Source organism: Pituophis catenifer, unplaced genomic scaffold, assembly GCF_029215685.1.
Source record: "Pituophis catenifer annectens isolate HBS135680 unplaced genomic scaffold, rPitCat1.0.hap2 SCAF_8, whole genome shotgun sequence".
NCBI lineage: Eukaryota > Metazoa > Chordata > Lepidosauria > Squamata > Colubridae > Pituophis > Pituophis catenifer.
The window spans coordinates 55358998-55503176 of record NW_027256888.1 but is presented as its reverse complement, the minus strand read 5'-3'; the positions used below and the strand labels follow the sequence as shown (position 1 = coordinate 55503176).

General features: G+C 37.3%; 1 protein-coding gene and 1 pseudogene across 1 annotated transcript; both read left to right on the top strand.

The window, feature by feature from the left end:
• The first annotated feature begins 24923 nt into the window (after window positions 1–24923).
• On the top strand, window positions 24924–141409 carry IQCM (IQ motif containing M). Its single transcript, XM_070949001.1, has 11 exons — window positions 24924–24989; window positions 37498–37750; window positions 42442–42532; window positions 43932–44002; window positions 67148–67272; window positions 74240–74313; window positions 82849–83038; window positions 90588–90732; window positions 93191–93325; window positions 120708–120866; window positions 141276–141409. Exons 1-11 carry the CDS (start codon window positions 24924–24926, stop codon window positions 141407–141409), a joined length of 1443 nt encoding a protein of 480 aa, XP_070805102.1.
• Window positions 65589–65769, top strand: LOC139320794 (U2 spliceosomal RNA; annotated as a pseudogene).
• Window positions 141410–144179: the final 2770 nt, after the last annotated feature.

The following is a 144179-nucleotide window of genomic DNA, read 5'->3' as shown; positions in this document are numbered from 1 at the left end:
GCTGCTTTTGGTGTGGTTTTGCAGGCAATCTGAATAGTTTTATGCCATTAATCTTTCAGATTATGATGTTCTTAGACAACCATCTCCAGATAATGCATCATGTATGCAACCTTTAAAGCTATGTCATTTTGGATAGATTTGATATAATCTGTTGTTTTGCTGGCCAGCCTTATGTTCAACTGAAACAATATTTAGCAATAGCAATAGCACTTAGACTTATGTACCACTTCATAGTGCTTTACAGCCCACTCTAAGTAGTTTACAGAGCTAGCCTATTGCTTCCAACAATCTGGGTCCTCGTTTTACCGACCTTGGAAGGATGGGAATCTGTGTCAACTTGAGCTGGTCAAGATCGAACTCCTGGCAGTGGGCAGAATCAGTCAGCAATACTACATTCTAACCATTATTAGGAAAGGGAATGCAGTTCCTGGCATTCTTTCATTTGCTAAAATGAATTAGTCTTCTTCCACCGTCTACATGATTTGGTGACGTAAAGAGAAGTAGAGGCTATAATATTATTATATTAAATTATTTTATGAAACTACAGGTGGACCTCATTATTTGCAGAGGTTATGTACAGAAAGCAAATTTGTGGGTCATGAGAACGTGAGCTAAAGGAAGCCAATTATAATAGTGCAAAGTACGCTTATTTGTTTGGTTGTTTTATTTACATTATTTCTACCAGGCTATTCAGGATTCTGTTTTTTATAAAATATAAACAATTGTAAATAAAAATGCAATTAAAAAGGTAGAGGTTTCCTCTGTCCAATCGTTTTGTCCAAAGTCATTTCCATGACTAAGCATGACTAAGGAATACAGAAGTGGTACCTATTTATCTACTCACATTTGCATGCTTTCAAACTGCTAGGCTGGCAGGAAGCTAATTATATTAGTGCAAAGTATGCTTATTTGTTTGATTGTTTTGTTTACATTATTTTTACCTGATTATTCAGGATTCTGTTTTTTTTTTTGAAATGGCTAAAATATAAACAATTCTAAATAAAAATACAATTAATATTTATAAACACTTTTTTTTAACTGAGCTGGCTAAGCATGTGGTATGAGTGCAGAGATTGGCATCTCCTTTTGAAAATCTTCCATCAGTGTCAACAGTTCCTTGACTTTCTGTAATAGGATCTTTCTTTTTTTAATCAAAGTTTTCAACCTAAGCTACCTTTGCATCTTTGATTATTTGTTCCAATGATTTATCTGCTTGGATTTAAATTCTCAGATAAAATGTTCAGCTACAAAAAGGATGCTCTTTAACCCACAAGCTGCTATCAACTTTGGCAAAACGTGTCAAATGTTCACACTTGTTCTGCAAAAAAACTGCTACAGCATATGCACAATTTCCTTTCCATCTCTTTCTTTAAAACTCTTGTGTCACTCTCTAACTGAATTTGTAATGGAGTTTAAAAGTCCGTTTAGAAATTCTGTGAGCAAATTTTGGAAATAAGAGAACTAAAGAAAAATCCAAGTGTTCTCTAATTCTCTAGAGCAGGGGTTCCCAAGCCCGTGTAGCAGTCCACAGCCCATTGGAAATTGGGCCTTCCAAGCTGTGGGCAAGCACACAAAGCTCCAATTGCACGATCAGCATGCACATGCATGAAACCTTCCATTTCCACTCTCCCTGCCATCACGGCTGCCATTCTGTGCAGCCAAAAAGGTTGGGGATCCCTGCTCTCACAGGAAATACACCAGTGGTAAAATGTAAAATTTGTTACTACCAGTTCTGTGGGCGTGGCTTGGTGGGGGGGGTACTGTGATTGAGTGGGCTTGGCCAACTTTCTTTTTTAACTTTTGAAACCATTTTTTCTACAACCTGAGGTTGTAAAAAAAATGCTTTTCAAAGCCTCTGATAATCCCAGCTGAGTTGTTTGATTGTCAGAGGCTTTTTTTTTCTTTTAAAAACATTTTTTCTACAACCTCTTCAGCCGAAGAGGTTGTAAAAAAAAGTGCTTTTCAAAGCTTCTGACGATCAGGCAACTCAGCTGGGATTGTCAGAGGCTTTGAAAAGCATTTTTTCTACAACTTCTTCGGCCAAAGAGGTTGTTGAAAAATTGCTTTTCAAAGCCTCTGACGATCCCAGCTGAGCCGTGTGATCATAAAAGGCTTTTTTTTTAACTTTTAAAAGCATTTTTTCGGCTGAAGAGGTTGTAGAAAAAAATGCTTTTTAAAATAATAAAAAAAAGCCTCTCATGATTGCGTGGCTTAGCTGGGCATGTGGGGGGGAACAGGGATTTTTGCTATCGGTTCTCCAAACTGCCCGCTGCCATCGCTACTGGATCAGGCGATCCAGTTTGAACCTGCAGCATTTCACCCCTGAAATGCACTCATAAACCTGGTCTAAAAACTGATTTCTGCAGTAAGGAATATGTCTATTTCACCTGATAGTCATAAATAAATTATTTTATTTATTTATACATAATGCTCATCCATACATTGCTTAGCATAAATAAAATTAAGCAGCACTGGTAATTTAGGAATAATGGGCATTATGAAATAATGAACACATGTTCAATATAAGAACTGTGGTGGTGCAGTGGTTAGAATGCAGTATTGCAGGCTGACTCTGCCCACAATCAGGTGTTTGATTGTGACTGTCTCAAGGTTACTCAGCGTTCTATCCTTCTGAGATCCGTAAAATAAGCACCTTATTGTTGAGGGCAATAAGCTGACTCTGCAAACCACTTAGAGAATGCTGTAAAGGACTATGAAGCAGTATATAAGTCTAAGTGCTATTGCTACATGTTCTACAATTATACATCTACTTCTTAAATATATACCTTGTTTTCTCCCATTTAATGCTATAGACCAGAGGTCTTCAAACTTGGCAGCTTTAAGACTTGTGGACTTTAACTTCCAGAATTCTCCAGCCGGCTATGCTATGCTATCCTGGCTGGAGAATTCTGGGAGTTGAAGTCCACAAGTCTTAAAGCTGCCAAGTTTGGGGACCCCTTCTATAGACATATACATGAGAAGAAGCTGAAAAATCCAAAAGAAACTAAACAACAGAAAATTAGAAAAAGCAAATCAAATTAAAAACAGCAAAGAGAAAATCAGCAGCGAAAATCCAATAAGCTCCATTGACATATTTCAACAAGAATATATGCATTCGGTGGCAGCATGACAAGAGAAAGAAACTGAATAGGCTTTCTCTAGAATGGCATTTCAAAACTTGGGTGACACTGCTTAGAATGCCATTTTCCAAAATGTGCTCAGAGATTAGTGAGATATTGGGCCAATGTGTTCATGAACCACAGGGAAGCAATCCAAAGACTTTAAAACTTGAACAAATTCATACCAGACACTTAATCTAACATTCAAACTGCTGAGTGTTTTAAAGTTTCCCAATCAATATGTTGAATTATACCTGGAAATACAGAATCAGCCAGTGAGACATCTGGTAGCAAATGATATTTACTCTTCTAGCTGTAGCTAGAGGCAGCCCCAAGAAGGATATTGCCAATGTGTCTTTAATAATAAGCATTGCTTAAGGTAAAAACAAACAAACAAGCTTCATTTATGTTTACTTTCTAAACCTGTATTCAATGTTGAATTTGTGTGGAAAGTAAGGAAACTGAAAGTTTATAGGTTTTTATTTACGGAGTAGTAATTTTTATTCTTTCTCAATTCATCTCACACTCACTGTTGGTGATTTCAACTTCAAAAATTGAAATTAAACTTTATGTCTCCCAGAAGGTGGCAGCATTGCTAAAGAAAAGTCAGTTCAAAATTCACAGCTATTAGCAAATTGTTGAGCAACTTAAGTTACAGTCACTTTGCACTGTGTGTATGTTTGATCTGTCAGTAGTATGTCTTCATAAAGACAGATTCCAATACCTTTGCTGTAGATCTATACGCAGTATGTTTGCAATATTTGATTTTTGTAATTTCTCGTATGGATTTAGTTCTTATCTGTTACCTTAATGTAAATATTTGAATACAGTTATATAATGAATATTTAGTTATATAATGATTGATACATTTTCTATTTTTTTTTAAAAAATTAGAAAACATTAACAAATGCTTATATTGAGATGCAATACAGACCAGTTGTTCTAACATATGAAGTCATGAAAACCTTTGAAAGGCTAGTGCTGTCCCACTTGAAAACCATCACAGATCCGCTGTTAGACCCCTTGCAATTTGCATACCGAGCAAATAGATCGGCCGATGATGCTGTTAATATGGCTCTGTACTACATCCTACAACATCTTGAATCTCCTAAGACCTACACAAGGGTCCTCTTTGTAGACTTTAGTTCAGCATTCAATACCATCATTCCAGACACACTTAACTAAGCTAAACCAGCTACAGGTACCTGAGTACACTTGCAAGTGGATCATAAGCTTCCTAACAAACAGGAAGCAGTAGGTGAAGCTAAGCATAATCACATCAGATACCTATACAATTAGCACAGGGCCCCCCCAAGTCTGTGTGCTCTCCCCACTTTTCTTCTCTCTGTATACCAATGACTGCATCTCTAATGATCCATCTGTTGAACTACTGAAGTTCGCATGACACAACAGTGATCGGTCTCATTCGAGACAATGATGAATCCACATACAGACGGGAGGTTGAACAACTAGCCTTGTGGTATGACCGGAACAATCTGGAACTGAACACACTCAAAACCGTAGAAATTGTGGTAGACTTTAGGAGAAACTCTTCCATATTTCCACCTCTCACAATATTAGACAACACAGTATCAACAGTAGAGACCTTCAAATTTCTAGGTTCTACCATATCGCAAGATCTAAAATGGATAACTAACATCAAAGACGTCATCAAAAAAGCACAACAAAGAATGTTTTTCTGTGCCAACTCAGAAAGCTCAAACTGCCCAAGGAGCTGCTGATACAGTTCTACAGAGGAATTATTGAGTCTGTCATCTGCACCTCTATAACTGTCAGGTTTGGCTCTGCAACCCAACAAAACAGACACAGACTTCAGAGGATAATTAGAACTGCAGAAAAAACAATTGCTACCAACCTGCCTTCCATTGAAGAGCTGTATACTGCACGAGTCAAAAAGAGGGCTGTGAAAATATTTACAGACCCCTCACATCCTGGACATAAACTGTTTCAACTCCTACCCTTAAAACGACGCTATAGAGCACTGCACACCAGAACAACTAGACACAAAGACAGTTTTTCCCCGAATGCCATCACTCTGCTAAACAAATAATTCCCTCAACACTGTCAAACTACTTTCTAAGTCTGCACTACTATTAATCTTCTCATCTTCTCATCGTTCCCATCATCCATCTCCTTCCACTTATGACTGTATGACTGTAATTTTGTTGCTTGTATCCTTACGATTTATATTGATATTGTTTCCTGATTGCTTATTTGTACCCTATGACTATCATTAAGTGTTGTACCTTATGATTCTTGATGAAAGTATCTTTTCTTTTATATACACTGAGAGCATATGCACCAAGACAAATTCCTTGTGTGCCCAATCATACTTGGCCAATAAAAAATTCTATTCTATTCTATTCTATTCTATTCTATTCTATTCTATTCTATTCTATTCTATTCTATTCTATTCTATTCAATACATCTGTGTAGCTACAAAATATTTGAACACAAATTATTTTGTGAATCATTCCATTACTGGAGATGAATTTGAAAATGTCTGTGTTTATAAGTGAAAAGATGAAAAAGTAAGAATGACCAGAAATAGGCTGGATTTGTCCTTTTCTATTTCTACCAAATGTTTCTATTTCCCCCCTAAACTGAAATATTTAAGAATAATTGTTCCATACTGCTTAGGATTTGCTTTTAAGTGTGAAAATCCAAGATAAAACCCTAATTTTAACCCTAATCCTAACCCTAACCCTAGCCTTAATTACCATTGTATATGATGTAAAATATGGGATTATACAGGCATCAGGGCATCTCTGGAACTGTGTCACTGACACAACACCTCAATTTGTCCTTAAATTCTCAATCTGGCCTTAAATTCTGAATAAAATAGAATTGATATGAACAATTTCAACATTCACTCTGCTTCCCTCACCACTAGAAGTGCTACTGGTAGTAATACTATTGTAATGCTGCACAGACACAGCATGAGGAACATTTCATTTGGAAATATTGGAATAATTTTACATGTAAGAGGATTAGCTTTTTAATGAAAAAGTTTCCCAGTTGATTATATAATAAGGTCATATTATCTATTTTCTCCAAATAATTTTCCTTCTCATCACTTGTTTGATCGTTATCAATGCTGAAGAAAGACATCAGATTTATTTTTCTGCTACTGATGATTTGGTTTTCATTTACCTCTCTCTCTCTCTCTCTTTCCTGCCCCATTTTTCTCCTTCTCTTGGTTTAGGCTTTTTTTTAATTGGAATGTGAGCTTGAATTTCAAATTTGGAAAGCTAAGACTGACTCCACCAAAGTTTAAAAGTGAAACTTGATATCCAATAAAAATAAAATGTACTCATCATCTGTTATATTTGTTTTTAATTTTTGACATCAGTAATTTTAATTTGCTTAAGACAAAAGAAAGTATCAGCACAGTTAGGATTTGAGATTGTGAATAGATGCCCTTGTCTTGAAGGCTAGTTCTATCTTACTGATGAAAACAGCATTTAAACATTTCATTGAACAGATGACACTTTCTTCAAAGCTAATTAGCAAAACTTTCTTTTTTACCATCTTTTTAAAGAAGCATCTTAATCTAGCCCAATATTTTCTATGGGATATTGATAGACTTTATGTTATCTTAAGTGCTTGACTTTTTGATGCTTAAAGAGTATCTTCATGCTTAAGTATATTTTATCACAACAAATTACATTCTATTTTATAGTCTTTCAGTAATTGCCTTCCTTAACTTTAAACTTATATCAAGTTTTCTTATTTAATCAATATTATCGGTTTCATGTTGTCAAGCTTGTTATCAAAATTATTCAGTGACAATTGTCACCATTCTTCCTCCACATCTTGAAATGATCCATGCTTTAGCTTATTAATTTATCAGTCATATTTTCTAATTCATGTCAGGAGACTGTCCTGAGATTCTTTAATTCTTATCTTTTGGAGATATACAAGGAGAAGATTTTACAGTAACATTATTTTATGGGCCTAATATTGGCAAATAATGACAGAACTGATTTCCAGGTTTTCTTTCATATTTAAATAGAATTCTGGGCTATGATCTTGTCAACAGTTTTATTGCAAGCTTCAGAAGGACCAGACAGGTTTTTTTAAAGAGTTTATAATTAACAGAGCCTCTTTAGATATTCCCAACATCTCCTGAGCAGATGGTATGTTTTTTTTTCTTTGTTAGTAATTTAGAAAATTTATAATCTACTTTTCAATCAAGAAAATTACCAAAACAATGAATACCTGTTCTAAAATACATAAGTAAAAGCAATAATTTAAAATTGATCTAATCACCATAAAAAACAGAAAAATTGATGAAGTAAATTTAGAACAGTACATAATAGCATTGTGACATATGGAACAACCTTCCATTCTCTTCAAGCCTATATGGATATGGCTGTAATGAGAGACATAGCTGGGATCTTGTACTCCAAGTTATTCATCTAGGTTTCACTAATGTATACCAATTGGGTCGCTCTCTTAGAATCAGTTCATAAGTCAATGACATTTATGATGGACTAGGTTAACATTTAACAATTACATCAAATTGTACCAAGAGCCTTGGTAGTACAGTGGTCTAAGGCACCCTGTTATTAAGCTGGTTATTAAGACCAGCTACCTGCAATTACTGCAGGTTCGAATCTCACCAAGGCTCAAGGTTGACTCAGCTTTCCATCCTTTCTAAGGTAGGTAAATTGAGGACCCAGTTTTGGGGGCAATAAGCTGGCTTTGTATAAATATACAAAAGGATGAAGGCTATTGCTGAGCACATTGTAAGCCGCCCTGAGTCTCCGGAGAAGGGCGGCATATAAATCAAATTAAAAAAAAAAAGGCTGAAAAGGCACCAAATCAATAAAGCTGAAGAAAAGGGATCAGTTTTTAATAGATTTATCCTTTCTTTCATCATGTCCAATGCCCAAATAGCATACCTTTATCTAGAATGAACATATTTTATCTACAACATTGATTGAGTGTCCCAAGTGGAACAAATTCCCAAAGAATTGGGAATGGACTTTATACCAAAAAATGGACTTTTTTACAGGAGTGAAATCTAAAATTTGTTACTACCAGTTCTGTGGGCGTGGCTTGGTGGGGGGGATGTAATGTGGGCGTGGCCATTTTTTTTTTACTTTTAAAACCATTTTTTCTACAACCTCTTTGGCTAAGAGGTTGTAAAATAATGCTTTCAAAAGGCTCTGACGATCCAAGCTGAGTTCCCTGATCGGCAGGGGCTTTTTAAAAAAGCCTCTGCTGATCAGGGATCTCAGCTTGGATCGTCAGAGCATTTAAAAGAAAAAAAAGGGTTTTTTCTTTTAAATGCTCTGCCGATCTGCCGATCAACTCAGCTGAGATTGTCAGAGCCTTTTTTTCTTTTAAATGCCTTTGACGAGCCGCGCGATCATCAGAGGCTTTTTTTTTTTACTTTTAAAAGCATTTTTTCGGCCGAAGTTGTAGAAAAAATGCTTTTAAAAGTAAAAAAAAAGCCTCTGATGATTGTGCATGGGGAGGGGGAGGCGGGGATTTTTGCTATCGGTTCTCCGAACCACCCGCCTCCATCACTACTGGATCGGGCGAGCCGGTCTGAACCGGGAGCATTTCACCCCTGCTTTTTTTTCATTAGAATGAAATAAAATATCAGAAAATATTTTGTCAAAAATATATTTTCCATATTTCAAGAAAAATACTTTTAATTTTCCTCTCATTATAAGCATGTGCTTTCCAAAGACAGGAGATGTGAATATAAATCCATCTATCCAGATTCAACTAAAGCCCTCTTTCAATTGTTTTTTATTTTCCAGGTGAAGAAGTACCATCCGGTAGTTGATAGAAACTGGATAAAAGCTAGATTTGTATGGCTTCGTGGATTTTAATTATGGTATGAATGAAAAATCCCAGCAGTACTATTTCAGAAGAAGCCAAGTTGTCTTTATTATAAAACGCTGTTACCGTCTGCATTAGTAATTGAATTTATCTGCTCCCCTGCTCTCTCCAAGTGCGGCTTAACTGCCCCATCATGGTGATGGAGGAGCTTCTGGAAGAGTCCTGCGAAGAATGTGTTGGAAAAATATATTTTCCCAGTAGGGCCCCCTGAGGTGAGAAGGTCATCCCACACATCCTACACACATCCTTTGTTTTTGTCTTCTACACACACACACAATACACAGAGATACTATATTCATTCACACATTTTTATTTCTTCATTTGTTTTCATTTTTTTACTGGTTTATTTTCATTTGGTATTCTTTGTGTTTGATTTGTATTTTAGAAAAATAAGAATAATAATTGCAATAATTCCAATTTATTACATATCAGAACCCCAAACTGCTGCCAAAACAATAGGAGACTTGCAGAATTGAACATTTGCACAAATAAACAGTACCTTCCATAATATTTAATATAGAAGTATATATATTTTTTATTTAAAGGTCAAATAAAACACCACAATACCAAGGACATGCTTGTGGATTTAAATGTTTACATTAGATTACAACATAGAGTTATAGCAAATGGAAGTTTCTATTTTTTGAAATAGATGTAGACTGCAAAAACTCAGGAAATACACTCTAAACAAAAACTATTTTAACCAATGCAGTGATCTTTAGTACTTAGAAGGATCAGTTCACATAAGTTTCTCCACAGTAATTGCATTTTTGTGCACTATTGTCTTAAAAATAATCAGTTTGCACACTTTTCATGAATCCTTTTCAGGAGGTCAATAGCATAGTGAAATCTATATAAATTTGTTTTCTGATATATTCAAGTGCAAAATCGTAAAACAAACTGTTACTGAGTTATAGTCAAGGTTAAAAAAAGCCCATTAATTTTTCTTGCAACTGTGGTATTACCAATGGCCTCTGATGATAGATCCAGTTGAAGTAAAATACAGCTTACCTTGGTGAATTTGATTTATTAACATTTCAACTGACAAGGTTACTTGTTTGTTAGTGCTTATTTTAGATCTAAATAGCTTTCAGCACATAAAGTTTGACACACTGCTGAAAGTTACTTAGTGTGTTTCATATTTCATACAGAAAGGCTGATCTGTAGAGTAGCACCACTGATATTTCTATTTGGTATACTTTTTAAAAAATCTAAACTAACAAAATAGCACCTTAACTTGTAATTCATGATGACAGCTTGTTTGTTGCACTTATTTGATTGGTCCATATAGGGTTTCTTTTGCCTTCTTAACCTGGTCACAGCCAATCCGGCAGTAAACAAAGACAATTCAGAGACATGATAATTCTTCTTCAATAGTTAAACCACTTGCCCTTTTTAAAGCAGTCATTATAAAATCATGAATGTTTTTACTTTAAAAAATATTGTAATGCAAACTATGCTTCGTTTTTTTTTCTTATTTCAATAAAATATTAGTGTTTCATGTAGAAGTTAAATCTTCTGGTTGGCTTGTCAGATGGACGGCGCAAACTACAAAAGGATCTCTAATAAAGATCCTCTTCTTTCTTACTCTGTACATGTAGTTCTCGACTTACAGCAGTTCACTTAGTGACCAGTCGAAGTTACAACAGCACTGAAAAAAGTGACGTATTACCATTTCCCCCATTTTTGACTGTTTTAGCATCACCATGGTGACGTGATTTACATTTGTATGCTTGACATCTAGTTCATATTTATGATGGCTGCAGAGTCCTGAGGTCATGTGATCCCCTTTTGTGACCTTCTGACACGCAAAGTCAACGGCGAAGACAGATTCACTTAAAAATGTTGTTACTAATTTAACAACTGCAGTGATTCCCTTAACAAATGTGGCAAGAAAAGCAGTAAAATGGGGCAAAACTCACTTAACAAATTTCTCGCTTAGCAACATAAATTTTGCGCTCAGTTGTGGCCGTAAATGGAGGATTACCTGTATAAACCTGAAAAATAACCTCCACACTTCTACTCTAAGGCATCCACTTATTTAATTCATGTGATTCACCTAAGACAATTTGGACAGCTTTAAGGAATAGATGCCGCACTTGAGCCCCAGTGAGGTTTTAAGTGTTTCTTCCAAATCATTTTGAAGTGAGATACAAGGAGAGAACTATGGTGCTTGATGTCTTCTAAAAGCGAAAATGTATAATCATACATTTTATACATTTAAGATGCAATAATGAATAGCAAAAAATATTACTTTTATGTTGTAGCTTGTTAGCAGCCTGTGTGGATTGTAGCTGATTCTGACAACGAGGAGGCTGGTGTGGTGCTGCACCAGCAGCCTGTGCAGCTCGCACTCGAGTCAGACAATGAGGAGGCTGGAGGAGATGTGGTGCCAGAGGCAGGGATTCAGCCAAGGCCTTCAGAAACTCCAGAAGCTCCTTTAAGTGAAGAGGACGAAGAGGAGGAGCCTCTTCTCGATGCACGGGCGCGCAGAGCTGCCAAAAGGCAGCAGTGGCTCCTCAGGAGGACATCTCCTCTCCTTGAGAGTAAGGCTTGGGCCTAATTGGCTACTCCCTTAGCCTATTTAAGGAGGAACGCCGACTGAAGCAATTTTGTATGGAACAATTTTAGTTCACTCTCCTTCGTGTCTGGATTCTCTGTAAATTGCTTCTGGGCTTTCTGCCAACAATAGTAAGATTGTGATTATTTTATCTTTGGTTTCTTGTAGGCTGTTAAGAAAGTTTATTAACAGTCTTTGTTTGAAAAAGACTGAGTTATTTTTCGGCGTTTGCAGGGAAACAGAAGCTCACAAAAGAAACACCTCGGAGCTGGAGTGATGGTGCACATGCCAGTAGAGAAGGCTCTGCGTGCCATAGGTTTGCCATCATGGATATAGTCAGTCTTCATCTTACTATATCTTCTCCATAGACTTATGGAAATGCCCTCTCTTCCTTTAACCAACAAACATTATTTATAATTTTCCAAGGAGCTTTCAAACCAGTGGAAAGTTTTTTCAAGATTGAGGAGAAAGATGAAGCCAACCAGAGCGGTAAAATGGTTTCTACACAACCACTATTCTCAGTGATTATTTCATAACAAAAAATTGACCTTATTCAAATATTAATGTGAAACTATATTTTGGTGTAGATTTCTATGGGCAAAGAATCTAAATGTAAACTTAGCTCATGTGAAATTGTTCATTTGTAAAACAAAAATATGTAAGATTTATTCTATTCACAGCATAGTTGCTGTGGTTTGAATAATATAGCTGAAGCTATAAAATGGCAACAATCCATTAATACAAATTCCATAAAAATAATGATACACCATAAATTATTTTTCAACATCATAAAAACTTTAAAACATATAAAAATGTTGTTTTAGATATTACAATTATCCCCTGGAGGATTAAAATTACTGCTAGTTATTTTAGTGCTTGTTTAATCTTACTGAAGTATATATGTCATTTTTTGTTATGTAATTACTAGAACCAAAGTATTCTGAATAGCACTAACAGGTTGAATCATACATAGAAATTAGTTAAGGGTATTTCAGTACCAAACTAATTCAGTTATTTCTATACACCAGGGGTTCCCAAACTTGGCAGCTTTAAGACTTGTGGACTTCAACTCCCAAAATTCTCCAGCCAGCATAGCATAGCTGGCTGGAGAATTCTGGGACTTGAAGTCCACAAGTCTTAAAGCTGCCAAGTTTGAAGACTTCTGATTTAATTTAATTTAATTTAATTTAATTTAATTTAATTTAATTTAATTTAATTTAATTTAATTTAATTTAATTTAATTTATTCAATTTATATGCCGCCCCTCTCCGAAGACTCAGGGTGGCTCACAATACATTTTAAAAATCATTATAAAAAAACATTAAAAAATTAAAAACATTAAAAACATTAAAAACTCATTCACGCCATTCATGGCCGGATCTTGCCAGATCACAAGAGTGAGATCAACGGCTCCAGGCCTGCCGGAAAAGCCAGGTCTTCACCGCTTTTCGGAAGGCCAATAGGGTGGGGATGGTCCGGATCTCAGGAGGTGACTGATTTCAGAGAGTTGGAGAAGGCCCTCCCCCACGGGCCTGCCAGCCAGCATTGTTTAGCTGACGGGCCCTGGAGAAGACCAACTCTGTGGGATCTTACCGGTCACTAGGAGCTATGTGGCAGAAGGTGGTCTCGAAGATAACCTGGCCCTGAGCCATGTAGGGCTTTAAAGGTAATAACCAACACCTTGAATTGTGACTGGAGACCAATAGGGAGCCAGTGCAGCTCGCAGAGAATTGGTGTAATGTGGGTGTATCTAGGTGCACCCACAACAGCTCACGCAGCTGCGTTCTGGACCAACTGTAGTCTCCGAACACTTTTCAAGGGTAGCCCCAAGTAGAGCTGTAGACTATGGAAGATGATATTCACCTCTTGGGAAAAATGCTTGGCAAGGAGAAAGAATTTTTTGCAATTACTGTACATCCCTCTAGTCTTTAGCTTGGTGTGTCTTTCTTTCTTGATGGATATTGGGAATATACTTGTTTAAAAAGTATTCAGCAGCTTAAAGTGCCATAGTGTTGTTTATCAGATATTAAAAAAAAATAGTCAAAATATTTATATAATGAATGTCTTTGAAAAATTAGAGAAGCAATCTTATATAACCATGGTTGGAGAGAACATGAGTAGAACATACTTAAACAACAAATAGTTCAGATAAGCACAATTTTCCTGTTCCCAAATTTTATAACTGGCTGCATTAAAAAGGCCTAGGAACATGGGAAGTAACGTGATTCTTGGCATCACATATGTAACTCAACATTTGTGTAACACCAAAATATACATCTATCTAAACTTCTATAGATTCACTAATGCATGAAGAAAATTGGCTTTTAAATTGTGTTTTAAATGTTTTTTAGATAAATTGGATGTTTTTTAATTTGTTTTTTGAGCCTAAATTATTTAATCTGTTTTTATTAGTTTTTTAACTTTTGTATGTCTCTGTATTTTATTTTGGCTGTTCACCGCCCTGAGTCCTTCGGGAGTAGGGCAGTATACAAATATGATAAATAAAAGCTCCTTTTTGCATTTCCCCCTCCAATTAATTAAAGAAAACTGATGTAATTTTAATTATTTATAAAATTTATAGGCCACTCATCTTACCTCAAGGTAACTCTGTCAAGCTTAATTGCAAGTTGTAATTTCATATCCCATCTATTCACTAACTTACAAGTCTGACATACCTAGTTCTTCCTTCTAAAAATACAAGAGAATACTGTATGTCCAATGTCTCTGGTTTGTGCTTCATGGCTGTCTTTAGAAGAGCACTTGACGGCCGTGACCGGGAGGATTTTTCATCAGGTTCGCCTGATTCGCCAGTTGCGTCCCTTTCTGGATCGGGATTTGTTACACACGGTCACTCATGCCCTTGTCACCTCCCACCTGGACTATTGCAACGCTCTCTACATGGGGCTCCCCTTGAGGAGCACCCGGAGGCTCCAACTGGCGCAGAGTGCGGCCGCGCGGGTGGTAATGGGAGCGACATGGTGTTCCCATGTAACACCTCTCCTGTGTGAGCTGCACTGGCTCCCGGTGGTCTTCCGGGTGCGCTCCAAGGTTTTGGTTACCACCTTTAAAGCGCTCCATGGCTTAGGACCTGGGTACTTGCGGGACCGCCTACTACCACCAATAGCCTCCCACCGGCCGGTACGCTCCCATAGAGAGGGGCTCCTCCGGGTGCCGTCGGCCAAACAATGTTGACTGGTGGCCCCCAGGGGGAGAGCCTTCTCTGTGGGGGCACCTACTATCTGGAATGAGCTCCCCCCAGAGATACGGAGGATCCCGGATCTGCGCACCTTCCGCCGCGCTTTAAAGACCTTATTATTTCATCAGGCGGGCCTGGCCTAATTTTCTCCCTCTTTCATAAAAGATTTTTAATTTTTAAATATCTTTTAGTATTTTATACATTCAATTTTAAAATTGGTTTTAAATAGTTCGGGGTTTTAAATTTGTCGGAGCCAAAATTATTTAATTTGATTTTATTCTACTTTTAAATTTTATATGGATGTGTTTTATTGTTTGGCTGTGCACTGCCCTGAGTCCTTCGGGAGTAGGGCGGTATAGAAATCAAATAAAATAAAATAAATAAATAAATTAAATAAATAGGAAAGCATTTAGTATTAGCAGTTTTATATTTTTTTGCAGTTTCCACCATTCGCTATTCCCTATTACCATGTTGTTTCAGAGTTCTGCAAAATATAGCTTCTTAAATAATGAAGAATAATTTGCAGTATTGTAGGCTTTGAACTAGCTGAGGGCTTATTCGTGTTTTTAGCAGTTGGAAGAAAAGCTGCATTTAATGTCGATGGGGATCTTTCTTATACTTTTTATAGCAAGTATGCTTGGCTGATAAAGGGATAGAGACCTCTAATCTTCTGCATTCTAGGGGACCCTCTGGCCTTGTACCCCTTCTTCACTTTCTTCTATTTATATCTGTGCATTTTAGAGAAGCCGATGGATGCATAATACTGATATTAAAGGTATGTTATTCTGTGTATAATTGTAGTGCATTTCATTGAATCATAAATAATAATTAGATGTAGCATCTTTTGAAATTAGACTACTTGCTTCAGTGTCAGACATCATGATTTAATTCCTAATTTTCAAAATAAATGTTTGCTATTATGTGACTGAAATGTATTATGCCTGAAGGAACCTGAGGACATTTTAGAAATTAAGATGATTCATTTTAAGTGTTTTATTCTAGTGAGCAAAATTTTAATCAGTCAGTTTTCTAATCCCAGCTCAGTTACTGGCACACTCTGTAAAGTTGGCAAGGACATTTTATCTGCTCTGACTGCAGCTTCTGCAGCTAAAAAGTCATTAAGGAGGACCCCATAGTTGATATTTCAGTTTATGTGCTTTGAGAATATTATAACGAAATAGGAGAAGCTATAAATTTTGGAAATTGATTCTCTTGTAGGTTTCTGTGTGGCAATCTCCAGTATTAAGTATTTTATTATAATGAATTATGACTTGCAAAAGTATTAGTTACAAAACAAATGTCTTCATTTATAAATCTCTTGAGTCTTGACCCTGTTTGCTGGGTCATTTGAAAATCTCTTCATAGAATTTAGCTTTCCCTTAAAACATGGGTGTCAAACTTGGGGTGTCACTTTGCTGCCATGTGACGTTTCATGACATTTTCCCCCTTCGCAGAACTGGGGTGGGCGTGGCCTGTACGTGAAGCATCTGGCCCATGGGTCGCTAGTTTGACTTAAAACTTCAAGTTTCCAAAAAAAGTAATTGTATTTTTTGCATATGGTAAGAAGTCAGTGAATCAATTCAATGCAATTTGTCTTAATGATACTGAATACTGTGTTCACAATGTTCAGTTTGTAAATTCAGTGAATTGCTGCAAAAAATAAAGTACTTGATATCTGAATAGCTTCTTTAATTAATAGGGGCAAAAAAATGCAACAAGGAATTTTTCTGTCCCAACCAGAGATATATATTCAGTGTTACACAAATGTTGGTTTGAATAACATATATGATGCCAAGCAGAGAAAAAACACACTGATGCTTGCAATATTTCTTTCTTTTCATTCAATTTGATGGGGAAATATGGAAAGGAGTATCTCTTCCAAAGATTAAGAATATTGTGTGGGGTATGGATTTTTCTACTTACCTTAGTTATGTGATAGCCAAGATAGGATGTTTCAATTTACAATAGTTCTTTCAGTGGCTACATTCATTAGAAAGTTAGTCAAATTTTGCATAATAAAATGTAGTGTTCTACCTTGATTAAAGGTTAAAAGTTTCCCAGCCCAGTCATGTGTGACTCTAGGGCACAACACTCATCTCCATTTCTTGGCTGAGGAAGCTAGTATTGTCCGAAAACATTTTCTGCAGTCATGTGGCCTGCATGGCTATACAACAAAGGCACATGGAACACTGTTTCCTTCTGACTGAAGTGGTTCCTATTAATCTACTTGCATTTGCATGCTTTCAAATTGCTAAATGGGCAGCAGCTAGGGCAGGAATGGGAGCTCACCTCATTGCACAAAGCTTGGGTCTCAAACCCGAGCTGTCAGTTTTCCAACTGGCAAGGTCAGCATCTTTAACGATTGAACCATCATGTTCCTTCTAGCTTGATAAATACAATGCAATTTACTCCAATTTTCTGAACTTTAAAACAGTTCACGATTTTAGACCTGGAAGGCAGTTGTGTATTTGAATCAGGGGTAAAATGCTCCAGGTTTGGACTGGATCGCCTGATCCAGTAGCGATGGTGGTGAGTGGTTCGGAGAACCGGTAGCAAAAAACCCTGCGTGCCCCCCCTGTGCCCAGCTGAGCTGCGCGATCATCAGAGGCTGTTTTTTTTACTTTTAAAAGCATTTTTTCTACAACCTCTTTGGCCGAAAAAATGCTTTTAAAAGTAAAATAAAAAGCCTCTGATGATCACGCGGCTCAGCTGGGATCATCAGAGGCTTTTAAAAACATTTTTTTCTGCAACCTCTTCGGCCGAAGAAGTTGTAGAAAAAAAAATGCCTTTAAAAGCCTCTGGCGATCCCAGCTGAATTGCCTGATCGTCATGGGCTTCTAAAAGCATCTTTTCTGCAACCTCTTAAGGTTGTAGAAAAAAATGCTTTTAAAAGTAAAAAAAAAAAAAGTTGGCCACGCCCACCTAGTCACATTACCCCCTACCAAGCCACACCCATAGAACCAGTAGTAACAAATTTTACATTTCACCACTGATTTGAATATTGTTTGGGTATGCATGCATATGGTCTATTGTGGAACATAATTATAGCACTTACGGAATATAATAAACATTGTTCTTGTGTTTTCTTTTTATCATATTAGCAATTTACTATCTGCAAACAAGTTGGTAATATGTTTATAGTAGCTTAATATAATTTTCAGCAAAGAGGAGCGTTTTCTTAAATATATATTTTTGTACTTGTTCAAAGCTTAATAACTGTATGCTAAGTAATGTATTGTGGGCCTCAATACAATAAAATTGTAAAGTTTGTCAACTAAAGTTTTTAGAAGTGAACTCTGGATTCTATTATGTAGATATCACTAGTTAAGGTTTAGGGTTTGGGTTTTCATTGGTTCTGAAGTTAATATCCAATAGCCAGTGAAGAAACTGAAACTGAAGAGAGGTTGGATATTTCAGCAAAACAACAATCTGAAACATACTTCCAAATCAACCATGAAGTTATTATGCAGGGGAAAAAAAAGGTAAATGTTTTGGAACGGCCTTAACAGCCTCCAGATTTGGATATTGTTAAAAATCTATTATTATATTTTATATTACAGACATGCCCTGTACTAGAGGAAAAGTAAAAATATTTCTGAGCTGGGAAAGCTATACAAAGAAGAGTGAAAAAATAGGAAAAAAACAAGAACAGAAAGTTTCTTAGCTAGCTACAAGAAATATTTGGAAACTGTTTTTCTGTCAAGAGATGTTAAAAGGACTGGCTGAAAATATTCAAACTTCTGATTGAAAATATTCAAATTTCTGTACCTGCATATTCACTATTTGCTTATTTCAAATTTGTAAATAACTCCACATGAATAGTAAGTGTGCATTCAAATGATCAGAAAGATGCATATTTAGCTTTCTATTATGTAATGTTTAGGTCAACATCTGATCCATGAAACCCTTCAGTTTCACCAGGGATGCCTGAACACTTGCATACATCTGTATATTATGACATGATCCAATGGTGGACAGACTTCCAGCTTGTTAGAACTTGTTTTTCATCAAAATGTCATCAATATGTAATAGATTAGGAGCGTGGAACTATGGCTCCTTTCTGACCTGTGGACTTCAATTCCCAGAATTCCTGATCCAGCCATGTTGGCTCAGGAATTCTGGGAGTTGATGCCCACAAGTCAGAAAGGGGCCGCAGTTGCCCACTCCTGTAGTAGTTAAAAACTTGTAAATGAATTCTGAGTCTATGAATTCCTTTTATTATCCAAATTTAATATACTTTGCTTTGTAGGCAGAAATCTGTACAAGGGATTCATTTTGCTACTGCTATTGTAAAATATTAGTCAAATATAAATCTATATTGCTTACTATTCAAAGATCTATTTTGTATCTATCCTAGTAATGGGAAGAAGTAGAGTAAAGATTGTATGCTTAGGTTTTATCCTCCAGAAATAGTCTATCTTTGCATAATAGATCAAAATATTTAATTAGCTCAACATAACCTCTCATTTAGCTCTAATTTTCTAAAGGAAAGACAATTTACAAGGCAATCTAGAGTGTCGCTAGTTGCATTTTTAAAAATAAACTGCTCATGGTCAAAATTCCTTTTGAAAAATATTTCTATCAGCCTGTTTCCGAGCTGCCATTGCTTACATTCTTTCAAATAGAACTAAGGTTCTCATTTTATTGTTGTTCTGATGATGTCACAGAATCCTGGCCATGGAACAAAGGGACGAACAAGAACAGTATCAAATTGTGTGAATGTAGTACTGGCATTTGGCAAATGACTTCAGGTATATGTGATATTATACCAAAGTGCTCAATATGACCCCCAAGGATCAATGTGAGTGTCCATTATTGTGTTGTTGTGTTTATTATTTTTCATAGTACTATTTATTAAAGTAATACCAGTATTTTTAATTTAGTCTGCTGTTGTCGATGAAGAATCTGAAGTTCATGAAGGTGTCAATGAGATGAAGAGTTTGGGAATCCTGATGTAGAGTTTATCTTTAATGTGTTATTTTTGGACTCCAAAATTCCCATCTTCATTAATGTGAAGTTAAAATGAGTTGGATTGTATGAAAATTAGTGGATGCTAATTGTACTCCGAAAGAGTGTTCAAACTGGAGTGAAATATTAAGTCACACGAGTAATTCATTTTGTTAATAACTTTGATAAAGAGATGAAAAGAATAGTTATCATATTTTTAGATGAATAAAACAGAATGGCTAACACTTCTGAATAGAGAAAACCTCAAATTTTTATTTATTTATTTATGTAAAAGTATAAATAACTTGTCCTAACCTACAGTATATAGACTTATTTTAATTACATAAATGGGATCATTATTATTTTTAACACAAAGTAATACAGAGTTATGAACTTAATGAACAGAAATAAAACAAAACTTATAGGATGGGAAAATACCTAGTTTGATTATAGTCTTATGGAGGAATAGTACTTATATCAGCACTGAGTATAGCTGGGAAAATGGTAATAGAGCACAGAGCATGAACAATGCCAAAAAAAGATGGTATTTGGTTATTTCAGCTGTAATTATTTTAGGTATATAGAAGTATTAGAACAGAGATGAAAAGTAGGGCACTAGGTTATCTGTCTCCTATTATGTACCATTAAAGAAGTAATTTGATGGGTGAAATATTCAACATTTAAAAGACATAGGCCACTCTTTTAAAGATAACAAAGTCCATATTTTGGACAGAGAGGATTGCTGGTTTGAAAGAGTAGTTAAAGAGGCCATCTATGTCAAAATTGAACAGCCCTCTCTCAACAGAGGGAGAGTGATACGACATCATCTATCTCCAATCTACAACACAGTCCTTTCAACAGTTCCAAGAAGGCTCCGCACCAATTTGTACCATTCTGGTGACCCTGATGACACAGATAAACCTCCAGGTGACCTTAATGACCAGCTAAAAGAATGCAAATGTCCAGTTATTTGCAAGGAGTATGAATCCTTCTATTCCACACCATCCAGTCAGAGCTGAAGAAGCTTCTTGGATGAGAAGCGAAATGTCTTCAAAGAAAAACCAGAAAGTCCAGTTTCCTCTTGGGGGGAAAAAAAGCATCTTTGGGACAAGCATGAGGTTTATTTTGCTACCTGAATTGGGAGCATGCTTGCTTGATCTGATCTGAATACATGGATTTGAGTACACACTAAACTGGAAGTTTGATTACAAGAATTTTCCAACTATGTTCAGTTCAACTGGTATGCAGGTAGTTCTCAATTTATGACTATTCATTAGAAGTTACAGTGGTCTCGTACTTATGACTAGTCCTACCAATTTACAACCATTGCACCATATCCGTGGTAACGTGGTTGCACTTGACAACCAGGTTACATTTACAACTGATTGTAGTGTCCTATGATCACATAATCACAATTTGCACCCTTTCTTGCCGCTTTATAGCACAAAACCCACTCATTTGGAAAAATGGGTTGACCATTACAGCCATAGCAATTGCTCAGCAACCACAGATTAAGATTCCCTTAACAACTGCTGATTAAGTTTCATATAAGAACAGGGTGATTCATTTGATGTCATAAAAATGCTCATAAAATCAGTTTTGACTTGACCTATGACTACAGTGACTTATGATGGAAATTCCAGTACCAGTTGTGATTGTAAACTGAGAACTCTTATAGGTTCAGAAGAATAGCAAGGATGCTAGAAGCAAGATGGAAAATGTTGGGCAAATTTAATCACAGAAGAAAAAATGAACGAAATATAGTACTGTTCAAATATTTGAGTTTTTCATAAAGAATATTAAAGCTTTTGTATCTTCAATGTTTTTCAGTTGTAGGATAAGAGCATAAATAAAGCTCTCTCAAGACACTGGGACCTTCCAATAGTGAGCACTGATTCATTAAGCCTCTTTCAGACTATGGTAGCTGAAGGCAAGTAAGAGAAAGAGACAGAAAGTGAAAGTGATTCAGGAAATAAATAAGAGAGCAGGAAGCATTGAATGCTGGAGAAAATGCCAAGGGCCTTTGACATCTATGTTTCCTTTACATCGTCTTCCTTTGCCCCACTTTCAAGATATGGTACCAGCAAGAGCTGGCAGCTCCTCTTTCACTCTAAGTCACTCATTTGCCAAGGCTCCTGTTGGGGCTTCATCTGTATTAAAGGTAGTCCTTGACTTATGACCACAATTAAACCCAAAATTTCCATTGCTAAGTTGCTAAGGGAGTTTTGTCCGCATTTGTGGCACCTTTATTGCCACAGTTGTTGAGTGAATCACTGCAGTTGTTGATTTAGTAACATCAGTGGTGAAATGTAAAATTTGTTACTACCGGTTCTGTGGGTGTGGCTTGGTGGTGGTGGTGGGGTAATATGACTGAGTGGGCGTGGCCAACTTTTTTTTTTTTAACTTTTAAAATTATTTTTTCTACAACCTCTTCAGCTGAAGAGGTTGTAAAAAAATGCTTTTAAAGCCTCTGACGATCCCAGCTAACTTGCCTAATCGGCAAAGGCTTTCTTTTTCTTTTTTTTTAAAGCCTCTGCCGATCCCAGCTGCCTTGCCTGATCGGCAGAGGCTTTCTTTCTTTTTTTTTTTAAAGCCTCTGACGATCCCAGCTGACGATCCCAGCTGATCAGCGAGGCTTTTTTTCCTTTTAAAAACATTTTTTCTACAATCTCTTCGGCCGAAGAGGTTGTAGAAAAAATGCTTTTAAAAGCCGCTGATGATCCCAGCTGAGCCGCACGATCATCAGAGGCTTTTTTTTTTACTTTTAAAAGTATTTTTTTGGCTAAAGAGGTTGTAGAAAAATAAAAAAAAAAGCCTCTGATGATTGCGTGGCTCAGCTGGGCAATGGGGGGGTGGGCAGGGATTTTTGCTACCAGTTCTCCGAACCACCCGCCTCCATTGATACTGGATCAGGTGATCCGGTCCGAACCGGGAGCATTTCACCCCTGAGTAACATGGTTGTTAAGTGAATCTGGCTTCCCCATTGACTTTGTCAGAAGGTCACAAAAAGTGTTCACATGACCCTGGGACGCTGCAAGTATCATAAATATGAGCCAGTTGCCAAGCATCCAAATTTTTATCACATGACCATGGGGCTGCTGCAATAGTTGTAAGTGTGAAAAACAGTCATAAGTCACTTTTTTCAGTAACTTCGAACGGTCACTTACAAAAGGTTGTAAGTCGAGGCCTACCTGCATCAGATTTGTTGAAGGTGTCTAGCATGAGGGATTCTGGCAAAGATCCCCAAGTCTGCAGATCCCAAGGAGATCATATCCACTACCTTCACTATTTCTTCATCTTTATATTTGACAAAATAAACCCAATGAAAGAGGTATTATGGAATGTTAGAAAAATCTAACACTAAGATAGTTCGATGGTGGAAACCAGCTGCACAATGGGAATAATGCATCATTGTCACAGGATTTGCCTAAGTGGAAGCTAGACAAGAATCTGCTGTGAATGCTTTTATTTAGATATCTGGAGCAAGTAGCTACATGTGGTGGCCTAAATGATTCTTCCCAACTGGATAATTCTATGAGTCTAAATTGTGTTTTACTAATCTTCCTTGTTGGGGAATTAGTTTAGGAGTAGAACAGAGAAAATAACCCCAAACTGAATTTCATACTATATCCAGTGCTCTTCCCTCCCTTCCATTACATTTATATCCAGACCTCTTCCCATGTCAGAAAAAATGTATGATTGTTTACTCAAATAATCCTACTAAATTCAGTATTTAAAAAACATTAAAGTCATTTTTATTTACTCCCTATATATATAACCAGAAAGTGATGGTGGTGGGGATTATATCCATATCCTGGTTGTGATAATTTAATTAAAAAAAAAATGAAATTGGTTTTTTAAAAAAATTCTAACAAGTGTGTGTCTAGCCAAGTGCCATGGTCTTAAATGTTTCCTTCTCCTCATGTGTGAGCCAGATGATATTGATAATCAGGTTTATGGGATAGGAAATCATTCCCCTGCAAGCCATCACCTATCTGAGCCAGATTCCCTTTCCTGTAGACACCTTGCTTAATTCCTGTTATTTTCATTCTTGGAGGCTTTTGGGATATGCAAAGGATCACTATTAAAGATAACAGAAGAAGCACTTTCTTCTAGTATAGCCAAATAATATGAAAAAGCAACCCAGTGTTGTAGAACAGAAAATCATATTCCGTGAGGCCCAGAAGCAAGATTTAATTTTCATTGTCAGCATTTCTCATAAATTGTCAAATCCAGAAACATCCAAAATGCATCCAGCGCTTTCCCTTTTAAGTTCTAATTATATTTCTGTGGTAAGAGTTTGGTTTTACATTACAGACTTCCTCATAAAAATCTTCTGTTGGGATAAAAAGCATAATCCGGCAAAAGCATGGAGTGGAAAAAGGCGGCCAGTTTATTGAAGACAGATCTGTGTTTGACATATGGCCTATTTTAGGCCTGTTGAATTAAACTGCTTTTCTGCACAGAATCTGATGTCCCATTCTTGGTGTTGATATAAGAATAAATTACCTGTCTAGTTGGCTCATTAAGTATTGACACATGCCAACTTTACTTCAGCCAGCAAAATGTCTTGGTTGGAGACTTGGTGAGCTATAGCATCCCCCTCTAGTGGTTTGTGTCAATCTGATTTACTAACTGAAATTTTGCCATACTAATTAGAACTAGAGCTCCACTGATTAATCAATTAATTCTTTGGTTGATTAATCCATGACAGATAGATTAAATATTGCTTCCATGGACACCCTTCCTGTTTCTCTTCATTTTCTTTAAAAAGGAAAAGAGAGAAAGGATAGAGAAAATTGTTTCAATAAAAGGCATTTTGGATAGGATCAAAAAAAATTTATGACATTATCCCTCTTTCTCTGGAAACCTGGGAATGAGAAGGTTAAGCAGTCTTTGGCAGTAGAAAGTATAAGCAGCATAAAAAATCCCTTTCTTCTCCTACATAAGTGGCAGCAGCTGAGGGAAAATGAGGAACTAATCTTCTTCATTTCCCTTATTCCATAGCTTCCTCATGTTCAAGCTTCAATAAATTTGCAGGAGAGGCAATGTAATATGATAATTATATAATAGAATAATATGTTCTGCCAGAAAAATATATACATATTTAGTAATAAGACATTTTCTATAAAATGTGCGATGAAGCCCTTGATAAATCTTGATTATACAGGTAAAACAAGTAAGGAAACTTTGGCCAATCAGGAAGTTGTAAGATAATCACATGTCCCTCCAAGAAAAAGAACCTCAGTTGATGAACCTCAATCTGATTTCTAACCTAGAGACAAAGGTAATCTAATTGAAACTTATATTATTTTCTGTGATATTATGATTGGTGGATAGAAAAAAAAGCTCCTGAATTTTGTATTCTTGTTTTCGTTCAATATATGAAACAGAATTTGCTTTAGAGATTATTTCAAAAGCAGAACATTCCAGTATGCTATTGTTTCACTTGCTTGGCAACAAGGCGGCCAAGGCTTTCCCAGATGTTATTGCACAATTATGCCTCTAGTGGTTTCTTGGCTTCCCAAATTGCAGTTAAACCCAAAAGCAAAGTTATTGTTAGGGACTTCCTCCCATTAGGAGTTTTCAATAGTAATAATGATGCCATTGCATCATTATTCTTAATACATTCTTGAAATATTTCTCCTCACGTTGTAAAAATGTGGAGAAATCACTATATAAGTTAGATAGAGAATGTTAAAAGACCATGCATGGCCAGTTCTGTTTTAAATACAAAAGAGATAAAATCATAAAGATGACATGATCTATCTATCTGTGCTTAGAAAAGTACAAATAATACGAAAAAGAATTTAATCCATTTCCTTATAATCCAAAATAGGCATTTTTACAGTAAGTTGGAATTGTACCTCATGCTGTAGTGCAGGGATGTCAAACTTGATTGCATTGTGGGCCGCATTAGGGTTGTGTTTGACCTTGGGTGTGTGTGTGAGATAGGCGTGGCCAGGGTGGGTATGGCCAGTTTGATGTCACTCGTGTCGGGCGTTCCTGTGGTGGCCTGAGCACTCTGCCAGCGAAAATGGGCTCCCGAGCTCTATTTTCGGCTGCAACAGCTTTTTGCAACCCTCTGTCAGTGAAAACGGAGCTCAGGAGGGCTACCCTCAGCCTTCCCTAGCTCCATTTTTGCTGGCAGAGGCACCCCGGGCCATCCTTCACTGTTTCCAGGTTGGCCCCATGGGCCAGATCTAAGCACCCTGTTATGTAAATAGGTTTGTTTGGCGGGAAGTTTGAATTAACTGACCATCAGCTGATTGGCTGACCACCACAGCTGCAAGGTATATAAAGGGAGCTGGCTCCCTGGGTCAGTTGCTGGAGTCTCACCATATAATAAAGAGCTGTTGTCACTAATTACTCTGACTTGCTGCGTCCTCATTCACCCAACTTAACATTGGCGACGAGGATGGGATTTTGAGGCCAGAAGCAGAGGAGAGCTGAAGCCACTCTCGAGGAAAAAGAGCTGAAGCCACGTTCGGAGAAGGGGACCGGAGACCGCATCCGAATCCAGCCAGGCGAACGAGCGGAGCACAGGAGAATCCCGAAACGATGTCGGCCTATATCCCGCCAGCGCCTTTCGACCCCAAGGAAGAGAAGTGGGGATCCTACATGTCTAGGTTCAAGTGCTTCATGGTGGCAAACGACATGCAAGGCTACCGGACGTTCGAAAGAAAGCCCTGTTCCTGAGCCACTGCGGGCCTAGGGTCTTCGACACAGCCGAAGCATTGTCGGAGCCGAATTCGGTCCACAACATTTCCTAGTCGACGCTACAGACCCTGCTAAAAGACCACTATGCAGCAACGCCATCGAAGTACGTCCAGCGCTATGATTTCCGGCAACGGCTCCAGCAGGAGGGCGAATCGATCAGCGAATACGTCGCTGCCCTGCGTAAAGCCGCAACCCAATGTGAGTACCGAGACCTGGATGAGATGCTCCTAGAGCAACTAATCTGCGGAGTGAGAGATAGCCGGCTCCAGAGAAGGCTGCTTGCGAGGTCAAACCTGACCCTACTCATCGCGCTAGACGAGGCCAGGGCGCAAGAGTCGTCAGTAAAGGCTGCAGAGAGACTAAAGAGCTCCCACCTAACCAGAACAACGCAAAAGACGGCGCCAGTGCACCGAGAGGCCATGAGCACCGCGAGCGAGGGGGAGTCTGAAGAAGAGGTCTACCTCACCGAGCAGTCCCGCACAGCCCGCAGAGAGCCCAGAGACGGATGCGCCAGCTGTGGAGGGTCCCACTCACGACAAAACTGTAAGTTCAGGGACGCCGTTTGCCATTCCTGTGAGAAGAGGGGCCACATCGCTCGGGTCTGCAGATCCAAGACACACCAGAGCTACAAACCACGTGGCCAACCCTTCCAATCAGAGCCGGCGCCACACCAAAGGCCCAACAGAGATGGCGGAAACTGGAAGGGCGCGAAATTTGAAGACGCTGGGGCCTACACCATACGCATCGAACAGACCTGCACCTCGCCCGGAGAAAAGACCTACACCACGGTTGAGATCGAGGGACGGGAGTGCCAGATGGAGATCGACACGGGATCACCGATATCCATCATGTCTTGGGAGAACCTAAAGAAAGTCATCCCCAGCGCACGCAAGCAACAACTCCAGCCACAGCAACGCAGATTGAAGGACTACCAGAGGAACCGCATACCCATCGAAGGAAGAGGCGAGTTCCAAGTACAGTACGGGGAGTTTACCGAGAAACTGCCCCTCACCATCGTCAGCGACAACCTCCCAAGCCTCCTGGGCATGGACTGGTTTAGAGCCCTAGGCATGGGGTTCACCGGAGTAAGGAACATTCAAGGCACCCTGAAGGAGGACCTGATGCAAGAGTTCCAGGATGTGTTCGACAAAAGGCTTGGCAAGTATGTGGGGACCCCAATTTCATTTAATCTCAACCCCAATATTGCACCCATCCGTTTAAAGCCTAGGCGGGTACCGTTCGCCCTGAAGCCCAAAATTGACATTGAACTGGACAAATTAATCAAACAAGGGGTGCTCGTTCCAGTCGACCACGCCAAATGGGAGACTCCAATTGTGACACCGGTAAAGCCGGACGGATCAGTGCGCATATGCGCTGATTATAAATGCACAATTAATAAGGCCCTGCAGCAGAGCGCCTATCCAGTGCCCATCGTCCACCATTTGTTGCATTCCCTGGGCCCCGGCAAGATCTTCGCAAAACTCGATCTCGCGCAGGCATACCAGCAGCTGCCGGTAGATGGCGCTACCGCAGAGGCACAGACTATCGTAACCCACAGAGGGGCCTTCAAGTGCACCCATTTGCAATTCGGAGTAAGCGTAGCCCCCGGACTTTTCCAAAGTACCATGGAGCGGCTACTACAGGGTATCCCCGGGGTGGTGCCCTATTTTGATGACGTGCTCATTACCGCCGACAATGAGCAACAACTAAGAGAAAGGCTGAGGGAAGTCCTAAGGAAATTCAGGGACGCAGGACTCAGAGTGAAACGAAATAAATGCATGATCGCAGTCCCTTCAGTCGAATTCCTAGGGTACAGGGTAGATGGCACCGGCATACACCTAACAGAGAGCAAGATCAAGTCAATCAGAGAAGCACCCACCCCCAAAGACAAGGCAGAGTTACAGGCCTTCCTGGGACTATTAAACTTTTACGCCATTTTCCTAAAAGACAAGGCAACAGTGGCAGAACCCCTACATAGACTGTTAACCGAGAAAGCCACTTGGAAATGGGGGAAGGTGGAAGACAGGGCATTCGCCGGCGTTAAAAAACTGTTATCAGCTGAAAGCTTTCTAATACAGTACAACGCAACACTTCCCCTTGTTTTAGCATGTGACGCGTCCCTGTTCGGGGTGGGAGCTGTCCTGAGCCATAGACTCCCGAATGGCCTAGAAGCACCCATCGCATACTACTCCCGAACTCTATCAAGCGCCGAGCGAAATTATAGCCAGCTCGACAAGGAGGCCCTCGCCGCCGTTTCGGGAGTAAAGAAATTCCACGAGTACTTGTTCGGGAGGGATTTTGAACTAATCACCAACCATCGACCGCTCCTGCGTCTCCTCGTGGGGGATCGACCAACACCGGCAGCACTATCGCCCAGGATGACACGCTGGGCCATTTTCCTCGCAGCGTACTCCTATCGCCTGGTACATCGACCAGGGGCGGACATGGGCAACGCGGACGCACTCAGCCGATGCCCACTACCTGACAGCCTAGAAGACCCCACACCCGGCATCCCCATCTTGCTGATAGACATCTTGGACTCTGGGGCCATAACATCAGCCGAGGTTGCAAGAGCCTCAACCAAAGACCACGTGATCCGGACAGTCGCAAGTTGGGTCATGAGGGGGTGGCCGGAAAAGATTGGGAGCAGGGAATTTAAACCATTCACGGGAAAACGGGACGAACTGACAATGCAAGGGGGTTGTTTGCTATGGGGCGATCGGGTTGTTATTCCTTTACGTTTACGGGAAAAAGTCTTAACATTGTTGCATGAGGGACACCCGGGAATTGTAAGAATGAAGGGGCTAGCCAGGAGCTACGTCTGGTGGCCCAGCATGGATACAGACATTACCGAGTGGGTGGGGAGATGCCAACCCTGCCAAGAGTCCAGATCAGATCCACCAACAGCACCCGTGAGGGAGTGGGAAAAGCCCCAGGGACCCTGGTCCAGGATACACATTGACTTTGCAGGCCCATTTCACGGACAGACCTTCATGGTCGTAGTAGACGCATTCTCCAAATGGTTGGAGATAAAGCTAATGAAGGCCACTACCACCGACGCAACCATCAGGGAGCTAAGACAGTTATTCGCCACCCATGGGTTACCGGACATCCTAGTGTCAGATAACGGGCCACAATTCACCGCAACACAGTTCGAGGGTTACTTAGCGGGCCTTGGGATCAGACATGTTCTTTCGGCCCCGTTTCATCTGGCTAGTAACGGACAGGCTGAGAGATTTGTGAGGTCAGCAAAGGAAGCCCTTTCACATTTAAGTCCCGGAGACTGGCAGGAAAGGATAGACAAGTTTCTAATAGCTCAGCACTCCACACCCTGTACAGCCACAGGCCGAAGTCCGGCAGAACTATTAATGGGGCGGAAACTCCGAGGAATACTAGATAGGCTCAACCCCAATTACTCCCCAGAGGTCTTCAAGGGGGGGGGAGAGGAAGCTTAGAGAGTTCACCATAGGGACACCGGTACACGCTAGGAACTATGGACAGGGCCCCTCTGGGAGGCCGGGACAATCACAGAAATCACGGGGCCCAAATCATACAGGGTAGACATGGGGGATGGGAGAGTTTGGCGCAGACATATTGACCAATTAAGAAAACGAATCACCACAGACACTGACGACAAATTAGACAACCCCATCTCTGACCACAACTACCAACCAGAAACACAAACTACAAGCCCAAGTAGAGCGGAGGACTTAGCTGAGGAATCTGGTATCCAGCGCCGCCCCATCGAGGTAGTCCAAACAGCCGGAGAAGTCGCCGCCCACGAGAAGGTCCTGGAGGCCTCATTGGCAGAGCAGGGAGAAACAGAAAATCCCTCCGACCTGCTCGACGCCGCCTCTCCGACTGAGCTGCGCAGGTCAACTAGGACTTGAACACGCCCTAGTCACCTGAGAGACTTTGTATGTAAATAACACCCCAAGTGACTTCTGGGAGGGGAGGAGTGTTATGTAAATAGGTTTGTTTGGCAGGAAGTTTGAATTAACTGACCATCAGCTGATTGGCTGACCACCACAGCTGCAAGGTATATAAAGGGAGCTGGCTCCCTGGGTCAGTTGCTGGAGTCTCACCATATAATAAAGAGCTGTTGTCACTAACTACTCTGACTTGCTGCGTCCTCATTCACCCAACTTAACACACCCCTAAGTGCTAAGTTGCATCATACACTACTTCAGCTGTTGCAAGATATTAGGTGAGGCAGAAGGTAAACAGGGCAAGAAATAATTGCTGTTCACTGAGATGTAATAATAAAAGAATCAGATTATCTTTTTCATTGTTTTTTTAATACAGTCATTAGGTTACACATGTGAATATCCAGAGTATATAAACCTATATAGCAATAGCAATAGGACTTAGATTTATATACCGCTTCATAGTGCTTTTACAGTCCTCTCTAAGCGGTTTACAGCATATTGCCCCCAACAATCTGGGTCCTCATTTTACTGACCTTGGAAGGATGGAAGGCTGAGTCAACATTGAGCTTGTGAGATTTGAACTGCCAAACTGCAGCTACCAGTCAGCCGAAGTAGCCTGCAGTGCTGCACTCTAACCACTGTGCCACCTTTACACCTCTATATGTAAAGAATGAATTCCTTTTCTTCAAAATGAAACCCCAGAGTTTATTTTGTTTTTTCTTACCTGGCTCTGCCTTGCTGCTACTTTATTTTTATTTTTCATTAACGTTGCTAAAATTTATAGCTGTCGATATGCACCAAAACAACACTGCAATAAGAAATCCTGCCCTCCCGATCTCCGTTTCCATTGGCAGAGGGTTGCTGGAGGCCGTCACAGCCAAAAATGGAGATTGGGAGCCTGTTTTCGCTGGCAGAACACTCAAGCCACCATAGGTGCCCCTGCGCCCCTGATACGAGTGATGTCAAGCTGGCCACACCCACCCTGGCCACACCCCCAGACCCCCCAAGGTCAAACACAAAACCTGATGTGGCCCTCAATGAAATCGAGTTTGACATCCTTGGTCTATATAGTCTATAGGATCAATGGAGTCATGATCAACATAAAGAGGGCACATCTACTGCTTGAAACATACTTTAACATCCAATTGAAAAGCAAAGGGAGGTCCTTTTTATGCGAAGTAATATGTATAGTAGTTGATGAGAATGTCAAAAATGATATGATAGGCAGAAAGTAAAGTGTGTAAACATGGTAAGGATAAAAGATTGTGCTTCATTTTCAGTAACAGGCTGTCAATGCCTGTCAATCTTGTGTTTTAATGGAGGATTCATCGGAAGAATCGCACCTGCAAGGAACTCTGGACCTCTTTGGATAAGATTGCACCCAGGGCTCACTAAATGTACTATTCAAGTGGCTGTGAATTGCATAGTTAAATTTATGATATAAATAGGGCAATCAATGCTAGACCTCCAAAGAAGAGTCTAAAATGATTGGACTACAGTACATACAGAATAACACAGAGAACATAAAGCTGATCAGAGCAGAAAGGAAAAAGTAGAAATGAGAGAGACATAAATCATAAATGCAATCACAAATTATGTACTTGATGCATAGGTAAGTGGCTAATAAATCCCACTTATGACTGTAACCTTGTTGCTGATATTCTTACAATTTATATCGATTGTTTACTAATGTGATTTGATTGCTTATTTGTACCCTATGACTACCATTAAGTATTGTACTGTATAATTCTTGACGAACATATTTTTTTTTATGTACACTGAGAGCGTATGCGCCAAGACAAATTCCTTGTGTGTCCAATCACACTTGGCCAATAAAATTCTAATCTATTCCAATATAGAAGCTTATGGATAAAGATACATAGAAGAAATGAAATATGGTATAAAGAAAAGGTCATTGCAAGTATATCTGCAAATAAAGCTATTGAAATGATTAAAAGTTAAATATGATAAGCCAGAGGACAATGCTTGAAATAAGGATGCAAAAGAAAAAATATATATAATGAAGAAGAAGAAAAAAAATTACCTGATTTTGGCAGTTGGCAATGGTTTTAACAGATAAAGTGAAGGAATGATGAAAGATTATTGGTGTTAAGTTAGCATGCTTGAGGAGTTTAAAAACATCTTGTCTTAATGTTAGCCATGTACAGTGAGAATCACTATTTTGCTTTGGCTAATTCTTACAATCAAACTGGTACATAATCTGTAAGAAACAGAGATGACAATTTGCCAGGAAAATAAGTTCTATCAGAAAAAACAAACCACACATTGAAATAGTTGAACAAATAAATAGTTTTTTTTTATTGAAAAGTTTTACAAAGAAAAATCCCCCCCCAATTCTAGCTTGAAGCTGACCGTACTGAAACCAAGTATAAATTATCCCTTCTTCTTTTAATACATCTAAAGATTTCAATTGCAGCTTACCCCTTTCCAAAAGAAGAATCTCTTTATAAGTAATCACCTCTGTTTTTTGCTCTTTACTTATATTTTCTATTGCATGTCTGGGATTTGCCCATATGGGTATCTTATAATTTAGCTTATATTGATACTTTTTCCAAACCCTCAACAACACATTTCTAAGTATATGACCCTTAAACACTTTATCCACTTTTTTTTTCATATAACAGATAAGCATGCCATCCATATAACAAATCATAGCCTTCTATATTTAACGTTCTTTCTTTGGTTAAGTTAAGCCAGTCGCTAATTTGTGATAAAACAGCTGCTTCATAATACAATCTTAAGTTAGGCATTTTAAAACCTCCACTCTCACTACATCCTGTATAATTTTCAGTTTCACTCTTGGTTTCTTCCCACCCCAAATAAAAGTATTAACCCCTTTCTGCCATTCCATCAAATTTCCGTCTTTCTTAAGCACTGGTATCATTTGAAACAAAAATAAAAACCTAGGTAATACATTCATTTTTATTGCTGCTATCCTTCCCAGTAATGATAGTTGTAGCTTTTTCCAATTTTCCATTTCTTTCTGTACTTTTTGCCAAAGAACTTCATAATTGTTTTTAAACAATTTCGTGTTTGAGCCTGCGATACATACTCCTAAATACTTAAATAAATAGTTTTTTGATGTTCTCAATATAGGTTCTTTCCAGCTGTGCTGATATCAGCTTCAAGAATTGTCAGCATTTGCTTGCTCTTCAAGATTTTTAAGGACAGTAAGGGCTTATATCAGAGGTCTTCAAACTTGGCAGCTTTAAGACTTGTGGACTTCAATTTTGGGAGTTGAAGTCCACAAGTCTTAAAGCTGCCAAGTTTGAGGACCCCTGGTTTATATCCTGAACTAACTGATTCAAATTACAGGAAGGATCTAAATGATAAGGTGACTTTCATGATAGTGAATAACAAGGAAATAAAATAGGTTATCTTTGAAAGTGTTGGGGAGTCTCTTTTTAAAAAAGGTTTTTAAACTGAGGTTGGTAGCTAGATATTAGGGTTGTTGCAGTAGTGTGGCATTTTTAAAAAATTACAATGAAGGTAAGGATTGGTATCACTCAGTGCTATATTTTTATTTTTTTGAGTTTAAAACTGTAGTTTGGTAGTAGTATGGGAACAACAAGGTAATGGGATAAATGCTTATTCAATTTTAAGTAGTTGGTAACTTTGTTAAGTTGTAGTTTAAAAAAACTATTAAACTAATAAAAGTGTAAAATGAACATTCAAAGAAATATAATATTTCATATAGGTACTTATAGCTTGTAGGTACTTGCAGAATATTTAATGGGAAACAATGGTCTTAGTTTCATACGTATGTAGATCAGCACTTAGAGCTGATTGAACAGTATAGAGTTATTGAGAAAAATGTAACTGCAGTATTAAAGACAAAATTATTCTCAGTAGGAGTTGAGATTTGTTTGAAAAAATTGAATGGATTATGGTGAAACTCATTGGAATTTTTGGATTATAATCTAATTGACTCTATCAAAGAAACATTAATATCTGGAATGTATTTCTAATTTAATTATACAAAAAGAGGAGACAGAGAAAGAGAGAAGAGAAGGGGCCAAGAGTTAAACTTTATCACCTAGGAACCATTGTCTGTAAATACCATTTTCCAGATTCCTGCTATTGGTGCGATTCTGCTTTAGATTCAAATAGTTCAAATGAGTTGAACAATTCCCTCCATTGCAAGAAAGGAAAATTTGGTTCTTTTGGTGGGGCATGGCTTTCCAAAATTCAGAGTTTTCTTTCTCTTTTCTGTTCTCCTTTGTGCATAGCATTCTTCAACCTGAAGATTAGAGAGATGAAGAGGTGTGACTTACTCATGGGTTAGATGATTATTTCTTCCAATATGTCATCTATGTTTTTAATCTTTTGTAATGAGAGAATCAGCTGTCAAGCAGAACATGACCATTTTCAGAAAGAAAAGTTATCATGTGAACCACTATATGATACATTTCTAATACTGAGATAACCATCTATGTCTGTTACTATCTTGAAGCAGTGGAAAGTCTACATACCGAAAAGTTTGCCCTGTTTGTTTTTTAGGAAATGCCAATTAAGAAATACAGATGTAATCCCTTTATACAATGGATTATATAATGAGACCAGATAAGTGACAATTGCTTTCTAAAAACCTAGAACAAAGTTGATTATTAAGGTTAAAATGTTTGACAATCAGTTTTGTGCAATAGGAATTATTTGAATTGAAAAATCAGAACTATAGAAATAATGGTCACTTCTGTACTAATTGACCATAGAAATAGGATTGTTTTAGTATTTGAGGACTGAGATGGAACTTAATGAATGTAACTATTTTTTTTACTAATTTTAAATGTTTTTAATATGCAGTGTGTTTTTAAAGTAATGTTTTCACATTATACAATTCAGTTATTGTATATGTACAACTCTGCTTCAATCAGTGTGTATGTACAAAGACATGCACATACCTTCCAACAGTAATTTTTATGGGGGTGGGGGAGTGATTTGGAGAGCCACTTGAAGGAAGTTAATGTGGAAGAATATACAAGGATTGCTATGCTTAGCAAGCCCTAAGGCTGAGTTCCTGAGAAGGTAGCAGTTTGTAGTTTTTAGGTTCAAAAAAAGTGAGCAGGATCTGATATAGTTGAGACGTGTAAAAATATGTGCAGAGAAAGTAGCTTGATAGAGTCTATTTTTCTCCCATATTGTGAGCGCTGAGATTGCCCAATAAGCATAGTGAAAGTTTTCGTAGCAATAAAAGTCAGTATTTTTCGCGCAGTATAAAATTAAGCTATATAATCTGCATCCACAAGAAGCAGTGAGAGTATTGTGAATCAGTTATATTATGCTTCCAAACAAATGCAGCATGTATTTCAGTGCCAATTACTGAAGTACACAATGGAGGGTGCTCTTACAATTATGATCTGTACTGATCAGCTCCTTTAGAATAGCAGAATGCTAAGTATATGACTCTTTGCCCTGATCTTGCATTGTTCTTTTTATCTGCTTAATCTAAGAAGTTCAAAAGTAACAATAGCAGATTTCATCTGTACATATTGTTGATAGATATGTTGGGATTCCAAGGATCTAACAAATTAATGTTTAATGTTTGAGTATTTAAGATGTAAATGGTTATTTCCACAATTTATTGCTCATCCTTTATGCCAAAAAAAGTGTCAGATGAAAACTCTTATTTTTTTTTCAGTGAAGTTTATTGCTCTGTAAATATTCTCTATAGTGTAAGGTTTAGAAAGTTCTAGTGAAATTAACAGATTATATGCACAATTTGGGATTGCATTGAATCTGCAGTGAAAATTAAGACCAATTGACCATTTTTGTACCATTTGCTTTTTTATAAAATGAAAGAAAATATTAAAGTTTTTTCTCTAACCCAGTTTTTTTCCTAATTGCTTTTCTTTCATTTTTTAAAATCCAATTACAAGTTCATAGAATAAAGTAGGAGATTGCAATTGGTATTTGAAATAGGATCCATTCCTAGTATTAGCAATATCTATCTGTTTGCCTCAGCTCTGCCTATTTTCTACCTTTCTTTTGCTACTACTTTCTCCATGAAAGACACAGACTCTCCATCAGTGGTGAAATTCAAATTTTTTTATTACCGGTTCTGTGGGCGTGGCTTGGTGGGCGTGGTGTGGCTTGGTGGGCATGGTTTGGTGGGAGTGGCAGGGGAAGGATACTGCAAAGTCTCCATTCCCGCCCCACTCCTGGGGGAAGGATATTGCAAAATCTCCATTCCCTTCCCACTCTGGGGCCAGCCAGAGGTGTTATTTGCCGGTTCTCCAAACTACTCAAAATTTCCACTACCGGTTCTCCGGAACCTGTCAGAACTTGCTGGATTTCACCCCTGCTCTCCATCTTACTCCCATAAAAGACAGAAGGTGAATGCTAAATTTGTCTCTGCCATTATTTGGTTAAGAAGAAATGGCTGGATGTCTAACTTTATATCCTTTAATTTATTCCTTACTGAATTGCAGCGAGTGATAATGTAAGGACAAAGGAAGCAATCTATCTACACTTGCTAAAAATATTGTGGGAAGAACAAGCAATTAAAGTAAGTAGGAGGAAAGAGAAATTACAAACATGATTTATAAGAAATGGGAAAGTCTATGATTTTTTTCCCACTGAACATATGCATGGTATTTGCTTGCACAGGGCAACTAGAAATGCTGCTTTCTCAAATTCCTAATCTTCTGCAGAGAATTTTATGCATGCACAGTTGATGTGGGCGCTAAGCAGACATTAAATGACTATGCATAGGTTAGAAGAGGTCCCTGTTGATGTGAACCTGTATTCATGAGAACTGAGCTATTATTACTATTATAGTCCTCTGCAAATGATACATTGCCCCTGAGATTCTCTAAAATTGCCTTGCACTCTTGAGGTTAATGAGAAAAATCAGGAACTGCAGGTAGAAGAACAGTAGGATATAGACAGACCTGTAATTAAGGTCTAAATTGCTGGCATCATGTCATGCTGATTTTATATAATAATGCAATGATTTTATTTGGTAACATAATGCGAGGTTTTGTATTTCCTTTAGGAACAGTACTGTTTTGTGACTTTCCTGGAAAGTCTGGATTAAAAGATTGATAGCAGCAGAGTAGCAGAAATAATATCTGACTGAAAGTAATGATTGTTACAGCTATATATATATATATATTTTGTCAGCAGAACTGTACAATGGATTGGCTTTCTCTTAGTAAAGTTCCTGGGAATCCACCAAGAAGGACATCTACTAGATCTCTACCTATTTTAAAGGCTGGTGTGGATAGTCAATACAGGCATACCTTTCAGAAAGCACAACCAAGCAAAGTACCTTTAAAACACATACTGCGTACAGACGCAAGGCTGCTCCCAAGTAGCATCATCCATCCAAACACAAGATCAGATGGATCACAGTTATTAGAATGCGGTGAAAAAAAAGGTGAGACAAATTTGTTTAGGTATATGTATGTATTTTTTTAAAAAAGAAAATAAGTTTTGCTTGAATTTTGATGCAGTTTCCAGTACTAGACACTTTAGTTAGAATGAGTTCTTAGTGCAAAGCAATGGCTATATATATGTAAGAAGCCCCTGTATGCCTGCAAAAGGATCATTACAAGTTTGGGAGATATTGGTCAATGTCATGAATTAATGTATGCTGTTTTTATGTCTGTAAACTGTGGATGTATAGTATTATCAGCCCAAATCAACTCACTTTAGGATGAAGCCTTTTTCATTTGAAGGTTATGGGCAATATCATCATGTTGGTCTAGTGCAGTTGGCCCCTCCCTCCTCTATAAAGTAGGTCTAGGAAATTAGATTTAAGGGAAATAGCAAGGTGAACATATGCCTAGACATTATTCTTCAGTTGCAGGTAGACATCCTTCTCCAGTCATAATCTGGAGCATCTCATATTTCTAGTAATATCTCATTCCGCAACTCCCATAAATCTAGTAAGCCTTAAGTCTGTTTACATAATTAAATAAACGAATATAAACAATTTAATGCTGTAACTCCCTCCCCATGCCTCAGATTCTAAAGACTTTTGATATTGTACTGTATTAAATTCCAGATGAAAATAAGATATTCAACTTCAGACATCCCTTATTCTAGAAGACTAACAGAGTTGGAAGGGACCTTGGAGGTCTTCCAGTCCAACTCCGACTCAATCAGGAAACCCTATATCATTTCAGACAAATGGTGTCCAATCTGTTCTTAAAAATCTCCAGTGTTCGAGCACCCACAACTTCTGGAGGCAACTTGTTCCACTGATTAATTGTTCTAACTGTCAGGAAATGTTTCCTTAGTTCTAGGTTGCTTCTCTCCTTGATTAGTTTCTATCAGTTGCTTCTTGTCCTGCCTTCAGATGCTTTTGACAATAGATTGACCTCCTCTTCCTTGTGGCAGCCCCTCAAATATTGGAACACTGCTAGGATGTCACCTCTAGTCCTTTTCATTAAACTAGACATACTCATACTCTTGCCACCGTTCTTCATATGCTTTAACCTCCAATCCCCTAATCATCTTTGTTGGTCTTTTCTGCACACTTTTTAGAATCTCAGCATCTTTTTTATATTGTGGTGACCAAAACTGGATGCAATATTCCAAGTGTGGTCTTACCAAAACATTCTAAAGTGGTATTAACACTTTATGTGATCTTGATACTATCCCTCTGTTAATGCAGCCTAGGACTGCGTTGGCTTTTTTGGCAGCTGCAACACACTGCACATTTAAGTGATTGTCCACTATGATCTCAAGATCCCTCTCATAGTTACTATCAATGGTGGGTTTCAAAATTTTTTACTACCAGTTCTGTGGGTGTGGCTTGGTGGGCGTGGCATGGCATAGCTTAGTGAGAGTGGCTTGGTGGGCGTGGCAGGGGAAGGATACTGTAAAATCTCCATTCACACCCCACCCCAGGGAAGGATACTGTAAAATCTTCATACCCTCCCCACTCCAGGCGAAGGATATTGCAAAATCCCCATTCCCACCCCACTCTGGGGCCAACCAGAGGTGGTATTTGCCGGTTTTCCAAACTACTCAAAATTTCCGCTACCGATTCTCCAGAACTGGTCAGAACCTGCTGAAACCCACCTCTGGTTACTATTACAAATATAATGTTTTTAAACTGATAGCTTAATTATTTACAACATTCCATCATGAACTCTTCATATTTCCTATAAAGGAAGCATCCTAATTTTCTGATAAAAGCTTTGGCTAGATTGAATTAGACCTGTGTGTATCTGTATGTTCTTCTATGAGCTTAGAGCAGCTTTTTAACATTTTTCTTATATGAGTTATTTCTTGCATATTTATGACCTATAATTGAATCTTAAATTTTATTCAAAAGTATTCATTTTCAATAGTACTTCCTGTCTAGTTAGCGATAACTTTAGTTGTTGGCTAAAATGAAATTTTGAACAGAATTGAAGTATTTATTTTCAAATGAATTGAAAGAGAATACAGTGACTTAGTTATAAAATATATTGAGAAGTTTCTGATTTATGATGTCATAATAAATAATTTGACTAAGTGGTGACTTCCCTGATGCCATCCTGATGCCCCCATTACAGGATGCAAAGGATGCGACAGTGTGAGCCCATAATGTAGCTGATTTCCTACTGGATGGGCTCCTGCTGGAGGCATCTATTTGGGTAAGTCTGGTGCCATGGTCATTGCATATTTTCAAATAGCTGAAGAGAATTTTTTATTTTTGTTTGGCTGTTGAGGAAAAAGAAGAATGAAAAAAACATTTAAAACTAAAGCTGTCTGTCTGGACAATGAGATTATATAACATTCATCTGGAAAAGATAACCTGCTGGATAATCATTGCAGAATATTATGAAATAAATCAAGCACCATAAAAATAAACTTATTACAAATAATTTTAATTCATTATACAGAATTGTAAAATGCTAATATTGACTGCAGTAGTAACTTTCTCATTATTATCTGAATGTAAGCATCTTTATTTATGTCTACGAATTCAAGAAATTGCTTCTTCAAGAATGGATTTTCATTCCACAGTACTATATTATTCATACAGAAAGAGCCAGCTACTACTTCTTTTCAAAGAATCAAATAGAAGTAACCCTAACATATAAATCCTAACTGTGTGTTGTAGAATAGCAATACTTTAGAAATAAGCTACTGTATAGGAGTAAATTGTTAAATCATTCTTTTTTTTTTAAAAAAAAAATCTTTTCATTAGACCTTCTATCACAGAGGGATATTTGCTAGGAGTGGGTAAAATTGAAAATGTTCCATAATGTCCTTTTTTTGCTTCATCATGTACAAAAAAAGATAAGTCAAAGTACAACTGAGGAACTGTGTTATTGTCTAGCTCAGCTGAATATGTAATCACAGATGTCGATATAACAAAATGAAAAGTATTGTTTATGGATAACTCCAAATGGGTATTTTTGTCCAGATCTCTCTCTTTCTCTCTTTGTATTTTAAATAAAGGATACATAATTTTGGAAACTCAAAGAATAACGCTAAAGTTAGTGTCTATGGAGATTCTTAGTTATCCAGGTCATGGTTGTCCCAAAGGTGCTTTTTCAAGAGGCAATTGGATTTTCTTTGTTTTGCTTGAAGACATTTTGCTTCTCACCCAAGAAGCTTCTTCAGTTCTGACTGAATGGTGGCGAATGGAAGGATTTATATTCCCTGCAGTCATCTGGTCATTAGCACTCTTTCTGAGATTTGTTGAGGCCACTTGGAAGGGCTAGATAAACCTCCAAGTTGCCTCAACGACTCTCAGAAAGAGTGCAAGGAATATAAATCCTTTCATTCTCTATCATTCAGTCAGAACTGAAGAAGCTTCTTGGATGAGCAGTTTCCTTTTGAAAAAGTACCTTTGGGAGAAAGTTAGTGTTATACCTTCTTGGAGGCTCAGTTGAGATATGAATTCATTTTGTTGGACTTTTCCCATAATTGCCACATATTTGGGTGAGATTAATAGGAATATTAGTATAGTTTTGGATGAATTATTGTGTACCAACAGTGTTTTTATCCCACATAGTTTTCAGTATTTCGGGCATATCTCACTTGATTTGTGGCAAGGATATTTCAGTGATATTTGTTATCAACATTTAATACAAGTTATGTTTTTTCAATAAAGAGATAAAGAAAAATTGGGGACAATTTTTTAAAGTAGTATAATTGTCAGGCCTTTCCCCCCTTTCCCTCTTAATTATAATAATAATTAATAATTGTAAAGTTACTTTATATTGACAGTACTTATAAATATTGCTACTTTTTCTTCCATTCATTAGTGTATCTCTCTATCTCTCTATCTCTCTATCATCTATCTATCTATCTATCTATCTATCTATCTATCTATCTATCATCTATCTATCTATCTATCTATCTATCTATCTATCTATCTATCTATCTATCTATCTATCTATCAACACTGGGAATGTCATGTTTAGCCCAATTCGTACTTTTTAGTTTTGGTTACTCTTAGGTAAAGCTTGTAGAATGTGCTACAGCTGTCTGTCCCCCAGATGGGACTTATTGTGTGCAGTTACTTTGAACGTATCCTCTTTGAACTTAGTGGGACTACCTTAAGTACATAGTACATGAATAGGATCAGGCTGGCTTTCATTAAAAAGAGATAAAGATAGTTAGCAATTGGTATGTGATTTGGAGGTAGGATATGAATTCTATCAATACTCTGAAACAGTATTTGCAACATTACATGATAGCTTGAAGTAATTTTCCACTTGGAATTCTTTCTTTTCTGTGTGGGAAGAGAACAGAAGGAGTTCTTTTCATGTGCGCATGTTGTTGAAGTCTCCCCAATTTTTATACTGTCTTGCCTCTGTTAAAAACATGGACTTCAAGCATACATCTTTCCTAAGGCCTGTTTTTAAATGTGGCTTGTTTTATTCTGAAAAAGAGAAAGAGAGAGAGAATGAGTGTAAGGCCTTAGTGGCTTGAATCCAGTTAATTATACAGTTGCATATGTGAATTGCCTATGTGAACAATATGTATTTATATGCCAACAGTTTCTTCCAAAATGTCTCACATCCTTTCCAAGAGAGAATGAAATTACACACTTCATTTGCAGTCCTCCCATTAATTTTAATTATTCCTAACAGGCTTCCTGTTTTCTGATTTTCATAGAGAAAGTGTGGCTAAGTGATGTATTTACCAGAGTTGAATCAGTGGGTCGTGCTTTGGCATCAAAGAGAAATAATGAACTTCCTTCAATTGGGTAATGTATTTAAACTGCTGAAATAGCAATTAATACATGAATTTTCCTTTATGATGATCTTATTAGCTCACAGTGCTTAATGACAGATTTACATTTTTATATTATTTTACACAACCAATGGATTGTTTTCTATTTTCCTACAATTCTATTAATTAATGTAGGAAAGGAAATGTATTTTGCTCTGTATCACCCTTATACTGGAGGATGACCACTTTAGTTTCCACAAGTGGTTTTGCATTTGTCAAGAAATGATAAGGAAGGGATCCCTGCTTAGGCAGTTTCAAAAATTGTCATACTGTAATTCATGATGCCCAGGGAGTATTACCCAGTTCTGTTTATAGTGATGAAATCTATTTCTCCAGTGTTAGCAATGACTTCTCAGATTACTATATGGTTCCATCCATTAAGGTTGTGTTGCTATAGTCCAAAGGGATTTGCACTCACAATAAAACATTTTTAATAAAATCATAGGAAAACTTCTATATAATGTGGTTAAATGGTAATCTAAAGAAAATGCTATACATTTGGCATGAACCATACGGTTAAACACTTTTGCATTCTGCTAATTAACTCAGTTTTGCAAGTTAAAATACATGCCTAGAAGTATACAATTTATTGGTTGAACTCTGTTCAGTTTGTGTAAGATTACCTCTGTAATATAAACATGCATATTACAATTGATTCTATGGAAGTGTGAGTCTCTTAAAACTTGGTAATGTCATAATTTACCCTGCATGGCTTATCCTAAACTTTGCTGGCAGAAGAACCTGAATTAAAGATTAATCTTTTACAAATACATACTGTACACACTATGTGGTTTACGTTAACATTTGGCTTTGTTCTCTATATCCAGGCAGCATTTTCATGTGAACTTGCTGCCACGTTTCAACTGGGGTTTCTGCTTTGAATGAGAAGGTGTTGATGTGCTGTTCTGGAACAGATCACAAAGCAATTTGGCTCAGCCCAACTCCCCTCTTGTACAGAAGGGGATGTCCATATGGCTCATGCAACTTTTCTTCACAAATTTATCAATAGTTCATGCAAAGGAGGATAGACAGATGCTTTTAAGTGGTCCCTTGCTACATAAGCCATTGTCCAGCCTTTTTTACACTGCATGTTTGCAAAAATCAATCTGTAAAGCTTTAGCTGTCCCATTAGAGCTGCAAAATAATTGCAAAGTTCTAGGTGTTTCAAATAATGGCCTTCTCTCTGCTTCTGAAACACCCAATTTTAAAATAGAGCGATGGAGAGATAGACAGATAGATAGACAGATCGACCTCCACTGTTTTCTGCACAATATATTGTTTTATTTAGTTACTTCTCTGACGGAATTACTTGGAAAAAAAATGTTGAAATGAAACGGAACATATTTTTTGTGTGTTTGTGTTTTTTAATGTAGTGGTTGCAACTTAGTTGGATTATCCACAAAGGGAGATCCTGGAAAATCATGGATTCCAAAAAATCCCAAGGGTAAATCTTTATTATTTTTAACGGTTGTGTTCAATTTTAAATAACTATAATTTAATGTAACATCACTGCATTCTGTTAATCCATTTAAGAATATTTCTCTCTCAGGAAGAAAATGTATTTATGGCAACATGAGCCTTATTATGTCATTGTAGGTTTTAATATTTATAGGTAGGTGTCTCCTTTCTCCCTGGCAACTTTAATAGTTTTATTGCAATATATAAATAATTCTACAACCTACAAGAACATAGCATATGTATTAGCAAGCTCTTCATATATGTACAGTTTTATACTTTTAACAGTACTTGAGAACATATATTTATTTGAGAACAATCATATATCAAAAGGAATGTAATTCTATTTTTCCATCTATAATGACTAAGTTATTATCTTGAAGATTATATGCTCATGTAAGAGTTTATTCAATGCTTCCCCAGATGTACTTTTTATGTATTTTCAGAGAGTAGAAAATATGTTTGCAAACAGAAGTTTTCAGGTTTAATCCAGGGCATTTCCAGATAGAACCAGAAATATCCCAAAACTTCCTAATACTACTGCTAGCTAGAACATTTGGCCAAATGAATCTTACCAGACAGAGAATTAAGCATCTTTTTGGCTCACAAATTATCATGCAGCAGAATCTTGCAGATTATGATTTCATAGTTTACACAAAAGTTAGTACAATGCTGAATGATAATAATTCTTTCACCTGAGCATGATTACCCTAGTTCCGTGATGGCAAACCTTTGGCATGCATGCCAGAGGTGGCACACAGAGCCCTCTCTGTGGGCACATGTGCCATTGCCAGCTGCTCTTCTGGTTTCTGAAAAACGGCCCAAAAATGGCCCGAAAAACAGGCAGGAAACGGCCCAAAAAATGGCCTAAAAAACAGTCAAAAACCAGGTATGCGCGCAGCGGCCAGCTGGTCTTCGGGTTTCCGGCACTCCAGCACGTGCACATGCACACATGTTCCGGTTTGGGCACTCGGTGCTGAAAAGGTTCGCCATCACTGCCCTAGTTCTTATGGTCAAAGGGACCTGAAACAAGACAAACAAGGTACAAATTCAGTTCCTCTGCCACCATATTTCAACTACGTTTCCTCTCCTCTCCTCTCCTCTCCTCTCCTCTCCTCTCCTCTCCTCTCCTCTCTCTCCTGAAAGAAAGTAATCTTGCAATTTAAAATGAAACATCCTTATGGAAGTCTTGATTCATAGTGGAAATTATTTATTCTTGCTCCTTATTCTTGGTGCTGCTTCGGGCTCAAGTAACTACATTATGCCATGCAATATATAGATAATAGCTGAATGCTTATCTACAACCGAAAATTGAGTTTATCTTTTTAGCATGTATATGTAAAACATATTAAATAATGTTTATATGCACGTGCATGGATGAATAGGGTTAGTATACAGCACTAACTATGTGTACCACATAATTGATGGACTACAGAAAAAAGACAGTTGGCTGGCAAGTAGTCTTTAGGTTGGAGCTTGAACAGAATAGTATTAACATCTAGGAGTAAAACTGGCAGGGGTGAAATGCTCCCAGTTAGGGCTGGATCATCTGATCCGGTAGCGATGGTGGCGGGTGGTTCACAGAAAAAATCACTGCACACCCCACCCCCCCTCATGCCCAGCTGAGCCGCGCGATCATCAGAGGCTGTTTTTTTTACTTTTAAAAGCATTTTTTTCTACAACCTCTTCGGCTGAAAAAATGCTTTTAAAAGTAAAAAAAAAAGCCTCTGATGATCGTGCGGCTCAGCTGGGATTGTCAGAGGTTTTTCAAAGCATTTTTTTCTGCCTTTAAAAGCCTCTGGCGATCCCAGCTGACTTGCCTGATCGTCAGAAGCTTCTAAAAGCATTTTTTTCTGCAACCTCTTCAGCCGAAGAGGTTGTAGGAAAAAAAATGCTTTTAAAAGCCTCTGGCGATCCAGCTGACTTGCCTGATCATCAGAGGCTTCTAAAAGCATTTTTTTCTGCAACCTGTTAAGGTTGTAGAAAAAATGCTTTTAAAAGTAAAAAAAAAAAAGTTGGCCACGCCCACCCAGTCACATTACCTCCCCCCCACCAAGCCACTCCCACAGAACTGGTAGTAACAAATTTTAGATTTCACTCCTGAAAACTGGGCTTTGGTTGCATTTGTGACATATTGGGTAAAGTATGTAAAAATGATCTAGTACGGTTGCTACCATACTAGTAACTGTATTTATAATTTATAATATAAAGCAACAAGAAATGCTGTATTTATTATAGGTCCAGTTAAAACTGGTAACATGCATGCACTCTGTATTACTAAAAAGCATTACAGTAAAACCTTGGCTAATCAAATACATGTTTCAACCAGGGGTGAAATGTATTTACCTTTCCTACCAGTTCGCTGATGTGCACATGCACACCGTCATCTGTGCATGCACAAAGCCTTTTGCGCATGCACAGATGGTCAAAACCGGGATGTGATGACATTCCAGTTTGGGGGGGGGGACGGAGCCTCCTGCTGCCGGCATTACTGGTTCTCTGAACTACTCACCGCCGGCGCTACTGGCTCCCACAAGCCGGATAGAGCCGGCAGAATTTCATCCCTGGTTTCAACAGAAAGTTAATTTCTGCAGCATGTCCCATTTGATGGTGATCAAGGCATAGAAAGATTGTAAATGGTAAAGACCATGAATTAATGGTAAAGTGTTTATATGTATGTGTATGTATCAATAAGTTGTGTATTTATGAAATAAAGGGAAAAGAGAAGGATGTAATGGAACTGAATGCAAATATTTTGATTTTGTGGTTAGTAGCTAATGAACCGTTAGCATGGAAATAGATGTTGGTATAAATTAAGAAAGTATGAATTGGTGACATCTACATTATCAGGGGTACATGCTAAAGTAGGAATCCATATCTTGGTGACAGTAGTATGTTTGGTTCCAGTGAATGGAAGAAGCAAAACAAAGTTTTGGGAAAATCATGTTCTGAATCAATGCAACCTATTAGCTATTTTCTATTAGCTAACATGTAAGTATAGGTAGGAATAAGATGAGAGCGAACAGAAGAAATGATTGAATTGGCAGTCTGTTTCCCCCCACCTGACCGCGGCCACCCCACTTGTAATTGGATTGTAGCGGTTATTGGTATTAATCTATTTATGTTATTAATATATATATTTATTTTTCTTTCATGATTGTAAGCCTCTCAGAGTTATCCTATGGTAAGAGGGGCAGCCAATATATTTTATCTATATAAATAAAAATGTAAATGTCCGTTTGTACATAGCCGCACATCTCCGAAAGTTCTTCACCGATTGCTTTCAAATTTTGACACAGCGTTGCATTCGACTATGGGCATGTTTTTATATACCTATATTATATACATGTCACACCTGTGACGGGTAAAAACATGAAAAACATTGGTAAACATTGAAAGATGTTGACAAACATTGAAAAACATTGAAAAACAGAGCCATCTGCTGGATGTAAAACCAACATGGCAGCCTCCCAGCCCTGATTACGCTCAACAGATTTCTGCTCCTTATATTTAGACTCTCCATATTGCTTCCATGAAACTGCGCATTTGGAAGGCAGACACGCCCAAGGGCCATATCCTGCCACCAGGCTCGGCAGGAAGGCAGCCGGCTCCCCGCCGGGAAACCCTCACAGCCGGCACTTCTAGGGTTGGGCGGGGCATGCCCGAGCCTGGCTCTGACCTCCCTCGCGAACTAGCCTCACCCGCTGCTGCTGCCCATCCCCCTCGCCAGCTGCTCTCAGGGCTGTCTCCAAAGAACACCTGGCAATGAGGCTGCCTGGGTCTGCCGAATGGGAACCCTCCATCCCTCACCTGGCCCGAATCGCGCCTGACCCAGCGCTACCACAGGTCCCGAGGTCAGAAAGACCAGCCGCTAACCGGCGCTATGCGAATCCGGTTGGTGAGCAGGAGATGGAGGCAACTGGAGCTTCGGGGTCGCCTTTGACCAGCACCGCCTTTGATTCCCAGGTGAGTGCTCTGGCAGTTCACAGAGCCTACACAAAAATTTCGGTCTCTGGCAGAAAAGGGGCTCTGGGGAGGCTTCGGGGGGCGGAAACGGGCAAGAGGGAGGATGGCCGGCTCTCCTTCGTTTTGCCTGGAAGAGCAAGGGATTTATCATTCCCCTGTCCTTGGCAGGTGGGGGAGGAGAACTGCACAGCAGGGGTCCAGTGGGGTGTGCGTGGCTCCTGGCTTTGCCGCTTTCTTCCTTCAGGTGGGAAGCCCCAAACCACTTTGAACCCCCATCACACACCCTCCCTCCCTTACCTTCCCTGCTATGTGTCTCCCCGTCGAGCCCCCAGAGAACATCTGTAGGGAGGATGGAGGGGCCCCCCGAGTTTCTGTTGTGGTGCGGAGAGCTGCGAAGGCCTGGCCTGAAAAGGTAAGGGCAATGGCAGGGGATGCAGAAGAGGCTGGGACAGAGACAGAGATAAACAGAGAGAGAGGGAGAGAGAGACATAGAGAAATACAGAGAGAGAGGGTGGGAGTGAGAGAGACAGAGACACAGAGAGAGGGGGAGAGAGAGAGACACATAGAGAGATACAGGGGGGAGAGAGAGACATAGAAAGATACAGAGGGGGTGAGAGAGAGAGACATAGAGAGATACAGAGAGAAGGGGAGAGAGAGAGACATAGAGAGATACAGGGGGGGAGAGAGACATAGAGAGATACAAAGAGAGAGGGGGAGACAGAGAGGGAGGATTTTGTGGTTCCCCTTGTTTTTTAGCAACCGGTTCTCTGCCCTAATCACCAGCTAGGTAGGCGTGGCTCGGGGGCTGTCATGTGATTGATGAAAGTGAATTACGTCGAGTTGGCCACGCCCACCAAATGTTCGTGGAGAGTTTGGAACTTCAGCCTCGCTCTTTTAGCCCAGCGGAAGCACCAGAAGGGCCACAGCAATGCGTGGCCGGGTACAGCTAGTAAATGAATAAATGAATAAATAAATATATTTTTTAAAAAACCCTGAAGAATTGTGATTGGTGAGTATTGGGTAGAAAATGCCCATTTGATTTAAAAATTTGGGGGGTTGAATGTGTGCATGTGCATTTGTGTGTATGTAGGTAGGTGAGCACAAACACACACAAACAGTCTCAGTGGAGAAAGAAATATGTTAGCAGTACTTACAAAAGGTTGGAGTTGGAAATTAGTAGAGAATTAAAAGGAATCACAACAGAGAAAAGTACTTTTTTTGGATGAAATGGGTTCTGGCTACAGGATGCCATACTATAAATAATAGAAAGTTCACTGTAATGAAGAGACTGGAAATAATTGCCATATTTACATTTCTCCAGTAAGTTTGGCAACTGGCAGGGGTGGGTTCTACTTATCTTTACTACCGGTTCGCAGCGGGGCTGCGCACATGCGCGAGCTTTGCTCGAACGCGCACACGCTCTTCTGCGTATACGCAGAGGCGTTTTGGTGATGTTGGGTTTGGTGGGCAGAGCCTCCCGCCGGTTTTACTACCAGTTCTATAGAACCGGTGCGAACCGGGGACAACCCACACTGGCAACTGGTATGTCACTGTTGTACATATGACATAAGGATGATGATAATATAGATTCTTTAATTTAATTTTGAAAATAAACTAAAAAGAGTTTTCTTGCCAGTTAACCCAGGTATTTATTTTTTATATCTACTGTAAAGAGGGATGGAAATGAAAGCATGAAACTAATAAATTAACAATATGTTTATTTGACCTGATGGATGAGGAAAGAAAAATATTGTAGGTGGGGAAGTGCATTGTTTTTACCCAATGGACTCATTATAGAAAAAAGAAGACTGGACTTCATCTTTTGCTCAATAGACATGTATACAATTTCATATCACTCTGAATAAAATTGCCTACAAAGATATCACTTTTAAATGGGGCAAAACCATAAAGAATAAATTTAGAAAATCTAATCTAGGCCATGCAAGGTTAATTGCTTCAAAGATTTCCAACTAAGGTTTTAGGTAAAGTAACTATAATAGGAATATAAGTACAGAAGTAGACATCCCTCCATCTTTTAGTGATATCTCAGATTCATTATTGTAGTTTTATCCCAATCTAGGTTGTCCAGAGCCTCACATCCTAATAAACTTCAGAAGTATTGACTAACATAGTATGCAAATATAGATTCCAACAAATGCAGGTCTTGAAATGGGTGGAATAATAAACTTACTTAGTTTTCTCCAAATATATAATCAAAGTTTCTTTAAAAGACTTGGGTAAGCAGTTGTCAGGTTTTTGGATGTGTCAGTGACTTGCTATTAAAGAACACAAGAGGACATGGAAGAAAGTAGAGTTGATGGGTCTAATGCAGTGGTGGATTGCCCCTGGTTTGGACTGGTTCTCAAGAACTGGTAGTAAAACCAGTGGGAGGCTCCGCCCACTGACCTGGACATCATCAGAAGTGATCTGCGCATCCACGGGCACAATGCAAACCAGTAGTAAAGGTAAGTAGAACCCACCCCTTGTCTAATGATAGTGCATTAGATGCCCTAGTGACTGCATTAGATTTGGGAGCTACAGCACCAATCATATTGTGGTCCTAGAGTAAACAATAAAGTATCCAAATCGCTTTGTGTGAATTTATATGCCCCCACCCCAGGCAATCCCTTCACCTGGAGAAAATTGGAAAAGACATTAGAAGTGAATAATGCTGCAGAATCCTGATACACATTTAATTGTATGCAAGGATTAGATCATTGGATTGGAGCCAACATTGAATTTGAAGCAAGTAAAGGTATTAAGGGTATGAATATGGAGGGTAAAGTTCTTTCTGATCATGACTCACAATACACTATTGAGAAGTCAGGAAGCTTAAAATTGTCAGTCCTATTGTTTTTATAGGTCTTATAAGGGAATAGTTAAAAAAATAGTTTGTGTGTGTGTGTCTTTAAATCCCTGGATCATAGAGGAAAGAAGTTATACTTTTATACTCATACTTTCAGTCTGCTTCTTTCAGTGTTAATGCTACAGTTTGAGCATAGAATGAACACAGTCCTCTAATTCAAAGGAACAATAATTGGAATTTGGGAGATCATGGGAATCATATAATAGAGAAAACAAGAGTGAGCTATAAAAATTGTTGCTACAGTGCAAAATGTATTATATGGTACAATAGTGATATATTGGATTGCTATTGCCATGTCATCTTTGGATGTTTTTAGGAAGATTTATGATTGAGTGTTTACCATTTCATAAAGAAAGTAAAGGCACTCAGTAAGGCTTCTGATGCCAGAAGGAATAAATAAATGTCCAGTTTACAAAAAACTAATCATGGGAAAAAGGATACAATTTGTCTCTTGTAGGAAGGAATTTGGTATTTAGGGGGTTTTTTTTAATCTAGGGATTCTAGGATCCCAATTAGGGCACTAATTGCCTGTTCTACCTGTTTTTCGCTTTCCATCATCTTTTACTAGAGCAATCTGGGAATACCCAAGAATAGATAAAGATCCATTTAGAAACACTGGAGAAGTAACCATCATTTTCAATAGAGGAAGTTCAATGGATTATCAAGAACAGGAGTTTGATCAGTATCTGCTGTAAATTATAGGATAGACACCTTTTACATAGACTCTGTGCCCGGGAGGCATCAGCTATATCCTTCATCCAAACCAGACCGGATTTAGCAGACTAGATCAATATTTGATTCTATAATATTTAATACAAGGTTAATGGAAAACCCATGTAGGGGCCTTTATGTGGTATTTGTTGACCTGTTGCCTGCCTGATAAATAAAGTTAGATTATGGAAAAAAGTACCAGGAGTTAATAATAATAATAATAATAATAATAATAATAATAATAATAATAATAACAACAACAACAACAACAACAACAACAACAACAACAACAACTATATATATGCTGTGCAAAGTTACAAATGTTGAAATGCGCATTAATTTAATGGACTGATAAAACTTGGAAACACGGATTAATTTCCCGCTTTTCTATTTCATTTTGATATCAGTAATATTGTAATGGAATTTTCCTTACTTCTTTCCTTGCCAAGTAGTATTCCTACCTTACCAGAACACTTAAGGCAGGGGTGTCAAACCCGTGTCATCACAGTGGCATCACGTGACATATTGGGACTTTTCCGCCCTTCGCTAAACCGGCCGGGGTGGAGCCAGCACGTGACGCATCCAGCCTATGGGCCGGGAGTTTGACAGCCCTGATTTAAGGTGATCCTTCTCACATAAATGATTGCTATGCTTAACTGTTGCCTAACTAGAAATACTGAGAAGTAATTGCGGTTTGTGGAATTATGGAATTGCCTTTCAATAGAAATAGTGTACTGCTTAAGATTTAAAGATAAAATAGCACAGATTCTGCATAAGATTCTGCATAGCCAAATTGTATCAAGTAATGTTAACATTACTGTAGGCTCTGGCATATACATCCCTGAGGCTAGCTTTGACCAAGCAACATTTTCAGTCAATACTCAGCATATTTGGATAGGAGGGGTAACAGCTTTGGAGCATGTCTGTATTTGTGGAGTGAATAAGACTGTATAACTAATTCATTGTGACTTGAATTGTAAATTATAAAAGGGTACAACAATCAATTATAATTGGCGTTTCAGTATTGAAATAAAGTTCTGTTGTCAGTTTTTGGACCACAGGATAATCTATCAGGGGGCAAGACAAAGAATGGGTGTACAAATTGTTGGCAGTAGAGATGTAACAGTATGGTAATTGACTTTAAATGGAATGAATTGCTTTAAATAATTGCTATTGTTTTTGTATATAATTATGTAGGTAATTAAATACTTTGATTTACTTGATTTACCATGAATTTTAAATTCTGAGTCTGAGGAAGAGGTGGTTTATGTTTGAGGCATGCTTTCTCCATTTGTTGTTTGCTAAAACCATTTAGTTACAATGAAGTATTTAAAATTGAAGTAAAATAAAATATAATAAATGTTGTGGGGCTGTTGGAAGATGATGTAATGTGCTGCAGGTGCAGATGATGAGAACTTCTGAAATTTCTGAAATATGGATGTGATCTCCTTAAAGAGTGGCTCTGCAACCTCTTGCACAAGTTTCTAAAGACTGCAACTATGTATGCCAATCTTCTTTACAAAGGAAAAGATAAGAAGTGTGGATGCAAAAACTAAGGAGGAATTAACTTGAGAAATATGCCTGGGAATATGTTTGGGATGTATCTTTGCAAAAGGATGCGAAAGATGACAATGATTGGAAAAGTACAGTATGTTTTGATGAGAAGCATGCAGAGAAAATTTGTTCTTGATCTCTCCGAAATGAAAATATGTAACAAAGAATATTTGTTGATTTAAGGAAAGTATGATGTGAATAGGTCTGAAAATTTATAAATGTGAGTTTATGACTATCCATTACTATAGAGTTGATGAGTTTATTACTGAATGGTAATCAATACAGTGGTATATGATGAAAGTGAAGCTTTGTGGAAACAAGCAAAGGATTAGCAAATGGTTCAACATTGAACAAGGAGTAGGAGAAAGACATATGATGTCTTAGTCATCATTTAATATATTTATGAATAAATGTATCCTGACACTTGTGGCAACATTAGAGGTGTCTCCTTGAGTAGTTGAACATACCGTATTTTTCTATCTATAAGGCTCTCCCATGTATAGGATGCCCCCATGTTTCATGTAGAGTAAGTAAACACACTACAAGCCATCACTGTGCAGAAGCCGTCTAATAAGAGTGTGAGTAATACAAGAACAGGAAATGCATCACAGGAATAATAGAAACCTAAGAGTGGCAATGTGATACAGGAAACAACTACAATAGAGAGGAATGATGCATGTAATATTCAAGTAAATATTTTAAAGAAAAAGTAGCATCTTATACACAGGAAAATATGATATGTCTGGTTTTGTTTTCAAATGGTACCATGTTGTTGGCTTAGAAAATGATTGATTTGCAGCAAGTGATGAATGACGTGAAAAGAATTATGGCTCTTAACATTCATATTGAGATTATTTGATCCATAGAAAAAATAAGATTTATCCAAAGAATAAATAAGTTTTAATTGCATATTTGTATGTTATGCTTTGTATTTTATTCTTACAAAACTATAACCTTATGTAGAATAAATGAATAGGTTTTTATTCTGTCAATACAGAAACTGGCCATCCTTGATACAAATTGTGGAGAACGAGAAGTCTAATCATGGGTATATATAATGCATGCTAGTTACATGCTAGATCCTCCACAGCTACCGTAGTTATTTCTAGTGATATTTTTGCTAAAATAAACTTGTCATCCTACTTACCAACATGTAATTACATACTGTATTCTTTGTGCAGGAAGATTATAATGAATATTGCATTTTCGCTCTTTTTATTATTTGATTTATGTTTTAAAATGCAATAATTTGTTATGACTCAGTGAGATCAGATATTTACAACATATGCAGACAAATTAATTTGAATATGGAAATATATTTCCTGTTGTATGGCAAGCTGTCTTCAAAATGTGCACTAGTTAAACAGCAGAGCAATTTTAATATATACAATAGTTGTTTATTTAAAATATTTCATACCCATAAATGATTAAAACATGAGCTGGCAAAGACATTTTGCATAAAATGTGCTACAATGCAACTGCATTTAAGAACACAACAAGGTTGTTCAGTTTGCCTGTTAAGTCAGCGCAGTTCTTAGAAATCTCATTTATTAAATGTCAGGCTAATTGCTTGTAATATCAACCCTGAAAAGCAAACCTTTGTAAGTGATCTTTCAGAAGCTTTATTCTTCTATGTTCTGTCTGTCTGGTACATTTTTAAGAGAATAAACAAACAAGAGCTTCCCTTTGATACTACACCATTAGCTAAATATGTTTGATGACTTTTTTATTGAAAAATATTTCATTTGTGGGGATTAAAAAAAAAAGATGGAACCATTCTAAATCAGATGTTTTAAAACTAATTTGCTGAAACAGATATCAACCTTCATCATCAGTATATTACAACCTGCATCAGATTAATGGAGAGTTTGTTTTTCATACTTATGTGCCTGCAGGAATAAGAATATATTTGGAGGTCTACCTTATCTTTCATTCAGTGGTTAATCATACACCCCTGAAATTTCTAGAAGCAGAGCCTGAAGGCATTAGAGACTCCCTGCTATTGCTCTCCTCAAAACTTTTATTCAGCAGTGTACTGCTTCTCAACATGTAGAAGCTTGGGCAAGTAAAATTGCACCTTTATAGGAATAATATCCTAGCAACCAAAACTTGGCTTAAGAAACAAGGGCCTGCTTTACACTTTCTGGGCCTTGCTTTACATTGTTCATTGCTGGAGGTGCTGATTACTTTGGGTTCTTTTACTGCAAGCAATCCATATCTTTTTCATTCTTATTGTGTAAGGTGAAATTGCTTTCATGTACCATAAATCAGTACAAAGTGTTCTCATGTGGGACTACTTTTTTTGAGTTTTTTTTTTTTAAAAAACAGTTTATACCAGAAATGCCAAATAAGGGGGTCACTAGGCTCAGAAGTTAAAGTGACATAGCCATAATTGTTTTAGAAAATGTTTTCCATTAGAGGAATTGCATTTTGGCATCTGTTTGTGTGTGGTGAATAATTCAGTTGATATTATTTATTTTATTTATTTATTTATTTTATTAAATGTCTATACCGCCCTTCTCCTGAAGGACTCAGGGTGGTGAACAACCATAAGATAAAACACATAAATTCAAAAATTTAAAATAGATTAAAAACAAATTAAATAATTTGGCTGAATTTAAAATACCCCAAAATTTAAAACAGATTAAAATTTATATTTAAGATTTATATTTAAAAGGGGAGAAGATTTAGGCCAGGCCAGCTTGATGAAATAAAAAAGTTTTAAGCGCGCGACGGAAGGTGCGCAGATCCGGGATCCTCCGTATCTCCGGGGGGAGCTCGTTCCAGATTGTAGGTGCCCCCACAGAGAAGGCTCTCCCCCTAGGGGCCGCCAGTTGACATTGTTTGGCCGACGGCACCCGGAGGAGCCCCTCTCTATGGGAGCGTACTGGCTGGTGGGAGTCTATTGGTGGTAGCAGGCGGTCCCGTAGATAACCAGGCCCTAAACCATGGAGCGCTTTAAAGGTGATAACCAGAACCTTGAAGCACACTCGGAGCCAGTGCAGCTCGTGCAGGAGAGGTGTTACATGGGAGCTCCACGTTGCTCCCATAACCACCCGCGCGGCCGCACTCTGCGCCAGTTGGAGCCTCCGAGTGCACCTCAAGGGGAGCCCCATGTAGAGAGTGTTACAATAGTCCAGACGAGAGGTGACGAGGGCATGAGTGACTGTGTGTAGGGAGTCCCGATCTAGAAAGGGACACAACTGGCGGATCAGACGGACCTGATGAAAAATCCTCCCGGTCACGGCCGTCAAGTTCTCTTCTAAAGACAGCCGTGAATCCAGGAGGACGCCCAAGTTGCGAGCCCTTTTCGTGGGGGCCAATGATTCGCCCCCAATAGTCAGCGACGGCGCCAGCTGACTATATCGGGACGTCGGAAACCACAGCCACTCAGTCTTGGATGGATTGAGCCTGAGCCTGTTCCTCCCTATCCAGATCCGTATGGCCTCCAGGCACCGGGACATCACTTCAAGGGCATCGTTGGGGTGGTCCGGGGTGGAGATGTACAGCTGGGTGTCGTCAGCATACTGATGGTACTTCACCCCGAAACCACGGATGATCTCGCCCAGCGGCTTTACATAAATGTTGAACAAAAGGGGCGAGAGGACCGATCCCTGCGGCACCCCACATATGAGGGGCCTCGGAGTCGACCTCTGCCCCCCTATCAACACAGACTGCGACCAGTTGGAGAGAAAGGAGGAGAACCACCATAGTACGGTGCCTCCCACCCCCAACTCTTCCAACCGGTGCAGCATGATACCATGGTCGATGGTATCAAAAGCCGCTGAGAGATCTAATAGGACCAGAACAGAGGAGCAACCTCTGTCCCGAGCCCTCCAGAGTGACCCTAAACAAGGCAGCTGGGCGATTTTCTGCCGACGCGATAAGAGCGGAAAAGTAATTACACTTCGCCGCCTTTATCGCCACTAAGTAGGTCTTGATATAAGACCTCACTAGTGTACGGTCAGATTCGGAGCGACTGGCCCTCCAACCACTCTCTAGGCGTCTTTTCCGGTGCTTCATCTCCCTCAGCTCCTCGGTAAACCAAGGAGCCAGGTGAGAACGGCGCCGGGTCAGAGGCTGCAAAGGCACGACTCGATCCAGAGCGGCCACTAGGTCTCCAGTTGAGGCATGTGCAAGATTCTTGGGGATTGGCCCAAGCTCCATCTGGAACCTATCAGGTTCCATCAGGCGCCTGGGGCGGTACCATCTTACCGGTTCCGCCTCCCTGCAGTGGGGTACCGCGGTTCTAAGGTCAAGGCGAAGGAGAGAGTGATCCGACCATGACAAGGGCTCAATGACTATGTCCCCTATCTCAAGATCACTCAACCACTGTCCAGAGACAAAAACCAGTGTGTTTCCCCCCCTGTGCGTAGGGCCATGAATTAGCTGGGTCAGGTCCATGGCCGTCATGGAAGCCATGAACTCCCGAGCCACCTCAGATGCCTCACCTGCGGACGGCAGGTTAAAGTCCCCCATGACTGGTATAAACAGGGTATATGGTATAAACATACCCTGTTTTCCCCAAAATAAGGCATCCCCTGATAATAAGCCCAATCGGGCTTTTGAGCGCATAGCAATAAGGCCAAGTGCTTATTTCAGGGTTCAAAGAAAATATAAGACAGAGTCTTATATGAAAGGAAAAATAGAAATTGAATTACATCTTCAATTGAAATTAGTGGATTAATCTATTCATCTGCAACATATCCACATCCCTTTTAATACTGTTGAGTTTTAGCTGTGCAAAATTCCTTGGACAGAGTTTTGTATCTTTTAATGTCTAAAGGTAATGGAACAATATGCTTAAGTGTAAGAAGTACACAGATTGTATTGAAAAGTGGGAGATATTCTGTTCATTATAGATTAAGACATGGCTTATTTGCGCCAATTATTTGAGCATTCATTGGTAAAATGACGATTATATATCATTGGCCCACTTAGGTATATTGTAATTCTAGGCAAGTTCCCACATACTTTGTCTTCCTAGCCCCCCCCCCAATTTTGATTTGCTGTTTCTGAGAGGTTGGAGGTAGTTGTGGCATTTTGTTATGGCATGCAAAGAAAGGAATATATTACTTTATTGATGTTTTTATTGATGTCTACTACAAACTTTCCAGAACTTTCAAACTGTACTTGAGGGTCATCCTTAATGGGCCTACTACTATGTCCAATTTGGTATGATATACCTTAATTTATCTCTGTTTGTACATTATTGGGTACTAGTTTGTGAAAATGAGTCAAATTTGTTGACCTATTGATTTTTGTTTTTACAGTACTGGGACTCACTATTATAGATCTTAGATACTTCATAGACATGTCTTAGTTTAGATAATTCTGGATATTAAGACTTTGTCTTATGATCACCTGCAGTTTTTACAATGCAATTCTAGGTGTCTCTAAGCAGAAGTAAGCTTTGGCATAAAAATAAATTTATAAATAGTTACACGTTCACAAACATACTCCCTTTATGGCCAAAGATATCACAATGGAGCAATGAAAAAGCATCGGTTTCTGTAATGTGGATTTTGAGGTGAATAATTTCTGTACTATGGAATCCCTGGTGCTCTCTGAGTTTGGTTTTCTTGCAGATATTTCATTATCCAACTAGGTAACATCATCAGTGCTAGTGAGTATGGGGGTTTGTTTTATATACAACGGCTTTCCTGACAGTATTGGTGGATTTATGACTTTGTCATTGGTAGTTCCTTGATGAATCTATTTTTTTTCTGCTTGATTGTTTGGTGTTAATGCCTGCTTCTCTGGGTATTGGCTGCTGGAGAAGATGTGTTCTGGTCTTTTTTGTTTCTTTCTTAGATGTTTGTTGTCTCTTTTGAATGATTTATAAATGTGTCTATTTATTTCTATGTGTCTATTGATGGCTATTTGTCTGACTGTCAAGCTTCCAAGAATTCCCTAGCATTTTTTTTAATTTAGCTTAAATATAGCTTTAAGATGCTCACATTTGCCCAGTTGAAACTGTGGTTGAATCAGCACATGTATTATGAGATTAAGGAGTTTGCATTATGTCTTCTAACTATTAATTTGTGTTCATGGTTGTGCTCTGTTAATCTTTGCCTATCAATCCTACATAGGGACTATCATAGTCCTTACACTGTATATTGTAGATGAATGAGAGTTCTTCTTCATGCACTTGGGATAACAGCCACCACCACCACCACCACCACCACCACCACCACCAAGCGCTATTGCTAGCATACTGACAGCTTAGCTGCTCTGTAATGGCCTGTATTTCATCCTGGAACTTGTGTTAGAGTCCCTGAGCCTTTTAGCCTTGGGTAACATCATCCACCATGTCTTGGCAAAGGGTCTATTGCAGTGATGGCTAACCTTTTTGCCATCACGTGCCAAAAGCAGGGAGAGCGGGGGGGGGCACGCACATGGGTGTGCCCACACCCATAATTCAATGCCCCCCTGTGCCCTGCCCCACCATGCATGCATGCACGACCCCCTTGTGCTCCACCCACTTTTAGCATGCGACAGCAAAAAGGTTACTGGCGGGCTCTGTAGGCCTGTTTTTCGTCCTCCCCAGAGACTTTCTTGGAGTCTGGGGAGGGCAAAAATGGCCTTCCCCCCCCCCCCGGAGGCCCTCCGGAGGGTGAAAATGGTCCGTTTTCCGACTTCCGGTGAGCCCAGAAGGCCTGAAAATCAGCTGGCCGACACACGCATATGCGCTGGAGCTGAGCTAGGGCAACGCCTGGGTGCCCACAGATATGGCTCCGTGTGCTACCTGTGGCACACGTGCCATAGGTTCACCATCACTGGTCTATTGTATCTCACTAATTCATGATTCATGATTCCATTGCAACCATTGCTATGTTACAGGTAATCACAATTCTAACACAGGCAGGAGGTTTGATTTGGTCTTTATTTTGAAGCATAGGAAATATGATACTGTATGGAGAAAATTAAATCTGGCAATTACTTTCCATTTCTCATCAAACTTCTTATCCTTAACCTAACTGTTGCAAAAAGTAATCTGTCAGTTTGGGATGAGGTTTTGTCAGTATGTTGATGATGCTCAATTATGCATGGCCACTCTTAAGTTAAGCACTAGTCAATGCTATGTATGTTTGTAACTAGATGGGGCAAAACAAATTCAAATTAAATTAAATCGTATTAAGATGGTGTTTGTTTTCCAGTAAACAGTTGGATAATTCAATAATAATGGCCCTAGAATATATTCTGAATGAATTGTGCTACTTTTGAAAGAGGGCTTGTGACATCAAAGTCCTCAAGATGTCCTGCCAAGGGTAATGCAACTTGGACACCAGTGGTTGAACTTCTGTACTCTATGTGGGGCTACCTTTAATGATGGTCTGGTATAAAATATGATAGCAATTTGATAGTAGGAACAATGTCAAAGTTGAAATCACTGCATTGGTTTACAAGTAGGCTTCTGGACCAATTCAGAGAGCTGATTATTACTTTTAAAGCCCAATGTGGTACAGCTTATGATGCATCAGACAATAGCTTGCATAATCAAATCTACCCATCTGATCTAGACATATAAGGAGAGTCTCTTAAGGATTTTTCCCTGGGGCATGCATGACAAGGCAGTCCTTTCCTTTGTGGTACAGTTAGCTGTTCTTGAAATTTGCAAGCAGATATAATCAATTCTATTCCAGCAAATCTTTGTCTGGAACTGACTGGAACATTGATCACATATTTGTGATTCTAGAATGGTTTATTATTTTTTTATATCACTACACTTTATATTAATATTTTGTTATTGACATAATTGTTTGAGATGGAATAGAAACAAACAAGTCTTCAAACACAAGTATGTTTATTCTTCCCTAGATCATATCTTGTTTTCCTATAACAGTAAATTCTAACAATTTATTTTTAGCATTTATAGCAATGACTTGATTGGCAAGGTGAGAGAGAAATAGGGTAAAAAAACCTGATTATCAGTACATCTAAAAACATCAAAGTGTATTTTAAAACTGATTCTATTATCAGAATTAAGCTGTCAGAAAAAGGAATTAAAATAATTCAAGGAATAATTTAAAGATACAGTTTTTCTTACATGGAATTACACAGGTATTATTTTGGTTTGTTAACTATATTGGATCAATACATTCTAAATAGTCTAATCATATTTTTGACAATATTATTGAAGTAATTGATATTTGAATTGGCATAAGATCCTCCCACCTGATCTTTCTAAAAATTAAACTTAAATGTCTAATTTAAAAAGTATTAGTTTGCTGTGAGCATTTATGAAAAGAAGATGAAATTTTTGAATTAAATGATCTGGAAGGATTAGAGTGAAGATCAGTTTGTTCTTCCCAGTACATTCTTGATTTGCTGGATGTAACAATCTTAAGGATTACAGTTATAACCATGCAAAAGTTTAAACTGGGAAAGAAAATGTCAGAATAGTAATTAATCATATTTTGAATAATATAAGAAAAAGATTGTTGCAAAGAAAATATATTAAAAAGTGCATAGGCTATGCAGTCTAAGCTAGCCATGCTAGTAACAGTAATATAATTTCATGTTTTAATAACACGTTCACATTTCTGAAATAACGTGTGGGTACATAATGAAGTACCTCAGAATTCATGTGCTCAAATAATTTTATTTTTTAGGAAGCATATATTGACCATTCATTGAAAATAAAAATATTGGAAGCTAGTGCATTTTTTGCAGCATTCAGGCTTCCCATTATAAAATTATGGATCCCTCAACATTCAGTTTTAGTTAAATATATTATGAATAAGTTAACACTTTTCATGAAGCTTTGATTCAGGGTTTGTTGATGTATATATATAAAATGCAGTCTACATTGACAAAACCCCTCAGTTTAGATTGTATATTTTGAAGAAGAGGAGTTGGGTTGTTGGAGATGAAAGTGATGTCGCAATAAGTATTGTGGATTAATGTTTTAGATGGACCGAATCACACAATTATTTGTGGAATTTCAAGAAAGAAACTCTGCATCATTTCCCTCAAAACTACGAGATTATCAACTTTTCCCTACCCAGGGAAGTATTCCCTACCCTGGCAGTATTATCATCAGTCACCTGCAAAATCTACTAAAAGAGACTTAAGTTCCTATAAGGGCACAGGGGTCCAAGAAATGGAATTCTTGGGATCTCTCTGTTTGTGTGTGAAACAGTGGAGATAACACTATTGTGGAGATAACACTATAGTCTTGGTGGTGCAGTGGACTAAAGTGCTGTTAAGTAGTATCAGTTGCCTGCAATTACTGCAAGTTCAAATCTCACCAGGCTCAAGGTTGACTCAGCCTTCCATCCTTTCAAGGTAGGTAAAAAGAGGACCCAAATTGTGGGGGTAGTAAGCTGACTTTGTGTAAAAAAGAACACTGCTTAGGGAGGGCCGAAAGCCCTACTAAGCAGGTATATACAAAAGTATGAAGGCTATTGCTTAACACATTGTAAGACGCCCTGAGTCTCCGGAGAAGGGCGGCATATAAATCAAATAAATAAATAAATAAATAAATAAATAAATAAATAAATAAATAAATAAATAAATAAATAAATTTCAATTTGAGTATAGTAGTTACAGTGGTGTGCTAGGACTGAAGAAATCTTGGTTCAAATTCTTAGCCATGGAACCATTCATTTTCTATTTGCCCAACTTATGTCACAAAGTTATTGCAGGGAAATATTAGAGAATAAAATACACTGTGTGTTACCTTGAACTCACAGAAGAGAGGTGGGATATACAGTACATCTAAGAAATAAATAATAGATGAGGGTAACTAAGAGGAATATGATTATGTAATATGCATTACGTATGACGGTACTATGCATACCATTGTTAAGTATTTAAAGGCAGCATTTGTTTTCAGGCTTATAAATGTATGCACATTACGGGAAAATGACAAGAAAAAAAAGGCATAATGTTTTAGTTGAATGTATAGATAGGTATGATAACATTCTGTTTGCCCAGAAGAGTTAACTTCTGTATAACCTTAGCATGAAATGTTAATAAACCAGGAGCTATATTTTGGGGACTGCGGTGGGGAAACCTCTGTGGAAAAAGAAGAAATTGACTGTTTTAGAAAATTGAGATATTTTTAAAAAAATTCTCAATCTAGCATGAGAAAATTGAGGTAAACTGATGTTTGCAAAAAGAAAAAGAAAAGAAAAAAGAAAGAAAGAAAGAAATGAATTACCAAAAGCTAAGTAGAGAGCTGAAGAAATAATACATTTCTCAGTAAAGGTATTATTAGCCAACTGGTAGAAAAGTGTTAAAATATAAGGATTCACTCTTCCTTACTGAAGTTACTTCTTAGCAGTCACATCATCTTTTATATTTTTTTTATAAATACATTTGTTATTTTTGTTTTACTGTAGATAAATGTGTCAGAAATTTGATTTAATATACTCAGTCTACATTGTCACCAGAGATAAGTGAGAATAGTATTATAATATTTTGGAAAAGCAGATCACATATGTACAAACTGATTTTAAACAGTTGAACAGTGAATTAGAAGTATATTTTACAGAACAGAAAAGTACAATCTGTATAAGCTAAAAGGCTACCCTGAATTTAGAATCACATCTTAAGAGCCACAATGAAAAAGTTTGCAAGGCTAAGGTCAAACATGAGTCAATATTTGTGGGAAAAAGGGTCTGTGGGGTATAATGTATATTCTTAAGCTTCTTTAATTTTGTTTCCCATTGAAATAATCTCAAATCCCAGTTATTCACTAAAGAGCCAAATATATTTGATCTTGTTCTCTGTCAGCCTGCCATCTTCAGCATACTCCTCTTCCCTGGAATCCTGCCATAAAATGCAGGGGCGGGGGAGGCAATTGGGGAAGTAAGGAAGGAGCATGGGAATAGGCAGAGAAAAGGGGGGTGAGATGACAGGGTGACAGGAACCAGAGGGGTCAATTCAGAATGAACTGGCTGATCAAGGATGGAGCCTGAAAATGGAATGTGAAACCGTAGCAAAGAGGAGCCAAACCTCAAAACTGTTCCTGAAATATCAAAAATGAATATAATTGGACACTGATGAACTGGTCAAGGTGGGAAAGCCAGGGAAAGGAGAAAAATGGAAGATTTGCGCAGGAATACTCAGATCCAGCTTTGCTTATGTTGTAACCACTTGAACTTAGTAAAAGTAAACCTTTTGCTTTATCAATGGAGTCAAGGGTCATTCTTTCCTAAGGGACCAAGTTGGGATACACCGACACTCTCTCACAGAGCTATAAAAAAGTTTTGATTCACCTAATGGGGCTATGAAATACACTTTTGCTCCCTTTTTATAGCATCACATTTTTTTAACAAATGGAGTATTAAAAAATGCATATTTGTCAAGTAATTATAATATGGACTGTGATACTTGCCCAGCTAGGAAATTATGTAAAACATACAGAAAATTAAAAAGGGATAATTTCTGAAAATATGTAATGACTTGTATATCACAACTAAGTTTTGCAGACATACATTTGTGGGTGTTGTGAGTAATTTGTAGGATTTTATATTTTCAGTTCATACTGACTAGAACAGGGGCCCCCAACCTCTGGGCCGCGGCCCACTTGTGGGCAGTGGGGTATTTTCAACCAGGCCATGGATCTCCACTTGCGCGAGCAGCAGGGAAGCACAAATGGAAGTGCATGCATGCATGTGCTTGCCACCCGCTTGCGCACAACCATATCTTCTTCCTCCCCCTGCTGGTCCACAAAGCCGGAAAGATTGGGGAACTCAGAGCTCAAAACAAAGACTTTCTTTCTAAATTTCAGCTTTAATTCAAGCTTTTGTAATCAAAACCATAGGTAAATCCTCAAGGGCTATTTTCTTGCATGCAAAATTACCTGTATACAATAAGACTTTGTACAGTGGTTGTGGAGCCTTCTGTGGCCTTGTTAAAGCAGAACAAAGGGAAACAAAATCAGTTCTTTTATATCACCTTCAAGAACATAATTTATTGTCACAGGAAGTGTAACAAACCTAATCTGTTAAATCGGCGTGGCTTTATTTAGATGCACTTTCTTGATACTATTTCTGCCTCTTTTGTTTTTCTTTTTGCTATTGATAATTCTGGAGCTAAGACTGCCATCTGGAATTGTTGCTGCTGAATTTGGGTTAAAGTTTGTTGTTTTAATATTACTTTCTATCCCTCTATAGCAAGATAACTTGAAAATAGTTAGAGAAGAGGGTGCACATGGCAATCTCTTACCTGCCTCTCTCACCATGGGTCAACCACGGATCTAAAATGCTGCTAAGTCCAGTTTGGCTTCAGTTTGTGTTCAGTTTGATAAAGTAGGATCCAAACTCACTCAGAAATCCACACTCATATTCAAGAAAATGAAGAACACAATTTGCCTTCAGACCTTTTATTTAATACACGAAAGTCAAATAGAGTGGTAGGAAAAGGGCAAGCATGGGTCCTTTTCTCTACTGTATTCATTTTCATTTTCAAATTAATATTTATCTGAATACGGTAACTTGATAAATGTTCCTCTAAATAGGTATGTATCGTTTCTCGGCCTTTTGGCTAAGATCAAGTGTAGTATCAAGTGTAGTTCCTCTAAATAGGTTTTATAAAAAAAACCTCCAGGTACCGTATAATCCAGGAACATAGATTGGGACTTGGCTTTTGCAGTTAACATTTTTCAATTCTTCATGTAATTGCATGGGGAATGGAAGAAATCTTATTTTATCATATTTCAGTATCTGGTTTTCTTTTCCAAAGAAATTGGAAGTTGCTAGAGGAATTATTTAAAGCCATTTAGAAAAGATAGGATGTCTTTCCCATAGCTATGGTACTTGTGCCTTAATTCTATTGACTCCTCTGCCAGCTGTTTGTTCATTAGCAAGAACTTTCTTTGTTTTCTTGATGTGGAGCCAGAATTCATGCTGTAATTTCTACCCATTTCTTTTTTATTTGCCTTGCAAGAAATTAATTTTAAGCCTGGATTTTTGGGGAAGCTGTTTGATAACAACAGAAACATATTTGTGTTCTGCATCTAGAAATAGAATCTATAGCATAGATAAAGGATAGCAAGAATATATTAATTTTGGTTATTATATAGAAGGTAAAGTGTGTATTTACTAAAAGCTTTAGTGGTGATTAATGAAAGCTCACAGGAAAATTTTCATTTGCTAATGCTGAATATTGTATTTCTTTAAAGGCACATGTCCAGTATACTTGCCCCCCCCCCGCGATGCTCTCATTCCTAGACAAGGGGTGTCAAACTCGATTTCATTGAGGGCCACATTAGGTTTGTGTTTGACTTCAAGGGGCAGGTGTGGGCATGGCCAAGGTGGGCATGGCCAGCTTGACATCACTTGTGTCAGGGGCCACCTATGGTGCCCGAAACGCTCTGCCAGTGAAAATGGACTCCTAAACTCTGTTTTCAGCTGGGATGGCCTCCTGCAACCCTCTGTCAACAAAAACCGAGCTCTATTTTCACTGGCAGAGGCACCAAGGGCTGGTCCTTCATTGTTTTCAGGGTGACCCCATGGCCCAGTTCTAAGCACCCGGCAGGGTGAATCCTACCCACGGGCCTTGAGTTTGACACCCTGTCCTAGACTATCAGTGAAAAAGAGGAACTGAACATAATTTTTAGACCAAAGGTTTGGAAATGTCCTAATTTGCTATCATGAAAATGGCATCTCCTATGCATGTTTTGCTTTTGAATATCTTTTTTTTTTTTTAATTTGATTTATATGCCGCCCTTCTCCGGAGACTCAGGGCGGCTTACAATGTGTTAAGCAATAGCCTTCATTCTTTTGTATATTTTTATACAAAGTCAGCTTATTGCCCCCACAAACTGGGTCCTCATTTCACCTACCTTAGAAAGGATGGAAGGCTGAGTCAACCTTGAGCCTTGGAGAGATTCGAACCAGCAGAAATTGCAGGCAGCTGTGTTAATAACAGGGTGCATTAACCACTGTACCATCAAGGCTCTTCTTGAATATGTTCATATTCTTCTTGAATATGTTCATATTCTTCTTGAATATGTTCAGTGTGTTGATTCAGAAACTTCTGGAGTTGTTTTAATGATGCAAACTAAATTGATTTTTTCAATAGGAAATATATATCAAGACTGGAGAGGAATAGTGATATCAGATACCACAGTTCCATATACGATGCTCAAAAATGAACAACATCTAGCAAGATTAAAGGAAATAACAAAAAAGAAAAGGTCCAAGGAGGTATGTAAGATTGCTCCAGTTAGTAAAATGTGCAGTATAGTTTAAGAATTATAAAAAAGAATGATGAATGCAGACACCACAAGGATATTCACTCTGTCACTTTCTATTTTCCTATATAACATACTTCATTAAGTCTTAAGAATATAAATTAAAGAAAGAAGAAATCCATATGATCTTACCTACATTATTTTAAAATGTAGAAATATTTTTAACCTAAAAACTGTGGTTGGATTGAGCTAGGCCCTTCCTAGTTGCAGAACAAAGAAAATTTCAGACTTAATTCCCAGTTATTATGGTGTAACAATGTCAGGCCATATTAGCCTAGCTTGGTAGGAGTTATGGTAATATATGAACAAGTGGTTTTTTTAGTGGGGAAAATAGCTTTAAGAAAGAAGCATGCACAAAAAAGAAAGATTACAGAATTCACTAGCTTTCTGGCTGCTGCTATTTGCAAAGTTTAAAGAAGTGAGCAATTAATCACTTAATTGCTAGTTTAATAACTAGTTTAAGTAGTTGGTTTACGTACTTGGTGTACAAGTGGGAAACATTTCTACCATATTCTTGTAAGGTTGTTGTTTATAACAGAAATTCTGAATTACAGCAATACCTCCATTAATAATTTTATTATGTAAATCAGAAGGCAGAAATTTATGAAGTTTATGAGTCAGTGTTAAAATAAGGACACATGCATTTAATCATTCACAAGCCATAAATATTCAGTTAGTTGCAACCAGCTGCAGCTATGATAGTTCTGAGTTGCATCTAGAAATCTCCCTTGGATTATTGATATGCAGGTATGGCTCCTGCTGTCATTACTGGTGATGTGATGGAATAAAAATGTGAATTTTCTGTGAAGCACATTGTCAATGATATTATATTATGAACTGTGATGATGCACATCAACCATAATTTTCTATTTCAACTTGGCACTTGTTAATTATCAGAAGTTGTTTCCTAATCTGCGCTAGCTGCAAGGAAGAAAACTGGTGAGGAAGGAATCAATAGTTTTCAGACTTAAAAGAATCATTGTGTCAACATAGATCAGGTGACTGCCTATGAAGGCCATCAAGAGGATAGCCAAGCATAATCATAATCATAAGTTTATTTGTCAAGCATATATTAGATAACAGGTAAAAGTATAAACATAATTTGAATACATGAAAAGAGTAAGTAAAAAGGAATATTAGGACAGGGATGGTAGGCATGCTGGTGCACTTATGCACGCCCCTTACAGACCTCTTAGGAATGGAGTGAGGTCTACAGTAGACAGTTTAAGATTAAAGTTTTGGGTGTTTGGGGAAGAAACTACAGAGTCAGGTAGTGCATTCCAGGCATTAACTATTCTGTACTGAAGTCATATTTTCTGCAATCGAGTTTGGAACAGTTTACTTTGAGTTTGTATCTATTATTTGCTTATGTATTGTTGTGGTTGAAGCTGAAGTAGTCATTGACAGGAAGGACATTGTGGCAGATAATTTTATGAACTATGCTTAGGTCAGACTGAAGTCGGCGTAGTTCTAAGTTGTCTAAGCTCAAAATTTGGAGTCTAGTGGCATAAGGTATTTTATTGTGGTTAGAGGAATGAAGACTCTTCTCATAAAATATCTCTGGACTCCCTCGATTGTATTTATGTCCGATATGCAGTGCGGGTTCCAGACAGATGACCTGTATTCAAGAATTGGTCTAGCAAATGTTTTGTATGCTCTAGTTAGTAGTACAAGATTACTAGAGAAGAAGCTACACAAAATTAGGTTGACAACTCTTAATGCCTTTTTGGCAATGTTGTTACAGTGGGCTCGGGCAGTTAGATCTTTAGAAATGAGTACTCCAAGGTCCTTGACAGAGTGAGGGTCATCTACAAGGTCATGTCCATCTAATTTGTATTTTATGTTTTGATTTTTTTTTTTTTTGCCAATGTGTAAGACAGAGCATTTGTTGGTTGAGATTTGAAGTTGCCACTTGTTAGACTAATCTCACACATAGTCAAGGTCTTTTTGAAGGGTAGTTGCATTGTCGGTGATGTTGAATAGTTTAACATCATCAGCAAAGAGAACACAGTTGCTTTTAATATGATCACAAAGGTCATTTATGTAAAGTATGAAGAATGTTGGACCTAAGACATTGCCTTGGGGAACACCGCTAATAACATGTACAGGTTTTGATAGAGCGCTTCCTATTTTGACCACTTGTTGTCTGTTTGACAGGAAGGCAGCTATCCATTTATGTAGAGGTCCAGAAATGGCATAGGATTTTAGTTTTAGAAGTAATTTAGAAGCATCCATTAACTCAGAATCGGAAGAAAAATAAAATTCTAGAATTAGGTCTGTATAGGCTTAGACTTTTATAGTCCAGAGTAAACTGATTTTCTGCATATATAATTTCATTCTAGGGACTAATCTTTCTGAATCACATCTGGGGCCAAATAAATCAATCCCTGACTAAGGGATTAAATGTCTGAAAAGCTGAGATTTACAACACTGCCTGTTATAATGCCTGACATTACTCTCTCAAGCCTCTTGCCATCCAAAGAGTTTAAGAAAAACTCTAGACCAGGGGTGTCAAACTCGATTTCATGGAGGGCCACATGAGGGTTGTGTTTGACCTTGGGGGGCTCGGGTGGGTATGGCCAGGGTGGGCATGGCCAACTCAACATCACTCATGTCGGTGCCTGTGGTGGCCGAATACTCTGCCAGAGAAAATGGGCTCCTGAGCTCCATTTTTGGCTATGACGTCCTCCTGCAACCCTCTGCCAGTGAAAACTGAGCTTGAGAGGACTGTGTGCATTTTCACTGGCAGAGGGTTGCAGGAGACCGTCGCAGCCAAAAATGGAGCTCAGGAGCTCGTTTTGTCTGGCAGAGGCACCACAGGCCGACCCTTCACTGTTTCCATGATGGCGGATGATCTTACCCAGCAGCTTTATGTAGATGTGAAAAAGGGATTGGGGAGAGTACCAAGCATTGTGACATGCCACAAGGCAGCAACCATGGGCTGGATGTCTCAGTCCCTATCAACACCAATTGGAACCAGCCTTGGAGAAAGGAGCCAAGGTGCTGCCTAACCCCAAACCCCATAGCTGGCCCATAAGGATAATACAGTCAATAGTATTGAAGGCTGCGGAGAGGTCAAGGAGACCATGGATGGTTGCACTATCCTCATCCTGTTCTCAACAGAGATCATCAACAAATGTGATAAGTCTGTTAAATCCTAGAATAAATGAATGGTTTGAAACTATTTTTTCTACTGTAGATTCACAAATACAAACCCATACCATTTGTTAGCTACTCCATCACCCTGTGCACATCTTATTGCACCCATGCATCTCCATCTGCATGAGTAGTTAGACCAGGAGTTGTTAGACCAGGAGTGGGAGACTCTGCTCCAAATTGATCCTCAGCATGGAAACACATTGATGATACTCAACTGGATTTTTTGGACAGCTGCTTGCTCTCCTCAGCCTACCACACAGGGTTACTGTGGGAAAAATTATGATCCAAAACATGTAATATTGTGTAATTATATTGCTGTTGCAGAAAGGTATCAGGGAAGAAGTACACTGCACTTTAAAATTTTAAAAATGATGAAAAGGGTACAAGTACTCCTTGACTTACAACAGTTCATTTAGTGACTGATCAAAGTTACAACATCACTGAAAAAAGTGACTTAGGACCAGAGGTGGGTTTCAGCAGGTTCTGACCAGTTCTGGAGAACCAGTAGTGGAAATTTTGAGTAGTTCGGAAAACCGGTAAATACCACCTCTGACTGGCCCCGCCCCCATCTATTCTCTGCCTCCCGAGTCCCAGTTGATTAGGAGGAAATGGGGATTTTGCAGTAACCTTCCCCTGGAGTGGGGTGGGAATGGAGATTTTACAGTATCCTTCCCCTGCCATGCCCACCAAGCCATGCCACGCCCACCAAGCCACGCCCACAGAACCGGTAATAAAAATTTTTGAAACCCACCACTGCTTAGGACCCTTTTTCACACTTACCTGTTGCAGCAACCCCCTGTCATGTGATCAAAATTCAGAGGCTTGGCATCTAACTCATATTTATGACGCTTGCAGTGTCCTGGGGCCATGTGATCAGCTTTTGCAACCTTCTAACAAGCAAAGCCAATGGGAAATCCGGATTCACTTAGCAACCATGTTACTAACTTAGCAACTGCAATGCTTCACTTAACAACTATGGCAAGAAAGGTTGTAAAATGGGGCAAAACTCATTTAACAAATATCTCACTTAGCAACATAAATTTGGGGCTCAGTTGTGGCTGTAAATTGAGGACTACCTGTATTTTGTCCACCTGTAAATTAAAAAGAAAGATTAATCCCACTCTGTTCATAGTGGACAGATTTTTCCACTATGAAAGGACCAACAATGGACTGGTTTTATTTCTATTAGTTTATCCTATAATAAATTCACTGGGAACAATCTCTCAGGTTTAGTCTCAACCTGATAATAATGGAATTATTTTAATTCTTATTTCCTATGTTCCTTTCTTTATAAGATAATGTACATCTACTGTAAGTGTTCATACATGTAATGATGATACATTTTATTTAGTTATAAAAATTGAATTCACATTTAATTATTGAAAATACATCTCAGCGTTTCCAGTTCCCAAATCAATAATAATAGATGCATTTGGAATTTCAGTTTCTTAAAGGTGCATCAGTGCGAATACCTGTAATGGGGATTACCTAGGGGGGGGGGGAGAGAATCAGAATACTGTATTCTATTAATGCATGATTTGAAAAGCACTTGACAATGCTGTGATGTTTAATTAAGGGGTTATCTAATTTAGAGTGGATAGTTAACTTTGAGTGCTTAAGCAATTGTTTAAATAAGCTCAGTTTAAGAGATAACAGCATATCTTATGTAAAAAAAAATCAGTTCATATACTGAACTTTGCTATTAAGCATTTAAAGGGTTATCTCTTGAGTTGTAATCTTCTGGCTGATACCTGAAAATAGGACCTAATCTTTCAGACCTGAAAAGCTATTCATTAAAGTTTATTTAGATAAGTGCTGTTCATAGCTTTGTTTAGAATAACTCTAAATGGAGTAAATGATTGATAATATAGTATATACTTGGATCATATTCTATTTTTGCAATTATTGCAGATGAAAACTTAAAAAGTGCTGCTGTAATTCTTCTTTCATTTCTTCTTTAATTTCTGGTGATACTTCCTAATCATAAGTATGGGCAGTTAAATATTTCTTGTTGCATTTTAAACTGTGGAGATAGAAAGATGCAGTTGGAGTCTTCTTGTGAGGATCCTAGATATTACTGAACATTTTTGGTATTAGCTGAAGGTTATGTAAAGTTATTATGAAAAATTGCAACCCATTTCTTCTTTGCTCTTTCTATTCTAAAGGAGACATACCATAGTTGGTTAGCTATGAAAGAAACTCTATTTAAACCATGTCTGAGTCATCAGTTTAATTCCATATTTTCCTTAAAATATGCACGGCTGTCCTTAGAAGAACATGTGACGGCTGTGGCCAGGGGGGCCTTTTATCAGGTTCACCTGATTCGCCAGCTGCGGCCCTTTCTGGATCGGGATTCCTTGCGTACAGTCACTCATGCCCTAGTCACTTCCCGCCTGGACTACTGTAATGCTCTCTACATGGGGCTCTCCTTGAAGAGCACCTGGAGGCTCCAACTGGTCCAGAATGCGGCTGCGTGGGTGATTGTGGGAGCGTCATGGCACTCCCATGTAAGACCTCTCCTGCGCGAGCTGCATTGGCTTCCAGTGGTCCTCCGGATATGATTCAAGGTGTTGGTGACCACCTTTAGAGCGCTCCATGGCTTAGGACCTGGATATCTATGAGACCGCCTTCTGCCACCGAGAGCCTCCCACTGGCCAGTACGCTCCCACAGAGAGGGGCTCCTCGGGATGCCGTCGGTCAAACAATGTCGACTGGCAGCCCCCAGGGGGAGAGCTTTCTCTGTGGGAGCACCTGCCCTCTGGAACGAGCTCCCCCCGGAGATACGGAGGATTCCGGATTTACGTACTTTCCGCCGGGTCCTCAAGACTTTTTTTATTTCAACAAGCCGGGCTGGCCTAACTTCTCCAATTGCTTAGTTTTAATTTGACTTTTAAAAGGGGTATTTTAATTGTTGGGCCAAAATTGTTTAATATGTTTTTTAAACTGTTCTTAAATTTTTGTATTCTATGTGTTTACCTTTGGCTGTTGACTGCCCTGAGTTCTTCGGGAGAAGGGTGGTATATAAATTTAAATAAATAAAATAAAATAAATAAAATTGAGAGTTAGAAAATACATTTCCTACCACACTTTGAACACTTGGTTTAAGACAGGGGTCTTCAAACATTTTGAACAGAGGGCAATTCACAGTCCATCAGACTGTTGGGGGACGGACCGGCTGGGTGGGCGTGGCTAGGTGGTCATGTGACTGGGTGGGCGTGGCTAGGTGGTCATGTGATTGGGTGGCATGGCCAATTTAGCAGTCCATTTTGCCTTTGTCCTTGCTGTACTTACTCAACCCAAGGAATCTATTTACTTAAGACTGCCTCCCCAAAGGAAAAAAGAGTGCAAAGTTTCTTGTGAAATAACTAGCCAGAAGTGCAGCTGGAGTGGATACTTGCTAGAAGATAAGGCCGATGGTGAGGGGTGGGGCGAGAGGTGGGGCTGAATCCCACCATTCCGTGGACCAGATACTTTGCATTGGTGGGTTGTATCCAGCCGGTAGGCCGGAGTTTGAGGATGTCTGGTTTAAGAGATTGGATCAGTCTTTTGATAAGGCCAATAGAGTGAAAAGTGGATGGGACCTTTATTTTCTTTTCCACTCTATTGGTTATCATACCCAGAACACTTACTTGTCAGTAAGCTAGATACCCTTAAAATAGCAATGCTAATGATAACAATAACATTAATAACAATAATGACAAATAAATTTAGTAGTATCACTTCCTGCCTAGTAGAACATTTAACAGCATTTTTTTCCTTAGATGTTGCTGCTGCAAATTGACAAAGCGGAGAAACAGCAGCATGGTTTACAGAAACAACAAAGGAAGGCTCCCAGGTATTATTTGTGGAAAACAGTATGCTTTATTTATTTATTTATTTATTATTTTATTTTATTAGTCCAATTTATATGCCGCCCTTCTCCGTAGACTCAGGGCGGCTTACAATGCATTATAGCAATAGCCTGCATACTTTATGTATATACCTGCTTATTAGGGCTTTCGGGCCCCCCAAGCGGTGTTATTCTATACAAAGCTGGCTTATTGCCCCCACAATCCGGGTCCTCAATTTACCTACCTCAAAAGGATGGAAGGCTGAGTCGACCTTGAGCCTGGTGAGATTTGAACTCGCACTAATTGCAGGCAGCTGGCAGCTAAGTACTAGCACTTAACAGCACTTAGTCCATTGCACCACCGAGGCTCTTCATACTTTTCTCTGTCTCATGGGCATAATTCATCTATAAATCCTTCACACTTGACTAGTTTTGTTAAGATGGAGGCATGCCCAGTCCCAAGCATGATACTTCAACACAATGCTAAGTGTTATGTGGTTTCTGTATAATCCACTTAAACTGTTGTCAGTAGAGTTCATATTAAGCCAAACTACATCAATTCACCTGATGACATATATTATTTATAGGTTGTGTCATTATATAGTTTAGTCCTAGGATAATGAGTTTCTTAAATTAATTTATATTGGATTTGATCATGTTGGCTGAGATGTATTGGGCAACTATTCTCTATATGGCAGCTGTAGCCAGCTTGTCCATATTGATTGTAGATATTGTAGAGGAAGAGCTGGATCAGCTTACGATAGCCAAAATCAGAATGTGCCTTACAGCATCTTTTCAGACTAATACGTTTTATTAAAAGGCATAAGGTTCTGTGAACTATAACTCATTCTATCAGCTGAATGGATAGCAAAATTGATGTAAGATTTAAACTGAGATAAACTAGAGAGAGAGAAAAAAAAGGGGGGGGGAATCAGTGCTTATGCAGATGTAAATTACACATGAGACAAATTGTAAGTACATTATTAATTAACAAATGTAACATGTTCAAATCAAATCAATTTTTCCTTATGGTCATAGACCAGCATATTATGCAAAGTTTTAAAAACCCACTGTGTTTGCTGAGACTTCTGCAATGTTGAAAGCTTTTGATATATGTGAATTCAGTAGCCTCTCATTTAATTTTGCTGGTAAAATTTCTTTGTTCCAAATAGCTACTTTGAGATTTGTACTTTGAGTGGTGTCGTGGGATGTTAAAATACTCTGATATGAATTTGACCTTGTTTTGAGTCCTGATGTCAAACTTGTCCATTAATTATTTTGTGCAAAGCCTGATCTGTTTGTCCTACAGAAAATTCAGAGGGCACTGCTGACAAATGATGTCATACATCACATGAGGGAAGAGCATGGGAAAGTGCTTCTAAACTTAGTATGAAATTGTTGAGGTCTATGATGTTGCTGTTGGTGTAAACATGATGCAAAATAGATATCTGGCTTTGTTTCAGAGTCTCATGTTAGTATTATTGTTGTATTGTTTTTCTATTGTGGTTTGTGAAAATCTACTCCAGGTTGGGTGCTTAACATAGGAAACTGAGGGCCTGCTAGCTTGAGCTTAAGAAAGTGCAGTGTCATTATCCAGGATGGGTTATAGCTTACAGGTAGTCCTCGTCATATGGCCTTAATTGGGATCATAGGTGATTGTTAAGTGAGATGTCCACTTTTACAAATATTTTTGCTAAGTGAATCATTGCAGTTGTTAAGTGAATCATTGCTACCAAATTTGACTTCCCACATTGACTTGGCTTGTCAAAAGCTGGCTGGGAAGGTCACTAATGATGATCACATGACTGTGGGAACCTGCAACCATTGTAAATCTATGCTGTTGCCAAGCATCTGAATTTTGATCATGTGACTATGGGGTTGCTGTGACAGTCATAATTGTGAGGACTGGTTGTAAATCAGGTTTTTCAGTTCCATTGTAACTTTGAATGGTCGCTAAATGAATGGTGGTAAGTCAATGACTACCTGTAGTAATAATATTTTGAATGGATTGTGAGCTGTAGGTGACAACCAGGGGTTACTAAGGCATGAGTGACCGTGAGCAGTGCCTTCTGATGTAGGAAAAGCTGCAACTGGCTGCCACCTGCTCTTTAAACTGGACCATGAGCATGAGAGCCTCCAGATTGTGCACCAGCTGGGGCAGTATAACATCAGCCAAAGTTAAAAATGGAAAATCATTAGGTGCAGGGTGTCCTAAACTCTACAGACACTTAGTCTTGTCAGATTGAAGTGATTCTCCTCCATCCATACCAGTACATCCCCTAGGTCAGTGATGGCTAACCTTTTTGCCATCGCGTGCCAGGAGAGGGGGGGGCGGGGGAGGGTCATACATGCACATGCCCACGCGCCTGTGCATGCAACCCCCCACCCCCGCTCCTGGCACATGATGGCCTGCCCGTTTTTCTTTCTTACCTGGTTCCAGATCCTCTCTATTTATCTAGGAAGGGCAAAAACAGCCTTTCTCACTCCCTCAGAGGCCTTCCAAAGGCCTGAAACGGCCCATTTCCCAACTCCCAGTGGGACAGGAAGTGACATTTTTTGCTGTCCCCAGCCTCCAGAGCCTCTCTAGGAGTCTCTAGGAGCACTCTCTAGGAGTCTCTGGAGGCTGGGGACAGGAAAAAAACATTACTTCCTGTCCCACTAGAAGTTGGGAAATGGGGCCTTTCAGGCCTCTGAGGGAGTGGGGAAGGCTGTTTTTGCCCTTCCCAGATAAATAGAGAGGATCTGGAGCCAGGTAAGAAAGAAAAACGGGTCTTCCCCACCCATCCCAGGCCCTCCAGAGGCAGGAAACAGCCTGTTTCCCTACTTCTGGTGGGCCCAGAAGGCCTGAAAATCAATCTGGCCAGCGCACGCATGTGCCCCAGAGCTGAGCTGGCGTGCCCACTAATATGGCTCCGCATGCCACCTGTGACACGTGTGCCATAGGTTCGCCATCACCGCCCTAGGTACTGAAAAAGCATTTTTACAACATCACTAGGATGGCCCAGGGCAAAAAAGTACCATATTGCTGGTACTTGACCTCATGCTGTCAGAAGATCTCATGCAATGGTTTTATGTGTATGTTAAGTAGGAGTGGGACCTATTGAGGTATCACAGAGCTGAGCCCTGTGATACCTCACCAACACTGATTGGAACGGCTTTGTAGGAAAGAGAAGAACTACTGAAGAACCATGAAGAACCAGAAGAACCATGACTCCCACTCCCAACTTCCCCAGCTGGTCTGAAGAATACCAAGTTCAATAGCACCACAAGGTGCTGAAAGGTCAAGGAAGGCCAGAATGACTGCACTATCCCCATTCTAAGCTCTGGCACAGTCATTTACAAGTATGATCAATGCCGTATTGCTATGTATGACTTGACCTGAAACTTGTTTTAACTGGTCCAGATAACGGACCTTCCCCAGACCCCTTTGAAGCTGCAGGCCTACCATTTTCTCAACAACCTTCTTTAAAAAGGAAACATTGGATGAGACTTACTTGTTTAAAGTGTCTGAATAGAATCAGTTTGCCAATTGTGAAATATTCACTTTCAGCACTTGTATTTTAATTCCCCTGAAATGAAGAAGGCTAGGATTGAGGACAGGAGGCCATAATCATAAAACAATATTAGAATCCAAGTCCCCATATTTTAAAAATATGCAATGTAACCTTTTATTGCATCTCTATTCTCAGCTAAGGGACACTGGAAGAGGGGACAAGAAGAGACAGATACCATATGCACGAACTTTATGAAAATCTGGCAGTCCGCGTGATCTTATAAGAGGCTGGACTGTCTAGGAACAGCAAGAAAGATATATAGCATATGTTTCATAGACTCCCATCCCTTCACTAGCTATTTCGGTCTTACTGTTCTGAATATTGCATTATATTTAGCACAAATGTATATGCATTTTTTGCTATCCAACTGCAGTTCATAAATAAATCACCTATTATCTGTTTGAGATCTCTAACAGTTTGCTGCTAATCCTCAATGGATTAATATGCTTTCAATGATAATCCTTTCATCTGCTGAAGTTCAAAGATACTTAATCACTAAAGTTAGTGCTTCCTAGAATTTCCAGTAAAATGGTACCGTCTTCCATCTTTAATAGAACAATATAAATATTCTATGCCATTTGTCTGGCTCTTAATAGCTGTACATCTCAGCAAATGACAACTTGTTCCATGTGTAGTCATAACATTCATATCAAGAAGGTTTTTCTTTCACATTTTTTTAGAATAATGGGCAGCATATTTATAGCTAGCCATTAACTAGTGTATCTACTATTAAAGTTATGAGCAGCAGGGAAGTGAGACACATAAAAGAGAATATTTGTAGCTCAGGGTTGAACTGTAGGGTCTTTGATGCTCTCTGAACTTGGCTGTTTTCTTGCAGAACTTTCATTACTAAAATAGGCAACATCATTAGTTCTAGCAGGGAGTGGAGTTCTTATGCATCCAAATTCATGTTCTTCCCCTGTTGTCCATCATCTTGAAGCCACTTGTGAGAAAAGAAAAGAGGCAGGAAAAGACATAGTTTAAAAAACTGTGAATATACCATCAAAAATAGGGTCTTATGGTATCAGTGAACATAACAAATTCTGCTTCAAGGTCACTATGCATTATGCAGTTGGCACTTGGCTCTGTGGATTAGTATTTCAGCCAAAGGCAAATTGCCATTACACAAGAACTACTTTCAGGCAGAATAAGAAATTTGGACATGTTAGAGGAAATAGAATACTTGCTTTGAGATAATTTAACTTGGTAGGGGATTGGGTTCAGAAGAAGCATACATCTGATTTTGAACTTGGCAACTCCTTCAATTGGTTTAGACACATAATTTCAACTCAGAACCAATTTGGCTTTTAAAACAGCCAAAATAAATTTCTCTTAATCACTTCTAACCTGTTAGCAGATGGGTAAACAGCTTTTTTATAACTGGGGCAAACAAAATACTTTAGTATCAGCCAGAAATAATTAGTGGCAATAGATAAATCAAAATGTATAATTCAAGATAGATAGATAGATAGATAGATAGATAGATAGATAGATAGATGATAGATAGATAGATAGATAGATAGATAGATAGGCAGGCAGGCAGGCAGGCAGGCAGGCAGGCAGGCAGGCAGGCAGGCAGACAGACAGACATATACTGTGTTTATATATGTACATATTACAGTGATTACACTCTAGTTCAGGGGTGTCAAACTGGCGGTCCATGGGCCGGATGCGTCATGCACAGGCCACACCCAACCCAGCTCCACGAAGGGGAAAAACATTGCAAAATGTCATGTGATGGCAACGTGACACTGCGAGTTTGACACCCGGGCTCTAGTTAATGAGTTGTAAGATTTGGAAAAAAGATTTGCTTTGCCAGTGGAATAAGAAATATAGCAGTAAAATACAGTAACTATTGTATAAGATGACTATATTAGCACAACTGTATCATTGGCAAATATGTATCCATAGAAAAGCTTATTTGTTGAGTGTGGGTGGAATGTAGACAGCACACAGAGCACAGTTAGATTGTACCTATCAATTTAAAGATTCCTGCAGTAGAAATCTTGACTTCTAGTTATTCAAACGAGGAATGGCTATATATAGATATCGGAAAGGTTTTACATTTGAAACATTTTGGTGTGAAATAGATTGTTCCAAGATTACTTAGAATTTCAAAGCTTGAAACTGATTTGTGATAAGGTCAGAAAACCTTTATATTTTGTTTGACCAATTTAAATAAGCAATGTATATACTTAGATACAGAATAAACAGTTATAAGCAATGAAAAACATGTAATGGTACAAAGTGATGATGATTATGTTGTCCATTTAGCCGCCTCCGATTCCTGGCGATTTTATGGGCCAGGTATCTCCAGAATCTCTGATCTTCTTTGAGTTTTTCTATGTTGTGGCTTGGGTCAGCTTTGATGGTATTCAGCCATCATGTTCTTTAATTGCCTGGTTTCCTTTTACCATTAACTCTTCCAAACATAATTGCTTTCTCCAGTGAATTTCCCTGCATGACATGCAAGAGATGCAGTTTCTTGATTTTGCCTTCTAGTGATGTCTGGTGTTATACATTGTAGCACTTGCTTGTTAGTCAACTTTAATGTCCAAGGAGTATGTAGGAGCCTTCTCCATCACAGCTCACACCTCAAATGAGTTGATTTTCTTCCTGCATTGTTTTTTTAAAGTCCAGCTTTCACAACTATAGGTGGCTATGGGGAACACAATAAAGTAGAATAACCTACATTTGATTGCCAGGCTGATGTCTGTGCTTTTTCATATTTGGCTCATGTCATCATTGGTGAACTAACCAGGGCAATCTGTTGTTTTATTTCTGTGCTGCATTCATAGCTTTGAGCTATCTGCAATCCTAGGAAAGTGAATTTTTCTTCACTGTCAATTTTGATGTTTGCATTCCTTGCAGTGGTCATGAGCTTGGTTTTTTTGATGTTCAGAAAGAGATCGAAATTATAACTTTCTTTTTTGATTTTCTTGATCAGATGTTCCAGGCCTTCTTTGGTTTCTGAGAGAAAAGTTGTATCATTAGTCTATCGAAGATTGTTGACGTTTCTTCCATCAATCTTGACCCCAATTTTGATTCTTCAAGATTTAGTTCCTCATGATCATTTTGGCATATAGGTTGAATAAGAAAGGGGAGAGAATGCAACCGTGTCAAACTCCTTTCTGTATCTTAAATTGAAACAAAGTAGAAAAACATGATTGAGAACAACAGCATACAAACACATACCAGGGAAATGTTACTGCGTGTGCTGCCAGTCTCTCTCTTCTACAACACTATTTAAATATGTGACTATGTATATTAACAAGCACTCACTAAAAAGTGAATGACTACATACAGCATAAAAATTATTGAGGAATTATTCATGAACTCATATAAGTCACATTAGTTGGTAAATATTTGGGATGATAATAACAGAAGCATATTTCAGCCACTTTAACTAGATTGCTTGGAAGGAAATTAGTATAAATTGTATTTCTATTTTTAATTATGATTTTGAGTTGATACAGTTATTTAAAATATTTATATTCTCACTGCAATGCAAAACATCTTCATATGGTGTACAGCATTAAAATGTAAATGCAATAGAATTTATAATAATACAATAAAACATCGAAATATGATCTCATTGGAACATAGAATCAGGGCAAATTTTAGCAGTCTGGTGGGATAAATATTGAAAGTTTGAATAAGACTCCCAAACAATGGAACCTCCAAGATTTTCAGTATAACCTACTCCCTGAAACCCAGAAATTATGTCCTTAAATCAATTGTTTCTGTTTCATTTCAACAAAGCATTTGGAATTATAAGAGAAGACAGATGATAAATGAAAGCATTACTGGTTAGCTTGATTATAATTAAAAATAATAAAATAATATTTTTTTAATTTTTTATTTTTTTTTTTAATTTTGATTTATATGCCGCCCTTCTCCGGAGACTCAGGGCGGCTTACAGTGCGTTAAGCAATAGCCTTCATACTTTTGTATATTTATACAAAGTCAGCTTATTGCCCCCACAAACTGGGTCCTCATTTACCTACCTTAGAAAGGATGGAAGGCTGAGTCGACCTTGAGCCTGGTAAGATTCGAACCTGCAGAAATTGCAGGCAGCTGTGTTAATAACAGGGTGCATTAAACCACTGTACTACCAAGGCACATAATGGTGATGAAGTTAATAATAGTCATATAAATAGGTCTAGTGATGATGATAATGTTGCAGAAAACAGTTGTAATATGTTTTTGGTCCAAGTTCTTTTGAACTTGTCCCTGCCATTATGACTTCCATAATGGCTTCCAAAATGATATTGAATGGAACTTTCAGACCTAGAAAATGTATGTGTATATATATACTTTTCCTTTCTTTCAATAATCTCTTTTTCTATCTGTTCCAAAGAATAAGTTAAACTAATAAATCAATTGGTTATATTTCTGTTGCTGTTTGCCTTAGCCAGATGCATTTTATTCAGAAACAGACTTCAATATTCCTTACAAATATCTCTTTCTTTTGCACAATATTCCTTAATCTATCTGAACTCTCACATTGCTGTTTTTCTCAGTAAATTTATGACACTTCATATATCCACACTAAAAAAATTGAGGCTCTTTTTAAAAAATGTGAGTTTAAACACATGAGTTTTAACATGTGAAGCTCTCTTTTACAGTTTCTATGCCATATGGCAGGTGTTCTTCTGAAGCATTAACATACTTATAATTTTTATTTCAGTGTGCTGAACCCCAAAATCAATTGGAACCATTTGTGTTTTCTATTGCTAGTATTAGGGAGAAAATTGGGAGAATAAAACTGCATTGTTTTGAGTGCCTCTTTGGATTTCAGCCACAGGTTGAATAACAATATTGCTTTATATTCTCCAACTTCCAACCATTTCCACTCTCTTGTATTGAAATGTATAATTATCCATTGTTTCCATGTTTATTGCAACTGATTCTAAGCACTGCATTTCATTTAAAGCAAAGCCTTCCTAACTTCCTCCCTCCCTTCCCCTCTCCTCCCCTTCCCTAGAAGACGAAAACACGTTAATATAATTAATGAGAAAGTAAAAAGGATTGGGCCACATTTAGACATATTTGAAGCTTTTAAGAAACTCCGAAAAGTTCCTACAGTGGAAAAAATTGCTTCAGCTGCCACCTGTATTCAAAAACTTTTCAAAGGATGGTTTGAACGTAGTAAACTGAAGAGAATAAAACTGAAGGTAATGTATTTGAATTTCATTAATATGAGATATTGTGATGTATTATAATGGATTATATCTCTGACATGTTTGCATTACTGTAGCTAATACCTTGTCCATCTTGAACAGTAATGATTTATATAAAATAACAGTAGACTCAAAATTTGAAAGGTGCAGAGTTGATTTATACAAGAAATAATCCTTATACGCATCTGACTGCCCAATGATTTTTAGAGCCCTTACTAGGGAATACTGGGCTATTTGAACAAATAGTCTGATCTATTAAAAGGGCAGTTTTCTATTTAGCACAAAAATATATTGTCCACAGTCTCAAACTCAATATGGACTTCATTTTACCTATTATCAAGTTGTTATACACAACAATCTATATCTTGTTCCAACGATTCTATGATTTTCCTGGCTTCTTTTTGTCTTCTGGCTAATTTTGCATTGTAGCCATATCTTTGTGTGTGTGTGTGTGTGTGTGTGTGTGTGTGTGTGTGTGTGTGTGTGTGAGAGAGAGAGAGAGAGAGAGACCAGTATTTTCTGTCCCAAAGATGCTTTTTTTCTCCAAAAGACAACCGGGCTTTGTTTTTCCTTGAAGGCATTTTGCTTCTCATCCAAGAGCTTCTTTAGTTCTGCCTCAATGGTAGAGAATAGAAGGATTTATATTCCTTGCAGCCATCTGGCCTTTAGCCGTTATTCTGAGTTGTTGAGGCCACTTGAAGCAGTGGTGGTATTCAGCCGGTTCTATCCGGTTTGGGTGAACCGGTAGTGGTGGCTGTGGGAGGCTCTGCCCACCCGCCCAGACGTCATCATGTCCCATTTTTGATGCTCTGTGCATGCGCTGTCAGGGTGACAATCCCATTCCGCTTTGGGTAATTGCACCTAATTAGAGACGGACCATGGCTTTTCCTTGGAGTATACTTTTAAAGAAAAATAAAACCCCAGATGCATTCTAATAAACCACATTTTATTATAAAGAAGTAAAAACAATCTTATTAGCTATTAATTACATCTTGGCAACGTTCCTGCCTTACCTCTTGGTAGGTGAACAAAGAAAGTTAGAAGAAAGTGAAAAAATGTGGACATGCGCAGTAGCTTCAGAGATAAGACTCAGACAGTCTACCGTATGTCTCAGAATGGGAGCCCAGCTGACAAATACAAGAACGCAGTGACAATCCCCTTCTTTGTCAGTTGAGCCGACATCAAGTGCATCATCAAATAAGGCACATCTTCTTACGCAGATACTCGTGTTGAGCTGCTGAAAGCGGTTTGTTGAGCATATCAGCAATTTGATCATGTGTAGACACATACTGCAATTTAACAAAACCTTGTTTCACTAATTGTTTTATGTTTTGATAACGGATGTCAATGTGTCTGGACCTAGAACCTGTGAAATGTGATTCAGAAATATAAACCACTGATTCATTGTCTTCCATCACGGTGATTGGTCGGATCGGGTGTGTCCAGATATCTGTGACCAAAGCATCAAACCACGTTAGAGAATTACATGCATCTGAAACACAAGCATTCAGCTTCAGTAGATGAACAAGAAACAAAATTCTGTTTACGCACTTGCCAGTAAACAGGCCATCCATTTAAGAACATCATATAACCTGAAGTACTTTTACGTGATTTCTTATCACTCGCCCAATCAGAATCTGCATAACAACATAATTCTGCATAATCAGTATGTGTTGGTTCTAACAATAACTTCATATGTTTAGTGTGTTTTAGGTATTTCAATACTTTCTTAACGCATGTCCAATGAAACTGTTTTGCCTTACCTACATGTCGAGACAAGAGATTAACACTAAGTGCAAAGTCGGGTCTCGTCCAACTACTAATGTACAACAGTGACCCAATAACTGAACGATAAAGTGTTTGATCCTCGAACTCAGGACTTGGTTCATGTGTCAAGTTGTGAAAATCTGTTTGCATGGGTGTCTTTGTTGTGTTAGCATCCTTCATGTTGCAATGATGCAAAATTTGTTCAATTTTATCTTCTTGTGAAAAACTAAACCCCTTCTGTGTTTTGTCAATCTGAACACCTAAATAAGTGCTAATATGACCTAAAGATTTCAATGTGAAGTATCTCTGCAAAGCTTTGGCAAAAATTTCACTCATCTGCTTATTTGGACCAATATAAACAATATCATCAACATAAACAAGAACTATCTCATATGTATTGTTAGATCTTTTTGTGAACACGCACTCATCAGTTTCAGATTTAATAAAGCCCATTGAATTTAGTTGTCAGTAAGACATAAGTACCACATTAAACCAGACTGTTTCAGACCATAAATACTTTTTTTGTAGAAACCAGGTATCCCCTTCTTGCTGTTGGAACCCTGGAGGACCTCTCACATAGATCTCTTCATCTAGGTCAGCATGTAGATAAGCCGTGTCAACATCGAACTGGAAAGCTTCTAAACCAAGAATAGTAGCTGTGGCTAAAGCAATTTTTACACTCTCAGTCTGGACTGTCGGTGAGTAGGTATTTGTGTAATCCTCAGGATAACGTTGAGCGAAACCCTGAGCTACAAGTCTGGCCTTGTACAATGACTCACCATTTGGCTTCTTTTTGATTCTGTAGACCCATCGAGTGTCAATGACTCTTTTGTTTGCTGGAGGTTTTGCAGGTGTAAACACCTTAAGTTTCTTTAGACTGTCCATTTCAGTCTGCATTGCCTCATACCATTTCTCTTGCTCTGAATCAGGAAGCTGCTTGATTTGTGTGAAATTATCAGGTGGAAGTGTAACATTGCAAATCAAAGGCAAGGGTGTTTTTGTCAGTTGCCACAAATATCGCTGTGGAGGGATCCCCTTTGTGGCCCTCTTGGAATGTCTCGGAACAACAGTCCATTCTTCTTCTGCTTCGTCCTCGTCCTCACATTCGTTGCTAGCGTCAGCATCCGCAGCTTGCGAAGACGGAACATCAGGTTGAGAAGAACTAGTGGATGGAACATCTGCCTATGGATCTCGGTCATCAGACTGCAAGGCATCAGCAACATCATCTCTAGGAAAATAAACTCCAGGATCATTGGAATGAATCCTGGACCAGTCAACATCTTCCTCAAAATTAGCAGATTGGGAAATCACAATTACATGTCTGGAATCAATAAATTTGCTCCATTTTGAGTTATCATCAATGCCCATAAATCTCAGTCTCTTTGCTGCTGGACCCCCTTTTCTTCTTTGAGCTAAGGGGATGTTTACCATAGCATATGAACCAAAAATATGGAGGTTTTTGAGATCGGGCTTGTAGCCATGAAGAAAGGAATCTGATTTATTACACTGCTCCAAGTACGGTTGACAAAGTAATTTGCATATTTGATAGCTTCACCCCAGTATGGCATACTAAGGTTGGTGTCTTCTAGGAGACAACGCATCATGGTTTGCAGTACCCCTTGTCGTCTTTCTACGACTCCATTATGAGCCGGTGTGTAAGGAGCTGAGGTGTGATGAAGAATTCCATTTTTACGCATCCAGTCCTGGAAACGCTGAGACATGAATTCAGCACCACGATCACTCTGGATTCTGGTGATGCGAACTTGGTGTTGGGTAGAAACAAGAGCAAGATCTGAAAAGATCTGAAAGATCTGAAAAGTCTTAGATTTTTCTTTCATAGGATATCCATATCCATATCTAGAATAATTATCAACAATTGTTAAAAAATATTTTCTACCACCAAGCTTAAAGTTGGCTTAAAAGGACCAACTATGTCAGTGTGTACCAAATCAAAAATGCGTGTTGACAGGCGTGTAGCATGTTTGGGAATGGCTGCTGCTTTGGATTTGGCTTTCTTGCAGACAGCACAATCCAAAAACACCTTACACCCCTTTAGATCGAAACCTTTTGTGAACTCTGGCATCTTCCTAAGAACATGGAAACTGGCATGCCCCAATATTCTATGCCACTTATGGATACACCTGGAATGCAAAGGTTTACCAGTTAGTGAATTCTCAATGTTAGCATTTTTATGAGGAACCTCAGGTTTGCTCTGAGCAACCTGTTTCCTAATTTTCTTTTTGTTGGCTTTAGGAGCCTTTGGAGTAGCAACAGGATCTCTCTCTGGGCCTGTGCTCTCCTCTTTTGGTATACTTGCCTATGTTTGCGGTTTAGACTTTGGCTTTAAGTAATAAACACCACCAATTAACATGGTTTCAGCAACAATATCTCCATTTTTAACTATGTAACTTGCTTTTTCAAGGTGGTGAACCTGGAACTTTAACACTCTAGACAAGTGACTCTGACTAAGAAAATTACTATTTGCTGTTGGTATATAATAAACATCAGGAATGAATGCATTGAGCTCTTCAACATAAACAGTTCCTTTTCCTTTGACCTGACAAGGATGATTGGAAAAAGAATAAAATTCACGTAGTTCAGGTTCAGGCTCGTGCATCTCTGTGAAAAGTTCCTTTCTGTAGGTAACATGCAATGCTGCACCACTGTCCAAAGTCCACAGGAGTCGTCTGTCATACTCTGGTTGAGATTGTGGATCGTTGGTTAACACCAATGTGGTGAGTGGAGCTTGTGGATCACGCCTGGGACCACGACGACCTTGTCTTCTGCCTCTGCCTCTGCCTCTGCCTCCTCTGGAATCTATTCCTCTGGGCTGGTATGAGACAGGAGCTGGAACTCGTTGGGAACAATCCCGGGTGGCGTGTCCCACACGATTACAGATGTAGCATCTTGGCATCCTTGGAACGTAGGTTCTTCCTTGGAAGGGACGCCTCGCTGGAGCTCTTGATGCAGGTGGTCCTCTCAAATGTGGGGTAGCTAACATAAGTGCTTCTTCTTCAATTAAAAGTCTGCATATATGATCCACTGTGCGTTGAGCAATAGGCACTTGATTAATCTTTGTAATGGCATCTTTCCATTCATAATTCAATGAGTTAATAATAATGATGATCATTTGAATATCATCAATAAGATAGCCTCTTTCTCTCAATTCTTTTCTGATTCCTTTCAGTTTGGTTAAAGATCCTCCAATTTGTTCACCAGGTTTCAATCTCGAACCATGGAACTCAGACATGAGCAAACATGAAGATTCAATTGAAACAGGCCTATAGCAATTTTCTAATTGGACCCAAATTTGTTGGGCTGTTGCATCAGGCGGAAAGGTGACCTGCAGTTCAGTATCCATGGACATCAATAATGTTGTGCAAGCTTTAGTCTGTAAGTCTCTTATTGCAGGAGTCCATGGCTGGGCAGGAGGATTAAAAACCATACAGTGAGTACCTTCTCTGCAAAGTAACAATCCAATCTCACTGACCCAGGCCTTATAATTTTGTCCTGACGTCTTTAATTTCGACTCACCAGCTAGTGAAGCAACAGAAAAGGCCTGTTGAGGAACATGCATTTGGTATGCTGGCTGTGCCGGTAAAAATACGCATGGTATTTGCTGCTGCATTGGAATCTGCTGCTGTATTTGAATTTGAGGGTGTTATGCATGCACCTGTAGTTGTTGTGCTCCAGCTGCCACTTGTGCTTGAGTTGCAATATTAACATGGCCTGCTGGAGACGCAGTCATTTGCCTTTGCTGCATTAAGTGTTGTTGTGCTCCATCTAAAAGGACACCAGCACCACCAGGGGGTGCTGAAGATTGGGCCTGTGGAGACACTTGTGGAATTGCAGTCTGAATATCTGAGTGGATTCGGGACATGTTTGATAAAGTCCGATGCAATACTTGTAATTGTTCTTGCAAACTGCAATGCATTTCGGCTTTCTCTAGTAAATTACTTTTGCCAGCAGATGGTGCTGCACCTTTAATTTCGGGCAGCTCAGATAACTTTTCTGCCTTCGTGGCATGATGTGTAATTTGAGGAGAGAGAACGTCATGTGACAATTGTGATGTGTACACAGCTCTCTGTTCTGATTTGCCTGACACAAGACCCTCTTGGGGGTGTGGCTTTGGCTTCAAAGAAGAAGCCAATATGGCATTTTCAGGAATTTTAAAAACACGAGACTCTCTCTTATCTGGCTCGAGCATAGATAAAACCATTTTTGCCTCTGATATGAATTTGACCTTGTTTTGAGTCCTAATGTCAAACTTGTCCATTAATTATTTTGTGCAAAGCCTGATCTGTTTGTCCTACAGAAAATTCAGACGGCACTGCTGACAAATGATGTCGTACATCACATGAAGGAAGAGCATGGGAAAGTGCTTCTAAACTTAGTGTGAAATTGTTGAAGTCTGTGATGTTGCTGTTGGTGTAAACGTGATGCAAAATAGATATCTGGCTTTGTTTCAGAGTTCCATGTTAGTATTATGGTTGTATTGTTTTTCTATTGTGGTTTGTGAAAATCTACTCCAGGTTGGGTGGCTGAACATAGGAAACTGTCCCATTTTTGATGCTCTGTGGATGCATGGAAGGCTCTGCGCAAGCACAGAGGTAGTGCATGCAAGTGAAGCGCACATGTGTGCTCACATTTGCAAACCGGTAGTGAAGGTAAGTGAATACCACCCCTGACTTGAAGGTTCATCTATGCCATTAGGATCATCTGAATAGTGTGGAACCTTCTTGGAACTGCTGAAAGGATTGTGTTGTAAACAGGAGATAGATCCCCTAAAATTGAATAGAGTGGGCTATTCAATTTTAACATACATGCCCTCTTTGACTCTTCTTTCAAACCAGTGGTCCTCTCTGTCCAGAATGTGGACTTTTCTGTCTTCAAAAGAATGGCCTTGGTCTTTCAAATGCAGATGGATTGCTGAATCTTGTCCTGATGACTTTGTTCTCCTATATTGTGCCATGCGTTTGTGAAGTGATTATTTTGTTTCTCCAATGAACATAGTTACACATGTCTCACTGCATTGTACTGCAGATATCACATATCTTGTTTGGGTCTGGGTGTTTTATCCTTGGGGTGGACAAGTGTCTGCCTTAGTATATTCTTGGGTTTAAAAGGTGCATGTATCTTGTATTCGTGTAAAATCCTCTAGAACTATTCTGATATTCCTGCAATCTACGGAATGACAACATTGCTTTGTTTATTGTTCACTCCTTTGTCTTTTATGGAGGAGGTCCTGCTGGGACTTTTTTTGTTTGGATTTGATGAAGGGCCAGTTAGGATAACCACAAGTTCTGAGGGCTTCCTTGATTTGTTTTAGTACTTTTTTTCTTCCATCTTTGTTGGTAGGCAGATCTTTAGCGTGGTGGTGTAGGGTTCTGATCACTTCAAGGAAAAACAAAGTTCAGATGCCTTTTGTAAAAAAAAAAAAAAAGCATCTGGATGTTACCTGGATGACTGAGAATCTCATAGATATCTAGTATTTTCTGCTACCAGATTTTTAACATTTCCATATATAGAACTTTGGCAGACTTTAATCTTTGCCATAAAATCCTTTAGTGTCTAGTGTCAAAATGCAATATTACAAGGGACTTTTATTTTGTTTTTATGGCAATCGCTGGAAGGTTTTCTTACTTTATGCATCTATAATTCTTTACCCTATAAATGTTGTTTCTTCCAATACCACTTTACATGTATGTATGTATGTATGTATGTATGTATGTATGTATGTATATATACAAGCATATACATATATTTGTAATTACAGGCTAAGAACCATGGACCAAATATATTAGCTGTTATAAAGGATTATCGTAGAATGATGAGTCGAATTAAACGCCGTTGTGGCATCTTGGATACAAGTACAGCACTAATATTTGAACAACTGGAAGACTGGCTTGACAATAAAATGCGTATGTATTTTTCAGAATAATCTGTTGAGATTATTCTTACCATATCTCTGTTAACTATTTCAAAAACTATTCAATATCTTCAATTGAGGTTGCTTGTATTATCTCAATGGTGGTGTCTTTTTTTACGAGAATTAGTACCGTGTTTCTCTGAAAATAAGACCCTATCTTATATTTTTTTGAACCCTGAAATAAGTGCTTGGCTTTATTGCCTTGCGCTCAAAAGCCCGATTGGGCTTATTATCAGGGGATGTCTTATTTTGGGGGAAACAGAGTAATATAAATTCGGTCTTTTGGGAGAGACACCATAGTTTAGTGATAGAGCACACATTTTCCCTGCAGGAACCCCAAATGTAATCTATATCATTTTCACTTAAATGTATCATGTGACTAACTGTTAGATTCTGGGTAGTAAGGATATATCTTGGTAAAATACTATTACTCTTTTTCTGAGCACTGAGTTGCAAAACTGTGTGTTCTGGCAGAGTACTTTATGTTGCTAGCAACTTTCTGTATTTCGGTGCAGATCTCTAGTCTGAAATACCAAAAAGGCAAGACATTCAGACATCCCCAGCAAAAAGCAAGCAAGCAAGAAAACAAACCAACCAACTAGAAGGAAGCATGGTAAAATTCTTTACCTTTTCTCCTTCTTGTACGTCCTTGTATGAGAAACTTTAGTTGGACTCCAAAAACAACCTGGGGAAAGTACTGACAAGAGCTAAAATGGCAAATTGCAAACAAGAAATGGCAAAAAAACATTTAGCATCCATTTCTGTCTCAATGTTTTCATTCAGAATTGATGCACTATTTGGCAACATTTTGAGACATTAGCATATCATACTCGACTCACTGCAATGATAACTGAGCATAGTTTAAACGTTATGCCTCTGACATGGAAGCTAATGCCAAACAACCTTTTTAAAGTGTTGTGCTCATGTAATTGAAGAACTGATAGTGGATATATCTTGTAAAATAATCAAGATCTCTCACAACAGAAAAAGAGCTCTTACAAGATACGTTTAGCAGAGCTGTACACATTTTGAAACAGTGAGGAATAAGCATGATGTCAGCGTAACACGTTTCTGCTATTCATTTATAAGCCACATCTTTTTTGAGGTGTCAGTGGTTCTACTCCTTAAAGAAGGATGTATTTTCAGGCTCACATGGAAATGTGAAAAAGCACTGGACTATTTAATGAGTAGTACAGACGTACTTCTCCAGACGTGCTGGAGAAGACTCCTACGAGTCCCTTGGACTGCAAGATGATCAAACCAGTCAGTCCGAGAGGAGATCAACCCTGACTGCTCTTTAGAAGGTCAGATCCTGAAGATGAAACTGAAATACTTTGGCCACCTAATGAGAAGGAAGGACTCACTGGAGAAAAGCTTAATGCTGGGAAAGATTGAGGACAGAGAATGAGGTGGCTGGATGGAGTCACTGAAGCAGTCAGCATGAGACTCCAGGGGATGGTAGACAACAGGAAGGCCTGGAGGAACGTTGTTCATGGCATTGTGATGAATCGGACACAACTTCGTGACTAACAACAACAACAGACGTACTCTGTTCAGATCAAGTCCAAAGAATATCTTTGGAACTTTTGTTAACAATGCCAAGTCCTAAGGTTTAAGTACCAAATGTGGACTGTAATTTGGATCAAATGGTAAAGGAACTATTTATTATGTCTTTAGAAGTTAAAATATAATACATTTAAATATTAATTAGATATTATGAAATAGTTTTAGTGACATAATCAATAATCTTTCATAGTGATCATGCCAGCACTGTTCTTGATTATATTACCCACAATATATAACAATTCTATAATACAGTGATGCAAAAATAGATGATAATATTTATCAGTTTGATACCAACATATGAATGCTAATAAAAAGCTGGAAGCTATGCTGTTAAAATTCGTGGAAGGATTCCTTTTAATAAAGATGGTTGTAATTTATGGAAATGGGCACAGTACAGATCACGAAAAGACTTATTATGTATGTGGCTGTCTTACGTTTTTGTCCTATGTATAGCAAATATTTTATCTGTTTTGCAAATAGGTTTGAAAATATCAATTGCCCTTCAGATTTCCTGATTGAGGAAATACAAAATTTTGCAATACAAAATTTCAGATTGAGAATTCCTATTACAACTGTAAATTTGTAGTAGGAAAACCTATCAAGAAGAACAATTTTCATATGTGTGGTATTCCTGAAGTTGGCTTAATATCTCTCTCATTAAGGATTTTTATTTGGAAGAAACCATGATTGAATCTCAAATTTTTGAGACTGCTTTTACAGAATCAAGACTTCCAATAGGATATGGCACACACACTTTTACTTAGATATGATATAGAGACAGAATAAAGAAAAGCATGTTTGATAAATTGGATACAAAACTTCAAACAATCCCAATACAACAACAATATGAGACCTTTTGATCTATATATTATTTTGTCTCCTAGTTTATGAAACTATATTTCTAAAGAAAGCGATCTGGAAAGAAATGGATAGAAATGAGCTCCCAAAGTTTTTCAGAGACTGTGGCCGGTTTCCAACACAAAAGGAAATTAATACTGCAACAACTCTACTGTTGCAAGGTAAGAGATTTGCACAATAGTTTATAGATTATGTAGAAATATAGCAAAGGGTATTTTGGGGGTAAATGATACATTGAAAGGCTGCTTCATTTTTTAGTTAATACAAATAAATAAAAAATGCCTTATTTATTTGGTATTTAGAGTTTACTTATTTGAGGAAGTTGTGGATAAAACCCACCCTCATTCAAGTGACAGTTCCTTAAACACCATAGTTATTTTAAAAACTTTTACCATTTTGATATTTTCATCTTACTCTTCAACACATTATCAGAGTAGCTTACATGAGGTGCAAAATAAAAACATATATGAGCAAGATCCAGATCTTCAAGAGCTGAAGTATGAGAATTTTGGAAACATTCCTAAATGTATTTGCATATTTTCCTGTACCACAAACAGAAGGGGACTGTTACACCTTTTCTTTTGATGAGACCTTGAGTAGAAGTTGCTGATTTATTCCCTTCTGTGTCTATGCAATCCTCTGCTTATATAAAATGTAGAACGCTTTACAATCTATTGTTGTGTTGGAAGAAATATCCATCTGGTTCAGTTCCAAGTGGGGAGAAAGACCCTGGAAATCTGGAGGCTGATTGGAAAGACAACTTATTGATGAACAGAACCACATGGGTTTGATGTCCTGGGCAGCTGACCACATGGAGTGGAGAGTGAGAGGTATTTATACCCTCTCTTGGGCTTGAACTTGAGGTTCCTGTTCCTGTGCAAGAATATGTATTCTATTAGCTGCTGTCAGACTCCCATGGGGCTACGCAGGGGTCATAGCTGAGGTTGTCTGAGATAAGTTTCGTTGAACCTTGCTGGGTGATGCAATGTCCATAGGAAATTTTGAAATGCAGTGAGCCCTGCTGCTAGATGGGTAGAGGCTAATCCTATTATGTCCTGAGGGGTTATGTCTTAATCCCATCACCCTAGAACTGATGGTCTTTTGTCTTGTAGATAGACTGGCCCAATCTTTCTTAATGTGCATCAAAATATCTGCTGTGGGCAGGGACCTGGGTTTCTGGGTTTCTGTTTCCTTTAAGATTTTTATTTCAAGTGTGAAAACTTTTAGTCATTTATTTCAATTTCACTTTTACTGTATTTTGTGCTTGTTTATACATTTCTGTTTATTTACACACTTACAGAGGGTTGGTATATAAAAATGATCATAGCTTCAGTTTATGTGCAAATGGAATAATGTTATTAATAAAAAGAAAACTATGTATGAATCTACTTACTCTGGGGCGAGGGTTGTAAATGTGTAAGAAATCCAAGAACAAAAATACATTATTAACCAGAATTAAAGTATATGTTTGTCTTAAAACTAATCTCTCTCTCTGTGTATCTAAATAGATACAGTGCATTACCCATTAAATTAGTTTTGGGTTCCAATCTGCAGCTGTGGGAGCAATCAACTCTTATATCCAAACTAAATAATATGTCTAAATAGGGAAAGAGAGAAAGCTAGGGTAATAGATTATTTTATTTAGTTTCATTTTAAACATTTTCTGTTATTTCTCTGGTATATAATTTTTATAATGAATTTTTATAAATAAAATAAAAAACATTTTTTTTAAAAAAAACCCATACTTTTGTAGCATAAGCAAGAAAAAACAAAGCCTTGTCTTCATTCTGAAGTAATGAAGACAAATTTTAGCTTTTTTCCCACTAGGTCTGGAATAATCACATCCAGTTATAAACTAAGTAATCTACCCAAACTCAAAAAACAAGCACTTCTTGTATAAGTAGCTATGATGACCATGTCTTTATACTTTATTAGGGGGCAATCAGAAAGCTGCAACAAAGAGCAATTGTTTTCTATCCTTTGTTTTGAAAGTAAGGACTACCAGCTATGGGCTGAAGTAATCTACCCTATAAAAGGTAGTGAACAGGTATAGCAAAATCTAATTATGGATGGGAGTTATATATGAAGAGATACCTCCCCATAGTCCTATGCTTGGAGAGACATTCTTTTCCATTCTTTCAAAACCACTTATTTGAGGATTTCATTTAGCAAGTACTCTTTGATTTTAGAAAAGCTGTTAAGGGACATTTTCTTAGCCATACATTTAACGTTAATAATTTTAGAGTATGTAGTTTAATTATTAATAGAAGAGAATATACTGTATTTTCCGGCGTATAAGACGACTTTTTAACACATGAAAATCTTCTCAAAAGTCGGGGGTCGTCTTATACGCCGGGTGTCGTTCTCCTGTAACCAGGCAGACCAGCCTGAAAGACTCTGACGAGCCTTAAATGGCTCTGGCGATCCAAGCTCTGACGATCCCAGCTTTGCTTGCTAATGAGGCAACGCAGCTGGGATCGCCAGAGCCATCGATCCAAGCTCTGACGATCCCAGCTGAGTTGCCTGCTAATCAGGCAACTCAGCTGGGATCGCCAGAGCCCTGTAAAAGGAAAAAAGTTTTCCCCCTCCAGCTTGCTTACCTTAGCTGCTAATCGCAATGCTTGCCTTGCTTTGCTTGCCTGAATCCATTCCATCAGCAAGCCACTCCCTGCTTGCAATCAAGCAGGCAGGAGTTGTGGACTTCAACTCCCAGAATTTCTCAGCCAGCAAAACAAAGCTGGCTGAGGAATTCTGGGAGTTGAAGTCTACAAGTCTTAAAGTTGCCAAGGTTGGAGACCCCTGTTCTATTGGGTAAGTTTTTTTTCCCCTTTGGGAGCTTTAAAAAAAATAGTTAATTGGGGTTTTTTTAGTTGTTCTTTTTTAGACCTAGCCATTTAAAGTTTAGGAAGTTTTAAATTTAGTTTTCATATAAAAATAAAAATAAAATAATATTTGTGCAGCTTTCTGAGATTTAATGTGTTTCTGTAGTGTTTCACTCTAACTACACAAACACACAAAATCTCACAAAGCTGTATGTGGAATTTTGTATGTGTAAAGTGTGAAAGTTGTTTTTTTGGGCTTTTTGTGGCTGTGTGAGGTTCCTGCTTGTTGCAGGGGCCATTTTGGGTCTAGCACAGCTGCTTTTACATTGTGGGTGAGCCAACTGATGTTTTTTAATTTTTATTTGGTGTGCGTTGGAAGAGGGGTAGTCTTATACGGTGAGTATAGCCCAAACCCTATATTTTAACAGGAAAAGTCAGGGGTCGTCTTATACACCCAGTCGTCTTATATGCCGGAAAATACGGTATATAGTTCAGGGTTGGATTGTGGAATCTTTGGTGCTGTCAGAGCTTGGTGGTTTGCTTATAGACATTTCCTTACCTGCCTAGGTAACCTAATTACGTAGGTACCAAACTACCTATATTACTTAGGTAATAAAATGTTTGCAGGTAACAACCAAACTTGGAGAGCATTAAGGAGTATTATTTTCCTATTTTTTTTTATTTTGCATTTTTTATTTACTCATGATGTTATTTATTGCTCTGAGTGAATGGAAAAGTGAAATAAATATTGCATATATAAAAATGAAGAAATAGCTTCTCATAGCCTTTTTGAATGAACACATGTATTTAAATGCACTTTCAGTGTAATTTTAAAACATTTTTAATACCAAAATCAGTGGTGGGTTGCTACCGGTTTGCCCCAGATCGGGTGAACTGGTAGCCATGGCTGGAGGCTCCGCCCACCCGCCCAGACACCTCTGGGCATGTGCAGAAGTGTTGCGCGCATGTGTGAGTGCGTGCGCGCCCATGAGCAAACTGGTAGTGACCAAAATTGAAACCCAGTACTGACCAAAATGTCTGTATTTTGTCACATGAACATGCTTTCCAGTTGAGAGAGATGATCAGAGGGCCTTTCAGTGTCAAACAGACAACAAGTGGTCAAAATAGGGAGCACCCTATCAAATCCTGCACCTGTAAATAGCGGTGTCCTCCAAGGTAGAGTTCTAGGACCAACACTCTTCATACTATACATAAACAATCTTTGCGATCATATTATAAGCAACTGCGTTCTCTTTGCCAATGATGTAAAAATATTTAACACCACCGACAATACTGCTACCCTTCAAAAAGACCTTGACTTTGTGTCGTAATGGTCAAACAGTTGGCAACTCCAAATCTCAATCAACAAATGCTCTGTCTTACACATTGGCAAAAAGAATCAGAACACAAAATATAAGTTGTGTGGACATGACCTTGTAGATGACCCTCACTCTGTCAAGGATCTTGGAGTACTCATATCTAATGATCTAAGTGCCAAAGCCCACTGTAACAACATTGCCAAAAAGGCATTAAGAGTTGTAAACCTAATCTTGCATAGCTTCTTCTCTGGTAGTATCACATTACTAACCAGAGCATACAAAACATTTGCTAGACCAATTCTCAAATACAGCTCATCTGTCTGGAACCCGCACTGCATATCAGACATTAATACAATCAAACATGTCCAGAAATATTTCACAAGAAGAGTCCTCCACTCCTCTGCTTGCAACAAAATATCTTTTGCCACCAGACTTGAAATTCTGGGTCTAGAAAACTTAGAACTACGCCATCTTCGGTATGACCTAAGTGTAGCTCATAAAATTATCTGCTACAATGTCCTACCTGTCAATGTCTACTTCAGCTTCAACCACAACACTACACGAGCACACAATAGATACAAACTTAAAGTGAACCGTTTCAAACTCGATTGCAGAAAATATAACTTCAGCAACAGAGTGATCAATGCCTGGAATACACTACCTGACTCTGTGGTTTCATCCCAAAACCCCCAAAATTTTAACCTAAGACTGTCTACTTCTGACCTCACCCCATTCCTAAGAGGTCTGTAAGGGGCGTGCATAAGAGCACCAGCATGCCTACCGTCCCTGTCCTAATGTTTCCTCTACTTGTATCTATTTTATGTATTCAATTCATGCTTATAATTATATAAACTACCTAATACGTTCTTGACAAATAAATTAATTAATTAAACAAAATTAAAAAAATAAAACAAACAGATAGATAGATAGATAGATAGATAGATAGATAGATAGATAGCTCAGTCACCTGGGTTCATATGACCTCCTAGAGACACTTCCATGGTCCTTGAAAATGGCTTTATTCACCTAATGATAATTTGCATTCCTATTATTCAGGATTTTCTGCTGATATTTTAATGCCATTATACCATTTTTACTCATTTCAGCAGAACAGGTTTTTTCACTGAAATCCATCAGACTAGCAGCCTAATCCTATTTATATTTATTAAGAAATTAATTCTATTGATTGCCATTTTTTAAAGTGCCATAGAATTCAGTCTCAAACTAATTTCAACAAGTATGCTGAACATTATGTGAAGAATATACATTAATGAATTGGGTAACATGGCTGCCGAACGTAATGCATTTTAGCTTCTTTTCATGAAATAAGAGTATTCTATGTGAGTCACTATAATTTTGAAAAGCTATCCAAAGCTTCTCTTGTATGCAATTGATGAATTTGGTTGGTTTGATTGTCTGTGAAGTTAGAATTTTTGACATTCTTCTGAAAAATACTTTTTCCTGGCATGGGGAATGGATACTAGTGTTCATGGAAGTTAAGAGTTTTGATGGAACAATCACATTTACTCATAAATTGGGTTCATACAAATCCTGATACTATGAGATAGTATAATTCAGATGTTGGCATCCAGGCTGTTGCTGTAGTTCTTTTTGTAAAGGAATTAATAAACCACTGAAAATTTGTTCATAAAAATGTGATACATTTCCCTAACTATCATGCTGTTTCTGCATTCATTTCTGATCGTTGTATTCTAGTCCAGCTTTTATGCTATCCTTTCCTTTTCTGAATTGTGTGTGTGTGTGTGTGACACACACACACACATACACACACACAGAGAGAAAGAGAGAAAGAGAGAGAGAGAGAGAGAGAGAGAGAGAGAGAGAAATTTCTAGCAGTCTTTGTTAGTTTATGTCACAACCCCTAAGCATTTTATATGTTTTAATAACAGATAACACCCTTGCTGCCTTTTTAGAGCAGCTAATGTTCCCTGAGTTCTCTTTACCTTAAATGACTTCTTTTAGATTTCGGTCTGATTCTTGGTGTCATAATGGTAGTGTTAATTGTAGCATCCCAAAGGCTCTTAGTATTCATCAAATATTTGATTTACATTTTCTAATAAAGCTTTTGGAATGCAGGGACGGGAAACCTATCTTCTACCATGATTCCTAAGATTCAGGAAGTACTGATTCAGCTGAAGCAATTTGGAGAGATGAAATTTGATTTCCATAGAAGAGAATACTTGCAGCTTAAGGTTGAATTGTGAAGCCTTTGGTACTCTCTGAGCTTGGTTATTTTCTTGCAGACACTTCATTACCAAAGTAGGTAACATCATCAGTGCTAGTAAGGAATGGAGTTTGTTCTCATTTTATATATTAGTGGCTTGCCCTGTCAGTGTAGGAGTGGCAGGAGTGATCTTGATGGCTCCTTGATTGGACTATTGTTTACTGTTAGCTTGTTTGAATGAGTTGTAGTTCCTTGATTGGGGTATTGTTTGTTCTTGATTGTTGGTCTAATGTTAATCTCTGCTCATTTAATTTGGAACAAGATCTCTCCATATATTATAATTGGAAAGGATGACTACTATTGCAACTAGTTCAAGCTTTTTGTAGGAGAGCATGGAACAGCAGGGATGATAGAAGCATTAAACTTTATAAGATTTTAACCCTGCTGAGTTTCAGTTTGATACATTAATAGTTTCATCCCAATTTTTTTTTTTGAAATATTACTCTTCACCTTATAAAAATAAAGATAACTCTTCACCTTATAAAAATAAAGATAACAATATGAAGCTGATTAGGCTCCATTGGAAAAGCTTGAGGATGTTTTTTACTTTGTTGTCATAAGCATAAATGTACTATATCAGAGAGATTTGCAGGTTAGATAGAAAGGTGCTGCACATATGTAGTTGTGCAGCTTACACTTAACTTTGAACCTTTTCCTTCAAATCCAGATCTGGCATCACTAGAATCCTGAAGTACATCTATGATATTGTGATCAGAATTCTATATACAATTCATCTTCCTTTACAGAGCAGAAAGTTACAGATGTTATATAAAAATATAGGCATTGGAAACATCCGATTTAATCAGGGTTGCAAGGAAGAGTAATAGTGTACTTTGTGTTGTCTGAGAGATCCAAGAGTCAAAAGATTTTCATCTGGTTTTATGTAATGGTTGGTTCTGTCTAACTCATTCCAGTAAACTTTTTCAAAGCTGATTTTTATTTTGGATATCATAATTTTCTATTACAGCAGGAGACATTTGAGAAATTTCTTCCTTTCCTTGATATAGGAATTGGAATGAACAAAATTTTAAGACATTGTTTTTTGGAATATTAGCAGGGCCACAATAGTACAAAGACTTTTTGAAAGTAATAATACAAAAACAATATTTAGAAAATATATAGAATGAAGAATTAGACATTTTCTTACCAGTATTACGAATTTACTGCAAGAATTGCTTTATCTTTACAAATACACAAGTCATCATATCCACTGTTAACAGGCAAGGAGGGAAAAGTACTGTAGAACACAGATGTCATAAGCTATGGCTAAATGTTACAAACATATTATTAATGAATATACTTAATTTATTAATTGGCTTCACTCACTCCCATAAGAATAACCATTTGAAAATATCCTTACTTGCCATAAAGTTCATATATTCTCAATGGGAATTCCTAAATTTTATTAGCTCAGGAACATCCAAATTTAATATCATGTTAAGTATTATTTGTGGGAAACCATTAAAAGAGCAATAAGACCCAAGATACTTCTGTTCCCTCAGATGGAAATAGTTTCCTTCTGCACTGTTTGAAATTTTGCATCATTTTATTCTCTGCATTTTCAATATGAATGAACATGAACTACACAAAGGAACAATAATATAAAGTGTGGTTGTGAAGGAAAACGTATCATTTTTGTACAGAAATATGATTTTAGATAATAAACAGAACTAAGTAATAAAAAAAGAAATAAGTAATAAAAAGGAAAAAAATGGTGCCATTAAGAGAACTTCTGATTCTTAGACAATGGTCTGCTTCTAAGACACTAAACTAAAGAAGCTTGGGAAACTTTGAAAAATATGATTATAAAAGCCAGTCTAGCACAATACTACTGAAAAAGAAAAAACCCAAGAAGAAACCAGCATGGTTGCATGCTGGTTTACCACTCTGTGGTAAATTGAAAGACAAAAAAGAATAAATATAAATAAATATAAAAAATAGGGATACATAACTAAGGCAAAATACCAGCATATAGTCTGAATCTGCAATGATGAAGTCAGGAAAGCTAAGGCTCAGAATGTACTTAGACCTGCAACAAATATCAAAATATTAAAAAAATTATTTCAATGTGTAAAAAAAGAAAAGAAAAAAGTCAAGGAAACAATCAGTTCACTAATAGGAGAAGATGCTAAAGAAGTGACAGGCAGCAGGGTGAAAACAGAGCTGCTTAATTCATTCTTTGCATCTGTCTTCACACAAAAAGAAAAAATAGCCCAACTGACCAAAAAAACCAGTTGTAAAAGATAGATTAGGAATACAAGTTAAAATAAGCAAAGAAATGGTAAGATATCTGTTCAGCCTAGACAAGTTTAATTTCACCAGGACCAGATGGATTACATTCCAGAGTTCTGAAGAAGATGGCAGACGTGATCTTGGAACCACTGAACCATATCTTTCAAACTTCCTGGAGCACAGGAGAACTACCAATGCTCCCCTTCAGAAAAGGGGAAAAAAATGAAACTCCAGACCAATAATCCAAACATCAATACCTGGCAAGATCCTGGAAAAGATATTCAAGCAACAGATTTGCAAATAATCAGAAGGCAATATGGGTTCATCAAAAACAAATCATGCCAAACAAATCTTATTTCATTCTTTGACAAAGTGACTAAATTAGTGGACCAGCGAAATGCTCTGGACATAGTATACTTGGATTTCAGTAAGGCATTTGACAAAGTAGACCACAGCCTACTTCTTGGTAAGTTAGAAAAATGTGGGATAGGCAATATCATCACCAGAATCATAACTGACTGACAGACCACACTACTCAATGTGTAATCCTTAATAGAACTACTTGGAGGGGAGTAAGCAGTGTGGTACCCCTGTGTTCTGTCTTAGACCCAGTACTCTTCAATGTCTTTGTAAATTGTTTAGATGAGGGGATAGAAGGGGAACCCATTAGATTTTGAGACAACACCAAGCTGGTAGGAATAGATCAGAAGATCAGCTCAAGATCCAGAAGGACCTTGACAGACCTGAACTCTGGCCCCTATCTAACAAAATGAAAATCAATTGTGAGAAAGGTAAGGTTTTACATGTAGGCAAGAAAAATCAAATGCACAGGTATAGAATAGGTGGAACCTGGCTCAATAGCAGTAACTATGAGAGGGATCTAGGAATCCTAGTGGAAAACCACTTAAATATGAGTCAGCAGTGTGCTGCAGCCATCAAAAAAGCCAGTGCAGTCATAAACTGCATTAACAGAGGGATATAATCAAATTCATATGAAGTGTTAAGACCACTTATAATGCCATGGTAAAACCACGCTTGGAATATTGCATCCAGTTTTGGTTGTCACCATATAAAAAAAGATGTTGAGACTCTGGAAAGAGTGTGGAGAAGAGTGACAAAGATGATTAAGGGGCTGTAGACTAAAACACATGAAGAATGGTTGCAAGAATTGGGTATGTTTATTTTAGTGAAAAGAAGGACTAGAGGTGACCTGATAGCAGTGTTCCAACATTTGAAGGACTGCCACAAAGAAGAAAAGGTCAACCTATTCTCCAAAGCACCTGAAGCAGGACAAGAAGCAGTTGATGGAAAATAATCAAGGAGAGAAGCAACCTAGAACTAATAAGAAACTTTCTGATAGTGAGAACAATAAGTGGAATGGCTTGCCCCCAGGAAGTTTTAAAAAGGTTGGACAGCCAGTTGTCTGACATAATATAGAATCTCCTGCTTGGGTAGAGTGTTGGACCTGAGTCCCTGTGGTGTCCTTTCCAGCTCTATTATTCTTTTCTATTATTCTGTTATTCTTTTTATGATCATGAGTATCCATCCTTTCAAGGCCAAAGAAAGTCTGGAATGGTATAGGATCTCCTACCATGGGCAGGGGGTTGGACTATAAGACTTCCAAGGTCCCTCCCAATCTTATTGTTTTATGTTTTAAAATGGCGCCAATAACTTAAAGTATATGGAAAGAAAAACTTCAGGAACACCTTAAGCAGCAGTTAGCTGGGGAACTGGGCTTTTAGAGGGAAATCAGAAAAAGGACTTTGGAAGATGTAATGGCAGACAGAAGACAGTTCTGTGAAAGAGAGTGAACCTCTGTAGCAGAATGAAGAGCAAGGAAGTAGACTGACTTTTCAGTAATTCGTCTCCAAATGTGAATTTAAAACAATCCACAAGTGTTCCAGATCAGTGGTAGGATTCAAAAAATTTTACTACTGGTTCTGTGGGCATGGCTTGGTGGGTGTGGCTTGGTGGTCATGGCAGTGGAAGGATATTGTAAAATCTCCATTCCTTCCCCACTCCACGGGAAGGTTACTGCAAAATCCCTGTTTCCTCTCGATCAGCTGGGATTCGGGAGGTAGAGAATAGGTGGTGGCGGGGCCAGTTAGAGGAGGTATTTACCAGTTCTCCAAACTACTCAAAATTTCCACTACCGGTTCTCCGGAACTGGTCAAAACCTGCTGAACAGCACCTCTGTTCCAGACGGCTGCTCCTTTTGAACATAATATAAGATATTAATCTCTGACAGGTTTATTGCTCTGCGAGATGAAGGAATAGCTATCTTGATCAAATCATAGTTTGTGCCTTTGAAAGGATATTACATCTGTATACTTCTTTTTCTAATTACTTTCAGAAATTGCTTGTTAATGGTGTTTTAGTTATTAGAAATCTTTGTATACAGTGACAGTAACATATGAGAATTTATCTTCTCTTCAATCCTTAGCAAAAGAAAGTTTTAACTATGAATTTAAAAGCTTACTTTTTAATAGACAGCTAAAGGGTGATTAAAACTGATTTTAGGAAGTTATAAATGGACTAAGGGTTCAAATAAATTTGAAATAAGATTTCAATAAAATAAAAAAGTTATAAAAAATCTTTTCCATGGGAAAATTCTTCTGATTTTTTTAAAAAAACATGGTAAGATTTTAAAAAGCAGACATGATAGGGAACTAAAGATTAGAATTAAAGGAGAAAAACATATAAACCTGACTTACAAGTACAAGAAAAAGCAAAATATTCTAATATTGGACATATTGAAAGATTTTTTGAAACATGGACTCAGAAATGAATAGTGTCAACAGAGATATCTTCCACTATTTGGATACTATGTCTAAAAGATGTTATGTTTCTCCTGACAAGATTGAGCATGAATTAAATGTGGATTTACAGATGTATAAAATGAAACAACAATGATTTGGGAAAAGATGTTAAATGACATATAAAAGAAATTGACTGAGGTATTTTAAAATGTTGAGGAATCTCATGACAGGGAACAAAGAAAAATAAAAGAAATCAAGATTTACAATATTACTTGAATGGACTAAAAATTAAGTTGTGGGAAGAAAAAAGAAGGAATATAAACTACTGGTAGGTTTATTTGATCAAGGTTAAAATAGATATGGTGTTATTTCTGGTAACTCGTAATTGACTTTTTTGGATGCTGATAAGACAATGCTTTATGGATTTGTTTATAGATAAGAAATGGGATATGGGAAGAAATAATTTGTTATATTTTAAGAGAACATGATAGTTACTAATATTTTTATACTTGGAAGAAGTATAAAAGATCGGATATCACTTCTTGATAATTTTTTTCTTTTTCTTTACTATAATCTTTTCTATTTTTTTCTTTTTTTCTTTTTGGTTCTTCTTTTATGTACCTTCTATTCTTTCTTTTTATTCTTCTTTCTTTGTATTATTTTATATAGTTGTTAGAGTTTGTATTAGTTTTTATCATTGTAATTATCATCTTTATCAATTTACTCTAAAAAAATAAAATCAGACAAAGGACTGTAAGTTTGTCTATTTTAGTTTGTTTAGTTCATTTAGTTATTTGACTCAGTCAGGTTGACTCAGCCTTCCATCCTTACGAGGTCGGTAAAATGAGGACCCAGATTGTTGGGGGCAATATGCTGACTCTGTAAACCACTTTACAGAGAGGACTGTAAAACACTGTGAAGTGGTATATAAAGTCTAAGTGCTAATGCTATTTACTCTCAAAACCAGTTTAAGGAACAGTGACATGTATAACAGTGATCAAGTATAATTCTTCTTGAGGTATTTTTACCAAAACTTGTGGTAGAGTTGGAAGAGACTTTAACTTTAGATTGTACTCCTTCATAAAGCTTGCTGTTTAACCTTACTTTACTATCTCCAGGTACCTTACACTGTATTGTTTTTGCACCATGTTGCATCAGCCCTGGATCTGACAAATCTCCAGCTTTTTTTTATTCATGAAAGCTGTATCAGTTTATTTCTGACTCTGCTCTGTTTTATTGGAAACTACAGTTAATGCTAATATTTTGTTAGAGCTTGTGAATGATCCATTTTCATCTTGGCTTCTGAACAAAAGCCAACTATCAGTGCCATCTGTTATCTGGGTTCAGCATTTTGTTCGTGGAACTTATTTATGTACAATACTTTTAAACTTGTTCCTTACCCTTCCTCAATAACCCAGTTTCCCAGTAACATGCAGTCTTAGTCACAACTATTCCACAGCATTCAGGTATAAACTTGAAAACATGTTACTATTTCACCTTTGTAAGTCACAGGGACTTTTTAATGAGACAGAGAAATGGTTTGGCACCCAGAAAGTTTTTGGCAGATTTCAGTGGTTTGGCTACATTTTTTTTTTAAATTGATCTTCTCTCATAACCATTCACACTTTTTCCCCCTTTGCAAGTAATGTATGAAATGTTAATGAATACATTGTTTGGGAGAATGTGGAAGAGAAGAGATTAAGGGATTTGTGCAGTGGTGGGTTTCAAATTTTTTTTCTACCGGTTCTGTAGGTGTAGCTTGGTGGGTGTGGCATGGCTTGGCGGGCATAGGCTTGGTGGGCGTGGCAGGGGAAGGATATTGTAAAATCTCCATTCCCTCCACACTCCAGGGAAAGGATACTGTAAAATCTCCATTCCCTCCCCACTCCAGAGAAAGGTTACTGCAAAATCCCCATTTCCTCCTGATCAGCTGGGACTTTGGAGGCAGAGAATAGATGGGGGAGGGGCCAGTCAGAGGTGGTATTTACCAGTTCTCTGAACTACTCAAAATTTCCACTACCGGTTCTCCAGAACTGGTCAGAACCTGCTGAAACCCACCTCTGGATTTGTATAATTCCAAGATCATTGGTCCTGTTCTATTGATCAGTAGAAGGGACAGAGGGCTAGCACTGATTGACTTAAAGTATTCTCTTTGTTTAAGGCTGACAGAAGTAATGGAACTGTTTCAGACTTATTTATGAGAGATTGCAGCCTAATCAACTGCTCAAAACTGATAGAATAAAGATTATGATATATTACATACTGTGAATATTACATTGACCAGTGTCTAACTAAAATTAATATTGTATCTGGGACAATAAACTGAAAACAGAGTAGGATCCAATTTATTATGGGCAAATTTAATACTATGGTAGAATGGAAATCTCTGATGTATTGGTTATTTGTGCTTACCTTTATGTAGAATAGATTGCAAGGTTAAACAATTTAATTCAGTTTGAAGGACAATTTTATATAAATATATTACTGTCTATTGATAATGATTTCACAATTCCCAAGGGGTGCGTATATGGAATTTGCAAGCTAATCAAATAGGTCTTTTCATTTAGTGTAACTCAGAGAGGTCCAAAAGAAAAGCAACCTTGAAACCTGCTTATATTCAATTCAAAGTCATTTTAGCTACCTAGTAGAGTCAAGGCAATGAGTCAGAAGTTTTCTGAAAGAGGGTAAGAACTGAAACAGTTGGATAATTGAATGGATGGTTGGAGACAAAGGTTAAGGCAGCTTGAATTCTATTTTCTCTGCTGGTAGGAAGTCTACTTAGGCTGGGGATAGTTTGTATGTCACAAATTATGGAAACTGTAGAATGGCATATTAAAAATAATTGACAAAGTTAGTTCCTTTGGGGCCTGGAATATCTGTTCATCTCTGAGTTTAGGCAGGAATTAATTCAAAAGATTTTTCCAACTAACTGTCCATCAGTTGTGGTCTTGGTTAGAAATCCTAGTTCAGGAATTAGGTATATATTGGTTTGTCAGACATACACTAAAATCTATATCACTTTCATTTACACTAAAAATTATTAATAATAATGAAAAACATGTTAGGTTTTCAAACAGAATGACATTTATTGTCCCTTGTTTCAAATGGTCATAGACATCTAGATGTGTGCTGGGATGAATCTTAGGGACCGATAAACCCTGATTGCATCTCATAGCTTATATATGAAACAATCCAAAATGCATTATCCCAGCTGCCCAGCTCTATAGAACACATATGGATAAGGGTATAAATTACAGCACTCCACCACCCCACCCATCCCACTTGATCATGCTCTGCCAATGCTTGATTAAACATGAACCATTAAATATAGCAATAGTTATAATCATCATGAAAATTGCTCTTTCTCATGAATAGAATGCACCGAGCAAAGAAAGTAATGAAAGATGATATTTTTCTATCTAGGTAATCGCCTTCTTTTTATAAGAAAGAGGAAACACAGAAGTGAAGATATATTTTAAAGCTGCAAGTTTAGAATTCTTCATTAATCCTTAAGAATTATGAGATCACTTAAAGAATAAAAAAATGAAAAGATATATTAAATATAATAGAGAATATAATTCTTTAGCAAAGAAAGGCAGTTTATCTAGGATATTATCTGGAAACTAATTCTACATATATTTTACCATGACTTAAGAGATAATAACAATATACATTTCCTAGATAGCTTAGCTACCATTAAAGATCAATATAATTTTATATGTTAAAATTTCCAGAATAGCAGAAGGAATTATTAGTAATTAAATTAATGTAAGATTTTACCTTCCCATCTAATGTTTTTGTGGACAGTTGCTAAATACGAAACTTATAAACCACCCAGAGTTGTGTCTAGATGAGAGAGAGAGCATAGAAATCTAATGAATGAATGAATGAATGGGTAAATAAATACATACATCTTATAGTAAAATGAAAATCAAAAGAAGATAAAGTGGTACTAATTTATATGAAGTTGCACAGAGCGAACTTGAGAAATTTTAATTAATGCAGATGATTGGAGATCCTTTTAAAAATACCCATATAGGCATGGAGACAATTTGGAAATAAATTAGTATGTGTATCAGAAATGGAAAACTGAAACATTCTCCATTGCTATGTGGACTGGGACTTTCCCAAACCACAGGCACTAATTAAAATAATAAATGTATTTTATTTGGTAACATGTGCTTTGATTCTGAACTAGTCCCACTTCATTTCCATTGAAGTTCAGTTTTCATCTAAAACTGAACAGCTAAATTCAGTTTTCACCCAAAGCAAAACTAATTTAACTTGTATCCAGCCCGCTGGTCCATATTATGGCAAAAGGCTATTGATACCACACTGCTAATCTGGTTTGAATGTTCAATGAAGTGTTCTTATCACTATATTTGTCTGGTAATATTGTGGCTATGCATGTGGAAACATGGGATAAATGTCTAAAGCTCTTCTCCTTCAAGTCCATTTGATGGGTAAGGGTAAAATTTCCCTTTCCTTTCTGTACCTTACTGGTGGGTAATTAACATTTCTGTTCAGTTCTAATTATAGTTCTTGTATCTCAGTCATTATGTTAATAGTCTTATTCTGTAGTATGTGAGATTGCATTCATTATCACTGGTGAGTTAAACCTTTATTAAAGAAGAATTCCCTCAGGTCTCATTCTGAAGTTAAGTAATTATTCATTTGGTTTTATCCTTGCAATTAGTTCTATGCTGTAGAGCTGATTATTGAGCTTCTACCTCCACCATGCCCCCCACCCCCGCCCTGAACAAAATTAACCCACCCTGGTAAAAAAATGCCTTTAACGTATCCCAGTGTGTTCAGAAATACATTATTATGTAATGAAATAAGGAATTGCAACGCACTAGTTCCCAGCACAAGCACAAGCAAGTGTTCTAGCTGTGTGTGTGAATTGGATGGAAGGGAATTAGGACTCCTAATAAAGGAGTCAGATACAGACTGTATGGGTCAGTTTCTTAAGCTGCTCCTCAAAATGATCTCACTAGGTTTATGAGACATGGGACAGAGAAGCATAAGGTAGGATAAAGGTTGGTAACTTTAGGATTTCTTTGCCACGATGTAACCGTAAGTCAGACAAAGAAAATGTGAAGGTGTGTATGTGACCTTGATAGGATAGGATAGAATAGAATAGAATTTTTATTGGCCAAGTGTGATTGGACACACAAGGAATTTGTCTTGGTGCTAGCTTGGAACTGGCTAATATTTGAATGAGAGTTCCCCAAGAAGCACTAAGGATATAATTTACTACAGAACAAAAAGACCAAAAAAAGAGAGAACACCCTGGAAAAAAACAAACCATTTCTGGGTTGTTGCAAGGACAATCAGTTTGTTTTTATAGTCACTAGGAGCCGAACAAGTTTTTACTTATTTTCCTTAGATCCTTATATTTTCTCTGCTCCTTTCCTCTAGATATATGAAACTTTCCAATTGCTTTATTTTATTTTTAAATTGTTTTGTGAAAATATTATATTACAGTGTACTTACAATTATTCATTTGTAATCACTGAAAGAGGGTGTTATAGCTCAATAAAACTCAAACATGAAGAACACTTTATTTATTTATGAATTATTTTAATCTACACAGTCTCTCTTTCTTGTTTCCAAAATAATTATGTTTTAACAAAGAAAATGGAATGATTCTTTCCATTCATAAATGATGAAAAACTAAAGTAAGTAGATAAATCTCCACATGTCATCCTTAGTGAAGCGTCTGCATTTCCTGTGTTGGATGAGGAGAGCACATCTTTCTCCTTCTGTCCTGGCCACTTTTTACAGAGGTATGATTGAGAGCCTTTTAATAAACTGCACCACTGTTTGGTTTGGTGGCAGCAGTGCCTGAGATAGAAAGTCCATACAGAGAGTGGTAAGGGCAGCCGAGAAGATTATAGGAAGTTTTCTTCCTTTTATTCAGGATACTGCTTATAAGTGCTATGTGCTTAGAGCTCAAAGCATTGTCAGAGGTCCCACACACTCACTTCACTTGTGTTGCTCCCCTCTGGAAGGAGGTTTCAAAGTATTTCTAGCAGGACTACCAGATTCTGTAACAGCTTTGTTCCCTATGCCATCCGTCTGGTAAACTCACAAGATTCATTTTTCTCACCATGTACATGTATATATCTGAATTAGACTGTGTTGTTTCTCTTGTCATATAATATATGTGTGTGGGTGTATGTATGTATGTATGTATGTGTACATACATACATACATACCAGTTAAAAGGAAGAAACAGCTGCGATCACACATTGCTCCTTGAAGCATGAAGCCGAAAACACCAGCCTGAAGATGACGAATGAGACTTCGTCGAAACATCGCCAAGACACTTCCAATTTTACATGGGAGAAAACCCGAATAACCAAAGACCTACATACAAACACCCGCGAAAACCTCAGAAAACACACACACACACACACACACACACACACACACACACACATAGTTAGTTAGTTAGTTAGTTAGTTAATTAGTCATGTTTATGTAGTGTATATTGGAGGTAGTGACCCTTCGAGAACTGATGCAATAAAATTTCATTTTAATGTATGCAGATTAGTGTACATTCAAAGTGACAATGAAGTTATCTAAATAAAAATACAAATAGCAAAAATAAAGTAAGTAGATGACTTTGTGTACATTGGTGAACTCTTTATTAAAAAAGGGGAAATGAACGGACAAGTTTTAAGACAAGGGACTGCAATTAAAAAGATAGTGGGGAATATATGGTCAGTTGTGAGGAATGTTTGTTTAAAGAAATAAAAAAAGGTTGCATTTAGGAGTGTGCTTTTGCCCAAGAGAATCTATGGAAGCCGAGTGAGTCAGGAGAAATTTAAGTGAGTTCTATGCAGTAGGAATGGATGGTTCACTAGAAAAGTATTAGGTAGTTTGGTCATGTAGAAATAATTCATGAGGATCGACCCACAAAACAAATATATAAAGAAGAATAACTGGTCTGAGGGGAAGGGAAAGATAAAGAAGAGAAGATTTAATGGAGTTGATGAGAACCTCAAAGGAAAAAAGATAAAAAATATAAAGAACAAAACAGTGAAAAAATAGGGGTGGTACATGGATGTGATGGAAGCAAAGTCATTTACAAACATAGAAAGGTATAGTCAATACTGTTAGTATAAACTGGATTTAGCTACAGTATATATAATTTTCTTCTTCTGATTTCATGACTTTAATTTCTTTAGCTTTTACCATTCCTGGCTTAGCACACTCCAAAGGAGAACACAGTGATGTATGTCTGTAGGTATGCAGAGTTATTTATACGAGAATCCTTTTGTTTTAAAGTCAGAAAACATGTGTGCTTATATGCCTTTATGAGTAAAATATTGCTACACCGAACATGACCTATATTTAAAATTTATATTATTTCATATTATTTAGTGAACAAATATATTTTAAATATGTCAAACAGACTTGTAACCTAAGTATTTTTAATAATATTTCATATACTATTAAATAATAGTGTTCAATAGTGTTCATAATAGTGTTCAATATAGCTACTTTTGAAAAGCTAAGAAATAGTCCTGCCAATAATAATACATTTGGATACATAAATAAATCTGCACAGAATGAATTACAAAGTGAATGTGGCTCCATGATGTATTTTTCTATTTCATGAGAAAACAGGTTTGCTTAGTTATTATTTATAAAGTGATTTGGAACAATGCTATGCTTTGGTGCCAAGTACTTTGTAAAAAGTTACCATTGTAATGAATTTAGATTATGTATTGTGACATGTCTACCAACTGTTAAAAATTTCCTGAGATGCCCTGTTTCACAGAGCAAACTATTCACCTCAGAGGTGAAATTAAACTTTCTTTGAACTGCTTATTCTTTTTTTTTTTTAATTTGATTTATATGCCGCCCTTCTCCGGAGACTCAGGGTGGCTTATAATGCGTTAAGCAATAGCCTTCATACTTTTGTATATTTTTACAAAGTCAACTTATTGCCCCCACAAACTGGGTCCTCAATTTACCTACCTTAGAAAGGATGGAAGGCTGAGTCAACCTTGAACCTGGTGAGATTCAAACTTACTAATTGCAGACAGCTGGAGTTAAATTACAATGCATTAGTCTGCTGAGCTATCCAGGCTATTCTTGTTATTCTTAATCTTCTTTTATCTTGTTCTAGGCTTATCTATTTTATGCCTGTTTGATTAACAGAGAATTGTCTCCCTTCTATTGCTAAAGGTCTAATTTTTCCTATGGCAAGTTAAGACCACATTGTTGATGTCAATTGTTTCCTATCTGAAATTTTGGGCTGCTATTCTCTTTGCTTTTGTAGAGCAAAACAGATATTTGTTAGTGGTCTTTGCTTTCATTGGTAAAGGTCTGGTACAAAACGAAAGAACTTTATAACTGGGTGACAATAAAGGTATTTTTTGCCTAAAGGTCTGTGTTTGTGTGTCTGTGTATATGCCTTGTGCCTTGCAGAGTCTAATGAGAGTCATTTCTGAATAGGCATCTGAGAAGAATGTTTTTCATGTTGTTTATTTCTGAATGGGTGTGAAAGAAAAAGAAATGTGTCCTTGCTAATTTTCAAAAGATCTCCTTGGCCATATCAATATTGGAATGTATTTTTCAAAGCTGGTCCCAGAATTGGGCTGTAAAAGTTTACCTTCTGAAAAACATAAAACATTATTTGGAGTCTTCTTTGGCTGCAACTATCCAGAAGTTATTTGTGCCTGGATATGGTGTGGAGTAGTACCCAGTAATAAAAAAAACGTATTGACAAAATTATAGAATCCTGACTCTATTTCTGAATCTGAACTGTAGGCAGAACATTTACTCCATATTTATTTTATCAATGAAAATATCAGGTGTTTCAATCTGATCAGGTATATCAGCTTGCACCAGTATTTTTATGTTTTGCTGATTAGGATTATGTAAAATAACCACATTGTGGTTATAGGGCCAAAACCTATAACAAAACAGATTCCACTGAATTTATGAATAAAGAAAGTAGAGAGTTTGATGTAAATTAGGGCCAGTAGCCTTTCTGGATGAATGTAACACTTCTGTTTTTAGTAAATATGTCTGCATTCCTAACTAGGAGGCTTTAACTTAAGAAAGTTATGAATGAATGAAAGGACCAGACAATTTTGAAACATTAAGACTTTTCCTATAAGATTTGGGAAATAAGTATACAAAAAAAAAAAAAAAAACACCTTCTCAATTAAAATAAATATAAATCATAAAGTCTTGAATTTCTGTTATGACTTAAGACAGATTAATTTTTGGTTTTGGTGAGCAAAACCAAAATGACAGAAAATGGTATGTGAAATACTATTACATTTTTAAAGAATTAGGTTAGAAAACAGCAGCTACAATGTCTGTTTCTATAGATAGATTATTTTGGAAAGTTGTTATGAAGAAGTGACAGATGTGAGAGAGTACCTTGGAAATTCTGCAGGATAAAAATCTGAAAAAAAAACCCACCTTCATGGGATGCAGAAATAGTAGAAAATAAAGAAATGGTTGAAATATGAGAAAATAAAACAAATCTGGATTATATGACAGACAAAATGCAAATGGATAAAGTAAGTCATGGCTGGGGAATTCTGGGAGTTGAAGTCCACATATCTTCAAATTCCCAAGGCTGAGAAACACTGAGCTAAGTGAATGACCTGAATAATGATTCCTTACTGGATTTACAAAATAAAGATTTGCTAAAGCCTTGAAGATGGGAAAAAGAAAATTTGAAGAGAGATTAATTCCTATTACATCAGAATGAATTAAAGACTAAGACTATTAGAAGGAAAAGAAAGGAATACAAACTTATTTTATTTGAACAAGATTGAAACAAGAGACATTTATATAAATCTCTGGGACCCCTTTACTGACTTTTTGCTGACCCAGGATTGAAATATTAATGATTTATGGATTTGCGTATGAATAAAGGATGGGTAATGGGAATAAAAAATACTTGCATGTAACCTTATTGGAGTTTGTGAATAATTATTAAATTTGTTGGTGTTTTTGATACAGATTGTATCTTCCTTAAATATTTCTTTTCTTTTTTCTTTTTTTCTTTTTTTCTTTTTTTCTATTTTTTCTATTTTTTTCTATTTTTAAAAAACTATTTTGTAATTCTATTTTCTTTATTCTTCTTTTCCTCCTGACTTTAATTTAAATTATCTATTATTAAAATTTTCAGTAAACTACAAATGTTTATTAGATGAATATTTTAACACTTGGAAAATCAATATATTTTCTGGTGTGCCAAAACAACAACAACCCCATAATTGTTTTCTAGAATCCTTTGGGACTAAATTATTGTTTTTGTTCTCATGGCAGTATTGGATTTTGAAAATACTTGTTTTTCCTATAAATGAATGAAAAAAAAAACAATTTAAGTGAATATGTGATTGGTTATCTTTAAAGTAGACATACCGGTATATTTCAAAAATGCCTTATGAAAAATGTAGTACTGCAAATATTTTAATTTATAGCCCTCCATGTGCTAGTTTATAATTGTTAAAATTTTGTACTACAGCCTATGTTGGCTAGAGCTAAGAGAAATTCAACAGCATCTTAACCTTTAATATTACGCATCTATTAAAGTAAGCAAAAATCTTTAGCAATGTTTATAATAATTTTCTCTTGTTTCATTTTATAATACAATTTTTGTATTTTAATTCTTTTATTTTAATAAAGCAATGTAAGTTGTTTTGAGTCCTGTTGGAATAGAGTGCCTCACCCCTTGTTGGCTCCTGGTGATTACTTGGTCGGTTGGTAAGTAGTTGGGTTTTTTCCCCTTCTATTCAACTGTGTCTAAAGTTTGGAGACTGCTTGGACTAATCCCTGCAGTTTTCTTGATGAGATTTCTGTAAGTGTTTGCCATTGTCTCCCTCCTAGTGTTGAGAGAAAATGACTAGCCCAAGGGTACTCAATTGGCTTTGAGCCTCAGGTGGGAGTAGGACTTACAGATTCCAGGTTTCTATCCAATGTTTTAACTACTGTACTAAATTGACTTTCTAGAGAAGAAGTCTATGCATGTAGATATATGGGCTCCTATGTATTTGAATAGGACAATGATATTATTAGCAAAATCGCTTATCTCTAGAAACTACTCCTGCTTTTTAGAAATATCTCTTAAATACTTAGGGGTGGCTTGCTTCCAAGTCTAGAGGAGAATAAGATACTGTATGCAAATCCATAATAATTAAGTGTTGTATATTTAAATGTCTCTTAATGGGGGGAACTCACATAAAATTTACATTAAATTATTTTCAAGCATTTGCAACAGTACTCAGTGACTTTATTATGCTATGGTGAAATTTTACAAATGGTTTCTTATTAAAAGATTCTCATATTTGCCTTCTGTCTGTGACTGAATCTCTTTCCTTCTCTTACTAATCTTTTGCACAATGGGAAGTCTAATTAATAATGTGAGCCACAGCTTTCAGAGAAATGAGACCATCAATTTAATGTCATTCACCTTTTGTTGCAGACAAATTGTTTATTAATCTTTTGCAAATTCTGCTCACATTTTAATAAAATACTATAGTTTGGAGAAAAATTCTGTTTGATCATAGAGACCAGGAATACTGTTTTGCACATAGTACAAACATGAACATTTAAATACTGTTATTTTACTTATTTAGTTGTATCCAACCTTTATTATTTTTACAAATAATTCAAGGCAGCAAGCATATCCGGCACACCTTCCTCCTCCTATTTTTTCATAACAACAATCCTGTGAGGTTGGTTGGGCTAAGAGTGTTTGGCCCAAAGTCACCTTGCTGGCTTTAATGGCTAAGGTGGGATTCAACTAACAGTCTCCTGCTGTCTAGCCTGGTGCCTTAACCACTTGACCAAATTGACTCAGTTAGCAATATCAATTAATAGTAATATTAATTCTGTGCGAAGAAGGCACAGAAGAGGCTGTGAGAATGCTCAGGAAGATAAATCTATCTCAGCATCTACTTCTGTCCTAGTATCGCAGCACCATTGAGAGTGTCCTGACATATGGCATTCTTGCATGGTATGGGAGCAGCTCTGAAGCAGACAAAAAGGCTCTACAGAGAATCATTAAAACTGCCCAGAATATCATCGGGCTTCAGCTACCAGCCCTGGATGACATCTTCGAATCTCGCTGTTTGACGAAGTTGCATAACATTTTCAGAGACTCTTCCCATCCTGCTTACAATCTTTTTGGATCTGCCTTCTGGCAGAAGATACAGAACAATTAAAACTCATGGTCTAAGGAAAGCTTCCCTAAGATCCAGAGCAACTGATAGTCATCTCTATATGATTGAAAAGGATGCTGTACATCACATTTCTAGCTGTAGAATCATGCAAATTGTAATTTTGTTTTATGATTTTCTGTCAAGGAAAAAAAATATACACTTTTTATCATTTGTTAGCACCTACTTGAAAGCCAATTTGGTGTAGAGGTTAAGGCATCAGACTGGAAACTGGGAGAGCTTGAGTTCTAGTTCTACCATAGTCACAAAGCGTGTTACGTGACCTCGGGCCAGTCACTTTCTCTGAGCCTTAGAAAGGAAGCAATGGCAAACCACTTCTGAAAAAAACTTACCAAGAAAATTGCAGGGACTTGTCTAGGTAGTGTTCAAAATTCAGACCCAATTGAATGGAAGAAAAAACCCAATTACTTAGCCAGCCAACCATTTGCCATTTTAATTATTTATTTATTAGAGTTTTAGGACAGCAAGTGTAGTGTATTTGTTGAAGAAATGCTAAGAAAACAACAATGGAGTTAACTCAACTTTTATTCAGGAGCTCAATATTTTTATACTGCCCATTAAAGAATGCATGCCTTCTTTGATTAAATTGATTGAATTCTCACTTGAAGATTGAATTATTTTGTATAAGTGAGCATCATGCCAAAACTTCCTGCAGTATTTCTACAGTATGGTTATAAATGAAAATGGAAAACATGTTTTGCTGAGATTGGAATAGAACAACTCCAACTAAAACACGCCATCTAAACTTTCTGCATGGTTTGTGTCCTGATGTAATGAAACAGTTTAAGGATTCTATTTGCTGTTGAAACAAAACACATTTCAAGTATTTTAGTTATATGAAACAATACACCATAGTATGAAACTTTTGCTCTTTTGTTTTTCATACAAATACTACAAGAATAAATGGGGCGATAAATAAAACCACCCAACCATATCATTTACATAAAACCACCCAGCGATATCATTTAAAAGCATTTCTGAAAGAATAGAATTAAAACAAATTTAACAAGAACATTTGCCTTTCTTGCTAGAGAATCAATCTTCACTTTGTTAAATAAAGCCCTTTAGGCTATAAGGAAACTAATATATTATCTACATCATTTACCTACTTTAGAACATTTGGCAGTTAAAAAATTATTAATGCTATACCCAATGTGGTGCTTACATTTTTGCTTTATAATTACAATATATTAGCAAAAACCTGTTCTACAACCAGTAGAACAGTAAAATATATTCAGAAAGCTCAAAAGAGGGCGAGAACAATCTCACATAGCCTTATACATAGCAACATGCTTAGCCATCAGCATACATATAACTATACACACAGCAGAAGTTAAAGAAAACAAAAACTTAGCAGCACAGGAGGACAAGAGGCAATGCAGAATCTTCAGTTTTGGCATTTTATAACACTGTTTAGAAATTCAGCATAGTAATAAGCACAGAAAAGTATAACAAAGCTCAAAACAACTAAATTAACATGGTATTAATTTCTGCTTTTACACAGGCTCAACAGCATTAGCAACATTTTTTCTGTGAAACCCAGTAGAAATTGTAACCACCCACTAACATGACCTTCCTATAGTAAAGACTTAAAAAAATAAAAGCAATAACTTGCCAAGTAGTTTGGCAGGAATGCAATTTACAAGCAATCTTCTGCATGGCCATGTGCTTAACTGCTGTTTTTTCTCAACACTCCATCACCCATAGCAGCAGGGATATAACTAGTTCTTGCCACTATGCTGGTTAGTTTAGAAAAAGGTGGAAGAAAAGCAATTCAGTCATAAGTCCCAATACAACATCCAATTAAATAGTAGGCATAGTTGGAGCATACATCTGACACCACTCAAAGCACTAAATTTTGTTTTAATCCCAGGACAAGCTTCTTGAAACGTGAATGCCTAAAAAATGAAATGTTTTGAATGTTACAAACTTACATTATATTCAGTGGTAGGTTTCAAAATTTTTTACTACTTTTTCTGTGGGTGTGGCTTGGTAGACGTGGCTTGGTGGGCATGGCAGGGGAAGGATACTGTAAAATCTCCATTTCCACCCCACTCTAGGGAAAGGTTACTGCAAAATCCCATTTCTTCCCGATCAGCTGGGACTTTGGAGGCAGAGAATAGATGGGGGTGGGGCCGGTCAGAATTTTTACTACCGGTTCTCTGAAAATTTCCGCTACTGGTTCTCCAGAACTGGTCAGAACCTGCTGAAACCCACCTCTAATTACATTAAGCCTACTGAATAAAACAGTATAAATATTCATAATATTTTAGTATATTGTAAGCAGATTGGGTTTTTTTTAAGTGTCTTTTTTTCATATTTGAAGGCTTTCTAATTTTCTGCTCCTACTTTTTTTTGCCAGTTTTTTTCTTTTATTTTGATACTATCCATGAACATGCATTAATGCAGTAACTGTAATCATATCCTCCTGGTCAAAGCTTCAGTCCAAGTTGCAGTATGTGAAATGGCACTCCATAAACAGTTAATAGGATCTGGGAAGTGTTGTTAGCTCTTGCATAATGTGTTCACATATTGCAATCCCATCCTTTCCCTTCTGTTACAGAACCATAACGGGACTGTATTTTGGCAGAAGAAAGGTGCTATATTCTCCAAACTAGCAGTTCTAACTTATTTTATTTGTTTTTCCTAATTACAAACCTTTGCTGACATGCCTTGAAATTACTTTTTAAACAATTTCACCTTTCAGCTGCTAGTCTTGACCTTATGAATCTTCATTAATGTGCTTATAGATATATTTCTATATAAGAAGACTTTATAATTAAACAACAGATGCTTCATTAATTTAGGAATAAAGGCAGTGTATGTTGCTTTCCCTTTTCTTAGAATATGGATACAGTAGTTTTCACTTTGATGAATGAATTGCTGTGTTTATTACTAATGAACTGGACTGTTCAATAAAAATGATATGATAAAAATATATGACATTCACTTATTTCATATTGAAGAAAATAAATCCCATCACTAAAATGGTTTCTCTGGTAATATTTTCAGAGCTTATATATTTAGGAGTTATTGACATTCATTTAATTAGTTCAGACCAGAACTTTTGGCTAAAATGTAACTTCATTTATTTCAGCCTCCCTCAAAACCGGACCAGAATAGCAATCTGTTCCCACTTGATAGTTTAAGATAAGAATTAGGGTTCAGTATAACTAGAGTACTTAGCTTGTCAAATTTGGATTCTTAAAATATATATGCTAAACTAAAGTTTACATGTGATATTTTGTACAAACTCATACATACACACACGATAGATAGATAGATAGATAGATAGATAGATAGATAGATAGATAGATGATAGATAGATAGATAGATAGATAGATAGATAGATAGATAGATAGAGATATATATTAAATAAGCGTCTATGATTACAGAATAATATTTTCAGAACCAAATTCTGGTAAAAAATTACAGTTACAAACTGTTTCCACCCAGTTTACCATAGTTTTAATCAGAAGGTGGAACACTTCTGAGTGCCATGCATCATAAAACATGATTAGGAAAAAAAATGGTTGGAAATTACTGAGGGGCAAATATTAAAAGAAACATGATGGTTGTAAAGATTACATGATAAACTGCAGTACGGCTAGCAATCATGTATTTCTCCTCCACATCTGACTTCTCTGATTAATGTAATAAACATATACTGTACATTCAGTGTCTCATATGAAAACCTGGCAACAACTTGTTCTCTTATTTTCCAGAATCTAGTATCAGTTTAATGCTGTCACTGATGAATTGGAAAATCTTGTACTATGTACTGTAGCTATGTGAGATCTCATTAAAGTGCTTATTCTCCATCCTATCTCTCTTTTAACTAATGACAGTTCCATGTCTTATGGCAATGAATTCCGTAAATAAATAAAATGAAATACCATTGAAATTGTTGTTTATCGTAAAAAATAATGTTGTTTTTTTTTTCAGATTCTGGTGTAAGAAACATAAGCCTTAATAAGAATCAAGTAGTCGAAATTGCATTCATGTTGTATCCCCCTGTTGGTCTCAAATTGATAACAGCAGCGGCTCCTCGGTCAACCTGGGTGAAACCAATTGTTGATGGAGAAGATTCTTACATGTATCTAGGTAAACATTTCAAAATAGATTCCTTTTGTAGGAGTGTTACTAACTCAATTTTCTACAACTGTCATTTATCATCATAAATCTGTTATTTACTTTTGAAAATGGAAATGGAGCATTTGATTAGATCTCTCAGGTGCCACATCACCAACCTCTTGACTAACCATGGTTTTGATACATTGTCCTCAGTAAATAATTCAAATGTCTTCAGTGTGGTAATATATTTGCATGTTTAAATCTTGCCGAGAACATTTTAAGCCAATAATTGCTCAGGCTGAGCCAATACGCAGGTTACTTTTCATACTATATTTAAAATTTTAGCAGTTACCAAGAAAATAATCAGATGCAGAGCATTCTACTTTCCATAGAGTTCTCACTGGAATCCTTGTGATGAAATTTTAGCCTACTGTCTAATTAATACTATTAATCAGTGCTTTTAAATGTTGGACTAGGTATTTCCAGTATGGACTATACAAAGGAAAGTCTGGCAGCTAGTTGAATAAGCAAGCTAATCATGGTTTTTGTTTCAAACTGGACAATTACTGAGTTAATTTCCCCCAGAGCTTTGAGAATTAAATCATCATATTTTCACATTCATAAAAATAAAAATATATTTTATGTAGCACATACATTTATCCAGATCTATATGATCTATATGATCTGTACACATTTTCATTGAAAATGAAAAGCCTAAAATGGTTAGGACTACAAAGCAAATATCCTGAAGGTGTCATTTTGTAAGATATGTTGAAGGCATTGAATGATAGTGAGGACAGTTGGTGTTGCCTGCTTGTCAATTGTATCCAAAGGTTTTCCACTTGGTTTCGCTACATGAAATTTCTCCAATGGATAACTAAATGTTTATAAAGAAAGACTGAATTTGAGGGGGAGGGGGTACAATTCAAAATCTAAACAAGGGATAGAAAATGGGTTCCCCAAATATGTCAGTCAAGAGTTTTGAAAAATATGCAGTGGTACTACCTATACAAAATTGCATGATTGAAAGAGACCTATCTGCCCTAAGAGGTGGAGAAAAAAACAGCATTTGAAAGTCAAGATATTTCAGATATATCAATTCAGACTTTGCAGAAATTGGTATTTAATGATGTGAATATGTCTACATATTTATATGTCTACATATTCATGTGAATATGACTACATATTCATAAGCAATAATTCAATCATTGTAAGATATGGAAAATAAATTTCCATTGTAAATTTTAATGTATAAGTAGATCAGCTGAAAGTTTAGTGAAAGTTTTATATAGCACAAAAACTTTGGATGAAGCTAATCTCAAACTCTGATCATCAAACTTGAGAGCAATTTCAGAAAGGTAGTTGTATTTTCCTTACTTTATGTATCTCTGTCCAGACTTACCTGCTACAAAAACTTTTTATTTCATTTTGTATCTATTTTCATGCATAAGAATGATGTGAAAATTCTTAGAGATCTCATATCAACATGGTATGTTTCTAAAATACTCTCTCTTTTTGGCCCATTCATACTCATGTCCAGATTATAATATTCATATTATAATAAAGAAATAAACTTTGCAAATGTTTGCAGGAAAAATAGAAGGAAAAAGAAATAAAAAAGATTAATTCCACAACCCTTCAATTACCTTTCCTTAATTTTCTTAGCCTTTGCTTCTGCATTTATATAATAAAAAAAAACCTAAATCGAAAGGTTGATTTGTATGAAGACAGGATTGGAAAGAAATAGAAAAATAAGTATTATTTTTGACTTTGGCTTACTAAAGTTACTGGGCTATTAAGTTGATGAATGAAATTGCATCATAATTCTTTATTAGTTCAGAAAGAGATTGGATCTGCAACTATCCTCCAGAAAGATACTTCTTTCTATTCCAGTCTTAGTCCAGGGGTGTCAAACTCGATTTCATTGACAGCTGCATCAGGGTTGTGTTTGACCTTGGGGGGCATGGCCAGCATGACATCATTTGCGTGGGGGCTGTGGTGGCCCAAGTGCTCTGCCAGTGAAATTGGGCTCCTGAGCTATGTTTTTGGCTGGGATGGCCTCCTGCAACCCTCTGTCAGAGAGAATGGAGTTTGGGAGGGCCATATGTGGCCTCCGCGAACTCCATTGTCGCTGGCAGAGGCACTGCGGGCCGATCCTTCAATGTTTCCAGGTTGATCCTGCGGGCCATATCTAAGCACCCCACAGGCCAAATCCGCCCCCTGGGCCTTGAGTCTTAGTCCAAATCTCAACAGTTCTGAAAAACAGATACTTAAATTCAGGCAACAATTTATCTACAGTACTATATCTTCAAATGCAATACACTGGGTAGTTTCTGTTTTCTGCCCCTCATGGTTGATGAGATGGTGCCAGGAGAGGTATTATGAGCCTCGATGGCGCAGTGGTTAGAGTGCAGTGCTGCAGGCTACTTCTGCTGATCGCCGGCTCCCTGCAATTTGGCAGTTCAAATCTCACCAGGCTCAAGGTTGACTCAGCCTTCCTTCCGAGGTCGGTAAAATGAGGACCCAAATTGTTGGGGGCAATATGTTGACTCTGTAAACCACTTAGAAAGGGCTATAAAGCGCTATAAAGTGGTATATAAGTCTTAAGTGCTATTTCTATTGCTATTGCTATTATTGCATTCACTTTTCTTTTTCATTCAGAAATGAGAGGTCTTTGTTGCTCTTCATCTACTCATAAATTTGGCCTAATGAACTATTACCAGCACCTTTTGTGAATAACAAGTCTGGAAGCTAATCATAGATTTTTTACGTGATTATATGAGATATATTTTTCTGCCACAATGGCTCTTCAAGTAGTTGATAGAAAGATTGTAGCAGTTGCATTTAAGTTGCATTTAATCTGTTTGTTTTTAAAGCCCTGTGAATTTTCTTATTTTCAATCTTTGTACAGATAGCCTTGAGATTTTTAAAACATGTTCTATAGTAAATATCAAAATATCAAACACATTACAGGCTTCTTTTTTTCCCCTGTCCACTTCTACATTGACTTGGACTGACTGATAAAGAAATCTTGAAGTGCTATTAAACAAAGATGAGAAGAAGGACTATGATAGCATCTGTAGAGTGGGACATGAAAACTGTCACAAAATATTTAATCCACCGAATTGCAAAAAGCACTGCCATTTTATTCACTTTCACTAAGATGCCAACAGAAAATGGACCACTGACTTTCTATTACTATATGTGACAAGAAATCATATAATATATTTCCTGCAAGTGAGTTGATAACCTGATCAGTTGATCTGTGAAGATCAAAGAGTGAATTCACAATAGTTAATGACAGGAAATGAGAGTGATAGGAAAGTATCTATATGTAAAGAAAGGAAGAAAATTTCTATACATCTCCCAAGTCAGCAGTTTCTATACACTCATGGTTTATAGGCTGAGAACCAGTGGACTCGGCTGACTTTAGAATAGCTATGCATAAGACATTATAAGTCTTGAAGAGATGTGGAGATGCTCATGCCTGTATGTTTTAAAATTGTGCTTATTTTTAATAGTATCTCTAGGCATCAGTATTACAAAGATAATAGTCAGAAGTTACTATGCTCATTTGCCTGCTTTGCTCCAGGCTCATATATTTGTTTAATGACATGATGGCTTCTAGGGGTCCTAGGGCTCCAGCAGTTGGCTGTTCTGACCTGGCTCCCAAACACGACAATCCCTCTGTAGTTAAACAAATGTTCCCTTTATTAGGAGCGCCAGCAGCTCCAGCAAAAAGTCTCTCTCTCTCTCTCTCTCTCTCTCACAGCAGGCTAACAAGTCTGTCTGGCAGGGAGATGAATAGTTGTCTGCTACACGTATTCATCTCCGCCCCCTGTCTTTTATCCCCAGAGCTAGAGTGGGGCTTCACTAGCAGTGGTGGCTCTTCTGTCCCAAGGATCAGCCCATAAGTTTCCACGGCTCTCCTCTCCTCTGCCTTCTGAGCATCCACGTGTCAGGCACTGGACTCAGCTGTTCCTCCTCTTCTTCATCAGCCACCTCCAGACCTAGGGACTGTCGACTCTCCATCTGAGGGCTGATGGACAGCCCAGGCTCTGCCTCTGTCTTTATCTCTGACAGCTCCATTCCCTCTTCCCCCTCAGAGCTTCAGGTTGTCTTGATGCTGGCCCTGACTCACATGCCTCCTCCTCATCTGATTCGGCTGCTGGAGGGGCCGGTGGCTGACAGGCCACAACATTGGCTAACTAAATATGCTCTCTGGATTTCCCAGTGCATAAAAAAACTGGGAGTTTTTACAATATAAAGATCCTGAAAATTGTGTCATTTTTGTAACAAGATGGAATGCCTCATAACACAGCATTGTGTTTTGTGTTAGGGAGGCAAGCAATCTCTTAATGGCTACAAGATGTTGAAAAGAATAGAGCTGAAGCTTTATGGGGTTTCTGTCGTGACTCAAGAAAGCCTTTGATCATTTAAAATAAATTCAAACAATTAGCGTCCTAAAAACTAGAGTGTTTTTAATGGTATTCTATAAAGCTTGTTGACATGCCAGATTAAATATCTGGGTACTCAAAGGAAGAGAAAATACATTACTTTCATAATGGATAAGCGTTTTAGGCACTTCACGTTAAACCTCACAGTGTTAAATTCAAACAAAGTTGGTTAATTTGTGAATTTGTGACTGCTTTGATTATTGATTATATAATGTACACAAAGTTCTTCTAAATGCAGGCCTATATTTTCCTCTGCTATAAGTACCAGTTTTGGAAAGGGTTTCTTGTCAGTAATTCAGATGTTTCTACTAGTTGACCCCTGTTGAGATTCTGCATCAGAAAGTGCTATTTGAATTTTTAGGATGTTACCATTTCAAATATTTAATATTATATTTTGCTTTGTGTTGAGTCAAAAATAGCAAACAGATGGCTCTCTAGATGTTGCATATCATAAGCCTCAGCACCCATTATCACTTGGCCTTGCTCGCTGGAGCTGCTAGTAGTTGAGTAACTTATGGAGAATCATAGGATTCCTCATCTTTTGGATAGAGAGAACAAACTGTTTAGCAGTAACCTAGATCTTGATAGACAACTTCAGGGGAGGTGTCTGACTGATTAGAATGGATTGTTAGCAACTCTAGGCAGTGTTACTGCTTGACATAACCTTGCTCCCCTGCATTTTTCCCCCGTTGCAAGTATATATTATATGCTGGCATTTTAATTATAAAGCACACAGAGTCAGGCAGCTTATAAATAAAATAAAATAATAAAAAATCTCAGTTTCATGATCTGTGGATGATATGCTTCTGTCTCTTGAGCAGTGTTACTGTTCATTATTTTCTCAGTATATTGTATGTCAGGATTTAGCTTTCTGAATTTTAATCTTGTTCCTATAATGCTTGCCAGTTCTGATTACTGCAATCACAGGCAAAAAATGGGTTGGAAAGGTTAGAGTACAAATCTAAACCCCTGGGCTCTGATCCATCAGATTTTGGCACAAGTTGAATAGTCAAGCTACTTGTGCCTCAGATAAATTCTAGTGGATAAGTACTTACAGTATTTCAAGAAACATTTCAAGTCATTTGCCTGATATTTTCTAAAACACTAATACTCATTTTTCAACTACTGGAAATGTTTTGCATTTGTCTCACCTTTCTAGCTTCCCCCCGCCCCGGCCCAAACTTTTACATGCTTTGAATGTTGAAATCAGCTTGTACAATAAACTCAGTAATTTCTCTAATTCATATCTGTTTACAAACATTAATTTATATGTAATGCCACCTGATGAAGCATGTCTTTTAGGGGGAAAATGTTAATTGTAAATGTATTAAATTAGATATACTCATTTTTATTTCTTCAGCAAAAAGAAATAAGAGTATGTCACTATGTTTCTAATGTATGCTATTAAGTATGTTTCCTTTTGAGAGCTCTGTCTTTTGTTCAAGACTAAATCTCCTAGAAGATAGTTATTGATGAATTTTGTCCCATAAATTGCTATGACAACCCCATAGTCTCTCTCAGTACTATTTTTCCCTACTGAATGACACTGAACTAATGGTTGCAAGGTTTGTTTCCCAGATTCAAACAGTCTGATTTGCATTGTATGTAAAAATTGAATTCTTCTATGAATCATGCACCTTGACTAGGTGATCTCACGTACAGTGCTTGTCAAAGTATTTTGCTGGGCAGCAACATGCAAGCATTGCCTTGTTGTGGGAGTACAAAGCCAAATTAGATCTTAAACAAAGTACAAAGCAATTAAAATGTCCAGTTATCAGAGAAAGATGCCTCCTTTGAAAAGTCATTTTATATATTTATTTTAATTATATAGCCATCCATTTTAAACAACCAGCATACAATATTCCGAGATATGAAAGCATTAAGCTCAGGTGTTGTTTCCAAATGATAAACTGGCTGCCAGTGATTGCATGGTTATCACTTATCACAGGCAAGCTGAGTTGAGTGCTTTTAATCGGCTTTTTGGAGTTCATGACACATTATTGAGCTTGGTGGACCTTCATCATCTGATTCATCCGGCACACTTTCTAGATCACTGCTGGCAGAGTCAGTTTAGGTGCTAGATTGCTGCCCTTGATAGTTTGGTATCTTGAGGATACAATTTGTCTGGAGCAGATTCCTTTTCATTCTTACTTGTAAGAGACTATGAAACACCAAAGATTGTTTCTTGGGAGTGATATTCATTCATATACAAAACTAGTTCAATTTTGCTTAGTTCAAAGCCTCAACAATGTTACCTAGGTGCTGTCACATACAGTAAGTGAGTGTGTGTTTGTATGTGTCTCTGTCTCCCTCCGTCCATCCATCCATCCATCCATCCATCCATCCATCCATCCATTTATATCTATCTATCTATCTATCTATCTATCTATCTATCTATCTATCTATCTATCTATCTATCTCTCAAACAGAGGTATGTATAATTGACACAGAAGAGTTGCTTAAGTTACAAATAAAAACTAGTAAATTTAGACAGAGATGCTACTGTAAATTGCAAATTAAAGAGAAGGGAAAGGTCATTTTTTAAAAAGCATTGCAACAACATTAGGAAATTCTTTTATTTGAAACTGTGTTTTGGAAATCACTGATAAGCACCAGAGGAACCATGTAATGAGGGAATGATACTGTTCTTAGCCTTTAGATTGGTTTGGGATTTTTTTTAGCTTGGAGCATAGGGAAAGTAATGGGGGGAAAAGCAAATCTAATCTCTGTAAAGCCTTGGAGAGTATGTTAATTATTACTGATTACCTTTCCATAACCAACCCATTTGAAGAATTTGCCACCTGCAATCTTGATTAAATCAAATCTTTGCAGGTGGGTTGATGGCTTAGCTTATTTTTGCTGATAGGTTTATTTTCTCCTGGAAAAAGTATTCCCAAAGATATCTTTTCTGAGGCATCCCATTTCCATTCCTAATATCATTTGCTCCCAATAGAGCTTCACAAGGAGTCAAATGAACAGTCTTTGATTTAGATGTCCAGAATGACAAGCTAAATCTTTTCCTACTGTCCCAAGGATCTCTTTCATAACTCTTCCAAGACCTCTAAATAGCACCACAGTATTATTTCTGTCATACACAGAAGAGCACTTGCACTAATGTGGTTCAGTGTCCTACCCTCAATGTTGATGGAAAAAAATTCAGCAATATTCTTTAAGTGGAACACTTCTATATTTGATAAGAGACTACCATTGAGTCAGTTACTGAAATCAACAGAGTTGACTCTAGCTGTAACACAACCAGTATACACATAAATATGCTAAAGCTTAAGGATGTCAGACGTAGCCTGAGAGGTCAGCAGAATCAATGGTAATATATTTCATCTGCCAGATCACAGCATAGGAAATCTTTTAAGTGTCTCATTATAGTGTGCCCATATAATCCATAACCTCCAAGAACAACAGTCTTCTGGATTGTCATAACATACAAACACCTACATTGGGCTCACTACTGAACATTTGCAGGTGGGTCATAGAAAATAGAAAATTAATCCTGTGATTAAAGAAACAAAAACAAAAGAGGAAGCATAAACAACTTGCAGATACATGGGAAAGAAGACAGAAAAATGGTCATGGTTGTGCTTTCATATGTCAAAGAAATGTTTTCTCCTCACTTGCCTGGAATGCAGCTCCCCTCCAGTTTAGTCTCCATTTTGAAACTGAGAGGGGTAGAATAGAATTTATCTGACTAATCTTTATCCCACGCCATTTAGTACTTTAACTACTGCTTCCAATTTTCGTCGCCACAATGTAAAAAAAGATGTTGAGACTCTAGAAAGAATGCAGAGCAACCAAGATGATTAGTGGACTGGAGGCTAAAACATATAAAGAATGGTTGATGGAACTGGGTATTTCTAGTTTAATGAAAAGAAGGACTGGGGTGATATGATAGCAGTGTTCCAATATCTAAGGGGTTGCCACAAAGAAGAGGCAATCAACCTATTCTCACTTGAAGGCAGGACAAGAAGCAATGGATGGAAAATAATTAAGGAGAGAAGCAGCCTAGAACTAAGGAGAAATTTCCTGACAGAACAACTAATCAGTGGAACAACTTGCCTCCAGAAGTTGTCAATGCTCTAACACTGGAAGTTTTAAAGAAAATATTGGACAATCATTTGTCTGAAATGGTATGGGGTTGGACTAGAAGACCAAGGTTCCTTCCAACTCTTGTCGTTCTGCTATTCTGCTCTGTTAAATTCTGCAGAGTTTTATACTATTTTATGTCCTGTGTTGGTGGATTGCGCATGCTGAAAAATCTAAACTTATGGGTCTCTGTAGAGCAGTTAGTACAAGAAGATGTTTATTCAAAATAGCAAATTCAAACAAAATATACCAAGGCATTTAAGTAAAATAATATGTCTTTTAAAGAAAAGAATGTAACATATTCATTTGTGAGTGTATGCAATTAGAGTTTGATAAAATAAGTAGCACTGTGTTCTTCCTTTTCTGAGACAACTGTTTCCTGACTAATCAGAGACAGAAGAACAGCTTTAAATCTGCAGTCAGTTCAAGAAATTTAGAGATGTCAAGTATGTGATCCTGTCTCCGAAACAGGAAAGCAACTGACAAGTATGATTTCCAAAAAAATCATTAATACAATATTCATTCTTGGAATAGCTTTTGAATTTAAGTTTAGAAATATATTTATACATATATATCCCCATGTTTCTGATGCCTTCCCCAAGGAGGCAAGTCTAGCAGACACATTGGTCAGCTTAGCCTTATTTTAAGACAACTCTCTTTGATAACTCTGTTTTGGAATTAGCTTGATTTTAAATTCCCAAACAATGTTTGGATAGTGGCTTATATTGTTTTCTATCTTTGTATTCTATTCAGTGTACTATCTAAATGGTATTGATGTTGCTTTAAATGACTTTATAATACACTCTGAGAATTTTAACGTTGGAGTTGCAGACATTTCATGACCCAACTAGGTCACATTATCAGTGCGAGTGAGTATGGGATTTAAAACACAATATTATTTCAGGGTCCATAACCTGTCAATCTCTGATTTGTATAATCCGAAGATTATACATTTTATTTTGTAGATATGGCATAATACAAAAACTGTATTACTGATTCACTGGGAATTTGCATAGCACACTTATGTATGTGCAGATATGCGAGATGCATTATTTTATATAATTTTATATTAAATACTATAGTAAGTAGCAATAGCACTTAGACTTATATACCGCTTCATTGTAAAATCTTACAATGTTACTAAAATTCTTATTAAAAGAGCCAGTTTGGTAAGGTGTTGGCCTAAAAACTGGGAGACTGCGAGTTCTAATAGCACTTAGCAATAGAACTCAGACTTATATACTGCTTCACAGTGCTTTACAGCCCTCTCTAAGCAGTTTACAGAGTCAGCATATTGCCCCCAACAATCTGGGTCCTCATTTTACCGACCTTGGAAGGATGAAAGGCTGAGTACTTGGTTATACATTTGGAGGGGGGGGGATTTAGAGAAGAAAGCTGTTCAATGAATGATTATAAATTAGATAAAGAGATAATTTTTTGATCTATTTAACTTTGGGGTATGGTGGTGCTGAAAATGAAGGAAAGCACTTGTTTGTAGTGATTATTTATATATTAAATTTATATCTGCCTTTCTCACTATCCAAAGCAACTTTTGTCTTAATACATCAGAGAACTCATTAAGTTTCAGCTACATATATAAGATAGGTACAACACATTCTTCAAATTCTGATGGTTTCATTAGCTATCTGCCTGGCTGGTTTGATCTGGCAGAGTTGGTGTGTGTTGATTTCTGTTAATTTAAGCAATGTCATCTATTGAGACCTCAGATTTTCTCTAAATACCCTCCGGTATGTGATTCTCCTTGAAATTTAAATTCTCCTCCCACTCTGCTATTATTTGGAAGATGTAGCTATTCACCCAGGCCTTTGGTGAGGTTGATCGATGTTCCCTTTCTTCCTTGTTTGTTTTCTCTGCCATAACTGTGGCTTTGTTTTGTGTTGTTTTTGTGCTTTTTGTATTGTTCCTTGTTTTTAAATGTGTTTAATAATTTGTAAACCACCCAGAGTCAATTTGAACCAGGTGGTAGGTTAATGTTATGATTATTAATATTAACAATAATAGTAGCAAGATGTAAAAATAGGATAATTGTATGACAAAATATATTAAGATTTCATAAGGATGGAATTGTGTTATATAACAAGACAATCTGAGATCGTACTGCCATCTGAATTGGCTCAACAAAGAAGTATACAATCTCATTGGCTGCATTTTTACAACCTTTGGCTAAAATATGATTAATGTGTCTGGTTAACATAGCCAAGAATTTGCAAGTGTCATATTTACCTTTTTCAACTTTTTTCAGTTGAATTCAGATAAACTAATTAGTTTATGGTTCATGTGTTTTATAAACTTGAAAATATGGTACTTTTTTCTGTTTTATTATTTTATCGTTCAGAAGTGTTATATAAATTACCAAGAAAGAAGTCTATTTTTGTTTAACTTGTTTGCTTGTAAAAAAGCTGTCAGATATAAGATTTTCAATTTGAAATCTATAGATGCACTTGTCATAAGACACCATAACGTTACATAAGGCTACAAACATTTAAGTATCTAAATTCTGTTCAAATCAACAGAGAATTGCAATATCAGGGAGAATCAATCTGCTTAATATTCTGAAAGCTCAAGAATATTATGCATATTTTTCAGTGCATAATTAACTATTGAAATAAATTTTATTCTTTGAATAAAACTTAATTGTGTCTAGCTAACACCAGTTATTTTCAGGGACAGATCTATCTGATCTATCTTACATTTATTTTTATCTCTTAATAGAGATATTTGCACTGATTTTTATGAACGCACACATATTTTTTAACCATGAGAAATCATGCTGTTCCTATTGAGCATTTTATTTAAGAAATGTCACAAACTACTGTGGGCATCCAAGCTTCAAAACAAAGCAGGATCCACAGCAAAGCTTTAGAAAGAAGCAGAAAAAATAAAGCAAGAAAAAAATCTCTCAGTCAAGGTACATTATATGCAAATCTTAGTCTCAATACCTTAATTCTTATGAAAGGTCTTTCCATCTTCATATTTCAAAACTTGATTCAATCTACAAGATGCACTTTCCCCAGGCTTAATAAAGGAAAACGAAAGGCAAAATACTTCAAACCACTACTAATGATGTCATCATGCTTCTAGTGCTTTTTAAAGAGTTACGAAGGCCAGATAACATGAAATGATGTTGACATTTGTTGATAGACTCTAAATGCTAAAATATTTTTATTATGCAAGAAGAATAAGTGGCTAAGACGTTTTGTTCTGCAGGAGATACCCACTCAAATGCATTTGCAAATTCCAAGCCATGCTTTGGCATTAGAACAAATTATAAGGCTGTTTTTTGTTTTGTTTTTTTTTAAAACTGTCTCCATAGATTTAAATGGCTCTACTCTTAGCTAACCATGTGCCTCTGACCAAAATTTGTTGATTAATTTTGTGTGATTTATCCACCACTTCAGTTCAAAAAGAGTTTAGTTAGTCTATAGATACTAATGATAAAATAAAATAACAATAATCAATAGAAAGCATCACATTACATTACACACTCTTGCCAATTATTCAAAAAGTCTATTCCTGAAGGTCTTCCAAAAGACTCAGGTTTTTACTAGTTTCCAGATTGCCATTAGAGTAGGCACTATCAGGTGGATCAGGTGAGAAAAATCTGTGTAGAAAAGTGATATTTTACACACAAAGCCAAAGCCATCAGGGTGGTATCCAGCATCTTATTATTCATGTGACTTGATTCTCCTGACTGATTATTAATTAATCATGCTGGGAACATCTCAACGTTAATTGTAATGTCCCTTGTAGCTTATCTGTTTGAATCTACTTGATTGTAGATTTCAGGAATGAAGTGTGGGAAGCCACCTGTCCCTCCTAGAAAAATGAAATATTTTAAGGAATATTGAAAAAGGCAGAATATTTCCCTAAATGAGAAATGGAGAAATATGTTTTTTTAGAGGCAGGAAACAGACTCACTCTTAATAGCTCCCCTTCAGCAGATATTTTGTGCCCATTAAGAAAGACTAGGGCAGCCTATCTACAAAACAAAAGACCTTTAATTCCCGGAGTAAGAAGAACAGGACATGATCCTTCAGGACATAATAGGATTAACCCACTACCATTTAGCAGAAGACACAAAGCTCACTACATTACACAATCTCCTAAGGGCTTTTCAAATACTGCATGATCCCCCAGAGCAGTCCAAACTTCAACCAAACCAGGGAGCTCAGACAAACACCTAGGATTTGCATTTCCAGCTATAATCCCTACATCACCCCATAGGAATCTGACAACAGCCAATATAATACATGTTCTTGCATAGGAACAGGAAGTTCAAGTGCAAAGCCCAAAGAAGGTATAAACTACCCCCCGCTCTCAACTCCATTTTGTCAGCTGACCCAGGACTGCTGTTGGTTCTGTTCATCATTAAACCATCTTTCCAATCAGCCTCCATATTTCCAGTGTCTTTCTCCCAGCTTGGAACTGAACCAGATGGATATTTCTTCCCACAGAAGCAACTTTAAATGTGTATATTTTTTCTGTCTGAACTACAGTATAAGAATGACCCTTCTGATCCATATATCAAGGTATTCAAGTTACATTAAGTTATTTTGATATACAAGACGTATTTAATTATCTTTGCATTTTAATATTGGACTTATTCTCTATGTGTAAATTCATATGTCCATGATGGCGAACCTATGGTACGCATGCCCATAGTGGCACGTGAAGCCATGTCGCCTGGCACGTGTGGCCTTGCCTGTTTGTCTTCCAGGTTTCTGGCGCACCTGCATGCGTGAAGATCAGCTGTCTGTGCATGCAGCAGTACCGAAAACCAGTGTGTGCATGCGTGCTGGCCAACTGATTGTCAGGTGCACCAGAACCCAAACGTTCAGCTTTTCCAGAGCGCGATCCCTTTGTGCAGTGCCGAAAATCAGATGGCACATCCGCGCTAGAACCCGGAAGTTCAGCTTTTCCGGAGCATGGCCCTGACGAGCAAGCCGCACACACGTGACATTTCTGCATGACAATTCGCCATCACTGTCATATTTAGTCAAAGTACCTTGTGTGCATAAAAGAGAGCTGACACTGATCTGGAAAAAACTCAGTTTGCAAACAAATTTAAATTAGAAAAACCTAAAGACATTACTAACCCAGAATACACTAGTGATGACTGAGTATGCGTAGCATTGATATAATTCTGTCACCTATTTGGTGAACAGTAATAGAAAAAAATACCTTAGGGTTTGTACAATGTTTGTACAATGTATTACATTTGTAATGCATCCCATATAAATAAAAATAATGTCCCAATGAATCATACCCAGTCAATTAAATATAGAACAATATAGACAAAATAAACATAAACCCAAATGCACATATGTTGTTAAAAATAATACAAGCAACAGGAATTAGAAAGAACATATACATAAGATAACTAAAACCACCATCAGGATCTTAATCAGAAGAACTGAACTGGTTTGAGACAAGAACCATATAAAAATCATACTGGTAGCAAAAGATAGCGAGGTCCTCCTAAGAAGAACTTAATCAAGGGTCCTTTCTTGAAAAGGCTCTTTGATTTTTCAGCGATTGAGTATTTTGGATTAAATAATCAACACAGTGTCGTCACTTCGTGATTTAGAAACAATGTTTCCTGAAATGGCCTCATCAGCCTATTTAATAGGAGGCTGCTTCTGATGGAATATGCAGAAAATATGTACTCCTAATGCTTCATTTAATGAATGTATGGGAGATGCCTTCTTTAAATATCACTATATAAATTTAGTTATATTACATAATTAATACTTCCTTCAGTCAGAAATTGATACCATAATAAATAATTCTTCATAAAGCATATTTTCAGGGTCAAAACATCCAATGATGAATACTGTGTGGCATTTTGTTCCTACAAATGGAAAATATGACCTCATTGCACATGCTATAATAAAATGCATTTAAAAAGGTAAACTGAATATAACGGACCACTAACTTTAGAACATACACATAGCAAAGATTTATACCAGAATCCCAGTTACTTTGATTTTACAAATTTTCTCAGCACAGAAATAAATCTTCCTGCAGTTGCTGCTAAAACATAATGAATTAAACTTGCAACGGAGTTTTGCAAGGGGGCTAAACAAAAAACACACTTCATATATAGTTTATTGTATGTTCATGAATTAATTTATTATCATAATTCCCACTTAAATGACAATAGTGTAATTCAGTCCAAGAGGATGAGAACTGGAAGTGATGTTTAAATACTGTTCTAAGCTTTGTAGAATGAAAATAGTCTTTTGCTATATTTCTAGTTCCTTGTTTTAGTGTACAGTATAATTTATCATATAACCCTATTGTTAAAAATACTGATTTCTAATTAGGATGTTATCATGTGTGTTTGCTGGCAAAATTTGCTGTATTTTTGCTGGATATGTTTGCTGGATGAGATATCAAGTGAAGATGAGATGCTTGGCTTCAAGACCTTAATGTTATAAGTTTCTGCTCCTTATAACTTGTGCTTCATAGAAAAGAACCATTAATCACTGAAAGAAGAATATCACATTCACTTCATCCATGCATGCAACCAGACTTAGATAAAACTTTGTGATAATAGATACTTACTGAAAATATTACAATAGGTTGCTTCTGTAACCACAAGACACCCCAAAATAAGCAAAGAATCTGATCAACGCCACAGTAAAATACGAATTCCGAAGTGCTTTACATTTATATACGAGTGAGGGGGTCTGCTTGTGCAAAGCATCAAAATGGAATGAACAATCAAGAACTGTCATCCATTGCTTTGTATCACCAGCTGAGTGGCCTTCAGAATAATGCAGTCTGGAATTATTGTTCTGTTTTAAAGTGCTAATATTAGCACAAAATATAATCACAATTATTTCAGATACTAATTGCATGCTCTCTTTTTGGCAATTGTCAGTTGTCTTTGCAACATGCTTTATATAGGTTTAGATAAAGGCTGTTAATAAGTGGTTTCAGAGGGCAAGTCTTTGTATGTTCTTCTGGTACAGCAGGTTATCAGGCTCCCAAGCTTTCTGAATATGTACTGAGGAATGTTGATACCAAGCAATGTGGGAGATGCTAATACCGAATATTTAGCAGGATTAATCCTAGGAAGGGATTAATGAAGAGTATGCAAGTCCCTTAATTTGCTCTCCTTCCTACTGGAGTAGAGCAGCAACTTGGTACCCAAAATAATGAATTAAACAATCTTAAAAATATGAGAACTGAAGTTGAGAAACACTAATTTATTGTAGATGTTTAAAAATCTTCCAGCGGAGGAAATTGTAAAGACACAAAGCCACTTGGACCTGGGTTTGGGCTGCAGTTTAGCCTGTATACATATAGGCATAAATTTGGGAAAGGACACGACAGGCTGAAGATTCAAGATACTTTAAAACCACTTTCTAACCTCTCAAGACTGGAAGTCTAGGGACTCGGCAGGCAGAAAATGGGTCAGTATAAGCTTGTTCACATGCCCCCGCCCGTCCTTGCCTGCCTTCTAAAGCCCCCATGTAACAAGCTTAAATAGTTGGCAAAACAATTATCTTTGCAAGCCCAGTGAAAATTGAGCCATATGCCTATTCATTTGTTCACTGCTAACAAAGTCTCAGGAACAATTCAAAGTAACCTTATATCAGATAATAATTTTAGCACAAAATTTAATTTTTGTACAAAAGAAATGCTAGTCTCTGTCAAATATCTCAAGTCTTATTTTTAAGAAAATAGAAAGTGGTTCTTTTGTGTCCCTGCTAATACAGTATTTTATAAAAGTCTGTTTAGTTTTTCACATATACTGCCAAAAGAATTTTTAGTTTGTGGCTTCTTGCAGTTATGACTTCCATCTGTTTCCCTTTATTCGTTTATCATTCCGGATTCCAATTTTCCCCTTTTGGTTTGGGATGGTATTTTATAGAGATTTATTTTTTTAGAAAAATAATCTCTGGTAGATTAGATTGAAAATGTATGTAATTATATATTTGCAGTTGAAAGTTCAGACTAGGACATTGAGCTGCATTGTTCCACAGTGTGGATATTCCATTTTTGAACATTGTGATAACTGTTTATTTTATAAATCTCTTTTTATCTATCTTTTAAAGTTGCTTTAACTAGCGGTTATTATATAATACTCTAAAAAAAGCAATCCCTTGTCATTATATATTGCATGAAGAAATTTATCTGTCTTGAACAACTGCTAGTCAATGTAATATTAATTGTCATTATTTATTCTTTCCAGAACTAGTCCAGAACATTTAATATGATATTGTCCCTTTGTTTTGTGGCCCTTTTCCCTTACAAATAAAAGCTCCACCCTTTTAAGTATTTTAAAGGGAGATGTTCCACCTACCTCATCAGATAGTTCTTTCTACAGATGAATAAGGCACTATGCTGGAATAAACATTTTGAGATATGGTTTCAAATTGCACAAATATTTTCAAGTATAAACATACCTGAAATTTGTTTAATAAAATTATGATGCTGTTTATTACCATTACCTCACATCAAATATGCTTTTTTCACAGATACAGACCACTTCATTTAAAAAAAAACAAAACAAGATGGGTATTTTTTTTCATGGTTAATTATAAACAGTATAAACTGTATTACTACAGCTATCAAGTTATGGTTGATTTTTCTCAAACTGCATATACCTCAGTGTTTCCTTACATTAAGTTTCATCTCTCTTTTTTTAACTTTTGCTTTAGGCTGAGGAAATCATCCCGAACTATTATTTATTATTATGTATTTATTTATTTATTTAAATTATTATTATGTATTTATTATGTATTTATTTATTTAATTTATATCTCACTATCCAAAGTGACTCTTGACACCATATAAATTTGCAGTGGATCTGGGCGTTTATTATGAATGAATTGAAGCTATTCAATGAATTTTGTTATTTCATGATTCTTCTGATTATTTATAACTCAATACTGGCCTTTGGGAATCTCCTAACTCACTTTCCAGAATGCACTGCTGAGTCTCATATATGTATTTCAGTACTCTCAAAAAATTCTGAATAGTTGGTGTTAAAATCTCTATCTTGAAAATATGAGGAGAATATGTCAGAGAAACAAAATTGTATAGAAATAAATGTAGATAACTGTAAGAGACACGTGACATAGTACTGTTAAAAATGCTTTTCGTTATGTAAATTGGAAAAATGGAATATTAAAATAAAAAAAAAGAGAAAGAAAATATGAGGATGTTCTGTACAACTATAGCTCTGTTTTGATGCTTTGGCCAACAAAAAAGACCTTCCATCTCGGTTCAACTCAGAATCCTAAAATATAGCAAATATTATTTACTTTGAAATTTCCAGATAGTGAAGTTACTATAATCATTTTATTCTCATATGCATTAGAAAAAAAATCAGGAATATGTACATTTAAGTACCTTAGCCGTGGTGACGAACCTATGGCATGGGTGCCACAGGTGGCACGCGGAGCCATATTGCTAGGCACGCGAGCTCAGCTCCAGCACGCATGCCTGCGCCAGCCAGCTGATTTTCGGGCCTTCTGGGCCCACCAGAAGTCAGGAAACACATTGTTTCCGGCCTCTGGAGGGGCTCTGTGGGGGGGGAGGCTGTTTTTTCCCTCCCCAGGCTCCTAGAAAGGCTCTGGGCCCACCGTGCCATCACGTGCCAAAAGCGGGGGGAGCATGGGGAGGCAGGGCGCATAGAATTATGGATGTGGTCACGCGTGGTGTGACCTCACCACACTCTCCCCGCTTTTGGCACGCGATGGCAAAAAGGTTAGCCATCACTGCCCTACAGTTTAACTGTTTTTTTACTATTCTTTGTTAACAAGAATGGATAATACTAATTTAATCATATTCTTACAAAATATTTAAACATTTTGAATCTGAGCAACCATAATTTTATATTGCCATGCCTAGTATCACTGCTAATTACTAAATACAGTAAAGTCCCAGAAATAGAAAATTGCATTACTATATAAATTAGTAACTACAATTTATACCTTCCATCCAAGTAATTGCCAATGCTTTTTAAAATAAATGTTTGGTCCAACTTGCTAGATGTTGAAATCATTCATTGGCTACCTACATGATCTAAGATCCTGGTGCCAAATTGATTTTTATTCAGTTTCTCTCATTTATTCATGACTACATTTCAGTTCTGTTTGAAAGCAAAATAAATGGCTTTCTGCTCATGAAGGTGGTATGAGCGATTTGCGCATTCAGATTTGTACTTCAGACTTAAAAGAGACATAACTGCTACCCAACTGACAAGGCCTGCTAATCTTTGACGCCCTGTAAACAGGAGTGAAATGCTACTGGTTCACACTGGTTTGGGCGAACTGGTAGTAATAAAAGCTACCGGTTTGGGTGAACTGGTATTTCCGAATATCAGCTGTGCCGCACGATTTATATTCACTAGAAAGCAGGAAATCCTGCTTTCTAGTGAATCTAAATTGCGCGGCACAGCTGTTCCCCCTTCACTGTTTATTTACTTTCTTAAGCCTCCTTTTTCCGCACGAAGAGTGCGTTTGGTGCACACTGCGCATGCGTGTGCATGCAGTGTGTGTTTGGCATGCATCATGCATGCGCATGCAGCGAACTGGTGGCAAACCGCTGAGGATTTCACCACTGCCTGTAACCTTTTCTGAAGCAGCAAAGTGGGACCTGCCCAGGGGTGGGATTCAGCCAGTTCATACTGGTTCAGGCAAACTGGTAGTTGTGACCTATGGCTGGGCGCACTGCCCCCTGCCCCTGCGCTATGCTGTCCTATTTAGCTGTGTTTTTTAAGCAGTTCACATGCGCACACTCACATTTTCGGTGCTGGGGTGAAACGGTTGTTAAATTATGTGAAGCCCACTTCTGGACCAGTCTATAATACCCTGACTTCAGCCACCCCTTCCTCAACAATGTCCTGATCCATAAAAATTCCATACTGATTTCTGTTTTCATAGTCACTATTATGTTATTACAATTATTCATATCTTGCCTCTCAAGATAATAATTTTCCCAGATGGCTTAATTGGATGAATTTTTTCCTTTGTAATGGCTAGTCACTGTTAAAAGACTTTAGGGTTGTTTCAATCTCTGGGTTGGGTAATACATTTCCCAAGGCCTTTAATTAAAGGAGAGGTGAATTTCTAATTCTAATTCTCCCTTGTCTGTTTTACTACAAAGTTAATTTGAAGAGAACTTCCTATCACGCCATAGGCTGTATTAATTCTCTAATTCTGGGGAATCTTTCCTGCCCTCTACATGAAGATAGGTTCCACTTTGCTGAATATTGCTTTGTTCCACTTTGTAACTGTGAAGCTCTTATTACTTCAAAGTTTATTATCACAGTTCACAGTTACTTTTCTACTGTTGTTGAAATGTTTGCTTTACTAATTAAAAAATAAGATTTGTGCAATATTCTAAAAAGTCTTCCAAGTCAAATTAGTATGCTAGTTTAAAAAGCATATCATAGATTAGTCAAAGAAATATTGCTACAAATTTGGTCGGTCTCTCTCTCTCTCTCTCTCTCTCTCTCTCTCTCTCTCTCTCTCTCTCTCTCTCTCTCTCTCTCTCCTCTAGGAGACAGCTCACTATTATAAAAAAAATCAAACTTGTTCAGGAATTTCCACAAATCACATAAAGAAGTACATTTGAAAAGCATAATAACAAAATATCTCAGGCTAAACATCAGTGTATCTGATTTCTTAATCATGCATATTTTATAATGTACAGTATTAATATTTTGAAATATATTTTGCGATAGAATATTAGCTTTGTATCAGTGAAATGTACAGTAGTTTGACATAACTCTTCATATAAGTAATCTGCCACTTTTTCTTTGTCCATTATAATATCGATTTAGAACCATCTTTATTTGTGTTCCCTTTAGCTAATCAATATGTCTGTTTATTTTATGTTACAGCAAGAGGCCACCCAGTGCTAAAATCAGCTGATATTCGAATTGCTGGTGCTCTAGTTGCTGCATCAATACGAGAGAGAAAGAAGAAGGAGCAAATGAAAGAAGAGGGATTAAATGTGTTAGAAGAGAGTGACTAAGTCAGGAAGCAAATCACAGACAAGTGAACCTTACAGCAACATCCGATTGAGTTAATAGTTAACAGAGTAAAATCTTAGTTCTAACTTCAGTTTCCTCTAATGGAAATTTCCAATGTTGAAAACGAAAAGTATTTCATTCTTAAAGAAGATAATAGAAATACATCTCCTTAGTCTCTAGGGCTAGGCAATAGTTAAAATTCCTATATTTTATAGGAACAATACAAATAAGTTAAAAAACCTGCTTTGTAAAACAATTTGATTTTATTTATATGAATCATAATGCAGGAGACTATATTATTTTGCTATATAGTGATACAGTGTATGATATAGTGTACGATAATATACCCCATCTTATAACTGGGGCAGCATTTTTTAAATTTTCAGAGCTTTATTGCTGCTTTTTGATCTCAAAAGTCTTGTGTTCTTTAATTTTTTTTTAAAATAAATAGTTTATTTCACTAAAGGTAGTTCCTTTTCAAAAAATTCCCACTGAGCTGTAACTGGGTCCATCAGAGTTGTAGGACTACTGCTGTCATCTTCCTGAGGCATAATGACTCTAGAGAATACTAAAATGCAGACATTTTGTAAGACTGCTGCCTACATTTGGAAACAAAAGCAAAAACAACAACAACAACCCCAGTAAGGATGGTAAAAAGAAATCTTATCTTTCCATAAATAAATTGGCACTCAATCCTCATCAAAGAGCAAGAAATATTGGCTATGCTCTCTAAATATCCACTGTTTTTTTTTCGCCAACTACTCAGTGAAAGTCATCGCTTATATGTAAATGAACTGTCAATGGTTTGCCACTGTTGGCAATCACTGGACTGTGAAGGGTATGTCTTAATAAGAACCAAAGCTCTTCACAGAGTTTGATTTACTGGAAATAAAATAGAAAAGTCCTCTGGGATTAGGAAGGACACTTGTTTCAGATAAAATGTCTAGACAGTAGCAATATATCTGGGGCTTTTATTATAGCAAAACTGCAAATTAGAATGGAGTGCAGAGAAAGTTCCTGTGACCCAACTGAGTTCAAAAACAGTGCTTCTGGCTGACTTTTTTTCCCCCCAATGCTTAAATCCATAATAAGCTCATAAGCAGTTCACTCCAAATATAAAATAATGGATGCTGTTTCAGGGATTCAAAGCTACTATAAACTTCTATGCCTTCCTCTGGACTTTTTATCATCTCATTAATGTTATTTCTCTTCAGTGTGTAAATTATCCCATCACAGATAATAATGCCACATTATAATATGTGGAATTTAAGGAATATACTAATTTAAGTTGTTTTTCTCTCATCACTGACTGAAATTCAAGTGCTACAAAATCTACTTCAAAAAAAATGCTTTTTTTAAAAAAAAAGGAGGAAAAAATACTTGAAAAGAAGTCGAGATTCAAATGATTGGGCAAATTCAAACATTAGGATTAGATTTTACCAGATGATTAAAAAGTAAAGATCTAGAACTAAAACAGAAAGTGCTCTTTTTGAAATGTGTCAGTGTTGCTTTTTTGATATTTCCCTCTGCAAAAATAGTTGTACTTCAGATGTCCCCTTATATTTGTCAAGAATTTTAAGTCTTGGCAGAAAATATTGTTGAATTATGCCAAAACAACTGGCAATATTTGCAAGATGCTTGTTGAGATTGAATGATATTCACATGCAGAACTGACTGGAAATTCATGGCCCACTCAGGCTACTGCATACTTCCAGCCCTGCTGTGCTATATACCAAGACAGAATGGATTATCTGTTGCTAGTTATTGCCACTATTTTGTATTGTGCAAACATACAAGTGTGTATATAAACTCTGGATCTAGACCATTGCTCCTGGCATCCCAGCTAGAATTTATGGGAGTTCTTATCCAAAAGCATTAAAAGGTTAATAGCATGTAACTTTCACTAATCTTCTTTAGTCATGAGCTATACAGGTTTGGTATTGATGAGATAACATTGATAATGAAGAAATGTACTGTAGATAATTTTAGTTTTTCACAAATGGCTTTTAAATTTCTCCGCTGTTCTACATGTTTGTGGGTACGAATGTGGTGCATATATCAATACAAACACACAAATATGTGTGCAGGTGGGATTTGAATCCAGGACTTCCTAAAACACCAGTGTCTACCACTACCACCCTATTTAAAAATGAGGAGGAAAACATTTATTGAAAATCTAGTCTGTATTCTGAAATCAGCACAAACATCTTTATTGTCAGAATAAATTGATATTTACGGTAGTACTGGAGTAACTGATTATACAATGCCTCCACAAACAAGAACCAAGAAATTGTTGAATGCTGAAGTAAGTCACTAATGCTGCAGGTTTAACCTTAATTTACAGGTTCCCTGTCAAACAGTCAAGTTTCTAAACTAGGACTGTTTTTCTCCAAATGTCCAGATTAAGAGTGACAATTTTTAAGAAATAGCTCTTTAGATATCCAATCTTTTTTCTTTCCTGTATTATAATCACTTTTTTAAATAACAATTGATATTTTTGATAATGTGTAATTGCCCTGGAGAGATGTATTTTAGAAGTGTGGTATTGGAAAGGAAAGAATTCCTTCCTTCCTTCCTTCCTTCCTTCCTTCCTCCCTCCCTCCCTCCCTCCCTCCCTCTGCTCCCCCATCTGCCCCCCCGTCTGCAACAGGACTTTAAATTTTTTTTAAAGGTAGCATTTTCAGAGGTTCACTGCAGAGAAAGAACTATATTTTAAAAATCTCATGAACTCTTGTGCCACTCTTAGATTTTTTTTTTTAAAAAAAACTGCTG

Excerpts from the sequence above, each read along its gene's own strand:
- IQCM (XM_070949001.1), top strand. The coding sequence starts at position 24,924 with ATGTCCCTCCAAGAAAAAGAACCTCAGTTGATGAACCTCAATCTGATT. Across the intron at positions 67,273-74,239 it reads AAAAGAAAAGGTCCAAGGAG|ATGTTGCTGCTGCAAATTGA; the intron begins GTATGTAAGATT and ends TTTTTTCCTTAG. Across the intron at positions 120,867-141,275 it reads AGATTCTTACATGTATCTAG|CAAGAGGCCACCCAGTGCTA; the intron begins GTAAACATTTCA and ends TTTATGTTACAG.